Source organism: Phasianus colchicus, chromosome 26 (genome assembly GCF_987193195.1).
Source record: "Phasianus colchicus chromosome 26, bPhaCol1.hap1.1, whole genome shotgun sequence".
Taxonomy (NCBI): Eukaryota; Metazoa; Chordata; class Aves; order Galliformes; family Phasianidae; genus Phasianus; species Phasianus colchicus.
The window spans coordinates 774895-914568 of NC_143461.1; the positions used below are offsets into that span (position 1 = coordinate 774895).

A 139674-nucleotide genomic window follows, 5' to 3' on the forward strand; every position below is an offset into this window, starting at 1 on the left:
GAAGAGGTTTTTTGTTACAGATCTGCAGGATTTCCTGTTGCTGTGCGAACAGCACAGAAGTAGTGCGCTGAGTCGTGTGGGCGCAGGGCACGGAGAGACAGATAGGACACAGATCGGGAATTGTCTCGAGAAACTGAGGATCGACCCTGCACATCAGAGTTGAATCTAGTATACGAGCTGGTGCTGATGTAGGACAGCCACTTGAGAGAGCCACCAGGTCCCTGACAGTACCACCGAACACTGTAACTTCCGAAATTGAAGCCGGATCCCTGGCAAGACAGATGCACAGACTCCCCAGGTGCTCGCACACCTCCGCCAGACACTTCCAGTCTCCACTGTGCACACACTCCTGTAGAAGAACAGCATCAGGAACCAGGCATTGCACATCCATGGAAGGAGGACGTTCCCCAGACATTCTAACAGCCGTAGACCATAAACTCCGAGCTGTGAACCTCCTCTCCCCTGCCACAGCCACAGCCCCAGCCCCAGGCCAGGGGCACTGCCCCAGCCGCCCTCCTGCTCGGGGCTCATCAGCCAGGGCCGCTCCCGCAGCATCCGCGTCCCCACACAGCCTCCCTCTGCCACGCACCACAGCCGCTCCCCGGCACCGAAGGCGAGCTGCAGGCCTCAGCGCGCCCGCGGGGCAGCAGCAGGAGCCGCGCCCAGCCCCGGCCTCGCCGCCCTCCGTGCCCGCCTCTCACCTGCCGGCCCCAAGGCCAAGGCCAGCAGCCACGGCCCCAGCCCGGCCGCCATCGCGCCCCGCCGCGCCGCCGCCGTCTGCCCGGCAGGCGGACGGCAGCAGAGCGGGGCCGCGCTCGGGCCGCCCCTCGGCGGGCCCAGGCGGGGCAGCGCCCACCGCTCCTCGCCTCTCCTCTCCTCTCCTCCCCGCCCGGCCCGGCCCCGTGCCACCGCGGCCCCTTCGGCGGAGGACGGGGCGGGGCGCGGGGCAGCGCGGGGGGCAGAGGCGGAGCGCGGCGCCCCGGCACTCGGAGGCTCCGGGCCCTGGGCTCATCCCCGCGCAGCCCTCCGTGCACGACGGGCCCGGGCCGAGGCCGGACACAGCACGCCTGCCCCACGCAGGGCTCTCCCTCTGACTTTTTTTTTTTTATTTCCCCACTGACAAGATTGTCATGTTCTATTCAGATTCACATCCAATTAATAATCCTGCTTCAAAATATCAGCTGTTATTACTTACATTTCTTTACATTCTTTTTTTTTTTTTTCTCTGATGGTATTCTTTACATTATCTGGCTCCTACCTGTAACATAATGTTTCCCAGCCTGTATTACTTCATTTCGAAATGAAACTTTTTTTGGTTGCTTTTTTCCCTGTAGGCTGGTAACTCCCACCACTGTTGCGAAGTCTGCTGATGCCACAACAGTAGCAGTTGCTATGATTCTTCTGGATTTCCTTATTTCATTACTATCTCCTCAGTTTTTCCATATCCCTCACCTTTCTTCTCCGCCCTCACAACATTGCACTTCTGTCTTTCTTCTGCATTCTCTGCTTCCTCTCTATTCCTTTCTTTGCTTCCCTCAGCCTGTGTCTTTCCTTTTTTTCCCTTTTTCTTTTCTCCTCCCCCCCATTGTAAAGTGGCTCAGTTCTCTTTGTTCTGCCAGGCACCACTCCTGCCTACAAAGGACACTGTCTGTAGATTTTATTTTTGACCCTAATTCCTCCAACCAGTCCCAACTGATTAAAGATTTCCTTGCCCATTGGTAAATATAAAAACCATTTGTATCAATCAAACGTTCTATTCCAGTTTCGCCTGCAGCCTTGCCCCGGAGGCTTCCAGCGCTAAAGCTGGGATGTCGGATTTCCTAGATCTCCACAGAGGAGGGCATTCTCACTTCCAATGCATCCCACCTCAACCCTCCTCCCCTGCAATTAGCACATGCAGCTCCACACCTGCGGTCTCCAGCCCAGCTTGCTCTGAGCATTCCTTTTGCAAGCCACAGGTTGGGGAAGCGCAGGGCAGATTTCGTGCTGGTGGTGACCAGCATCTTAGATCCCTTCCAGGGTGGCAGCCAGCCCCGCATTCTCTTTTTCGCCGTTTTTCCTCTCTATGGTCCTTGCTAGCATCACATCTCACGTAAATTATTTGCTGTTCCCGTTTACAAAACAACGTTAATTACAAGATGCTAGTATAATTGATTCATTTGCTGAGCATTTTCCTGAAATTCCAACTTCTGTAATTTCCACCACTGATTATGGTATATTTATCCCAAAGTTGTCTGGTTTACGTTTCCTCCAGCGGGTCTCCCAGTACTGCTCCAATAAGACAGTATACATCCCTGGGGACTTTTTTTTCCTTCTCTAATTCCACAGTTCCGCTCCTCATCTTGCCACCTGTCACACAGTATTCAGAATGTGCACTTAAAATATTATGCATGGTTTCTTACAACAACAAACCATGACCAAGTCTGCAATCACCAAGACATCACAAACTGCACCAATTATAATTCCCTATACCATTACATCACTGATTACAGTACTTTATCAACACCTTTTTGCTGGTTGTGCTTCCTGCCCAGCCAATTATTTCTTTCCAGTGTGACACATTCCATAGGTGTCTTCTTTAGGATTTCTTTGGAGTTACTTGCTCCCCTTTTGGAAAACTGTGCCTCCTCAAATTGGTAGGTAATGGAGTCACCATCTCCCTCAAGCCGTGGTTGTACATCAAATTCCTTCAGGGAGAGCCATAACCAACATCCCCTAGCAAGATGGGAGCTTCATTTGTTATTGTTTTTCTGCTGATTTCAGGCTTCCACTGGTAATTTTAATCCATTCTAGTTCTCCAACTCACCATTCCTCCTTAACTCTTTTGTCTTAATTTTTTTTTCAATTACAACAACAAACTATAACAAAGTTCACAGCAACCAAGGTGCCATAAACAACATCAATTGCACTTCCACATACCATCAATTACACTTCCATGAACCATCAGTTACACTTGCATAAACTTCCACATACTATCAATTATACTTAATATCCACACACCATCAGTTTGCCCCACTCCCTCCAACACCACAAGTCAAACAATACATAAACACCTAGCACTTATTCTTACAATTAAGACACTCCATTACAAGAACTGTCCAGTTTTATGCTCCTGGTTTCTTTAGGCAGTAAACAGAACACATTATCAAAGCCAATTTTCAGTGCCTTAGTTTCAAAACCTATACATACCCAGTAGGGCACGAACCTGCAATCAGGTATTTCCCAAATGTATACCTGGGTGCTCATGGCCCAAGAGACGCCAACCCTGCGATCCCCAGTGACTTATAGGTGGCTTCCCCAACCCAGCAGGACACCCACCTGCAATTGAGTATTCCCAAACCAGGCCTGCCCTGCAATCTCGGCTGACTTATAGATAGCCTCCTCAATGGACCTTTCCCCAAAACTGACAAGTAAAGAATGCCTTTTATTTAATTTATTTATTTATTTATTTATTTATTTTTATTTCACATGTCCTTTGTCTGTTCCACAGTGATCCAGCTGAGGTGAGGATTCCCTCCGGGGGTGCCCAGGGAGTCCTGTTCTCAACAGGTCCCGCAACGGAACAGAGATTGTCCCATCTGGGTTGCCACCTGAATAGAAAAAATCCATACTTAACAGGAAAGTATTGTTACCATGAAGTCAAGTATTCTTTATTAGCAGCACCAGAAGCACTGGGGATATTTCCACCATAAGCACTTCAAAGATTACGTGATTCAGAGTCCATTGTATTTCCACAGATAGTACATATTCATCAATTACACGCGAGACAATTAACATATTCACACCTATCTCAGGGAGTGATTTTTGAGGTTTCCAGTCTTCTATTCCATGGTCTCTTCTACCGTCTAGAGTCCTTTTGGCACCGTGACACCCCAACCGACAGCCTTGTCTTTCATCCAGTGGTCTTCCTTCCTTGTCCTCCACATGAACTTTATTCAGAGATATATGCACAGTAGGAGAAAGCCTATTATGCTCACTCAGCACTCAGCCATGAGCTCTGGACATCTGCTTGACCCTGGATAGAAATAAGCTTGGCAACCTGACTTTTAATGATATACACTGGGTTGTTAGAAGATAAGGAGGATAGAGAAGAGAATCGTGACATCTGCCTGCTGCATTTCAACCTAATCCCAGAGTGAGACAATTCAGCCTCGTGTGGAGGCCCTGGCTTTCATCATTATGTTTCTTTTGCTGAGGGTCTCTCTTCAAAACAGTACAGACATACAACATGCTTTCTCGTATGTAATGCTACATCCATAACTATTAGCTACACCAAAAGCTATTACAGTTTTGCTAGTGAGAACTGATCACCTAATAAAACAATTCAACAACAGTATTTCTAAAGATACACTACAAAAATATATGGCATATCTACTTTTTCAAATCGGCCATTTCTAAAAACACATTACAAAATAGATTGTGGCCTACTACTTCAAATCAGGGCCACTCGAAACAAGGGTGTGGATTTTGATATTTCCATGTGGAACAAACTGCACCCCCTTGACATTCATTGATTCTTGCTGAACCAGAAACAGAAGGCCAAACAACAGATGCAGTGGATATTGCGTTTCAGCATTGGCAACAGGGGCTCAAATGATATGCCATGTTCTCAATAGCAATGCACAGCTGTCACACACAAAATGAAATGTGTCTGGATCGGAGCATCTGCTCAAATCAGTGGATTATGACCAGGGAGCTGCATAGAGAAATGAATGTTGGCTTCTGTGCATTGAAAAGAATGGTGTCAACAGTGCAATATAGCAAACTTTGCACAGGCTGGGTCCCATGAACATTCACACAGGAACAGAAAGAACACTGTATGCCAATTAGCAAGAAACAATTGAACCCATATGAGGCTCCAGGTGTCAGTTTCCTGGATCTCATCATTACCAATGATGAGGTGTGGAGTCAAGACTACGAGCCAGAGTCAAAAGAGCCAGAGTCCATGGAGTGGCAACATGAGAATTCCCTATGAAAGAAAAAGTTCTAGATACAGACCTCAGTGGGCATACTGATGTGCACTGTGTTTTGGGATAGGAAAGGAAGGGGTGATCCTTCTGGATTTGCTAGGACCTGGACAATGCATCAACTCCTACCACTCAGTCTCAGTACTGACAATGTACTACTGACAAAGGCTTGAATTTCCAGAATCAGGTCAGAGAAGAAGACTATCTTTCTCTTTCAACACCGTAATGTCAGGTTCCATACCAATTGGAAGACTGTGGTGGACAGAGCTTATTTTGACTTTACAGTCCTGACACACACAACAGATCGTCCCGATTTGGCACCTTCATTTTTTCCATCTGTTCAGACTGGTGAAAGATGGACTGTGTGGGCAACATTTCCTGGTCAACTGTGCCATCATAGCAGCTGTGAAACAGTGCGCTGCTTCCACTGGTGCAGGTATTTACAAGCATGAAGTGAAGGCTCCTGTAAATTGCTTTTGAATTGCTCCTGTGAATTGCTATTGAAAAATAGCGTTTGGGAGCTGAGAATCTGCTCTATCAATTAGTGTTATTGTGCTCTTTCTATTTCTTGTAGCTTCCATGGAAACAAAGACAAGGCACTGCAATCAGAGCAACCCATCACATTGCAGGGCTTCTGTTTGCCCTGCTCACTGCATCTCTACAGACCTAATTCTTAGGATTTCATCACTCCAAAATGCACCTGAAACTACATCAGAGCTATTCATCTCCTGCTTTGCTCACACTCATGGAAAGGGCCCATGGCTGCTGCTGGAAGCAAGCAGTGCTGTTGCTAGAAGTGCCCAAATGCTTTTGAGCACCCAAGAGAAAAAGGGAAGCACGAGCCAATCCAGACATGCTGCAGGCAGAAAGGGGGCAGAGTGGCCAAGCTGATTTGGTGACCAGAAATACGCCAAACATAATCTTCAGGTTGCAACACTGCTTTTGTGACTCAGGAGAATGAAAGGAGTGTTAAGAAGTGAAAGAAGGTTTTGCTGAATGCACAGGACCATCTGTAATGTGCAGCGGTGACTTCTCACTGTCCAGGAAACAGCCAGAGCCACTGAAGTGTCTGCCAGCCCTGTAGCTCCTGCAGACTTGACAGTGTTCAATAAGGGGTATTTTTGTTAAAGCTCAGGAGGATTTCCTGTTTCTGTGTGAATGGCACAAAAGTAGCGGGCTGAGTCGTGGGGGTGCAGGGCACATAAAGACAGAGATGCCACAGTGTGGTCATTGTCTCGAGAGGCTGTGGCTCGATGCTCCATCTCAGGGCTGTAGGAAGTGTAAGAGGAGAAGCTGCTAGAGTAAGACAGCCAATCGAGATGGCCACTGCATGCCTGACGGTACCAATAAACATGGTAACTTTTGAAGTTGGAGCCAAATCCCTGGCAGGAGAGGGGCACAGACTCTCCAGGTTCTCGTAGACCACCTCCAGCTTCCACAATCCTGGGCTGCGCGCACACCCCTGCACAACGAAAGCGCCATGAGCTGCAGTAGAATGGAGCTAATGGAGGGAAGAAGTTTCCCAACCACCCTAAATGCCCCCAGCCTGGAACAGACAGAGAATCATAGAATGCCTTGGGTTGGAAGGGACCTCCAGGGTCATCAAGTTCCAACCTCTCTGCTACAGGCAGGGCTGCCAGCCACTAGATCAAGTACTAGATCAGCTCACCCAGGGCCCCATCCAACCTGGCCTTAAACACCTCCAGCGATGGGGCATTCGCAATGTCTCTGGGCAGCCTGTTCCAGCACCTCACCACACTCTCAGTAAAGAACTTCCCCCTGACATCTAACTCTACATCTCCCATCCTTTTGTTTAAAAACATCCCCCCTTGCCCTATCACTATCTACCCATGTAAAAAGTTGATTTCCCTCACGTTTATTAACTCCCCTGAAATACTGGAAGGCTGCAATGAGGTCTCCCCACAGTCTTCTCACTTTTCCAGGCTGAGTGAGATGAGTTCCTTCAGTCTGTTTTCATAGCACAGTCCCTCCTGCCCTTGGATCACCTTTCTTGCGCGTCTCAGCCCCCTCCAAAACCTCCACAATCTTCCTGTGTTGGAGGCTCCAGGCTGGGACACAGTACTCCAGATGGAGACTCAGGAGGGCAGAACAGATGGGCACAATCATCTACCTTGCCCTGATGGCCACCCCTCTTCTGATGGAACTCAGGATACCATCAGCCTTCCAGGCTGCGAGTGTGCACAGCTGGCTCATATTCAGTTTTTCATCAACAAGAACCTCTAAGTCATTCCCAGCAGGGCTACTCTCAAGTTCTCCCAGCTTGTATACATATTTGGGTTTGGCTTGACCCAAGCGGAAAACCACACACTTTGCTATGTTGAATCTCATTAGGTTCTCAACGCCAGAATTTCCAGTTGATCAAATACCCTGCAGATGGCATCAGGTGTAGGGATGTGAGGTTCAGGGGTGGGAGAATCCTGGCTGCCAGTGAAGACTGAGGCAAAGAACTCATTGAGTGCCTCAGCCTTCCCTATATATGTTCTAGCCTGTTCTCCACTCTCATTTAGCAGGGGAGGTACAATCTCTTAGGCCTGACTCTTCTGACCTAGGCACCAGTACAATCCCTTCTTACAGTATTTAGAATTAATTCCAGCTTCAGTTCCATATGTGCCTTTGCTTTCCCAATCCCGTCTCGAGTTGCAGATGGTTTTGCTACTGCCAAATTGCAGCAGCAGTGCAGCTCTCACGCTCCTACTCAGGGCTGTCAGGGCCACTCCCACAGTATCTGTCTCCTTTTGTGACTCAGGAGAATGAAAGGAGTGATGAAGTGAAAGGAGACCTTGCAGAAACAACAGGGTCACCTGCGACATCACCTCACTGTTCAGGAGCAGCCCAGAGCCGCTCCAGCTCCTGCCAGCACTGTGGTTCTGCAACCATGACCGTGTCCAGGAAAGGGATTTTTGTTAGAGCTCTGCAGGATTTCCTGCTCTCGTGTCTACCGCACAGAAGTAACGTGCTGAGTCGTGTGGGCGCAGGGCACGGAGAGACAAATAGGACACAGATCTGGAATTGTCTCGAGAGACTGATGATCGACCCTCCAACTCTGGGCTGGATAGAACATCTGAGCCTGTGCTGATGAAGGACAGCCACTTGAGATGATCACTGAGTGCCTGACGGTACCACTGTACAGCATAACTTCCAAAGCTGAAGCCGGATCCCTGGCAGGAGAGCTGCACGGCCTCCCCAGGTGCTCGCACACCTCCACCAGATTCCTTCAGTCTCCACTGTGCACACACTCCTGCAGAAGGACAGCATCAGGAACCAGGCATTGCACATCCACGGAAAGAGGACGTTCCCCAGACATTCTAACAGCCGTAGACCATAAACTCCGAGCTGTGAACCTCCTCTCCCCTGCCACAGCCACAGCCCCAGCCCCAGGCCAGGGGCACTGCCCCAGCCGCCCTCCTGCTCGGGGCTCATCAGCCAGGGCCGCTCCCGCAGCATCCGCGTCCCCACACAGCCTCCCTCTGCCACGCACCACAGCCGCTCCCCGGCACCGAAGGCGAGCTGCAGGCCTCAGCGCGCCCGCGGGGCAGCAGCAGGAGCCGCGCCCAGCCCCGGCCTCGCCGCCCTCCGTGCCCGCCTCTCACCTGCCGGCCCCAAGGCCAAGGCCAGCAGCCACGGCCCCAGCCCGGCCGCCATCGCGCCCCGCCGCGCCGCCGCCGTCTGCCCGGCAGGCGGACGGCAGCAGAGCGGGGCCGCGCTCGGGCCGCCCCTCGGCGGGCCCTGGCGGGGCAGCGCCCACCGCTCCTCGCCTCTCCTCTCCTCTCCTCCCCGCCCGGCCCGGCCCCGTGCCACCGCGGCCCCTTCGGCGGAGGACGGGGCGGGCGCGGGGCGGGGCGCGGGGCAGCGCGGGGGGCAGAGGCGGAGCGCGGCGCCCCGGCACTCGGAGGCTCCGGGCCCTGGGCTCATCCCCGCGCAGCCCTCCGTGCGCGACGGGCCCGGGCCGAGGCCGGACACAGCACGCCTGCCCCACGCACGGCTCTCGGCACGCAGCCTCTGCTTGCACGTGCTTCCCTGAGCCCCGCACCGACATCCCTCCGTGGTCTCCCTCCCCTCCCCTGACACAGCACCACGAGGCACCATGCAAAAACCCTCTCGAAATCTTTTGCCCCAGGCTCGTTCATTCTGCTATACATAGACCTGCTGTGCTGATCCTCACTGCACAGCTCTCCTCTTTCACATCCCTCCTACACTAGTTGTCTCCAGCTAGGCTGCTGGATTGACCCTGAGAGACCTCACCTGGCTTGGTTGTACCATCTCAACCCCTCCTCTCCTCACTTGACTTCAGTCACATCCCTGTCCTTCTCAGACTTGTTTGGGCACCACGACTGGGATACATGCATCTGACCTTGCTTGTTCCTCATCAAAACACTTGATGTGACTTGGAATTGTAGAGGACTCTTTGATATCCTCCCAAGGCTTCAGCTGAGAGTCATCATTGTCTGAGGTCCCATTGTGAGATGAGACTGTTTAGTTCCAACCTTTAACACAGGCCAGACCAGATTGCAAATACCATCTAATGAGGGAAAGCTAACTGTAATTCTGTTCCCAAAGAAGGAACAGTGTTTCTGGGATGTGCAGATCAGGAAAATCCAGGTTGATTTTTGGCGTGACTGAGATGTGAATTTGAAATGGAAGTGTTCGGTTCAAGACAGATAAGCATCCAGACAGGTCTTGGATACCTGCAGAGGATACTCTCTAGCTTCTCTGGGCAACCTTTTCCAGTGCTTTGTCATCCTCACCATAAAGAAGCTTTTCTGCATATTTGTGTGAATATCCTATGTTCCATTTGTTGGCCACTGCTCCATGTCCTGTCACTACACCCTCATCAAAAGAGTCTGGCCTCATTCAGTTGCCTCCCGTACTTCTGATGTTGAAAAACACTGATCAGATCACCTACAAGTCTTCTCTTCTCCAGGGTGAACTAACCCACGCCTCTCAGCCTTTCCTCATATGGCAGGTGCTCCAGGCTCTTCAGCATCTCCGTCGCCCCCTGCTGGACTCCTTCTAGGGGATCCCTGACTTTTTTTAACAGGGAAGCCCCAGTTATGCTGCAGGCTTGAGGCAGAGTGGTTGGAAAAATGTGTGGGAGAAGCAGACATAGGGGTGTTGGTTGACACTCGGCTGGACACGAGCCAGCAGTGTGCCCAGGTGTCCAAGAAGGCCGATGGATGGCATCCTGGCTTGTAGCAAAAATAGTGTTGCCAGCAGGAGTAGGGAAGTGATCATCCCCCTGTACTCTACTCTGGTGAGACCGTGACTTGAGTGCTGTGTTCAGTTTGGGCCTCTCAATACAAGTAAGACATTGAGGACCCGAAGCGTATGCAGAGAATGGCAATGAAGCTTGTGAGGGGTCTGGAGCACAAGCCTTATTAGGAGTTGCTGAGGGAACTGTGATTGTTTAGTCGGGAGAAGAGGAAGGTCAGTGGAAACATTACAGCTCTCTAGAACAACCTGAAGGGAGGCTGTGGCGAGGTGGAGTTTGGCCTCTACTCCAGCATAACTGGAGACTGGACTAGAGGGAATGGCTAAAGTTGCACCAGAGGGGCTTCAGGTTGGATATTAGGAAACATTTCTTCTCCCAAAGAGCGATCAGGCACTGGAACTGGCTCCCCTTGGAGGTGGCTGAGTCATCGTCCATGGAGGTGTTCAAAGAACATTTAGATGTAGTACTAAGGGACAAGATACAGTGGGGAATATTGGTGGTAGGTGGACAGTTGGACTGGATGATCTTGGAAGTCTTTTCCAAACTTGGTGATTCTACGATTCTACCTGGACACAGTATATGAGATGTTGCTTCACCTGGGTAGAGGAGAGGGGGAGGATCACCTCCATTGACCTGCAGGTCACACTCTTCTGAATGCATCCCAGGATACAAATGGCCTCCTTGGGCACAAGGTCACACTGCTGGCTCATGGCCAATCTGTTCTCCATCAGGACACCCAAGGGCACTGCAATTCCTTAGCGGCAGTTTTAGTGGGAAATGCTGAACCAACAAATGCATTCAGTATCACCACTTTCTCACCATACTCTGTTACCAGGGCACTCACCTCTTTCAGTAGTGGACCAACATATTCCCTAGTCTTTTATACTGACAAAACTCATAAACTGTTCGTGTTATTCTTGTCCTCCTTTGCAAGATTTAAATACTGGTGGCCCTTGTTCTACTCCTGCAGAAACTGACAGCACTCCCATATTCCTCCCATGTGGACAGGCCCCTTTCCCACATTTCTTAGACTTTCTTCTTGCCTTTCAGTTCATCCATGAGCTCCCTTCTCCAGGCAGGCCTCCTGCCAATTTTTCCAATTTCTTACTCATAGGCACACATTGATATTGAGCTTGGCATATGTAGTGTTTAACTGCCAACCAATTCCCTTGGGAACCCTTGCCTTCCAACTCTCCAGCCCATTGGAATCATCTAAGTAAGTCCTTGAGGAGGACTCAGAAATGCACCTGAAACCACATCAGACACATTCATTTACCCATGGCTTTCCTGACTGATACATGGAAAGAACGGCTCACAGCTGTTGCTGGAAGCAGGCAAGGCTGTTGCTAGAACACAACTGTTTTTGAATACCCAAGCAAAGAAGAAAGCCAAGAACCAATCAATCCAGACGGGCTGAGGGCAGGAAGGTAGAGTGGTCAATGTTTTGCTAACCAGAAATATGCTGCACATAATCCCCACGTTACAACATTGCTTTTGGGACTCCAGAGGAGGGAAGCAGTGGTGATGGAAAAGGAGCTCCTGCAGAAAGGACAGGGCCATCTGTGGTGTGCTGTGCTGTGCTGTGCTGTGACATCCCATCACTCCCCAGGAGCAGAGCAGAGCCTCACCAGCAGTTTCCAGGCCTGTGACTCCTGCAGCCTTGGCTATGTCAGGAAGGAGTTTTTGTCTGAGATCTGAAGGATTTCCTGTTCCCGTGTGAACAGCACAGAAGTAGTGGGCTGTGTCTTCAGGGCGCAGGTTATATAAGGACAGAGAGATTATAGCTCGGGAATCATCTCGGGAGCCTTTCACTCGACCGTCCACCTCAGGGCTCGATCTAACATATGAGCTGGTGCTGATGTCAGACAGCCACTTGAGAGAGCCACCAGGTCCCTGACAGTACCACCAAACGCCTCCGAATTTGAAGCCATATCCACGACAGGAGAGCTGCACGGACTCCCCAGGTGCTCGCACACCTCCGCCAGATGCTTCCAGTCTCCACTGTGCACACACTCCTGCAGAAGGACAGCAACAGGAACCAGGCATTGCACATCCACGGAAAGAGGACGTTCCCCAGACATTCTAACAGCCGTAGACCATAAACTCCGAGCTGTGAACCTCCTCTCCCCTGCCACAGCCACAGCCCCAGCCCCAGGCCAGGGGCACTGCCCCAGCCGCCCTCCTGCTCGGGGCTCATCAGCCAGGGCCGCTCCCGCAGCATCCGCGTCCCCACACAGCCTCCCTCTGCCACGCACCACAGCCGCTCCCCGGCACCGAAGGCGAGCTGCAGGCCTCAGCGCGCCCGCGGGGCAGCAGCAGGAGCCGCGCCCAGCCCCGGCCTCGCCGCCCTCCGTGCCCGCCTCTCACCTGCCGGCCCCAAGGCCAAGGCCAGCAGCCACGGCCCCAGCCCGGCCGCCATCGCGCCCCGCCGCGCCGCCGCCGTCTGCCCGGCAGGCGGACGGCAGCAGAGCGGGGCCGCGCTCGGGCCGCCCCTCGGCGGGCCCAGGCGGGGCAGCGCCCACCGCTCCTCGCCTCTCCTCTCCTCTCCTCCCCGCCCGGCCCGGCCCCGTGCCACCGCGGCCCCTTCGGCGGAGGACGGGGCGGGCGCGGGGCGGGGCGCGGGGCAGCGCGGGGGGCAGAGGCGGAGCGCGGCGCCCCGGCACTCGGAGGCTCCGGGCCCTGGGCTCATCCCCGCGCAGCCCTCCGTGCACGACGGGCCCGGGCCGAGGCCGGACACAGCACGCCTGCCCCACGCACGGCTCTCGGTCCGCAGTCTCTCCTTCTGCTTGCCTCCCGAGCCCCGCCCTGACATCCCTACTTGGCCTCCCTCTCATTCCATGACATGGCAACGTGCAGAATTCACCCTATAAGCCTTTTATCCTATTCTCCTCGTTACAGCTGAATTTAGATCCCCTGTGCTCTCCCTGAAATTCTCCAGGTTCCCCTGTCTTGTCCCCATTAAGGCTACCTTACATAGTGCTAGTGACTCTGCTGCTTTGCCCATGGCTGCACCCTGGCGGAAGGCTATTGCTAGGATAAATGTGGTGGCTGAGTCTGAGGTCCCATCCACACAAAAATGGAGGGCTTCTGCCAAGAAAAAAAAAAAGTGCAAATTCTGACAGAGACCCCACTACAACATGCTAGTGCACAGGTCTGTGGCTGCAGGGAGTGCCAAGGCCTGGCCTTTGCAATGCAAGGTGATGGAGACAGAACTTGTGAGATGCAACATGCTAAATAATATACTCAGCCCTGTAGTTGACCTGAAGGAGGAAGTGGAGAGGCTGAGCAGCATTACAGAGCATGAGAGAGAGACTGATTGGTGGTGCCAATCCCTATCAGCCCTGAGATTTAGGCAGCCAGCTGAGGCTCCACATGAAGCACATCTGCCCCTACTGCGTGGCAAACAGTTAATAGAGAGGAACAGGCAGGCAGACAGTGTTCCTGCTATCCTCATCTCCTGTCCTGTTTACTCGGTAACAATGGTGAGGAACTGGGGGGTTGTGGGCAATGGCAAAAGGCCCCTGCTAGGAGATGGTGAAACAAAATGGCAAAAGTCTCTGCTTGGTGAAACAAAAGACCTCTTCCAGAACGGGCTATCAGTGGTAAGCACTGACGTCCCCTCCAGGTCCAGGAGCAGCTCAGAGTTGCTCCAGCTCCTGCCAGACCTGCAGCTCCTGCAGCCGTGCCTTAGCCCAAGAAGAGGTTTTTTGTTACAGCTCTGCAGGATTTCCTGTTCCCGTGTGAACAGCACAGAAGTAGTGCGCTGAGTCATGTGGGTGCAGGGCACGGAGAGACAGATAGGACACAGAGCGGGAATTGTCTCGAGAAACTGAGGCTCGACCCTCTAATTCAGGGCTGGATCTTATAATATATGAGGTGGCATCGATAAACGACAGCCACTCAAGATGGCCAGCAAGTGTCTGACGGTACCACCGAACAGTAAAACTTCTGAAGCTGAAGCCGGATCCCTGGCAGGAGAGCTGCATGGACTCCCCAGGTGCTCGCACACCTCCGCCAGATGCTTCCAGTCTGAACTGTGCACACACTCCTGCAAAAGGACAGCAACAGGAACCAGGCATTGCACATCCATGGAAGGAGGACGTTCCCTAGCCACCCTGACAACAACTGCCATAAACTCCGAGCTGTGAACCTCCTCTCCCCTGCCACAGCCACAGCCCCAGCCCCAGGCCAGGGGCACTGCCCCAGCCGCCCTCCTGCTCGGGGCTCATCAGCCAGGGCCGCTCCCGCAGCATCCGCGTCCCCACACAGCCTCCCTCTGCCACGCACCACAGCCGCTCCCCGGCACCGAAGGCGAGCTGCAGGCCTCAGCGCGCCCGCGGGGCAGCAGCAGGAGCCGCGCCCAGCCCCGGCCTCGCCGCCCTCCGTGCCCGCCTCTCACCTGCCGGCCCCAAGGCCAAGGCCAGCAGCCACGGCCCCAGCCCGGCCGCCATCGCGCCCCGCCGCGCCGCCGCCGTCTGCCCGGCAGGCGGACGGCAGCAGAGCGGGGCCGCGCTCGGGCCGCCCCTCGGCGGGCCCAGGCGGGGCAGCGCCCACCGCTCCTCGCCTCTCCTTTTGCATCAAAATTTTCTCAGCCCTTGAGCTACGCTTTCTTCCACTGCATATTATTACATACTTGGGAAAGGCCTGTTTTCTGCACCTGCTGTTGCACGACACCATCTGATTCAAGGCTGCCAGAAAGAAACATCAAGAATACTGGATTGCATATCAGTCACTTTTTGGCCAACAGCTGCAGAGCTGTTCCAGTGAGCTTGGGAGCCGATACTGCAGGGGCCTACTAGGATACTGCTGGTACCGGGCCTCGTAAGTACAGGAAGCATTGTAGTTATAAGTACAAGGGCTGCTCCACAAGCAATGCCACCTATTTCACTATGCAGGCACATGCAGACAGAGGTGGATGTTGGCATTATGGCAGTGCACGTTGAATTCCCATCAGTATTCCATTACATTTTGTTGCCATGAAACATATGGTAACAGAATGGCAGTCTGACAGAATGGAGTCTGACATGGAAGTGCGTATGAAGCAAAGGTGTGAAGATGAATAGCTCCACGTGGAAAGAATTGCACCCTTGACATTCACTGACACCTGCTGAACATTTATTGAGACCAAAAGGTGAATGTGAGCACTGTCAGGCAGTGGGTTCTGTGTTTCAGCAGTGGGTTTTGTGTTTCCGCAGTGAGAACACTGACAGGAAAGACAAGCCACCTTCCAGAAGACCATGTGCACATCTGTGCACATCTGTCACACATGAAATGAAAACTGTCTGGATCAGCTTAACCGTATGAATCAGCGGATTATGAACAGGAACCTGACTGCAGAGCTGACTACTGGATTTCATGCACTCTAAATGATGATGTTAACATTGGAATATATCAAACTTTGCACCAGGAAGAATCTACTAAGACTCACACAGGAACAGAAAGAACAGTGTACGCCTGTCAGGAGCAACTGAACCCACACAAGGCTCAAGATGACAGTTTCCTGCAGCACATCATTACCAATGATGAGATGTGGTGACACCACTGCAAGACAGAGTCAAAAGAGCTAGAGTGCATGGAGTGGCAACATGAGAATTTCCTTCAGAAGAAAAAATTCAAGACACAGCTCTCAGCAGTTAAAGTGATGTGCACTGTCTTTCGGGATAGGAAAGGGGAGATCCTTCAGCATTTAATAGAACCTAGACAATCCGTCAGCTCATTCTCCACACTGACAACACAGGAGGCTCAAACCTGCACAGTCAGGCCAGAGAAGAAGGCATGCGACATGATAACATCACACACCACACCAATTAGAAAAACACGGTGCACACTGCCAATTTTGGCTGAACAGTCCTTCCACAACCACGATACAGTCTGTGTATCGCACCTTCACACTCCCATCTATTTGGGTTGATGAGAGATTTACTCCGTGCGCTACATTTTCTGGGAACAATGCCAGTATAACAGCTGTGAAACTGTGGTTCACCTGCACTGGTGCAGGTATTTATGAGCATGAAATTGAGCATCTTCTTCATCACTGGTAAAAATGCATAGCTAACAGTGTTGACTTTGTTGAAAGATAATGTCCTGCAGCTGTGACTCTGCTTTATCAAATTATGTTATTGTGCACATTGAAACTGTTGTAGCTTCTTTGGAATCAAATAGGAGACATCGTTTTCAGAATAACTTATGCAATTTGCAGGATCTCAGATTGCCCTGCTTGCTGCAATGCTACAGACTGTGTTCCTTGGATTCCATCACCTTGAAATGTCTCTGAAACTACATCAGATCTATTCACCCACAGCTTTGCTCACAGAGACATGTGGAAAGAGCCCATGGTGGCTGATGGAAGCAGGTAATGCTGTAGCTAGAATTGCCCAAGTGATTATCAGTATCTAAGGAAAGAAGGAATGCAAGAATGGGTGCAGACAAGCTGCAGGTACGAAGGTGGGCAAAGTGGCCAAGCTGATTTTGTGAACAGAAAAATAAATATAATCCTCATGTTGCAACACCACTTTCGTGACTCAGGAGAATGAAGAGCGTGACAAAGTGAGAGGAAATCTTGCAGAAAAGACAGGGTCATCTATGCTGATGTTCCCTCACGCTCCAGGAGCAGTCAAGAGCTGCCAGACCTGCAGCTCCTGCAGCTGTGGCTGTGCTCAGGAAAGGGATTTTTGTTACAGCTCTGCAGGATTTCCTGTTCCCATGTGAAGAGCACAGAAGTAGTGCACTGAGTCGTGTGGGCGCAGGGCACGGAGAGACAGATAGGACACAGAGCGGGAATTGTCTTCCCACGGAAGCAGGTGATGCTGTTGCTAGAACTGCCCAAATGATTTTCAGGAGCCAAGGAAAGTAGGAATGCAAGAATGGGTGCAGACATGCTGCAGGTACGAAGGTGGGAAAAGTGGCCAAGCTGATTTGGTGACCAGAAATTTAAATACAATCCTCACATCACAACACCACTTTTGTGAATCAGGAGAATGAAAAAAGTGATGAAGTGATAGGAGACTTTGCAGAAAAGACAGGATAATCTATGGTGATGTTCCCTCACTGTCCAGGAACAGTCAAGAGCTGCTCCAGCTCCTGCCAGCACTATGGCTCCTGCAGCTGTGGCTGTGCTCAGGAAGAAGATTTTTGTTATAGCTCTGCAGGATTTCCTGTTCCCGTGTGAACAGCACAGAAGTAGTGCGCTGAGTCGTGTGGGCGCAGGGCACGGAGAGACAGATAGGACACAGAGCGGGAATTGTCTCGAGAGACTGAGGATCGACCCTGCACATCAGAGTTGAATCTAGTATACGAGCTGGTGCTGATTAACGACAGCCATTCAAAATGGCCACCAAGTGCCTGACGGTACCACAGTACATGATAACTTCCAAAGCTGAAGCCGGAGCCCCGGCAGGACAGATGCACGGACTCCCCAGGTGCTCGCACACCTCCGCCAGATGCTTCCAGTCTCCACTGTGCACACACTCCTGCAGAAGGACAGCAACAGGAACCAAGCATTGCACATCCACGGAAAGAGGACGTTCCCCAGACATTCTAACAGCCGTAGACCATAAACTCCGAGCTGTGAACCTCCTCTCCCCTGCCACAGCCACAGCCCCAGCCCCAGGCCAGGGGCACTGCCCCAGCCGCCCTCCTGCTCGGGGCTCATCAGCCAGGGCCGCTCCCGCAGCATCCGCGTCCCCACACAGCCTCCCTCTGCCACGCACCACAGCCGCTCCCCGGCACCGAAGGCGAGCTGCAGGCCTCAGCGCGCCCGCGGGGCAGCAGCAGGAGCCGCGCCCAGCCCCGGCCTCGCCGCCCTCCGTGCCCGCCTCTCACCTGCCGGCCCCAAGGCCAAGGCCAGCAGCCACGGCCCCAGCCCGGCCGCCATCGCGCCCCGCCGCGCCGCCGCCGTCTGCCCGGCAGGCGGACGGCAGCAGAGCGGGGCCGCGCTCGGGCCGCCCCTCGGCGGGCCCAGGCGGGGCAGCGCCCACCGCTCCTCGCCTCTCCTCTCCTCTCCTCCCCGCCCGGCCCGGCCCCGTGCCACCGCGGCCCCTTCGGCGGAGGACGGGGCGGGCGCGGGGCGGGGCGCGGGGCAGCGCGGGGGGCAGAGGCGGAGCGCGGCGCCCCGGCACTCGGAGGCTCCGGGCCCTGGGCTCATCCCCGCGCAGCCCTCCGTGCGCGACGGGCCCGGGCCGAGGCCGGACACAGCACGCCTGCCCCACGCACGGCTCTCGGTCCGCAGCCTCTGCTTGCACGTGCTTCCCTGAGCCCCGCACCGACATCCCTCCGTGGTCTCCCTCCCCTCCCCTGACACAGCACCACGAGGCACCATGCAAAAACCCTCTCGAAATCTTTTGCCCCAGGCTCGTTCATTCTGCTATACATAGACTTGCTGTGCTGATCATCACTGCACAGCTTTCTTCTTTCATATCCCTCCTACACTAGTTGTCTCCAGCTAGGCTGCTGGATTGACCCTGAGAGACCTCACCTGGCTTGGTTGTACCATCTCAACCCCTCCTCTCCTCACTTGACTTCAGTCACATCCCTGTCTTTTCTTAGACATGGTTGGGCACCACAACTGGGTTACATGCATCTGGCCTTGCTTGTTCCTCATCAAAACAGAATCACAGAATCACAGAATGGCCAGCGTTTGAAGGGACTTCAAGGATCATGAATCTCCAACCCCCATGCCACATGCAGGGCCACCAACCTCCACATTAAATACTAGACCACGTTGCCCAGGGCCCATCCAACCTGGCCTTGAACACCTCCTGGGACAGGGCATCCACAACCTCTCTGTGCAGCTGTTCCAGCACCTCAGCACTCTCATAGTAAAGAACTTCCCCCTGACATCCAATCTAAATCTTCCCTCCCTCAACTTAAAACGTTTCCCCTTGTCCTGCAGTTATCAACCCTTTCAAAGAGTTGATTCCCCTCCTGTTTGTAGGCTCTCTAAAGTTCCAATCTTTAATGCAGGCCAGTCCAGATTGCAAGTACCATCTAACGAGGGGAAGTTAACTGTAATTCTGTTCCAGTAGAAGGAATGGTGTTTCTGGGACGTGGAGGTCAGGAAAGTCCAAGTTGATTTCTGGTGTGACTGTGTTGTGAAAGTAGAATGAAAGCACCTGGATCAGGACAGATAAGCACAGCTGCCCCCACACATGGGCTCTTGGCCTGCAGCCTCTCCTTGCACGGAAGGAGAAGTTACTCTGCTGCTCGCTGCCTGCGGTGCCAAGAGGAGAACGGCTTCCTCCCGATCTCTGGTATTCTGCAGCTGCAAACGCTGTCAGAAGCTCTTCCTTTTGTCACAGTCCCTGATGATCATGAGGGGTAGGGCTGTGAAGGAGTACGCACCCTGTCTGTGGAACTGCTGTTGGCAGGAAATGATGAGGAGAATGTGGAGCTATGTTTCCTCATTAGTCATCTTTGTAAAGAGGATACTTATCTCACACAGTGGGGCAAATATATTTTTGCCTACAGGGGAGGAGGAGAGCATCTGGGAGCCGAGTAAGGGAGTAACAGATAGGGTTGGTGAGGAAAAATTGTGGGGTGATGTGACAGAGAGGAATCACAAAATCCAGGGAACGAGGCTTGAATCAGTGTCTCCTTCAGCACCTACATGAACTGTTGAAGTATGGGTTGGATAGGCAGACAGTGAAGTGGATTAGAAAATATATGAATTGATAGGCTCAGGTGGTAGTCATCAGTGGCAAAGAAATGTAGTTAGAAGGCAGTAGCTGGTGGTGTACCCACCAGTCGATACTCAGTCCAGTTTTGTTTGACAATGATGATCTGGATTCCAGGGCAGAAGCTGCCCTCAGTGAGTTTGCAGAAGACACAAAACTGTGAGGAGTGGCAGATACAACAGAGAGTTCTTCTACTGTCCAGAGGGACTTGCACAGGCTGGAGAAATGGGCTCATTGGAAGGCAGTGAATAATAGAATGCCCTGAGTTGGAAGGAACTCGAAAGGATCATCAAATACAATGCCCGGCTCCATGTAGAGCTACTCAAAACCATACTACAAACTGTACAGGTGAAGGCAAAGCCCAAGTGCTTCTTGGTGCTGTGACTGCTTCCCTGCGTAGTCTGTTCCAGTGCCCATTCCCCCTCTTGGAGAGCAAGGTGTCCCTAATATCCAATTTGAGCCTCCACTGGGTCTTATTACTGTCACCAAAGAGATCAGCACCTGTCCCTCCACTCTCCCTCATGAGAGAGCTGTAGACTGCATTGAGATTCCCCCCAGGTCTCTTCTCTGGGTTGAAAAAAACGTGACTTCAGCTTATCTTCATCCCCCTTTCCCTCTAGACCCTTTATCATATTTTGCCCTCCTTTGGATGCTCTTTAATAGTTTGATGTTCTTCTTATAGTGTGACATGCAAAACTGCACACAGTACTTGAGGTGAGGCCACACAGCACAGAGCAGAGTGGAACAATCACTTTCTCTTGACCAGTTAGCAATGCGGTGCCTGATGCGCTGCAGGATACAGTGCATCCTGCTATGGTGCACTGTTGACTCAGATTCAATTTCCATCAACCAGAGCTCCCAGAATCTTTTCTGAGGAGCTGCTTACCAGCCTCTCATCCCTCATTCTGTATGTATATCCAAGGTTGCTCTGTCCCAGATGCAGAATCCTGCACTTGCTTCTGTTAAACTTCATGCAGCTGGTAATCTAATTTGCCAAGATCTCTCTGCAATGCCTCTGTACCTTCAAGAGAGTCAACAGCTTCTCTCATTTTAGTATTATCTACAAACTTAGCATGCAGTCAAGTCCTGCATCCAGATCTCTTATAATAGCATTAAAGAGAGCTGGTTCTAAAATGGCACCCTGGAGAACCCCACTGGTTACTGGTCACCAGCCTGATGTAAATCTATTAATTATAACACTTTGTGCCAGCAAGTCAATCAGACAGTTATTCACCCATTACATTATGTTTTTCACCTAGTTTTATGCTGGACATTTTGTCCAGAAGGATAATGTTAGAAACAACATTGAAAGCTTTGCTGAAGTCCAAAAATAGTGCATCAGCTGGCTGTCTCAGTAGCTATGCTTGTTCCCGTGGCTGTAGATATCACAAGGGATGTAAAGGAAGGAGTTTTCTGCTGGGTGGATATTGTGAAAGGAGCTCCTTGTGAGCAAATGTCCTGGTTTCACTTAGCATAGAGTTAACTTTCATCCTACTGGTTGACATAGTGCTGTGTTTTGGATTTAAGATGAGAATCATGTTGATGACACAGGTGTTTTAGATGACACACAGGTGTTTTAGATGTTTCTGAGCAGTGCTCACATTAAGGCAAGGACTTTTTGGCTTCTCAGACTGTTCTGCCAGAAAAAAAGGCTGAGGGTGCACAGGAAGCTGGGAGGGGACAGAATTGGGACGGTTGACCTGAACCAGTTAAAGTGATATTCCCTACCATATTATGTCATGTTGAACTGAGAGGAGTTGCCCAGAGCTGCTGCTTGGGCACTGTCAGCAGGCAGTAAGCATTTGCTTTGTGCATCACTTCTTGATCCAGACTTGTTTAACATCTTCATCAGTGACCTAGAAGAAGGGATAGAGTCCATCCTCAGCAAGTTTTCTGATGATACAATGCTGAGAGGTATGGCTGACACACCAGAATATTGTGCTTCCATCCAGCGAGACTTGGAGATGCTGGAGAGTTGTGTGGAGAGGAATGTTCAACAAGGGCAAGTGTAGAGTCCTACACCTGGGGATGAGTGTCCCTCGCATCTGAAACTATGATTCTATGGCATTGTTTGTGAACTCACAGATTGCATTGCTTATTGGCTCAGTTTTGGTCACCAGCAGGTTCCTTTCTCAGCTGACTGGAACTGGCTCTTCCCTAACAGGGGACAACTTCTGGACTCTCCTCATAGGGGCCCTCTCTACAGTTACACTCTTTACTAAAACCTTGCCACATAAGCCCAACACATGGACATCCCTTAAGCAGAAATCCTGTGCACCCCTTTCTGCTGCACTCAGGCTGACCTTGCCATTCTTCTGATACTGCTGTTGTCTACGAAGCCTTCACTCTTTGTGCCCCTGCCTCCTGTACAGGTTATGGCTGGGATACAGTTAATTTTTTTCAGAGTATCTTGCATGTTGCTATCTTTTGGATTAGTAACAAAAAGACTTGATAACACTCTGATGCTTTGTTGTTGCTGAGCAGCACTAACACAGGGTCAAGGCCTTCTGTTTCTTGCACTGCTCTGCCAGTGAGTAGATTTGTGGCCCACGGGAAGTTCTTTGGGGCACAGACAGGACAGGTAACTCCAAATGACCAAAGGAACATTCCACAGCATATAATGCCATGTTCAATAATAAAATCTGGGGGGGGGGAGGGAAGATGGAAGAAGGGGAACATTCAGAGCTATGGCATTTGTATAGCATAACGAAGCCTTGCTTTCCTAGAAATGGTGGAATATCTACCTGTTGATGACTAGTCAATTATTTTAGTTTATTTTGCTTTGACAGCATCCACTCTTTTTATTTCAACCCAAGAATTCTATTCCTTTTGATTTTTTTTTATTGTGTTCCCCATCCATTTTAGGAGGAGTGAGCAAGGAACTCCATAGTGATAGCTGCCTGTCACGGTTAAACCACGACGACTCCTAGAGGCATTGTAGGGTAAGACTGAGAACTGCTACTTCCGGTGGCACATTTACAAAAGGCATGGAATCAGATTTTTGTTGAAATCCAGTTGGATTTCCCATGGTGGTGCGAACGAGGCAAAAATAGCAAGCTGAGTCCTCAGGGTGCAGGGCACACAAAAGCAGAGATGCCACGGACAGAGAATTGTCCTTGGAAGCCATGGCTCTGTCTTTTACTTCCAGCAAGTATTGAATGGTTGAAGAATCATAGCTGATATAAGAGATGCTCTCAAGACTGCCACTGAGTGCCTGGTGGTACTACCAAAAGTGATGATTTATCAAGGTGAAGCTATATCTCTGACAGGAAAGGAGCATAGAGTACCCCAGGTGCTCGCTGGCCGCCACCAGCCTCAACAACTCAGTTGTGTTCACACCCTTGCAGACAGAGAACTCGAGGAGCTATGAGGAGCTGAGCACACAGAGGGGAAGGGGTAACATTTCCCAACCACTCCAACACCCCTGGTCCAGGACAGACATAGACACCAATGTCCTCCCTCCTTCCAAAGTGCCTGGCCAAGGGCACTGCCCCAGCTTGAAGTGGGACATGGGGGAAGATATGAGTGTTGTTGGCTTATCTGCAAGCAGTAGTCCATAGTCTGAACTACAGAAATGCAGAGAAGTGTTGGGGTGGGAGAAGATGTTGGAACTGTTCTTATGTCAAGAAGAGAATTATTTCAGGGATGAAAGCACTGCCAATGTAGACTTTGCAGAGTTTGTTCTCTGGTGCTGTTTATGGTGATGCAGATTTTGCAGTTAAAATCCATCCAGGCAGTGAATATCCTGTGGACAAAGCAGCTCTCTGCAGATCTGATAGTACCCTACCAGAAGAAAAAGGGATTTTGTTTCAAGGATTTTGTGACAGGCTGCCTGACTGATGTGGAAACCTGGAGAGTGGTGATGGGAAGGAGTTGTTTTGGTGCAGCACCTGTAAAAGGCTGACAAGGATCCCACAACTGCCCATATCAACATGATTGTCCACCATCCTCTGCTCACTGTTCTCCCTGATTTCTGCATTTTCCCCCACCCTGTTGCCCATACTACAAAGTGACGAGGCTGACTAGGGGCTGCAGTGTAAAGGAAAGATGACACAGTAACGAGTGTTTGATGCTGGTGCACAGCAATGTGCAGAGAGGCATGCCCTAGTGCTGGGAACCAGGGCTTCTGCAAAGCAGATGGGACAAGCAGTGCCTGGGTCAGAATGTTCTTCTGGCCTGAAAGGAGTCTGGCCTTGTCCTTTGGACTCCCAGGATGTAGTGGTACTCCACCACATCCCTGTGCCAGACCCAGATGAACCAGAGGGCACTGGAACACTGTTTGCCACCAACAGCTGCCCTGACAGGTCCAGTGCATCTTGGGACTCTCAAAAATTGCTCACAGTGAATACGGACCCTTGGCCCAGGAGTAGATGGTAGCAGTAGATGTACTTGTTTGACTATATGTTGGGGTGTAACCCAATGTAGTTGATGAGTAAGGTAATGTGTTCATGCTGGTCCTTGCCCAGAATGACAAGGTCATAGAGGTCTTTGATTATTCGCAAGTAACTGCAAATTCTCACTAATAAAGTATATACTTATGATTACTTAATAACATGCAAGGCTATAATATATACTTTGGAGTATCATCAATACAATACTCACCAAACGAGACCCAGGAGTAGGACTAATTTAAGACCAAGTCTTTCTCTTCATGGATAATCCATGGCATGGAGGCTGTCAGGCATTTCCAGACAGAAAATAGGAGTCCTCAGATTTGGGACAACTATCAGTTTTCTGTTGGGCAGAGAAACCAGTACAGATTCAGGGACACAGGAACACCTCCCCAGCCATGCACTGGTGATTCTCCAGAGCAGAGTGCAAGTATAAACACATCCCTGCAGCAAACAGAAAGTCTTTCTCAGTCTCAGGACAATGGAGCTTTCTCACATCCTGAGGGCTTAGCTGAAAGCTGTTGGGCAGAAATGAAAGTTTTCCTCCTCATGGTGTTTTGCCTTGCAGTTAAAGCCACAAGAGTAAAGGTTTTTCATCATAGCCCCAAGCTTTGGACAATTTGGACAATACTCTCAGATATATGGTTTGAATTATGGGAGGTCGTCTGTGCAGCCAAGGGTTGGACTTGATAATCCTAATGGTTTCCTTCCAACTCAGGATGTTCTGTGATTCTGAGAAGAGTAGGCATGTCTCCCAGAAAAAGCTCCCTTCCCTGACAGGAATAGTTAGTGGAGACAGTGCAAAGCACAACAGAAGGACAAGCAGGTCGATATGACTTGTTAATACTCACTCCCATGCCCCAAGTAGCTTCACCTCACGTAGCAACCCTAAATAGCATTTCTGATGCTTAGTCTCTCTCCTTAAACCCAGGAGAGCTTTGCTGGACTTCTTTACTCATTTCCCATGAACTTGGACACATCTGTAAAAAACAAAACAGTATGTTCTTAGTGACACTTGTCCCTGTTGCACAGGTTGGGTAGGCAGAGTCAGCCTCACCATAAGCCCCATGTATCCTTGCTGGGCATGCTGGGCTCAGAGCTACATGTGAATGGTGGTGAGAGGCAACTGCTTTTCAGAGCACCCACACCTTCCTGTACACAGCTGCATGCTGCAGGCACCAGTGTGTGCTCAGTGCACAGAAGTAGACAGCTCTGTGCTGAAACTTGACATCCCGCACATGGAGAAGCACATGGGAGTTTTCCATAGAAAGCACAGAGGAGAACCTCCCAGAACTCATACGAGGCCTGAATGCATTCACCCACAGCAGTAGCTGAGGGGCCTGGGTCAGATGCTGCTGGTACCAGTTGATGTAGAAAACTGAGCTGCTGGTGGAAAAATTGCAGTGCAGACTTGTCTCGTGCCCTGTCTGAACAGCTATTTTTTGTGGATACTGCAGCACAAAGTCCTTCTGTGCACGACCTGTAAAGCCAGAAAGACATTTCAGCACAGCTTGACTATATATCCATTCTCTCTCTCATGTATCTATCATTGTACCAACCTGCTCACTGTCCCACTCTACATTTCACTTTTCACAGGCTGTAAAATCCTGAGCTAAGTACGCATGCACTTTTCTTTCGCTACTCATACCCAAGGCTGTCAGCTTACCTGTCTTATCACTCTAGGCTCTGAATCCATCTATTCTGTCAATTTCTGAGCTGTATTAACCCTTTATTTCTTTTGGCAGAAGAGGTGAGCTATGTCCTCCTCACTTTGTGATTTCTTACTGTGAAATTTACTCCATACTTCATCCTACGTATTCTGTCTGTGCTTTGTCCTTGAGCCTCATCTAAGTTCTTGCATGGACTCAGCCTTATTTTCTGCTCTATCAAGGATTATACCTATCTCCACACAGACTAATAGCATTTTCTCCAGTACATCAGGAGGACACAAGCTTCTATCTACTGTTCTGGCCTGTTCCCTAGCAGCAATCCTTCTTTCACCATACATACCTATGAACAGTGCATGTAATATGCTAGGTAACTGCAAAAGAAAAGGCCAGAGACCTATTCATCTCCATACTGTCGTTGCTCCTGACATCTGCCAGATTATTTGCTGTACCCATCTGCAGGCCCTGCTATACCTACAGAAAATATTTCCAATTCTACCAGGAAGATAGCATTTGTATTTCCCCCCTCTCCAGAAATGACAGGGTGCTATCTTACCCCAGTCTTCCCCCTCAGAATATCACATCTCACCAAAGTCTGTCAGTCCCATCAAGGCTGTCAGAAAAAGCAGGACCATGTCACACTCTTGCCTTCACTGGGTACCATGCAGTGCTTGGAATACGAGAGCTGAAGCTGGCAGCTTCTCTCTCTGCCAGCTATAAGCAGCCTTTAGACTTCAACAGTGGGGGTGGAGCAAAGCCCTCTGCTGCTGCTCCTAAGGGCCACACCTCTCCCACAGTAAGGATCTCAAGAATGAAGAGGAACTGGTGGTTAAACCTCTCAAGAGAAAAATCAATCTGTCCTGTGGTGAGGGTTACCTATGGTCAGGCACAGACTTTTCAGCACTGGGAGCTTCTTACATGGAATGGAAAGATTGCAAGGGACCTACGGAGATCTTCAAGTACAACTGCCTTGTGTGGTCAGGCCACAGCTGAATTTGCTGGTTGTGAAGGTCACTTAGTCAGTGATAAGGTAAAAAGTCCCAAAAGTTACCACTATGTACTTCCCCCACTTTGCCCTTCCTGATGCTCACAGCCAGTCCCAGCAAAGAGTAAGTGTCCTCAGTGAGCTACCCCTGCCATCCAAAACTCAGCAAGACTCAGATACCTGCACCTACCTGTGCTGCCAACGGAGAAGGGATTGCTTCTACTGCCCTTCTCCTCTGTTTCCCTGGAGACTGTCTGGGTGGAGGTAAGACCAGTCACACACAAAGGAACCTACAACCAGGTGCCAACTTTCTCTCCAACTTTCCCCATTTCCGGGGCATGGACCAAGTTCTAGAAGGGAAACATCTCCATGCACAGCTCCTACTGTAGAAAGCACCTCAAAGGGACAGAGAGACACGTTCCAGCTCAGGCAGAAAGGACTTCTAACCACAACCTTCTGCTCAGCTGTCAAGTATATGCGCACATAGCCTTCTGATTCAACATGGGCTGCAGAAACCCCCTGGCTTAGCTAACCACAAGCTAAATATCTTTAATGCCTTCTCAAAGGCAGTGAGAACAGGCGGCCACCAGCTCTTCTCTTTAAGGATCCTGTGCGGATAAATTAGCACTGTGGCAAGAAATGAGTTATCAAAAGGGGTCACTAGAATGAGCATCAAGTGCGGATACTTGCTGTATTGTCAGGATATCATCTCTGTACCAAAGGTGCTGTGTTTAGGGCAAGACGAAACACTGTTAAAATAACTCATGCTCTTGGAAAGCAACCGCGAGCATATCATTGAACTCTGGGCTGGGTCCTCCAGCAACGGCAGCGCCCCCTGCGGGCCGAACTGTGCCGCCCGCCGCGGTTCGTGCCCGGCCGCAGCCCCGGCTTCGCTTCCTGTGGGTCTACAGAACAGTAATACACCGCCGCGTCCCTGAGCTGGGGCCGGGCGAGCCGCAGGGCACTGGAGCGGCGGTCTGCCGACACCAAGAGCTGCCCCGCCGGGTCCGGCACCTCCTTGGAGCCTTCGTGAATGAACCCGATGAACGCGGGTCCTCGGCCCGGGAGCTGGCGGTACCAGTGTATCTCAGCGTAAGACTGAATGTTAGGGTGTGAGCAGGTGATGCTGATTGCGGTGCCCTCGCTGGTCACTGCCGACGGCTCTTGCTGCACCTGGGCTCTGCTCACAGCCACTACGGAGAGGAAAACAAGAAAAAGTCAGAAAATCCCCTTACTCCAATAGAAAGGAGAAAGGTCAGAAAGAAGCCGTACGGACAGAGATGAGCGCGGTCCAGGCCCCCGCTGCCCCCGCAGTCCGGCCCCGCCGGCGGCAGCCCCGCGCACCCAGGAACACCGCGGCCAGCCCCGCCAGCCCCGCGGCCCGGCACTGCCGCATCCCGCCGCTCCGCCGCCCGGGCCGCGCCGCGCCGCGCTGCCCCCGCCAGCCCCGGCTCTGCTCCGCCCGGGGCGCCTCCTCCCCGCCGCCGCCGCCAGCTCCGCCCCGGGGCTGCGCCCTGCGCCGGCGTCAGTCGGGCTTGCTCCAGGTGCGAGTGCTTCCCATCTGGAAGAGGATGCTGACCTGCAGATCTCTGTGCGCACAGGGGAAGCAGCGCTGCCGGGGGAGAGCTGAGGGCCCCTTCCCCAGAGCTCCGCCTCCAACAGACACAGCCCCTCCCTCACTGGGGCTGTTGCACGGCCGAGGAAGCTCCCTGCACCAGGGTGTCCTGCACAGCACAGAGGTACAAGGCGCTGTCAGACAGCTGGACTTCTGCCAGCTGCGGGAGGCTGTTTTTCCCAGTGGTGTTCAGCCCCGTGGTGAAACGGCCGTTGTGCTTGGAGCCTGCTGCTGTGTGATATGTGACCAGCTGGGGGGCTTGGCCTTTCTTCTGCTGGTACCAAAACAAGCCATAAAAGCTGGAGGCCTGGTAAGTGCAGGTGGTCTGGAAGGTGTTTCTCTCCTCCACTGTGACCTGTCCTTCTTGCTGGCTGACAATGGTCTGCCCCACGGCATCTGGAAGAAGAAAGCAAAGGTGAGCAGCTCAGCAGGGAAGGTTCCAGGCTGCCAACATGGAGTGGATACAAAACAGCGGGAGAGGACTCCCCGTCCTTTGTCCAGCAGAAAGGTGTTGCAGCCTGTGCATAGGAAGGTGGTTTTGGAAGAGCTCTGTGCTTGTGGGCCAGAGCAGACGTATTGCTGTGCTCCTGCTGAGAGGAACAGGGAACAGCCTGTCATGGCTGTGGAGGGCGAGGGACCCATGGAGCTATTGGGAAAAGATGCATTGCGTTTCTCCAGCCCTGTCAACTTGGAGGTCTCCTAACTCCCTCAGTATAAACAAAGCTGAGCTGAAGGGTGACAATTATGATCTCTGGCTGTGATGACTACCAGGAGAACACCAGAGGCTATCGTAAGAATGCACCAGGCAGCAGTCAGACTGGGACATCCCCTTAATGCTGATAGGATGAGTTGTTTAATGTCACTGCTGTGACTTTGACTGCTTCTTTCTGTTGGAAAGGCTGAAATGTGGGACTGCAGGAATGGCTGCCATCTCTGGGGGTGGCAGCAGATGGGAAAGGCAGTGACAGAGAGAGAAGGGAAGAGAAGAGAAAAGGAGGAAAGGTCCTGAGGTCTCTCTTCTCCATCTTCCCAACAGCAGCAGTATCTTGAGAGGACTGGTGCAAAGCCACAACAGTCAGTCAGTATTTATACTCTTTTTTGTGCTCTTTATAACTCCTCCCCCTCACCCTCTCCCCCCCTTTTTTTTGTAATTCCCTTTAAGTTACCAAAGGACTTGATTTACAGCCTTCATGAGCCTGTAGCCCTCACAGCCAACACACTTTACAGTGGCCTCTGCTGAACCCGCTCTTGTTTGCAGGTTCCTTGAGGTGCTGAAGGGTGTCTGTCCTCAGAGAAAACTGAGTGCCTTGAGTCAAAGCTTTGGGGAGAAATCCCATCCTGAGTTCCGGCTTTGAAGTGCCTCTCAGCAGCACCATCAGAAAGTCATGGCATTGAGTTTTCAGCACGGCTGGGATGTTAAATGAAGGAAGAGGGAAAGTGATCAAATGAACAATCAGTTTCAAATGGAACATGTGTGCAAATATATATTCAGGCCCGTAGAAACTCCTTCCTGAATGAGTCCATTTCTGCCCTGTCTTTTTCAAAGTGTTTACTATTATTTGCTGTCTCAAATATCTGTGTTCCCTGCAGGACCCCGAGTCCTCCCTCATGGATCTTAGGGTCCATCCCAGCATGAGGACAGACCTGAATTCCACCTCCAGGTGGGATCCAGACCATGGCTTTCTTGTTCCACCCAGGCAGGAATGGTTCATCTCATCCACCTTCCAGTACCTCTTGGAGGTGCTTTTCTCTATGTGCCTCCGTCTCTTTCCCTTCTTCCATTTCTCTCTGTCCCATCTCTCTTTCTGACACATGCCCTGTCCTTACCTCAACCCTGAGGTGGAGTACAACTCTCACACTTCAGATTCTGTATGGGATGCTGTAGAAATGTATTTGGGAATTGCACTGGACATGGGATGTTTAGGGGAAGGAAAACGTTTAGGATTTGATCCTTTGCTCTGTGCTTCTGAAGCCTTTGAACATGGGCTTAAACAGCTGGGTCAGCTGGTGGAGCTAGACAGATTTTCCCTGTGACCATCTGGATCTCAGAGCCTCTTTCCAGAGGCATCGTTCCACCTCTCGCTAACCTCAGACATTCAACTGCTTAGAATAATGTTGCACAACTCTCTGAGTCGATCCATCCTGCAGTATGAACCTGGCATCTCTTGGGGTTGCAGTGCACCTACTCCAAGTTCTTATCTGATCACCTCATCCGGATTGTAGTCATTGCAGTGTTTATACAGAATAAAGGATTTTCCTCTCTCTGATGCCGCTCTGACAGTGAGGATTCATGGAGTGCACAAGAAGCTTGGAGGAGACACTGTCAGAACAGCTGACCAAACCAACCAAAGACTTTCCATGCCATCTGAGGTTATGCTCAGCAACAAAAGCTGAAGAAGAAAGACAGTGGGGATGTTTGGAGAGATGGTGATCGTCTTCCCAAGAAACTGTTCTGCGTGATGAGCCCTGCTTTCCTGGAAGTGGCTGAACATGTGCCTGCATACATGCCTACTGATTAGACGTAGTGAATGAATTCATTGTTTTGGTTTACTTGCCTGCTTGTCATTGAGCTTGCCTTATATACTGTCTCAGCCCATGAGTTCTTGGTCTTGCATTCACCTTTCCTTATTCTCTCCTCCATCCCACCCAGCGACCCTGAGGCTGTGTGGAGCTGAGTTGTCCATGGGGGTTTAATTAAAAAGTGGTCCTGGACCTCACCTCCAAAGACCCCGAATCCTGTCACACAAGCATGGTCTTAAAACAGAGCCACAGTGGGGACCACTCGAAGGTGTCTGTGATCTCGACATGCCGTGCTCATGAAGGTGCGCAGCTGGAATCCCTTACTCTGGGGGATGCCGAGCAGTGCGAGGGACACGTTCCATGTCAGCAATGGCAGCTCGGGCGGGGCCGGGAGGGGAGAGGCGGCCCCGGTGGAAGGAGTGGCAGCGCTCCCTGCGGGCCTGGACGGCACTGTGCCCCCGCCCGCCCTGCCCCGCCCGAAGCGGTTCTTGCTATGCCGCAGACCCGACTCCACTCCCCGTGGGTTCAGGGCGCAGTAATACACCGCCGCGTCCCCGTATCGGGGCCGGGCGAGCCACAGGGTGCTGGAGCGGCGGTCTGCCGATACCCACAGCCGCCCAGCCAAGTCATGCAGCTCCTTGGAGCCTTCGTGAATGAACGCGATGAATGCGGGGCCCCGACCCGGGAACTGGCGGTACCAGTAAATGAAATCGGTGCGCTGTATATGGGGAAGTGAGCAAGTGATGTTGATGCCGGTGTCCTCGCTGGTCACTGCCGACGGCTGTACCTGGGCTCTGCTCACAGCCACTGCCGAGAAGAAAACAAGAAAAAGTCAGAAAATCCCTTTACTCCAATAGAAAGGAGAAAGGTCAGAAAGAAGCCGTACGGACAGAGATGAGCGCGGTCCAGGCCCCCGCTGCCCCCGCAGTCCGGCCCCGCCGGCGGCAGCCCCGCGCACCCAGGAGCACCGCGGCCAGCCCCGCCAGCCCCGCGGCCCGGCACTGCCGCATCCCGCCGCTCCGCCGCCCGGGCCGCGCCGCGCCGCGCTGCCCCCGCCAGCCCCGGCTCTGCTCCGCCCGCGGCGCCTCCTCCCCGCCGCCGCCGCCAGCTCCGCCCCGGGGCTGCGCCCTGCGCCGGCGTCAGTCGGGCTTGCTCCGGGCTGCGAGCGCTGGGCGCCTGTGGGCGGGTAGCGGGACTCTGGCTGCTGCGAGCTGGGCTGTGCGCGTGCTTCTGCGGTGCCCACGGCACGGCCGTGTGCGAGGAGATCTGGGGAAAGCTCTTCAGGCAAGAAGAAAGCAGCAGCTCTCCTGCAGCGTCCCCAGCGAGAGTGGCCGGCGGGAGGGCATCGTGTCGAAGTGTTGAGCACGGCATCGGCTGAGCCCCTCGTCCCCCGACTGTGGAGTGTGGAGCTGTCCTGCGCTGCCGCAGCTCTGGAAACCCTGCAGCGGGAACGGGTCGTGTGAATTTTTCAGAGAGCAGTGTCACCCAGAGACATCCAGGAGCAGGTACACCTTTTGCTAGAAGGGCCCTTATGAACCCCTAAGTAGTGACCCAGGCTGACATTCAGTTGTCAATGAGTCCCTGTCCCTTCTCTGCACAGTATTTACGAAAAATTAAACCTTATGTCTGAGAGAATTGTCCAAACACTTCTTAAACTCCAGCAGGCTTGGTGCCGTGACTACTTCATAGGGAATCCTCATCCAGTGCCTAAACAATGCTAGTCTCAACTGCAGAATACTTTTTGGTAAACACTGCAAGAAAGCTCCTCAGGGAATGATGGTGACACATGAAGCAGAAGTGGAGAATGGGTTCAGGTGAGTGAGAGAGGGAACAGGGAGAACTATAAAGATATTGCAGATGTTTGGAAACAGCCATGGAAAACATCACATTGTATGATGAAGATAGGAACCATAAAGTCAAGGGTGTAAGTCAACGTTGTACTCTGCAAGCCAACTTCAGAAGAGGCCCATCATCACAGTAGAAATGGACAATGATATTAATGGTACCCACTCCATAGCCAGACAACAAGGAAAATGTTGAGATCCGTAGGTGCTAATCACTCCCCACTGTGTCACAGGTGAGGATATTCCTTCCAAGATTAGGAGAGACACAGAGCAGATAGTGACAAATAGGGCTGTGTGACACCTGGGATGATAGAATCACAGAATCCTTAGAGTTCAAAGGGACCTCTGAGGGCCAACTCCCTGAAATGAACAGGGACACCAAGGTTAGATCAGGTTACCCAAGGCCTTATCCAGTCTTGCCTTGAAAGTCTCCAGGGATGGGGCATCAACCACATCACTAGTGCCTCACCATCCTCACTGTAAAATATTTTTTCCTTACATCTAACCTAAATCTACCCTCCCTGATCCTGAAGCAATTTCCTCTTGTTCTATCAACACAGACTCTGCTAGAGTCTGTTCCCTTCTTTCCCATAGCTCCCCTTCAGATACTGAAAGGCTGCTCTCAGGTCACTTTGCAGCCTTCTCTTCTCCAGGCTGCACAGTCCCAGCTCTCTCAGCCTGTCCTCATAGGAGGGGAGTTCCATTCATTTTTGTGGCTCTTCCCTGGACACTCTCCAACAGGTCCATGTCACTCCTGTACGGAGAACTTCACGTCTGGACACAGTATTCCAAATGAAGTCTCACCAGTGCAGAACAAAGGGTAAGGATCACCTCCCTCAACCTGCTGGCCATGCATCTGCTGATGCAGGGCAGGATATGGCTGTCTTTCTAAGCTGCATTGTTGGCTCATGCTGGCTCATGTTGGCACATTGTTGGCTCATGTCCAGCTTGCCATCCACCAGTACCCTCAGGTCTTTTTTGGCAGGGTTGTGCTCAATCCTTTAATCTCCCAGTTTGTACTGGCAGTGGGGTTCCCTTAACCCAGGTGGAAGACCTTGCACTTGGATTTCTTGAACCTCATGACGTTCATCTGGGCCCACTGTTTAAACCTGTCTAGCTCCCTCTGAATGGCATCCTGTCCATTTGGTGTGTCAAACTTGCTGATGACGCAGTCGATCCCACTGTCGATGTCACTGATGAAGATATTAAAGAGTATTGGCCCCAGCACCAACTCCTGAGGGATACCACTCATCACTGCTCTTCATCCAGACATTGCGCCATTGACCACCGCTCTCTGGACTTGATCCTGCAGCCAGTTCTTCATCCATCGAACAGCCCACCCATCAAATTCATATCTTTCCATTTTGGAGAGAAGGATGATGTGTTGTACCGTGTCAAAGGCCTTACAGAAGTTGAGATAGATGACATCAGTGGCTCTTCCCTTGTCCATCGATGCAGTGACACCATCATAGAAGGCCATCAAGTAGGTCAAATATAATTTGACCTTGGTGCAGCCATGCTGGTTCTCCCCTATCAGCTCCCTGCCTTACCATGCAGGTAAGCAGGTCAGCTCCGTGCCTTAGCATAGCTTCCAGGAGGATCTGTTCCATGACCTTCCCTCAGTCTGAAGAGAGGTACAGCCTAATTTCCCTGTCTTCTGTTCTCTCTTCTCTCTTTCCTGTCTTCTGTCCTTGCAGGCCTTTAGATCCCAAAAGCCTTCCTGGGGATCATCTGGCTGCTCTCCCTCTGTGGGACAGCCAGATAGGTCTTCAGTGGGATGTCTGAAATAGATGATGGGCACAAGATTCTGTCAGCTCCTGGTACTCCCTTCACTGACAGGGTTCTCTGACAGGGAGATCATTTCTCTTTTTGGAGTCATTACAGTTTTCTGCATCCCAACTTCTGCCTCCACATGATCCTTTTTACAGTAGCCTCCAGTTGCCAAGGAAGAAAGGCAATGTTTGTTGACAGCGGATAAGGTGAGGACATGAGGGGGAGACCTTCATTCTCTGAAAAGGATTCTCCACTGTCACATGTGACATTCTTGTCTTTAAGTTGGAGAGATAGATTTGAAAGATGGTCCACCCAGTGGATAAGCAGTAGGTTGAATGGTTCCACTTACGAGTTGCAGTCAATGGCTTGATGACCAGTTGGAGAAAAAAGAAGTTTTATTTGCAGGGGTCAGAAAGAGTTTTGTGCACAGCCCAGGAGGTACACATTTTTGCAGGGTTGAGAGGATTCTCAAGATGATATTGAAGTCAGCCTGACAAGGACATACTCAAGAGACTTTACAGCCCTTTCAAATTACCTGCTTCCTTTAGACCACCCATGGAAAATGTCTAGACCGCCCACAGATGTTACTTGGTGCCTGGTCTCACATACATGGTCCTGATACTGCTAGGCTAAGAACGCCAGTGTCTTACAAGCTTTTTCCTTTTTCAGATTTGTGAAGATAATTAAGAAGGATGACAGAAACTGTAAGCCCTATTGTCCAGCTGAAGCCTACGTCATTCAGCACTGCCAGATTTGTACTCTAGTGCCCACTCAGGAAAAAACCTACACCGCCTGCTGCATTTTCATGTGAATGCCCTCCTGAAGTGTCACAGTTCAGCCCGATCTGGCCTATACCCATGACAGGGGACTGCACCGTGGTCCAGTACAGTCCATATCAACGCATGGCAAATAGTTGGGCTGTCCTCCCCATCCTGGGGCAAATGGTTCCAGGTATAATGAACCCCCTCCACATGAATGGATACATTCTGTGGCCAAAGGAATGGAGAAGAATGCATTGGCATTGTCAGTGGCAGCATACCACTTGACTGCTTTTTATTCCAATTTGTACTGGAGTTCTAACGTGTCCAGTACAGCAGCACTCAGTGGGGGTGTGACTTCATTCAGGTCACAGTAATGTACCACCAGCCTCCATTTTCCACTGGCTGTATGGGACTATTAAAAGGTGAGTGAGTTTTGCTGATCACTCCTGACTTTCTAGTTGACGAATCAGTTTATGAATGAGGAGCAAGGAATCCCTGTTGGTGCGGTACTGCCGTCTGTGCAGTCAGTACCTGTTGCTTCCCCCACAGCAGACAAATATTCTGGTAGGCCAGGCAAAACTGCTTAATATCTTCTGTGTCTACAGCACTATTAGAAAGGCCCATCAATACCCCTTTGGATCCTTAAAATTCCCTCATCTTAGGATATCCATATCAAATACAGATGGAGCCCCTGGCCCAGTCACAATAGAATGCTTTTGCCAGCCTTTATCAGTGAGGCTTATTTTGGGCTCCAACACAGTCAATTCTTGAGAACCCCCAATAACTCCAGAAATGTAAATTGGTTCTGTCCCTTCATGACTCGAGGGCATTAGACTGCACTGTGAACAAGTGTCTACCAGTGCTCTATATTCCTGTGGGTCTGATGTGCCAGGTCATAAAAACCAAACAGTCCAATAAACTCTATTATCCCTTTCCTCCCAATCCTGGCTGAGGGCATAGCCCCACTGCTTGTTACCTGCACTGTTCTTTTGTGAGTCACGGTCAGGACCTGCAGTAACTTGAGCAATCACCTTGGTGGTTGATCCGTTTTGTAATTCTCTCACCTGTGTTCTTAGTGCAGTGTTCTTAACCTATAGAGACAGTTCCTCCAGTACACCATCCTGCTTCTTCTCCGTTTTATTTGGTCTTTCTGTTACTTCTGAGGTGGCTGAAATATAAGCGTGTAGTGGAGGTAACTGTTCAAAGTTTTGAAGTGTGACAATCAGTTCAGACACTAGGGGTCTTCTCTGTTGTTCCTCATATCTTTCAAACATTGCTTCTCGTGTGCCAGTGTACTTTCCTGGTAATGTTCTTGTGAGTTTCCACCATATACTCGACATACTCCTAACTCTCTCAGGATCATGCTCTTCATGAGGACCATTAGGAGCAAACATAGGGTCATACAACATTTCCACCATGGTTATTTCCCCCTAATACTGGATACCTTTTCCCATAGTGGTCCATTTCTTCATCTCAGGCTTCAGGTCGTCTTTGAGGGGGTGTTTTTCCTTTATGGCTAATAGCACTCATTCCCAGAGAGTGACTGCTCCATCCAGATGTCTACTAATTCCTCTGCCAATAGCTGAGTCTTTAGCAATGCTTCCCAGTTGGTAAGCTTTGTTACCACCATGCAATATGCAATTGGCCTCAGTGTCCCAACACTGATGCTACCAGGTGACAATAAGCCCATGTGGATGCTGTGCAAACTCTTTTCTTGAACCTTGGATTTCAGTCATTTTCAGAGGTTGATGAGTAGTGGTAACGGTGGCCTCCTCCTCCTTGCTCTCCTCTTCTTGTCTTTTAGTTTTAGCTGTTGCCTTTCTCAGTGACTGTGGTTTTGTAGAAGGCCCCTCGTCTGGGTCTTCCTCTGCTTCCTCTGCATCTTCTTTCCATTCTTGATGCAATCACACCCATTTCCATTTCTGTCCACCCACAGGGGCAATTGATACTGACATTGATGCTGGTGCCTTCTCTAATTGATTAGGCTGCGCAGTTTTAATGCTCTTTATTTCTCATTCAACTCAGAGACTTCCCCTTTCAGCTTGGATCTCAGCTTGGAAACTCTCTCTCTCTCCAAAGTAGTATTGTATAGGACTTGGTAAACACAAGCCATGTCCCAAATAATTTATGCCTCCTCAGATCTACCTATGCCATAACATCGCTGACTTAAATATTTTCTTAGGTTCTTGGGGTTCCGCAGGTGTTCAAGAGTGAAATTTAATGACACTGCAAGTCCCCATCTCTGTCAGATTTTTCCTAAACCTCTCCACACTTCCTGCCACTCAGTATTCTCTGGGTTTGGGGAAGGCTTCCTGCAGATAATGTAAATGGGAAGGAATACATTCAGGGAGATTGATAACATGATCAACATAAGTGTTATAGATAGAGCATTTAAAAAACATATGGGAAACCAAGAGGAGAATCTAAAAGCCTGTTTAAACACCGTGTGGTCTACAAAATTATCTACTCCTTCTGGGATGCAACTTTCAGTACTCAAACCATATCACATTGCATACAGGTATCAGATAGGCGTCTCCACCAGTGCTTCTCATTTGTTTTATGTATGTATGTATATATATATATATATATATATATATATATATATATATATATATAGCTGCAAAACAGAAAATTGGAGACTTCATAAGAAACCAGTACATTCTATGAATTATAATTCTGATCATAATGGCATTTAATCCCTTATACAAGCCTTCTAAAATAAAGAACAGTTTCACAGTTGGCATGGTGCCAATAATAATAATGATAATAATGATAAAATTTGGTGCAGTGCTCAAACTTGGCATAACACTCTGCTCTGTCTAGTCTTTCTGTGAAGGTCAGAGCATCAGAGCTCTCTAATGAAGAGCTATGGCTCTCCATATGGCATTCTAATAAATCTCTCTTTTGTGTGTGGTTGGTTAAAAAGTTTGGTTTGATTTCCTGGCCAACGCACCCAAAAAATGTCGTAGCTTGGCCTGGTCTGTCCTAGTCCAGTGACTGGGGGACAAAGTGAGCCACAGTCCAATGCCCTGGAAAACGGGGAAGGGGGGTAGGGGAGTGGTAGGGAGATGGGCCTAGATAAGAGAAAGCAGTGGTCACAACCTAAGGAAAAAACTAATTTACTAAAAATGATAGTGAATTGTGAAATAATACAATATAATACAGCGTAATTTGAATTGAAGCTAATAAATCAAATAAATGAAAGAGGATGTCCAAAAGTGAGGGCCTTACTCTAATGCTGTAGATGAGACAGCCAGCGAGCACACAGAGCCAAGGTGGGCAAAAGCAGAACAATCTCATGACTCCCAATCAGTTTTATCTTTCCCTCTGAATAGAAAACAGAAAAAGAATAATAAAGTCTTCTGGGAGCTGCAGTTTGCTCTTCTTTTCTGAGAACAGAACAGCAGCATTAAATCTTTAACTCCCAGCACGCTACATGATGCTGTGATGTGGAATATTGATAACAAACCACAAAACCATGACATGAGGCCAACCTGAATGGAGCAAAGTGGGGGGACATTTCCACGGGGGTTTGTCAAATGCACACGAAAACCTGCACCATCTCCTCTCAACTTGGGGATTTCCCCAGGTGGAGCCTGGGGAATCAAATTCTTGCTGAAGTCATGTACCAGCACCATTATGTTCTCTAGAAATGCCCTCCCAGGCAAGGTCCAGCCTGCTGGGAGTTGGGAAAAAGTCAGAGGACAGGAATGAATTTTGCATGGTTCTGCCAGGCTGAAGCAAGTCTCTGACTGATTTCTTCCAGCCCCTGCTGGGCAGAATAGCATACAACTCAGAATGGACCACATGCCCTCTTCACAGTTCATGGTAAAAATGGTCGTCTCCAGGGAGGAGAGCTCCAGGGTGTTATCTTTTTTATCACCTTGTCTTTCCTCTCAAGCCACTGAATTCAGCCCCTTCTGTAAGAGGATTCTCTGCAGATCTCTGAGTGCTCAGGGGAAGCAGCACTGCCAAGGGAGAGCTGGGTACCCCTTCCATTTCCCCTCAGATGGACCTAGGGAAGGGAGGGAAAAGAAAGCTATGCTAGCTCTGGCATGCAGAAGGAAATGAGTATTCAGTGCATGCTCTATTACATGTGCCAGACAAAACAGAGGCTGGCAGAACACCAAAGTGGGATGAGAAGCTTCTGCGTTCCTGCATCCAATTTGAGCTGTCTTCTATGAGTATCTTGCCAAGCCAAAAAATTATATTTAAAGAATAGAAAAAATCTTCTGCAATAATACATATGTGAAACATTGGGCCCAGACAGATCAGCAGGGACAGGCAAAGGGATGAGAATGGTTGGTAAAAGGGAAGGACTGGAAGGAGGTCCGAGATGATTGAGATGGTCTTCTCTACTTCATCTTTTCTTTTCTAGTGTTAACAGCATCATGAGAAAACGGGTGGAGAAAGCAAGACATGATCTAATGCTTCCCAGCATTTTTTCCAATAATTCAAGAGCAGTTCTTGGAGGAGAGAATTTGATAGGGGGAAGAGTCTCCGGGAGAGAAGAAACATGTCATCAGCTAAAGTCACTGATTGCTTCAGGCAGTGAGGATGAGATACCTGAGGTGCATGCTGAGACTGATCCTTCTGCATGTGTCCATATACCACCTCTCCCTTTTCCTTCCTCCATCACCTGGCAACAATATATTTTCCCCAAGTCCCCAGAAAGAGGCAAGGAACCCTGCAGTAAAGCAGCCCCAGGTGTCTCTCTGTGTTTGGATGGAGTGGGCCAATGTGCAACTGAAGTGAGGAACTAGGCTCCAACAAAGGCTGTCTCAAAAGGACTTCATCAAACCACTATAATAGAATAATAATGCTAAAAAGAAGAATAAAAATATATTCTGAACTATATGTTAAAAAAAAAAAATACTGCAAGCTATCTCATCCCATCTCAAAGTTTGCTTTCTTAAAAGATCACTGGGAAGAAATTATAAAAAAAAAAAAATCCCTTCCACGTGTAAACCTGTTGTAATCTCTGTTTGTCCACTTCTTCCTTCCTTTAACAAACATAGAAAATGCAACTATTCTTACTCTTCTTACGTCCCACTGAATCTTAGAATAATTTAGGTTGAACAGGACTAGTAGACTTTGTTTATTCAGATTCTTAACCAAACAATTCTATGATTCTATGATTCCCATTGTTTATGGCCTCCAAAGCTGCTCAGGGAGAATGTCTTTCTTCTTTGTGGCTGTAAGATGAGTGTTTAAGAAAACCAGTCTCAGTTCCCAGAAGAGTGGTATGTTGTGACACATTGAAGAGCTCCTCTCTTGGGCGCTAGATGTGGCCACTGGCCTTTGCCTTACCGTGTTTCTTCCAACAGTGACCCTCACACATCCAGCAAAGAGAGAACAAAGACATTGCTATGCTCACAGGAAAAACTAGGAGTGTGTGGGAGGCGATGGAGGCAAACCACCCTGCAGGCTCCCAGGAACAGAGCTCCACCTGCTCTCATCAGTGTGACAGTGGGGAAGAATGTGAAGATAGAAGGTGGAATAAAACTATGTGGATAATTTCCATCCACCTTCTCTGCTGTCAAACACAGCTCGTGCTGTCAATTGTGCTGTCCTACTCACTTCGGACATAACTGTCTGACTCAAACTGGCCTCAGTCAGTGGCTGGTATGAGTGCCGGGCTCATTTTTCTCGAGAACTCATGGAGGTGCATCCTGGTCAGGATGGAGTTTGGCGGCCATGCAGGCAGCGCCCCCTGCGGGCCCGGACGGCACTGTGCCCCCGCCCCGCCCCAAGCGGTTCGTGCCCGGCCGCAGCCCCGGCTTCGCTTCCCGTGTGCCCACGGCGCAGTAATACACGGCCGCGTCGCCGAGCCGGGGCCGGGCGAGCCACAGGGCGCTGGAGCGGCGGTCTGCCGACACAAACACCTGCCCCTCCGGGTCCGGCACCTGCTTGGAGCCTCTAACGGCGCTGACGAGGAATGCGGGTCCTCGGCCCGGGAGCTGGCGGTACCAGTAGATGTAATCATAAGACTGGATGTTGGGGTGTGAGCAAGTGATGTTGATGCCGATGCCCTCGCTGGTCTCTGCCGACGGCTCCTGCTGCACCTGAGCTCTGCTCACAGCCACTGCCGAGAAGAAAACAAGAAGAAAAATTAGAAAATTGTTTTGTTCCCACAGAAATTTCATACAGGAGGAGAGAGGGGCAAGGAGTTGGAAACAGGCCGAAGGGTCAGAGGCGAGTCCGGACGCAGCTCCCCTCAGCCCCCGCAGTCCATCCCCGCCGGCGGCAGCCCCGCGCACCCAGGAGCACCGCGGCCAGCCCCGCCAGCCCCGCGGCCCGGCACTGCCGCATCCCGCCGCTCCGCCGCCCGGGCCGCGCCGCGCCGCGCTGCCCCCGCCAGCCCCGGCTCTGCTCCGCCCGCGGCGCCTCCTCCCCGCCGCCGCCGCCAGCTCCGCCCCGGAGAGGCTGCGCCCTGCGCCGGCGTCACTCGGGCTTGCTCCGGGCTGCGAGTGCTGGGCGCCCGTGTGCGGGTAGCGGGGTTTGGGCTCTGCGTGACCTGTAATTTAGCCCGGATGCGAACGCGTAAGCGGTGAACGGACTGCTGCGAAATCTCCTTTGGCACAGAAGATAACCGTTGTTTGCCTGCAGTGTCTCTGGCGACACGGGCAGACGAGAGCACAGACAGACGGGACGAGACGGACAGGGGAGAGCGACGCGGACAATTTCTGGTCCCCCGGCTGTGCACGGAGCTGCCACATCTCCGAAAACCCGGCAGCGGGAACGGGTCGTGTGCTGCTGCCCGGGAACGCGGCACCCCGAGAGCTCCCCGAGCCCCGGGTCCCGCAGGCTGCTGCTGCCCATGGTGCTGATGTCGCCGCTCGACGAGCCCGAGAAAGGCCGGCAGCGGCGCCGGGTTGGGTGACTGGGTTTAGTGGGCACGAGTGTTTGAATTCACGGGAGAAACGAACAGGGAGCCTGGAGGCACGGTTATAGAGACCCACTAGTCTCAAACGGAACCAAATGTGTGCCCGGATGTCAGAGACAAAGATTCAGACAATCACCCGCATCCTCATCTTACTACTCGCAGCCTCTGACCAACGATTCCACTCCATTTCAACAGGTGAAAGCTCACATCTCTCAGCCTTGGCTGTATGCCTGAATGGTAATGGGGATAAAACCCTCCCGGGCCACACTTTTTTAGGTGCCAAGACCTGCCCCTGTTCCATTAGTGACACAGGAATCTCCCCTTGTTACAGCAGATGAATCCCATTAAGCAGAGATTCTGGGGAAATGTCAATGGACCATAATATCCTAAGTGTGTTCCTGATGTTGTAAGGTACCCAGAGAGACTGTGAAGAGAGAGGAATTGTAGTGGGAGCCTTGCCAAAGACTTTGAAGGTATTGACCTTGGCTAGACAAATGTGCTCTGTGGGGCCTTGTGTATCAGGCTTGAGAAACCCTTCCTTCATCCCTGAAAAAATACAGTGATGGAATCAGCCAGAGTGCCCCATGCCCAGATGTGCTTTCTGTGCTGGAGGGTATAATGTTCCATCACATAGGGAGAATATAGATCTCTCTATGGGAAGGGTGTGCACAGTGTGACTCAGATAAATTCCACTGGTTCTGTCTGATGCTGAGGAAATTTGGGGTTTCCAGTGTCAGAAGGGAGTTGGGATGTCTTTAGAGCTGTCTCTAGAGCTCATCTCATTGTGTCTTAATAAATCCAACACTTTCACAATTTTCTGCTGTGCCTTTCTTTGGGGATCTGGAAAAGATCCTGCACAACTTCTACCTCCATACTCTCATCTCTGGAGCAGAACAGGAGGAAGCAAATGAGTCCAGCAGAATTTTCCAGAGAGCAGTGTGAGGTGCGATAAGGTCACACCCAGGAGCTGGGCCACTTCTTGCCGGAATGGCCCCAAGGAGCCCCTAAGGAGTGACTCAGTGTGCCATCGTTTGCCTTTGCTGGACTCTTCCAGTGCAGGAGCTGAATCTATTGCCCAAATGGATTAGCATTGCCCAGAAATACTTGAGTCTCTCTTCTAGTAATTCATAGGGTGCTTCAGCAAGAAATGAACAGAGCATAAGGCCAGAAATGAAATTGAACAACACAGGAAAACAACGTGCTGTCTATATCTGCAATGTTTTGCATTCAAGAGGAGTTTCTTAGAAAATATCAGAGTTGTCTTTTCCCCTCAGAGATCTCTGTTAGTAACCCCTCAACATCAGTCTCAAGTGACCAACTTTTATCTCTACAATTCTTGGCCTTGAAATGAGGGCCTTGTGGCAATGCTGCCATAGGAATGATTCTTGTCTGTTCCTGCTGTTCCCCACACTCATCCACTCTTGGAGTGATTTTATTTCCTTGTTCCAACTCATTTAACATTTGTTGCATCCTTTAATGTGCCCTTCCCTGCTTCTGTGAAAGAAGGGTGGCTTCTACTAAATCCAAAAACAGCAGCAAAGGCTAACTGGACATAGTAGTGGATCTCTCTGGATAATAAAATCAAGAACATATAATGAATCCAAAAGAGCAGTGAAACCTGGTAACTACCAAACCATTTTTTCTAGGCATGTTCTTAATGGGAAAGATTTTCAAAGCATACCAAGTTTGTGTTTCTCCCTGTGAGGTGATGTAAATGTATATCGGAATTCCCCTGCATTCCGCAGGCAATTTGCACCTGCAATCAGATCTCCTACACTTCAGACAAGCCTCAACAGTGCAGAAGGATTGCTGCTGGAGGTCTCTGGTGAGGTTGCATTTGGGGGATGATGGCAGCACTGAATTTGTATGCAAGTAGGAGTGTTCCAGCCATAACACTCTTCAGCACAGTGTCTTGCTTGGCCCAGGTGTTCCCAAGATGAGAGAATCCATAGGTTCCCTGTGCTTTGCCTTTCCTGATGTTTTCCACCCAGAAACATGCAGTCACACCTACAGCCTGGCCACTTCTGTGTCCTCTTTTTGTTAAAATAACCACAGTGTCCACAGATGATCTTGTCATCTGTGAAATGCAGGGAATCATGGAATCATAGCAAATCCTGAGGTAGAACAGACAAACAGACAGAAGTCAGTGACTCCATCACTGTTCTCCACACAGAATCAATTAAAAACTAAACCACATCCCACTTGAGTCCCGCCTCAATTCCAACACATTATTTTGTATCTATTGCAAGAAGTCTCCTAAAAAAAATGGGAACCATGGTGTGATGGAAGCAAAAGTGGAAAATGCCTTCTGGTGAGTGAAAGGACTGGGAGAACAGAGAACTATGAAGACGTACATGTCAGAAAATACTATGAAAAAAAGAGCATTTTGGAAAATAAGGATCAGAACCATCTGGTTCCTGTCCCAGAGCCCAGGCTCCGAACAGTCCCAGTACCACAGGACAATGATATTCCTGCTGTATTGTAATGTGTCAATTATGTATGTCAATCAAAGGGCAACAGTGAAAAAACTAGATGTTCAGTGATACTCAGATGACTGCCTTTTACCTGGGAGCACTAATGTTCCTCCTGATGACACAGAAATTCTCCAGTTTTGGGAACAATGGTATACCAGATCTCAAGAAGATGAACTTGCTAAGGAAGATAGAGACTGGGATCCTCCCACTTCCCACAGTGACAAAGGTGCAGCCATTCCTATTGTGATTAGGAGAGAGATGGAAAAGATAATGACAAACAGGACCATGTGTCAACTGGTGTGGTCTATTTTAGCCCAGAAGAATCAATTTGGTCACCGATGTCCCGCTTTCCTTTGCCATGGCTCCAGGATTTTCCAGTGTCACTGCTGTTTTGTTGAAGCCATTATCCCCAGACACAGCGTCATCATATCCATCCTACTGCCCTCTCTAGAGTAATGCTTCCCAGTTGCTGCATCCTCTGACAAACAGCACTCTGAAAATGAGAGTTACTTCATCCCAAAGGAGCCAGCAGTTTCCCACAGAAAATTCTTTCCACCTGAGCCAGGAGATGGGATGGCATTATGGAAGTAGAGAGGTGCTGGGAGATGCTAGGGGGCACCAGGCAAAGACTAGATCTAGGCTGCAGGTACTAATCAGTTAAAGATAAACACTCCAGCTTCCCTGCACCCTTTTCAGACTTTGAGGTACCCAGGTTGCACCAGTACTGGACACCAATACACACAGGGTACTGGGCCTTGGGAGCTGCTGGACCTATGCACATGGTCAGTCTAATTCTGTGCACATGTGCAGAAGCACGTACCATGTGTGCATACACAAACACACCTGTGTCTGTGCACAGGTACTGTTACATCAGTGCACTCACAGAAGCACAAGCAAACAATGCACGCACAGAAACAGAAGCTCAGAAACTTCAGGAACATATGTACACTCATTACCCGTGCTCATGCACACACAGCTGGAGAGGCAGGGGCTGAGGCCATGTGGAAATGACTTAGTCATTTAGATGCTTGTTGCATCTGGCCAGGCTTTTCACATCATTCCTGGATAAAGTCAAGACAATTTTTTTTACCTCTTTCTTCATTTTTATAGGTTCATAAGCATCTTTCTTCGGATGAATTTCTGAGAGTCCAGGGATTGTTTAGCATGGTGGAGTCGAAGAGGGGATCAGATCAATGCTTATAAATATCGAAAGGGAAGATGTCAAGAGGATGGGACCAAGATCTTTTCAGTAGTGCCCAGTGTGGCAAAAGGCACCAACTTGTACAAAGGAATCTCCATCTGAACATGGGAAAGAACTTCTTTACTTTGAGTGTAAAAGAGCAGAGCACTGGAACCAGCTGACCAGCTGACCAGAGAGATTTTGGAATCTCCTTCTCAGCAGATACTGAAAACCCACCTGGATACTTTCCTGTTCTGCCTGACCTAGGGAATGTGCTTTAGCATGGCAGTTGGACTAGATGATGTCCAGGTGTCCATTCCAACCCTTACAATTCAGTGATTCTGTGACTCTACCAGCCAACTAAAATGGCTCATTGGTGTGCTCCTTGGAGTTTCATGGACTACTCCTCTTATGTCCCTGTGCTCTGCTTTCTCTTCAGCATCTCTCCCAGGTACAACTTCAGCACTGACCCACGCCCTGCTATAACCACTGCCTGCCATGCCCAGTACCATCCATTCCTGCCTTCTGGACTGACCCTACTGGTCAAAAGATGCAATGACACAGCGCTAGAACTCCACTGTCATATCTGTACCCCCACCTGTGATAGTGGTCCTCTCTGCTCCCATCCACAGCTCCTTTCTGCAGAACACTGCTGTGAGATCTTCCACCTATGCTGCTGTTGGCAGCATCCTCAGCAGTGATGGAGTAATGATCAGTTCTGGGTATGGTGAACTCTTCTGCATTGCCAGATGCTACTGCAGCAGATTGTTTCCCATGGATGGCTGTGCTAAAGCCAATGACGAGGGACCAGGCCACATCCCCTCTGAACCCGGAAGGTGTGCTTAAGTGAAGACTGAGGTCCTGGCCATGGATGTTAGAAATTCTGAGTGTCTAGTGCTCTCTTCTAAAAACAGGACAGCTAGGGCTCACTACAAACATGACTTTTCTCTGTCTTCTAAACTTGCTACTTTCTACCCTTTCTTCTCTGCTTGTAGACCTAAGACCACAAAGGCCTTCCTGGGGTTCTGCTGGCTGCTCTCCCTGTGTGGATCAGGCAGATAGGTTTTTGATATGATTTCTGCAAAAGATTTTGGGCAAAAACTTCTGTCATCTGCTGGTACTGCCTGTACTGACAGGATTCTCTCAAAGTGAGATCATTTCCATCTTCAGAGTCCTTCAGTTTCTGCACCCCAACCTTCACCTCCACATGGCCATTTTTGTGGTAGTCTCAGGTAGCCAAAGAAGAAAGGGCAATCTTTGTTGTCAGGAGATGAGGACATGAAAGGGGAATTTCATCCTCTGGAGAGATGGAGAGATGTGGATTTCATAGATGGTGCACTGAGTGGAGAAGCAAAGGGTTGGATGGTTGCAGACGAGAGGAAGTGTCTACCCTGGCTTCTCTGACAACATGTCCAGTGTCTACCATTACTCTCTTCCACTTACTTTTACCTCGATTCTGTTAACAATCTCTTTTCCTCAAAGATCTCTTGTAGTTACACCTACCAAGAGTCTGGACTGATCTACTTTGGATTTTTGCACCCCTCTTTGATGAAGAAAAAAAGAAATAGACCAGTGACTCCCAGGCAGTTTTATCTGCTGACCAGAAAAATGGAAATGGAACAGTGAAGTCTTCTGGGAGCTGTAGTTTATTCTTCTCTTCTGAGACAGGTAATGGAACTATCAACAATCCATAGAACTACACAATTAACTCTCTAACTCTCAGTGCACTGCATGAGTTTATGATGTGAAATGCTGATAACAGAAATCATAAAACTACAACATCCCCACTGTGCTGAACCAGGCTGACTTCACTTACTTCCTCCAGACTGATCACCACTTGAGCTGAGGCATCGGCCTCACCAATGCAGTTCTGCACTATGAATCTTTGAGCCTTTAATCACAGTACTTCAAAGAATTCTTCATTAGAGAATGGGCATTTGGCATTTTCATAAATCTGGAAATGAAAAGGTAGCACTGCAGGAAATAATAAACCAGCCCACATAATGAGAAGGGGTAGCCTGCATTGAAGATTAGCTAGTCAGAGAATTATGGTCTGTATCAACTGTGCCTGTGGACCTGCAGCAATGAAGACCACTATAAAAGGCAGCCCAGTTCCCATCTCTGCCATCCACTTTTCCTGCCTTCTTCTCGTTGGAAACAAGGTAAGTGTGAAGCCCTCTCTTCTCCTCTAGCCTCAATAGAAATGTTATCAGATAATGGAGCTCAGTGCAATGGGGAACCACGGTGGGGATAATGTCTGCTCAGAGACACTGCTTAAATGGCTGTAGATTTGTGCACTCAAAGAGAGTCTCTCTGGGTCAGACACGTAATTGTAGGGTCCTGGCATTATGAAAGGATCTGACTTCGTTTCTCAGCATTTACCTTCATCCTTAGTTGTTGCCTTGTCTCCTTTGTGAGAGGCTATCCACGCTGCCCCTCACATATCCTTGTTCTCTTCTTCATTCTATCCGTCTTTCCCAGGTGTACCTTCATTCCTGAGACATGTCCTGCTACTCCCAGTGTGTGCCATGCCGGCCCTGCGGCCCGACCCCTCTGGCCAGCAGCTGCAATGAGCCCTGTGTCAGGCAGTGCCAGAACTCCAACGTTGTCATCGAGCCCTCTCCCGTGGTGGTGACCCTGCCCGGACCCATCCTCAGCTCCTTCCCGCAGAACACCGTCGTGGGCTCCTCCACCTCCGCTGCTGTTGGCAGCATCCTCAGCTCTGAGGGCGTGCCCATCACGTCGGGGGGCTTGGACTTGTCCAGCTTGGGCAGCCGCTACTGTGGCAGAAGGTGCCCGCCCTGCTAAAGCCGCTGGCCGTGGTCCTGCAGAAATTCTTTCGTAAGCCACGATCATGATGCAGGATCAAGAAGGAATTTTCAAGCCCCTGCTTTCAGAATACGTGACAAGCCTCAGCTACTCTAGGAAATACTGACAGGAAGAGGCAATCCCGGGCTTTCTGACAACCCGGCTCGTGTCTCAGCTTCCATTCCTTAAGCCACCTACCTATCTCTGTCTCCACTTTTTGTATTATATTTTTTTCCTATGATCCTCTGATATGCGAGGTTCCCCAGAACTAGTCCATACCCTGCTATAATGTAAGGCACATTTTCTGCATGAAATCAAACGTGGGATCATGTAAAACTTGTACTGTGGAGCCTCTGCTCGAAGTAATCCCATTTTCCTATGTAAACATTCATTAAATATTTCTGCATTTTACTTTATGTCTTTCATATTCTCTTCCACCGTGTGTGGCCTTCAGAGCTGCCCACATAGAATGGCTTTGCTCCTGACAGGTATAGGATGAATGTTGATGGAGATCCTTCTCCTTTCTCGGTAAAATGAGAGGTTGACACATACTGTAAAACCTCCTCTCTTCAAGTTTGCCCCTGCAGCTGAAGAAGACATTCCTGGAAATGGTAGAGAAAGCAGTTATTGGGCTTTGACTGTAGCGTTCATGCCTACAACTGCCCCCACTGGTGCTGTAATGAAAGAACACAGCCTCTGCAGCACTCACAGGAAAAGCTCTGACTGTGTGGGAGGCCACGGGCAGAAGCAACCCTGCAGGCTCTAAGGAACAGGACTCCTACTGCTCTCATATGTACTCCACTGGGGAATCACAATAGAGTAGGAGATGGAATAGAACTGTGGGGATGTCTTTCTGTAGTCCAACAAAGGTTGTTTTAACAGTTTTACCAGCCTGGCTACCTGCAACACAGCTGTGTCTGATTGACATTGGCCTCAAAGAGTGTCTGCTATGGGTGCCATGCTCATTTTTCTCGAGAACTCAGGGAGATGCACCCTGGTCAGGATGGAGTTTGGCGGCCATGCAGGCAGCGCCCCCTGCGGGCCCGGACGGCACTGTGCCCCCGCCCCGCCCCAAGCGGTTCGTGCCCGGCCGCAGCCCCGGCTTCGCTTCCCGTGTGCCCACGGCGCAGTAATACACGGCCGCGTCGCCGAGCCGGGGCCGGGCGAGCCACAGGGCGCTGGAGCGGCGGTCTGCCGACACAAACACCTGCCCCTCCGGGTCCGGCACCTGCTTGGAGCCTCTAACGGCGCTGACGAGGAATGCGGGTCCTCGGCCCGGGAGCTGTCGGTACCAGTAGATGTAATCATAAGACTGGATGTTGGGGTGTGAGCAAGTGATGTTGATGCCGATGCCCTCGCTGGTCTCTGCCGACGGCTCCTGCTGCACCTGGGCTCTGCTCACAGCCACTGCCGAGAAGAAAAGAAGCAGCAAACTCACAAAATCCATTTGCCTCAGCAGAAATTTCAGGCCAGAAGAGAAAGAGGCAGAATGTTAGAAAGAGGCAGGACAGACAGAAGCGAGAGCGGCCCCGGTCACCCTCAGACCCCCTCAGCCCCGCAGTCCATCCCCGCCGGCGGCAGCCCCGCGCACCCAGGAGCACCGCGGCCAGCCCCGCCAGCCCCGCGGCCCGGCACTGCCGCATCCCGCCGCCCGCGCCACGCTGCCCCCGCCAGCCCCGGCTCTGCTCCGCCCGCGGCGCCTCCTCCCCGTTGACACCGCCAGCTCCGCCCCGGGGCTGCTCCAAACCACCTCGCTGTCGTTAGGATGTCACGTCTTGGCATCTAAATACATCTGCTTCAAAACACATCGTTGAGGAAGGAGTGATTGGAGTACAGTTGGTCGGTAGTTCCCTGAGTTCCCTTTCTCAGTCCTTCTAAATGTTTCTGATTTATGTTGTTTTTTCCTAGGTACGACCACCATCCCTCAACTGTCATGATCCTTGAAAGATGGCAGAGAGATGTATCAAAACGACATCACCCTATCAATCACCGTTGGATGCAACCCAGATCATTTCAAAGGCACAAGTATGTCCAACTGGATTAAGTTCTCCATTAGATTTTCTTACTTTATAGGGACTGCTTCTTCACTCCCATGAATTCTGTGAATGAAGCTCAGGGGCCTCGTTGGTCTGTCTGAAAGAATTATCTTGGAAATGGATGAGAAAGAAGCATTCATTATATTATTCATTCACTTCTCACTACTTCTGGCATCTCATGGTCCAATGGAATTATAATCTTCTTTGCTTCCTTTTTGCTGCTACAATAGAGTTAGGGAGAGTTTTCCCTCTGTTCTTTGCAGCAAGTTTTCATCTCAGGCTGACTTGTGGTGTTTTTGACTGCCTCCCTGCATGGGCAGCAATGTCTCAGGGTTGCTCACACTTAGTCTGCCCCATACCAAATTTAGAACTCTCCAGAATTCCTGATTTCCATCCATACTGCCCATCCAGCATTTGTTGGGATGGTCTGGAAGGCACATCCTGTGAGGAGAGCCTAAGGACATGTGGCTTGTCCAGTTTGGAGAACACAAAGCTTAGAGGCAGCCTCATTGCTCTCTACAACTTCATGAAGAGGGAAAACAGAGTGGAGGTGCCCATCTTTTCTCACTGGTTACTGGACATGTGGGGGTAATGGCACAAAACTGCACTAGGAGATGTTCAGGCCAGATAGTAGTGATACTCGAAATCAGTTGATCATGAAACACTCTAAGATTCAAACTGGAGTATTAGAAAGCAGGCATTCTTTATTTTCAGTGCCGGATGAATGGGGGATATGCTCCACCTATGATGCACATGTTGCACAAAAGATCCTCAGCTTATATGCATTATTTATATTACACATGCAAATGTTTTCCTGTACAGAACAGAGATATTCCACACTTTCTCATAAAGTCATTAACATAGGGTTCTGCCTCCTTGTACACATTCTCCACAGCATTTTTGTGGTGGTGGTCCCACAACCCTCTGGGTGATGTCAGTACTCTTCCTCACTGTGTTCACTACATGAACCCCACATTCAACAATGGTCAATTAGCTACTTGCCTTCATCACACAATAATTGCATTCAGAATATTAGTTGAATCGAAGTAGAGCTTCCCATATCTACTCCATTCAAGATGTTAGGTATATCACTGTTATCTAGTTGGTACAGGGGCACAGATTAGGACTGTTTTCTAAACAAACTCCAGGGTATCCATCAAGAAGCATTAGAAAGTGGAACAATATTGCCACAACTGGCATCACTAGGAAAAAATAGTTTAACATGAAGTTGGTCAGACATTGGATCAGGCTTCCTTGAGATGCCTGATGCCATGATGCCCCATGCTTCTCAGGGTTGACAGACATTTTGATAATGCTTTCATTAATATGCTTTTCCTTGTGGTTAGCACTAATGACGTTAGACTGTTGAATCTCATGATATGTGACGATGCCTTTCAGTTCCTCTCCTCTCTATTAGCTCTGTTAGCAGGAAGACAGAGATTAACAGAATCTATTGGAATCTTGAAGTGCGCCTGATGTGACCAGGACAGGTATTGCTCCGTGGAACACACAAGTCACGCAAACACTCACCTCCTCATGCACACACATGTGGAATCATGCAAACCTCTATACCCACAGGCAACTGCATAAATCCAGCACGCAGGCTCTAGTTATTTCATTGTAATGGCTTACTAAGCATGCTGATATCCGTTGCCTTTGCTGGATTCTTCCAGCACGTGAACTGAGTGTTCTGCCCACACTGATGTGTGCTGCCTCTAAACACTTGGGCCTTTCTTCCGGTCACACTAAAGATGCCTTCCATGAGCAATGGGAGTGACATAAATCAGGATGCAAAAAGTAGCAGCACAGGAAACCAGCACACAGTCTATGCCAATAGCTGGGATGTTTTGCATTCAAGAGGTTCTTGTCATAAAATAATCACTGCTGCAAGAGATGCCTCTGGAAATGGGTCAGCTTGGGTCCATTATAAAAGCCAGCCCAGCTCCTTGCTCTCTCAGCCACTTCTCTCACCTCCTTCTGGGGAACCAGGTGAGTGTGAAGCCCCTTCTTCTTCTCTTCATTCTCCAAACAGAGTTCTGAGCTCAGTGGAACTCTCAGCTGCTATTAGCTCTATTCCGTGCCTGACTCTGCTTAACATGAGATAGGGAAGTGGGGAGAATGCTTGTATCCCCATGTATCCCCATGTCCTGCTTCCTTCCTGCTCTCCCCAAACAGGTGCACCTCCATTCCTGAGACATGTCCTGCTGTGACCAGTGCGTGCCATGCCGGCCCTGCGGCCCGACCCCTCTGGCCAGCAGCTGCAATGAGCCCTGTGTCAGGCAGTGCCAGAACTCCAACGTTGTCATCGAGCCCTCTCCCGTGGTGGTGACCCTGCCCGGACCCATCCTCAGCTCCTTCCCGCAGAACACCGTCGTGGGCTCCTCCACCTCCGCTGCTGTTGGCAGCATCCTCAGAGGTGAGGGCGTGCCCATCACGTCAGGGGGCTTGGACCTCTCCTGCATTTCCAACCGCTACTGTGGCAGAAGGTTCCTCATCTTCTACTCTTTCCTCTCTTGCCCTTGTATTCCCTTCTTTTGAATTTATAATTCCCATAGCCACCCTTGGTGATATGGGACTGACAGATGGATGTATTTTGGAATCTTCACCATGGAGGATTTTTGGCAGCTCTGGTGCTGCCTGCAAAACAGGTCCTTGTGGAAGAAAACTCATTTCCCTCTTCAGAGTCATTAATGTTACCTGCATCTCAGCCTCAGCCTCCATGTGATCCTTTTCATGGTGGCCTCAAGTTGCTAGGAATGAAGGGCAGCTCTGGTCTGCAGATAGGAGCCTTTCATCATGTGGAAAGTATTCATGTGGAAGAATTACTACAAGAAAACCATGCATCATCTCCTGTGCTCCTTCTAAATCTGAGATTTCCACAAATCTGAGCTTAGGGAAGGAAGTTCTTACTGAAGCAGTGCAACACTTCATTCTCCAGAAAAGGCCACATCTGGCAAGGTTCACCCTGTAGGGAATTTGGGCAAAAGACACATAGAATCATAGAATCACAAAGTTGGAAAGGACCTACAAGATCATCTAGTCCAACCATCCTCCCATTACCATTGCTACCACAAGCCACTAAAACATATCTTCTAACTCCTCATCGAGACGCCTCTTGAACACTGACAAGGACAGTGAGTCCACCACCTTTTTGGGCAGGCCACTCAAGTGCCTGACCACTTTTGGGAGAAAAAGTTTTTCCTTATGTCTAATCTAAACCTCCTCTGGTACAACTTCCATTTCTTCAGGTCCTGTTTGTTTCCTGGCAGAAAAGGCCAAACCCCCTCCTCATTACAACCTCCCTTCAGGAAGTTGCAGAGTGCAATGAGATCTCCCCTGAGTCTCCTCATCTCCAGACTAAACAATCCCAGCTCCCTCAGTAGCTCCTCATAAGACCTGTGCTCCAGACCCCTCACCAGTTTTGTTGCCCTTCCCTGGGCCCCAGAACTGAACACAATACTCAAGATGCAGCCTCACTAATGCTAAGTACAGGGGGAGAAACAGAACAGTGAAGCTATCCGGACATGCATGCAATCAGGTGAGTTTCAGACCACCTGCTTAAAGCCCTCAGTGCACAGCAGAGCACACAAATCACAGTGCAGCATGTGTTCTCTGCACAGCCCATGCAAAAACTGGGTTGTCCAGGAGTGCACATGGAGAGGAGTTCCCGGTCAGGGTCCCTTTCATCACTTTTCATTCCTCCCAAGCCACAGACATCGGTCTCTTCTGGAAGAGGATGCTGACCTGCAGATCTCTGTGCGCACAGGGGAAGCAGCGCTGCCAGGGGAGAGCTGAGGGCCCCTTCCCCAGAGCTCCGCCTCCAACAGACACAGCCCCTCCCTCACTGGGGCTGTTGCACGGCCAAGGAAGCTCCCTGCACCAGGGTGTCCTGCACAGCACAGAGGTACAAGGCGCTGTCAGACAGCTGGACTTCTGCCAGCTGCAGGAGGCTGTTTTTCCCGGTGGTGTTCAGCCCCGTGGTGAAACGGCCGTTGTGCTTGGAGCCTGCTGCTGCCTGGTATGTGACCAGCTGGGGGACTTGGCCTTTCTTCTGCTGGTACCAAAACAAGCCATTCAAGTAAGATGTCTGGTAAGTGCAGGTGGTCTGGAAGGTGTTTTTCTCCTCCACTGTGACCTGTCCTTCTTGCTGGCTGACAATGGTCTGCCCCATGGCATCTGGAAGAAGAAAGCAAAGGTGAGCAGCTCTGCAGGGAAGGTTCCAGCTGCCAACACGTAATGGATACAAAACAGTGGGAGAGAAGGCTCCCTGTCCTTTGTCCAGCAGAAAGGTGTTGATTCTAGGGCATAAGAAGGTGGTTTCGGAAGAGCTCTGAGCTTGTGGGCCAGAGCAGATCTTGTGCTTTGCCCCTGCTGAGAGGAACAGGGAACAGCCTGTCGTGGCTGTGGAGGGTGAGGGACCCATGGAGGTATTGGGAAAAGATGCATTGTGTTTCTCCAGCCCTGTCAACGTAAAGGGTTCCTAAGTTCCTCACTGTACACAAAGCTGAACTGAAGGGTGGCAAGTGTGATCTGTGGCTGTGCTGACAACCAGGAGAACACAGAAGACCACAGCCCAGATGCATCAGTCAGTATCCCCTTAATACTGATGGTATGAGATGTTTAATGTCCGTGTTGTGACTTTGACAAGATCTCCTTCTTTCTACTGGTAAGGCTGAAATGTGGGACTGCAGGGATGGCTGCCATCTCTAGAGGTGGCAGCAGATGGGCCTGAAGAGAAAGGCAGAGAGAGAGAGAGAAGGGAAAAGAAAAGCAGGAGAGGATTCTGAGTTCTCTCTTCTCCATTTTCCCAACAGCAGCAGTATCTTGAGAGAACTGGTGCAACATCACAACAGTCAGTCAGAAATTGCCCAAGGTTTACTTTTACTCCGGAGCTGTTTGCCACAAATCCCTGGTGAGGCTGGTGAGCACTTTGTGGAGAGAAGATGGATGCCTTGATTATAAGCCAGCACTTACCCAGCAGTTGTCCCAGGAAGGCAGTGAGGACGAGAGAGCTGCGGTGCATGCTGAGACCCAGCCTCCTGTTTGCTGAGTGAGAAAGAGGCAGAAAACCACCTCCCAGCCCCAAGATGACAGAGCTGCAGGAAATGACTCTGCTGGCTCCACAGGCAGGGCACTCACTGCCATAGCAACACCCACAGGTAACAACACCATTTCTCTTATAAGCCCTAAGCTCAGAGCCAAGCCCTGTTCCTCCTCTCTGCCTAATCAGGACTGCAGTTCCCCAGTGGAAGCACACACCTTCACCCATTAGATTCGCATGCACTTCCACATTCATGCACCCCATTAATGTTAGCATGGGCCCTCAGCACAGCTAATAGCTTTGTGTGGAGCCTGGCTTCTCTGGAGCAGAGTGATCATCCCGGCAGGGGTACTGACTTGAACTTTTTGTCCGTCCTCCCCCCTTGCTTCTCCCCGTTCCCTCATTTCCCACACCTTTGAGCCTTCCCCCTTCCTAAGCCTTCCTTAAAAGTTTTGCACACTCCCACTGGACCCTCTCAGACATTCCTTATCTTCATTTTCATCTTTTCACTTGTCACTCACAAAGCTCAGGCTCACCCACTTCAAAGCTACACCTGTAGTTCCCTTGTTGGCCCATCAGTTAGGGGCTGAAGAGTTCTGCTCCCTCTCCTTGGCTCCCTTTTTGCTTAAATATTTGTGCCGTTGCACTCTTTATAACTCCTCCCCCTCACCCTCTCCCCCCCTTTTTTTTGTAATTCCCTTTAAGTTACCAAAGGACTTGATTTACAGCCTTCATGAGCCTGTAGCCCTCACAGCCAACACACTTTACAGTGGCCTCTGCTGAACCCGCTCTTGTTTGCAGGTTCCTTGAGGTGCTGAAGGGTGTCTGTCCTCAGAGAAAACTGAGTGCCTTGAGTCAAAGCTTTGGGGAGAAATCCCATCCTGAGTTCCGGCTTTGAAGTGCCTCTCAGCAGCACCATCAGAAAGTCATGGCATTGAGTTTTCAGCACGGCTGGGATGTTAAATGAAGGAAGAGGGAAAGTGATCAAATGAACAATCAGTTTCAAATGGAACATGTATGCAAATATATATTCAGGCCCGTAGAAACTCCTTCCTGAATGAGTCCATTTCTGCCCTGTCTTTTTCAAAGTGTTTACTATTATTTGCTGTCTCAAATATCTGTGTTCCCTGCAGGACCCCGAGTCCTCCCTCATGGATCTTAGGGTCCATCCCAGCATGAGGACAGACCTGAATTCCACCTCCAGGTGGGATCCAGACCATGGCTTTCTTGTTCCACCCAGGCAGGAATGGTTCATCTCATCCACCTTCCAGTACCTCTTGGAGGTGCTTTTCTCTATGTGCCTCCGTCTCTTTCCCTTCTTCCATTTCTCTCTGTCCCATCTCTCTTTCTGACACATGCCCTGTCCTTACCTCAACCCTGAGGTGGAGTACAACTCTCACACTTCAGATTCTGTATGGGATGCTGTAGAAATGTATTTGGGAATTGCACTGGACATGGGATGTTTAGGGGAAGGAAAACGTTTAGGATTTGATCCTTTGCTCTGTGCTTCTGAAGCCTTTGAACATGGGCTTAAACAGCTGGGTCAGCTGGTGGAGCTAGACAGATTTTCCCTGTGACCATCTGGATCTCAGAGCCTCTTTCCAGAGGCATCGTTCCACCTCTCGCTAACCTCAGACATTCAACTGCTTAGAATAATGTTGCACAACTCTCTGAGTCGATCCATCCTGCAGTATGAACCTGGCATCTCTTGGGGTTGCAGTGCACCTACTCCAAGTTCTTATCTGATCACCTCATCCGGATTGTAGTCATTGCAGTGTTTATACAGAATAAAGGATTTTCCTCTCTCTGATGCCGCTCTGACAGTGAGGATTCATGGAGTGCACAAGAAGCTTGGAGGAGACACTGTCAGAACAGCTGACCAAACCAACCAAAGACTTTCCATGCCATCTGAGGTTATGCTCAGCAACAAAAGCTGAAGAAGAAAGACAGTGGGGATGTTTGGAGAGATGGTGATCGTCTTCCCAAGAAACTGTTCTGCGTGATGAGCCCTGCTTTCCTGGAAGTGGCTGAACATGTGCCTGCATACATGCCTACTGATTAGACGTAGTGAATGAATTCATTGTTTTGGTTTACTTGCCTGCTTGTCATTGAGCTTGCCTTATATACTGTCTCAGCCCATGAGTTCTTGGTCTTGCATTCACCTTTCCTTATTCTCTCCTCCATCCCACCCAGCGACCCTGAGGCTGTGTGGAGCTGAGTTGTCCATGGGGGTTTAATTAAAAAGTGGTCCTGGACCTCACCTCCAAAGACCCCGAATCCTGTCACACAAGCATGGTCTTAAAACAGAGCCACAGTGGGGACCACTCGAAGGTGTCTGTGATCTCGACATGCCGTGCTCATGAAGGTGCGCAGCTGGAATCCCTTACTCTGGGGGATGCCGAGCAGTGCGAGGGACACGTTCCATGTCAGCAATGGCAGCTCGGGCGGGGCCGGGAGGGAGGAGCGGCAGCGCCCCCTGCGGGCCCGGACGGCACTGTGCCCCCGCCCCGCCCAAAGCGGTTCGTGCCCGGCCGCAGCCCCGGTTTCGCTCCCCGTGCTACCAACGCGCAGTAATACACCGCCGCGTCCCCGTATCGGGGCCGGGCGAGCCACAGGGCGCTGGAGCGGCGGTCTGCCGATACCCACAGACGCCCCTCCGGGTCCGGCACCTCTTTGTAGCCTTTAAAAGCGTTCACGAGGAATGTGGGTCCTCGGCCCGGAAGCTGACGGTACAAGTAGATAACCTCGTTGGACTGTACGTTGGGGTGTGAGCAGGTGATGTTGATGCCGATGCCCTCGCTGGTCTCTGCCGCCGGCTCCTGCTGCACCTGAGCTCTGCTCACAGCCACTGACGAGTAGATGAGAACAAGCACACTCAGAAAATCCATTTTCTCCAACAGAAATTTCATGCAGGAGGAGAGAGAGGTGCACGAGTTCGAAAAGAAGCCAATGGTCCAGAGGCGAGCGCGGCCCCGGCCCCCCGCAGCCCCCGCAGTCCGGCCCTGCCGGCGGCAGCCCCGCGCACCCAGGAGCACCGCGGCCAGCCCCGCCAGCCCCGCGGCCCGGCACTGCCGCATCCCGCCGCTCCGCCGCCCGGGCCGCGCCGCGCCGCGCTGCCCCCGCCAGCCCCGGCTCTGCTCCGCCCGCGGCGCCTCCTCCCCGCCGCCGCCGCCAGCTCCGCCCCGGGGCTGCGCCCTGCGCCGGCGTCACTCGGGCTTGCTCCGGGCTGCGAGTGCTGGGCGCCCGTGTGCGGGTAGCGGGGTTTGGGCTCTGTGCGTCCTGCAGCGTAGCCCGGGCACTGCGGCGTAGGCGGGCAACTGAGGAACGGCTGCGGAAGATCCTTTGGCTTTCGCAGCCATTCCTCAGATGACAGGGGAAACCAGTCGCCCGCCTCCAGCGTCCCCAGCGAGCCAAGAGCACAGAGAGACGGGACGAGACGGTTCGTGGAGCGCAACGCTTCTGAACCCTGTTCGCCCGGCTGTGCCCGGAGCTGCCACTGTTCCGTAAACCCGTCAGCGGGAACGGGTCGTGTGCTGCTGCCCGGGAACGCGGCGCCCCGAGAGCTCCCCGAGCCCCGCGTCCCGCAGGCTGCTGCTGCCCATGGTGCTGATGTCGCCGCTCGAGGAGCTGAAGAAAGGCCGGCAGCGGTGCTGGGATGTGTGACTGGGTTTAGTGGGCACGAGTGTTTGAATTCACGGGAGAAACAAACAGGGAGCCTATAGGCATGGTTATAGAGACCCAATAGTCTCAAACGGAACCAGATATGTGCGCGGATCTCAGAGACTTTCTGACCCTTTAATGAAGATTCAGACAATCCACCCCCACCCTCATCTATCTGCACACAGCCTCTTACCAACGATTCCACTCCATTTCAACAGGCTCAAGCTCACATCTCTCACTCTTGGCTGTATGCCAGATTGGTCATAGGGATAAAACCCTCCCTAGTCACACTTTTTTTGGGTGCCAAGACCTGCCCCTATTCCACTGGAGGCACAGTGACCCCCCTTGTTACAGCAGATGAATGTCATTCAGCAGAGATTCTGGCGAAATGTCATTGCACGACACTGTCCTAAGTGCGTTCCTGATGTTGTATGGTACCCGGTCAGACTGTGATTAAAAGGGAATTGTAGTGGGAGCCCTACTGCAGTCTTAGAAGCAATTGACATTTGCTAGACAAGTCTGCTCTGTTTGTTGAGCCTTGCATTTAGGAACATAGAAGCCCTTCCCTTATTCCAGTCAAAATGCAATTCTTGTAGACCTGAAGATCCCAAAAGCTGGCCTGGGATTGTGCTGGCTGCTCCCCCTCTGTGGGGCAAGCAGATAGGTTTTCGGTAGAATCTCTTCAGTAAATGATGGGCACAAATTTCTGTCAGCTCCTGGTTACTGCCTGCACTGACAGGGTTCTCTCAAAGTGAGATCATTTCTCTCTTCAGACTCCTTACAGTTGTTTGCATCCCAACATTTGCCTCCACATAATCCAATTTTGTGGTAGTCTCGGGTAGCCAAGGAAGAAAGGGCAATCTTTGTTGTGAGGGGATAAGGTGAGGACATGAAGGGGAACTTTCATCCTCTGGAGAGATGGAAAGATGTGGATTTCATAGATGGTGCACTGAGTGGAGAAGCAAAGGGTTGGATGGTTGCAGACGAGAGGAAGTGTCTACCCTGGCTTCTCTGACAACATGTCCAGTGTCTACCATTACTGTTTTCACTTACTTTTAACTCGATTCTGTTAACAACCCCTTTTCCTCAAAGATCTCTTGTAGTTACACCTACCAAGAGTCTGGACTGATCTACTTTGGATTTTTTGTACCCCTCTTTGATGAAGAAAAAAAGAAATAGACCAGTGACTCCCAGGCAGTTTTATCTGCTGACCAGAAAAATGGAAATGGAACAGTGAAGTCTTCTGGGAGCTGTAGTTTATTCTTCTCTTCTGAGACAGGTAATGGAACTATCAACAATCCATAGAACTACACAATTAACTCTCTAACTCTCAGTGCACTGCATGAGTTTATGATGTGAAATGCTGATAACAGAAATCATAAAACTACAACATCCCCACTGTGCTGAACCAGGCTGACTTCACTTACTTCCTCCAGACTGATCACCACTTGAGCTGAGGCATCGGCCTCACCAATGCAGTTCTGCACTATGAATCTTTGAGCCTTTAATCACAGCACTTCAAAGAATTCTTCATTAGAGAATGGGCATTTTCATAAATCTGGAAATGAAAAGGTAGCACTGCAGGAAACAATAAACCAGCCCACATAATGAGAAGGGGTAGCCTGCATTGAAGATTAGCTAGTCAGAAAATTAGTGCCTGTGTCAACTGTGCCTGTGGACCTGCAGCAGTGAAGGACCACTATAAAAGGCAGCCCAGTTCCCATCTCTGCCATCCACTTTTCCTGCCTTCTCCTCGTTGGAAACCAGGTAAGTGCCTCTTGCCTCAATAGAAATGTTATCAGATAGTGGATCTCCATGCTATGGGAGACCATAGAGGGGATAATGTCTGCTCAGGGGGTGCTTGAGACACTACTTATATGGCTGTAGATTTGTGCACTCAAAGAGAGTCTCTCTGGGTCAGACACGTAATTGTAGGGTCCTGGCATACTGAAGGGATGTGACCTCCTTTCTCAGCATTTACCTTCATCCTTAGTTGTTGTCTTGTCTCCTTTGTGAGAGCCTACCCTGGCTGTCCCTCACATATCCTCGTGCTCTAATTCCTTCTATCCATCTCTCTTAGGTTTACCTCCAGTCCCAAGACATGTCCTGCTACACCCAGTGTGTGCCATGCCGGCCCTGCGGCCCGACCCCTCTGGCCAGCAGCTGCAATGAGCCCTGTGTCAGGCAGTGCCAGAACTCCAACGTTGTCATCGAGCCCTCTCCCGTGGTGGTGACCCTGCCCGGACCCATCCTCAGCTCCTTCCCGCAGAACACCGTCGTGGGCTCCTCCACCTCCGCTGCTGTTGGCAGCATCCTCAGCTCTGAGGGCGTGCCCATCAGCTCGGGGGGCTTGGACTTGTCCGGCTTGGGCAGCCGCTACTGCGGCAGAAGGTACCCGCCCTGCTAAAGCCGCTGGCCGTGGTCCTGCAGAAATTCTTCCATAAGCCACGAACGTGATGCTGGATTAAGAAGGAATCTTCAAGCCCCTGCTTGACTCTATTCGGATATTCTAGGAAATGCTGAGAGCAAGAGGCAATCCCATGCTTTCTCAAAACATGGCTCATGTCTCTTTGTGTTGTCCTCTACTGAACCCTTTATTTCCATTTTCTATTTTTTTCCCTCTCTTCATCTCCTATGGGCTACGAGGCTCCTCAGAACCATTCTGCTCCCTTCCAAAAAGGCAGGCACAAGCCTTGCCTGAGCTCAGACTTGGTTCTGTGTGAATCCTGCACTGTGGAGCCTCTGCTCAGTGTGACTTCATTTTCCTCTGTAAACATTCATTAAAGATTTCTGCATCTCATTTGAGCTTTTGATTTTCCTTTCCACCTTGTATGGCCTTGAGGACTGCCCAGGGAGAATGGCTTTCCTCTTGGTGCTTATAATATGAGTGCATATGGAGACCCTTCTCCATTCCCAGAAGAATGGGAGGCTGTGAAGCAATTCAGCGGGTCTTCTCTTGGGCACTGTTCTTTTCAGCTGTAGGAGAGAAATCCCTGTCTAAGACCGAACAAGTGGTTATAGGTCTTTGACTTGCAGTGTCTCTGCACACAACTGCCCTCTCAGGTAGAGGGCAGAGAGAGAACACAGCCTCTGCAGTGCTCACAGGAAAAGCTGTGACTGTGTGGAAGGCCACGGGAACAAGCAACCCTACAGGTTCTTGTGAACAGTGCTCGGACCGCTCTCATATATGCTGCACTGGGGAAGGACAAGAGAGTAGGAGATGGAATAGAACTGCGGGGATGTCACTCTGATGTCAAACACAGTTTTGCTGTCCTGACCACCTCAAACGCAACTCTGTCTACCCAAAATTGGCTTCAGAGGCTGCTATGGGTGCGGTGTTCATTTCTCTCGAGAACTCAGCGAGGTGCACCCAGGTCAGGATGGAGTTTGGCGGCCATGCAGGCAGCGCCCCCTGCGGGCCCGGACGGCACTGTGCCCCCGCCCCGCCCAAAGCGGTTCGTGCCCGGCCGCAGCCCCGGCTTCGCTTCCCGTGTGCCCACGGCGCAGTAATACACGGCCGCGTCGCCGAGCCGGGGCCGGGCGAGCCACAGGGCGCTGGAACGGCGGTCTGCCGACACCCACAGCCGCCCCTCCGGCTCTGGCACCTCCGTGGATCCTTTAAAAGCGTTCACGACGAATGCGGGTCCTCGGCTTGGGAGCTGACGGTACCAGTGGATGTAGTCGTTGGACAGTATACTGGGGTGTGAGCAGGTGATGTTGATGCCGATGCCTTCTCTGGTCTCTGACGCCGGCTCCTGCTGCACCTGCGCCCTGCTCACAGCCACTGCCGAGAAGAAAAGAAGCAGCAAACTCAAAAAATCCATTTTCTCCCACTGAATTTTCATGTAGGAGCAGAGAGAGGTGCAAGTTGTCGGAGAGAAGCCAGACGGACAGATGAGAGAGCGTCCCCGGCCACCCCCGGCTCCCCTCAGCCCCCGCAGTCCGTCCCCGCCGGCGGCAGCCCCGCGCACCCAGGAGCACCGCGGCCAGCCCCGCCAGCCCCGCGGCCCGGCACTGCCGCATCCCGCCGCTCTGCCGCCAGCTGCCCCCTTCAGAGCCGGCTCTGCTCTGCTCTGCTCGCGGCGCCTCCACCCCGTCGCCGACAGCTCCGCCCCGGGGCCTGTCGGAATCACTTTACTGTCTTTCATATGTCTCATAATGGCATGTAAAGTCATATGCTCCAAAATTCATAGTTGAGGTAATATCGGATGCTGTCTATTTCACCTTCACTTCCCCTTTATTAGTCCTCTTGTTTCTCACTCCTTCCTACCTGCAAAGGCCATCCTTCAGATGTCATGGAATGACATCTGAGAGATGACATAGAGAAGCATCTCCATGACATCACTGAGTCGAAGCCCTTGGATGCATCCAAACCCTTCTCAAGGACACACATGTTCAACTGGATTGAGTGCTCCGTAATGTTTGCTTCCTTTATAGAGAGTAATACATAATTTCCATGGATTCTATGAAAGAATCTTGGGGACCTTGTTGTTCTGACGAATGTCTTCTCATGAAAACAGAGGAAAAAGAAGGGTAAATTATGTTAGACATTTACTTGTAATTGTTTCCCTTTTCTCATGGTCCAATGGATATACACTCTCCTTAGCTTTCTTTTTGCTGCCACAATGGACTTAAGGACACTTTTTTCATTGTTGTTCCCTGGCACGCTGTTCACTAGGCTGAGCTGTGGTGTTTCTGACTGCCTCCCTGCATGGGCAGCAGTGTCTCAGGGTTACTCATGGTTAGTCTGCTAACATTTTGTATTTTTTCTTTTTCAGCTTTTTTTTTTTTTTTCCTTTTCTTCAGCTCAGAGAGGAGCTCTGTGTGACTGCATGCTGGTGTCTCATAATTACGCGTGGATATGAAATGAGCTTGTCTTGTGCTTTGAGGAGTCTGGGTTCAAAGATTAGCCAGCTCTCCAGCAGTTTCCCTTCCAGGGCAGTTTCCATCTTCTGCCACATGGCTTCCTAAGGAGTCCATGATACGCTCTTTGGAAATCCATGATTGCAATTCTGCTTTTGGTCAGTCCTCTCTTAAGATGCACAGACTCATGGTCACTGCAGTGAAGGCTGTCCTTTCTCCATACCATATTCAAGAGTTTCTCCTTGTTTGTGAGGAGGACTTCCAATAGACAGTTTCTTTCAATCACTTCATCAGCTGTCTGGATTATAAATGGTGTCTCCCTTTGATTTCTGAAATCTCCGGAATTCCTGATGTCCAGCCATTCTGCCCTTCCAACACTTACTGGGGTGGTTAAAGTCACTGCTTTCTGGAAGGAGACTCACGTGGAAGAGCTGTGTGGTGTAACACACTGATATGCATATGAGCCTTGGGAGCCCCTCTGCAGCACTAGAGTTGCCATTCCTTTCCAAGGAAATCAAACAGCCAACACTTCAGCAAACTGGAGAATCCTCCATCAAAAGGAGGTGTCTCCTTTAAGTCTCACATAGCTTTTCCTCTTCCTACAATCAAAAGTTTTGACTTCAGCCACTTCTGATGGATCTTATTTGTTCTTCCCAATACTCAGGGGATTATTCCTCTTCTGAAGCAGCATGTCTGTGACTAAAGAAAGAGCATTTTCCTTGTTCCAGGATATCACCATCTTCGAGCCTTAACCATTCTGACTGCTTCTTTCTATAGCCTTGGACTCCACCTGCTGTGCCTTCCTTGTTTTGTGTTGTTCAGGCTCTAATCTTAGACTGGGGATACACTTGTTGTGCACCTGAGCACCTGAGAAGTACAGACATCCTGAAGGGATTTGGGTGTGCATCAGGCTCAACAAGAGCTGACATCGTCCCCTGGCAGCAAAGATGTCCAACTGAATTTTAGAATGCATTTCACACTCCATAGGCTACTGGTCAAAAAAGGTCATTTGGTCACCACAGGTAGCCTTCATGTGTCCCCACCTAGAATATGTTCTGCAGTTCTGGGGTCCAAAACAAAAAAAGTTTGTTAAGGTGTTTAAAGGGTCCAGAAGAGGAAGGCAGCAGAGCCAATAGTGGGGCTGGAAGGCATATCCTGTGAGGAGAGCCTGAGGACATGTGGGTTGTCCAGTTTGGAGAACACAAAGCTTACAGGCGGCCTCATTGCTCTCTACAACTTCCCAAAGATGGAAAGCAGCAAGGGAGGTGCCGGTCTCCCTAATATCTGATGACAGGACATCTGAGGGAATGGGACAAAACTGCTCCAGGAGATTTTCAGGCCAGATTGTAGTGATACTGTATGTTGTTCAATCATGAAGCACCTTAAGATTCAAATTGGAGTGTTAGAAAGCAGAAATTCTTTATTTTTGGTGCTGGATGCATGGTGGATTAACTCCACCTATCATGCATATGTTGAACAAAATATCCTCAGTTTATATTAATTACTTATGTTACATATGCAAATGTTCTCCCATACAGTATAGAGACATTCCATACTTCCCCATAAAATCATTAACATATGATACTTCCTCCTTCCAAAAGTTCAGTTTTTCTGTGGTGGTGGTCCACAATCCTCTGGGTGAAGTCAGTACTCTTTCTGCCTGTGTTCGCTGTTTGAACCCCATATTTATCAATGCTCAGATAGCTCTTGGCCTTTCTTACACAATACTTGCTTACAAAAAATGAGCTGATTCAAAGCAGAACTTCCCTTGTCTACTCAACACAAGCAGTTCAGTATATCATCATTATCTGGTTGGTACAGAGGCACAGATTAGGACTGTTATCTAAACAAACTCCAGGGTATCCATTAAGGAGCATTAGCAGGCTGAACAATATTGCCACAACTGGTATCACTAGGAAAAAAATAGTTTAACATGAGGGTGGTCAAACACTGGATCAAGCTTCCCAGAGATGTGAATGATGCCACATGCCCATCAGCGTTGAGAAACATTTTGATAATGCTTTCATTAATATGCTTTTCCTTGTGGTTAGCACTAATGATGTTAGACTGTTGAATCTCATGATATGTGACGATGCCTTTCAGTTCCTCTCCTCTCTATTAGCTCTGTTAGCAGGAAGACAGAGATTAACAGAATCTATTGGAATTCTGAAGTGCGCCTGATGTGACCAGAACAGGTATTGCTCCGTGGAACACACAAGTCACGCAAACACTCACCTCCTCATGCACACACATATGGAATCATGCAAACCTCTATACCCACAGGCAACTGCATAAATCCAGCACACATGCTCTAGTTATTCATAATGATGGCCTACTAAGCATGCTGATATCCGTTGCCTTTGCTGGATTCTTCCAGCTCGTGAACTGAGTGTTCTGCCCACACTGATGTGTGCTGCCTCTAAACACTTGGGTTTTTCTTCCTGCCACTCAACAGATGCCTTCCAGGAGTAATGGAAGTGACATAAATCAGGATGTGACAAGTAGCAGCACAGGAAACCAACACACCATACCAATAGCCCATACCAATGGGATGTTTTGCATGCAAGAGGTTCTTGTCATAAAATAACCACTGCTGCAAGGGATGACTGTGGAAATGGAGCAGCTTGAGTCCACTATAAAAGACAGCCCATCTCCTTACTCTCTCATCCACTTCTCTTGCCTCCTTCATCTGGGGAATCAGGTGAGTGTGAAGCTCCTTCTTGTTCTCTTCATTCTCCAAACAGAGTTCTGAGCTCAGTGGAACTCTCAGCTGCTATTAGCTCTATTCCGTGCCTGACTCTGCTTATCATGAGAGAGGGAAGTGGGGAGAATGTTTGTCACGGGAGGAGGGTAGGCCTGTAAGGAGATGGCATGTAGGCTAATGTCAAGGCAGTAGCTGCATAGGTCTCAGTGTCTTTCACTGGGCTCTGTCAGGACGAGACCAAGAATCCCTTGGACATCCCTGAACTGTTTTCAACTGCCAGCACTGCATGTACATGGATTCCCTAGTAGTGTGATGTTTGGCTGCTCCTCATGCATCCCCATGTCCTGCTTCCTTCCTGCTCTCCCCAAACAGGTGCACCTCCATTCCTGAGACATGTCCTGCTGTGACCAGTGCCAGCCATGCTGGCCCTGCGGCCCGACCCCTCTGGCCAGCAGCTGCAATGAGCCCTGTGTCAGGCAGTGCCAGAACTCCACCATTGTCATCCAGCCCTCTCCCGTGGTGGTGACCCTGCCCGGACCCATCCTCAGCTCCTTCCCGCAGAACACCGTCGTGGGCTCCTCCACCTCCGCTGCTGTTGGCAGCATCCTCAGAGGTGAGGGCGTGCCCATCACGTCGGGGGGCTTGGACCTCTCCTGCATTTCCAACCGCTACTGTGGCAGAAGGTGCCCCCCCTGCTAAAGGTGCTGGACGGGGCCCCAGACAAGGGCCCCCGGGAATGCTGAACATGGCATTGGTCAGAAAAAGGAATGTGTTGCTGTTTTTGCCATGCAAGGCAAACACGTAGTGGACAGTTTGACATCTCTGTTACCATGGAGAGAGTCCACTGACATTCTTTGTTGGTCACTCTTTCTATCTAATATAATTTTCATGTTTTCCCTGTAGAGATCTCAGTTAGTACCCTCCAAAATGAGCCCTGAGTGATCTATTCACCTCCCTAAAATTCTGGGCTGGGAGTCAGGGTTCTGTGGAAATGCTGCAATAGGAAAGCAGAACAGATTCTTGTCTGTTTCTGCTGCTCACCGCACACAGCGCTCTGATTTGGGCGACATCATTTCTCTCCTCAGACTCATTAAACACTGCTGCATCCCTTAGTGTTTCCTTCTGTTTTGGTGTATTTTTTCCCCACAAATGTAGAGATTGCCAAAGGAGATGGGGATGTCTTTGGTGAGAACGAAAGCTAGGGAGACTCCATCACTCAGGTTATTGGAGGTCAATGCATAATGCTGACATTCATTTCTCAAGCACACTCTCTTGAAGGAGAGGAAGACATTCCTAGCTCTTCAGCTACCACCAATGACCATCCATCCCAGCCTTGATGTGTTTCTCCTCAGTCTTTGAGCATGTCATGTGAATGGAAATCAGGATACATTAAATCTTCAGGAGAGGTTCTCTGTGCACCGGGAAGGCCCACAGAAGACACAAGTCCCACAAAGCCTGGGGAAATCTTTTCCTCTGGCTTTGGGATGAGCAGTGCTGGGGAAGGAGACTCAGAGAAAGGTGTTCTCAAAGGCCTTCAAGAGCTGGGAAGGCATAGTTTCCTTGGGGTTGGCCTTCTGTCTCTATTCTACTTTCCCATCCCTTCCACTCGCCCATCACTGAGGGTACAGGTTCTCTGAGTGGTTCTAGCAGCCTTTCTGCAGAGTTCCTGGCCCTGCCATAATTTTGCTAAGTTGCCTATGGTTGAGTACTTTCACAGGGCATTATTACTACCAGCTACAGAAGGCCATATATTGGAGCCCCCAGTCCCTCTGAACTCAACACTCCCATGGGTGCAGGAAAGCCCAGGATGCCCAAACACTCGTGGCTTCTCGGTGGTGTCATGTCTTCCCCAAGCATAGAACAGTTCTACTCAGGCTCAGGAACTGAAAGGCCTTCATAGTGCCTCAATCCTATGCTTCTCCACTGAAGACTCCGTGCGAGAGCAGGTATCTCCTACTCAACTGGGACATGGCATTGAGAGTGTGACATGTTTCTGCACTCAGCAGGATCACTATACTTCCAATAGTCACGCAGGGCATGCACAGCCCAAACACTGGACTCACACTGGGGTGTCTTCCCCAAGGCACCAAGATCCCTTCATATTCCCTGTGCACCATGGATGAAATAGCCCCTGTTCTCCATGCAGTCTCACTGCTCCCCAAACACACACCTGTCTCTTCATGCATCAGCACACCCTGAGGATCTTTTTTTCTGGGGGCTTTTCTTTCATGCAGATTCTGTGTAATGCCAGCAGCACAGCAATGCAAGGAGAATAACTTCTACATGTTATCAGGATGGCAGCACCTGTTCTCAGGCCAGTGTTTTTGCCAGGCTGTGTTGGCTCAGGTGGGATCACAAGACAAAGCATCAGAACTGAGCCCAACAAAGCCCACTGTAGCCATAAACAATAGCTCTGACCTGGTCCCTGGCCAGGGTTCTCTACACTATAGCACTGTCCTCTCCTCGCTGTATAGCAAGTGATATGTCCCTATGGCCCAACCTACTGCTCTCCTCCTGCCCTGCCAGGCTCCTTGAAGGTCCAGTGCATTCAAGGGATGGAGCTTCCTGGTAGGCTGTGTTTGGATCTGGCCTTGACTTCTGATGAAAGGAATCCATGCTGAGATGGGAGGGACAGGCGAAGAATGCCCTCTGGTGAGTGAAATTAGAGGGAATAGAGAGAACTCTGGAGGTGATGCAGATGTAGGAAACTATCATGAAAAGCACAGCATGAGGATGATGATGACAATAGGAACCATAATCCCTGACGGGATCCCCACAGGCCAGCCCCAGAAGAGGTCCATCATCCCAGTAGAAACTGACAGTGATATTCCTGGTACCCAGCCTGTAGCCAGGCAACAAGGACCATGTTGAGATCCACAGGTACTGATCACTCTCTGCTGTGACAAAGGTGAGGCCAGGGGTAGGAGAGGCATGGACTACAAATAACAGGAGCATGTGACACCTGGGATGGTCTGTTTAGCCCAGGAGAATGCATTCAATCAGAAAAGTCCTGTTCTCCTTTGCCATGGCCCTGCATGGCCATGCATTCAGAAGGAGATGATGCCAGAGTGAGGTCTTAATGCTCAATAAGAGCAGCAGCAGACTTCAAACAGGATGTCTTTTCCTGGCTTACATGGTGTTCTCATGGCCTGTGCTGATCACTGCTGGTATCAATCTCTCTCCATCTCCTCTCTCTTGCACTTGTTCCACAGACACAGGTATAGAAAGATTTTTCCATCCTCCTCCAGGCATTCATTCTGCCATTCTTCATGACCCTTCCTGGAAGTGAGCTACAAATTACAGTCTCTGAAGTACAGATTTTTTCTTGTTCCTGACTTTTTCTCTCTGTCTCATACCTGGCCTAGAAATCCTGGGGCCTCTCAATCCTAACACTCGGAAGAAGCTTCTGTGAGGGAATGGGTGTAACAGAGTCCAGAAAATGAAAAGGCAGCATAAGTGGAAACAGCCACACAGCCCGTATCATTAGCTGGGATGCTTTCCATTCATTGCATGAGCTACAGAGAATGGTGAGTCCTGTGAATGCCCTCTCCAGGCCAAGGGCAGTGCAGAGCCAACATCTTAATAAAAGAAGCATACTCTCTGGATGAAGCCAAGAAACCCTCTTACCCTTCTGAGACATGCCCTGCTATGACCAGGGTCTGCCATACCCATCCTATGGTATGACCTCACCAGCCAACAGCTGCAAGTAACCCTGTGTAAGGCATGGTAAATACCATACCATCATCATTAAAACCCTTGCCATGATTGCAGCCCTGCTTAGCCTCATGCACAGCGCATACCTACAGAACACCTCTGTGAGATCCTCCATCTCTGCAGCAACTGACAGCATTCTCAGCTGTGACGGAGTCTCCATCATGTATGGCTGTTTTGATGTCTCCTGCATTTCCAAACACTACTATGGTAGAAAGTGCCCCCCCATTCTCAATGCTAAGTTCCCCATTTACTACGCTTTTCTCTCTTTCCTTGTATTCCCTTCTTCTGGGTGTATAACTTCCCCATAGCCAACCTGAGTGATACAGGTCTGACAAATGGATGTATTTTAGAATCTTCACCAGCGCGGATGTGCACAGAATATTGGCAGCTCTGGGGCTGCCCACACAATAGCTCCCTGTGGAAGAAAACTCATTCCCATCTTCAGAGCCACTGTTACCTGCATCCCAGCCTCAGCCTCCACAAGACCTTTTTCATGGTGGTCTCAAATTGCTAGGAATGAAGGGCAGCCCTGGACTGTACACGATAATGTGAGGACTCATGGCAGTCTTTCATCTTATGGAAAGCATTCATGTGGAAGAATAGCTACAAGAAAACCATGCATCATCTCCTGTGCTCCTTCTAAAACTGAGATTTCCACACAGAGCTTAGGGAAGGAAGTAATTACTGAAGCAGTGTAACAGCATCATTGGGATCTCCAGAAAGGATGCTTTGGGAAGGTCCACCCTGCAAGGACTTTGGACAAACGTCAGAGAACAAAGAAGCAATCTGGATTCGACTGCAAAGCTCAGGTGGGTTTCAGACCACCTGCTTAAAGCCCTCAGGGCACAGCAGAGCACACAAATCACAGTGCAGCACGTGTCCTCTGCACAGAACGTGCAAAAACTGGGTTGTCCAGGAGTGCACATGGAGAGGAGTTCCAGGTCAGGCTCTCCTTCATCACTTTTCATTCCTCTCAAGCCACAGACATCGGTCTCTTCTGGAAGAGGATGCTGACCTGCAGATCTCTGTGCGCACAGGGGAAGCAGCGCTGCCAGGGGAGAGCTGAGGGCCCCTTCCCCAGAGCTCCGCCTCCAACAGACACAGCCCCTCCCTCACTGGGGCTGTTGCACGGCCAAGGAAGCTCCCTGCACCAGGGTGTCCTGCACAGCACAGAGGTACAAGGCGCTGTCAGACAGCTGGACTTCTGCCAGCTGCAGGAGGCTGTTTTTCCCGGTGGTGTTCAGCCCCGTGGTGAAACGGCCGTTGTGCTTGGAGCCTGCTGCTGCCTGGTATGTGACCAGCTGGGGGGCTTGGCCTTTCTTCTGCTGGTACCAAAACAAGCCATTCAAGTAAGATGTCTGGTAAGTGCAGGTGGTCTGGAAGGTGTTTTTCTCCTCCACTGTGACCTGTCCTTCTTGCTGGCTGACAATGGTCTGCCCCACGGCATCTGGAAGAAGAAAGCAAAGGTGAGCAGCTCTGCAGGGAAGGTTCCAGCTGCCAACATGGAGTGGATACAAAACAGCTGGAGAGAAGGCTCCCTGTCCTTTGTCCAACAGAAAGGTGTTGATTCTAGGGCATAAGAAGGTGGCTTTGAAAGGCGCTCTGAGCTTGTGGGCCAGAGCAGATCTTGTGCTTTGCCCCTGCTGAGAGGAACAGGGAACAGCCTGTCATGGCTGTGGAGGGTGAGGGACCCATGGAGGTATTGGGAAAAGATGCATTGTGTTTCTCCAGCCTTGTCAACATAAAGGGTTCCTAAGTTCCTCACTGTACACAAAGCTGAACTGAAGGGTGACAAGTGTGATCTCTGGCTGTGCTGACAACCAGGAGAACACAGAAGACCGCAGCCCAGATGCATCAGTCAGTATCCCCTTAATGCTGATGGTATGAGATGTTTAATGTCCGTGTTGTGACTTTGACAAGATCTCCTTCTTTCTACTGGTAAGGCTGAAATGTGGGACTGCAGGGATGGCTGCCATCTCTAGAGGTGGCAGCAGATGGGCCTGAAGAGAAAGGCAGAGAGAGAGAGAGAAGGGAAAAGAAAAGCAGGAGAGGATTCTGAGTTCTCTCTTCTTCATTTTCCCTTGTCATTTATAACAGCAGCAGTATCTTGAGAGATCTGGTGCAAAGCTAAAACAGTCAGTCAGTATTTGCCCAAGGTTTATTGTTACTCAGGAGCTTTTTGCCACAAAGCCCCGGTGAGGCTGGTGAGCGCTTCGTGGGGAGAAGATGGAAGCCTTGATTAAAAGCCAGCACTTACCCAGCAGTTGTCCCAGGAAGGCAGTGAAGACGAGAGCTGCGGTGCATGCTGAGACCCAGCCTCCTGTTTGCTGAGTGAGAAAGAGGCAGAAAACCACCTCCCAGCCCCAAGATGACAGAGCTGCAGGAAATGACTCTGCTGGCTCCACAGGCAGGGCACTCACTGCCATAGCAACACCCACAGGTAACAACACCATTTCTCTTATAAGCCCTAAGCTCAGAGCCAAGCCCTGTTCCTCCTTTCTGCCTAATCAGGACTGCCGTTCCCCAGTGGAAGCACACACCTTCACCCACTAACTTCACAAGCACTCCCACAGTCACACAGCCCATCGGTGTGAGCAGGGGTCCTCAGCACATCCAATATCCCTGCCTGGAGCCTGGCTTCTCTTTCCCAGCATGTGGGTCTCCTCCTTTGCTTGCGATAGGCCAGCCTGCTGTTTGCTGGCCAACAGATGTGTGCAGTCACCCACTCCTCTCACACATATCCCCACACTCTTCCTGATCCCTCAGATATTACTGTAGGAATCAAATTTGTTTCTGCATTAGAATTGGATAATATTTTTTTTATTTCATTATCTCCACTGTCCTAGTTGTTTCTGGGAGTCTTTCTACTTAACTTGGGAAAGATCTCGGATAGTTTACATCACTTATCTTCTAGACGAACCTTCCCAGGAATGCACGGTCTGTATATAGGTGTATATATGTATATTTGGTCACACGCATTGCAAGAAGATCCTGCACGAGATTGATCAAACCAGAGAACAAGTCATGGCATGCCCATGGAAGCACCTGAAGAGACATCAGGAGGCCTGGCATCAACTCCCCTCCGCCCCCCCCCCCCGAACTAAGACATATAAACTGTGATGAGATCATGAACCTGAAGAACCCAGCCAATGGGGAAACAGAGCAGGGGGGTGGGTAAAGGGGGAAACAAGGTACAAAAAGCTATCACTGTGTCCTTAGGGGTGCCTTAAGGGCCTTTAGGGGATGCCTGAAACTGCAATTGCGAATAAAATCTGCTTTTATCAGAGATACCATCCTGACAACAATTATTTGGATATTTCCAACATTACCATGGGATCTCAGCATACCGAATCTCCACTCCCAGGCTTTGTGTTTCCTTACCCACCTCTCTCCCAGACCTGAATACTCTTTCCTCCCAGTCACTGGTTTAATCCTGATGTGCTGTGCATGCTGTTTCGGTTGCTGGCTCACAGATCTCTCCTGCACACCAGTCTCTGCATCTACTGGCCTACACCTTGGGGTGCTCCCACAGGAGAAAGGGAACACAGTTTAAGTGCTGCACAGACAAGTCAGCTTATTAAAGAGACAGGTTGGGCAGTGATGCTCAGGCATAGGGCTCATCCCAGTAGGTGTACTGACTTGAAATTTGTGTCCTCTCTGCTCTGCACTGCATCCCCTTGTTCCTTCCTACAATCCTTTCTGTCACACCTTTGACCTTTCCCTAAACATTCATTAAAACATCTGCATTTTATGTCATATATGTATATGTCCATCAGTTAGGAGCTGAAGAGTTCTGGACCTCCTTCCTGTCTCCCTTTTTGATTACTGATTGTGGTCATTCTGTGCTTTGTTTATCGGTTTCCTCCTAAATAGCCCTTCTCTTTAAGCTGAATAGTGATTTGATCCACAGATGAGGCAGTAGCCCTCACAGGAAACACAGCTTACAGTGGCCTTTGCTGAAACTGCACCTCACTGCCAGAGGCCCTGAATCCCCTCACACAGTCTCGTCACAGAATCTCGTAGTCTGAGAATAGAACTACTGTGGGGATCGCTTGAAAGTGTCTGTGACCTCGACATGCCGTGCTCGTGAAGGTGTGCAGCTGGAACGTCTCACTGCGAAGGATGCCGAGCAGTGCGAGGGACACGTTCCATGTCAGCAATGGCAGCTCGGACGGGGCCGGGAGGGAGGAGCGGCAGCGCCCCCTGCGGGCCCGGACGGCACTGTGCCCCCGCCCCGCCCAAAGCGGTTTGTGCCCGGCCGCAGCCCCGGCTTCGCTCCCCGTGGGTTCACGGCGCAGTAATACACGGCCGCGTCGCCGAGCCGGGGCCGGGCGAGCCACAGGGCGCTGGAGCGGCGGTCTGCCGACATAAACACCTGCCCCTCCGGGTCCCGCACGTTCTTCGACTCCTTCAAGGCACTCGCGATGAATGCGGGTCCTCGGCCAGGGAGCTGACGGTACCAGTGGATGTAGTCGTTGGACTGTATGCTGGGGTGTGAGCAGGTGATGTTGATGCCGGTGCCCTCGCTGGTCTCTACGGACGGCTCCTGCTGCACCTGAGCTCTGCTCACAGTCGCTGCGGGGAAGAAAAGAAGATCCAACTCAGAAAATTCAATTGCTCCAACAGAAAATGTCAGATCAGATCCAAAGCAGGTGGAAAAGCGACTGAGAGGAAAAGGCTGTGCAGGATGCAGCAGTGTAGGAAGGGGATTCGCAGTGAACGCAGCAGTTCAGAAAGAAAGGGAAGAGGGGTGGAAAAGGTGGACAGAGATCTCTGGAGACAGCCGGAATGAATGCAGCTGAGAGGGGTTGGGGCACGAGATTGGAAAGAACTCGGACGGCCAGAGGCGTGCGCGGCTCCGGCCCCCGCTGCCCCCTCCCTCAGTCCATCCCCGCCGGCGGCAGCCCCGCGCACCCAGGAGCACCGCGGCCAGCCCCGCCAGCCCCGCGGCCCGGCACTGCCGCATCCCGCCGCTCCGCCGCCCGCATGCCGACGCGCTTCCCCTTCCAGCCCCGGTTCTGTTCCGCCCGCGGCGCCTCCTCCCCGCCGCCGCCAGCTCCGCCCGAAGGGGCTGCGCCCTGCGCCGGCGTCACTCGGGCTTGCTCCGGGATGCGGGTGCTGGGCGCCTGTGTGCGGGTAGCGGGGTTTGGGCTCTGCGTGTCCTGCAGCGTAGGCGGAGAGCTGAGGAACTGCTGCGAAAACCCCTTCAGTACAGGAGAAAGCAGCTGCTCGCCTTCGGTGTCCCCAGCGAGTGGGGCAAGCGGTATCACAGACGGGACTGGAATGGTCGGTGAGTGTAACGCGGCCGAGACCTGTTCCCCCCGCTGTGCCTGGTGATGCCGCAGATCCGAAGCCCGGCAGCGGGAACGGGTCGTGTGCTGCTGCCCGGGAACGCGGCACTCCTAGAGCTCCCCGAGCCCCGGGTCCCGCAGGCTGCTGCTGCCCATGGTGCTGATGTCGCCGCTCGAGAAGCCGAAGAAAGGCCGGCAGCGGGGCCGAGAAGGGCGGCTGGGAAATTGGACCATCAGGCTTTGAATGTGTGGGAGAACCTGAGAGGGAGCATGGAAGCACGGTTACAGTGTCCCAGACAGTGTTCAACCGGATCGAAAGCTGAGCCCGTATCTCAGAGACATCCTCACCATAAAATCTCGTTTTTGGAGGATTCAAACCGAATCCAGCTGCACATGCTAAACCCCATATCTCTTTCACCCTTGGCAGTACATCCGGGTGGTTATGGGGATAGAAACTGCCCCTGCCACATTTGGTTGTGGCTCAAAAACCACCCCTGTTCCATTAGAGAATCATGGGCCCCTCTTCTTGTAGCAGCACACAGGACATGTCAGGGACATCTTCAGCCCCAGTATGACTCCTCGATTTGGCACCAAAACCACTCATGCCACTCTCCCCAGTTAAGTGCTAATTTATCCATCCGGTGTGCACAGGACAGAGTGAGGTGCTGCAGAGTTAAGAAAAGATTCATTAAGAGGACAGGACAGACTGCGATGATGAGTCACGTGGCTCAAACAGGTATTGAGAGGTCCCTTGCTTTACACCACTCTGACACTCCTTATATGTTCATCTCTTTCTCTGAATGTTCCAACTAGCAATTCTGTAGGTCTGTCTCACACCAATACCCATCCATGTCCTGATTCACATCTGCATCTCCTGCAAAGGCCAGGCTTGTCTTCCTGGAAGTGGCCCGGTGGTTTCTCAATACCTCATCAACTGGTGTGAATGGTGAGATTTATTTCTTCCCATCATTTCCAAGTATTCCTTTGATGTCTGTCCCTGTATGCTTCTTGTCTGGCTCTCCTTTTCTCTCATCTTATTTTACGAGGTCCTGACAGCTCTTCTCAGTCAGGGATCCTCCACAAACATGCTTATAGTGCACCTTGTCCAGTCATGGAGAGCATTAATGGAAAGCTGAAGACTACAGGTGCAGCACTGATCCCTGAGAGACTCCTTAATAGATTCTTGTCCCCAGCTGCACTCTGAACAGTAGTCATAGCAGTTTGAGCCCAGCATATCATCTGGATTTCTACTTACATAATTATGCATTAACCCACGCCATAACTCACCCTTTTGGTTGCGAGGGGGCTATGCAGCAGGCAGAAATCTAATCACATAGCAATCACTGCCCTCAATTTTTTCACTTCTATGTAATCTTGTACAGGATGCAGTGAGGTTGCTCAGGCATGATTTACCCTCTGTACAACCACACTGGCTGTTGCTTAATTCTGTGCTGTGTTTTGTGCTCTTAGCAATAGCATCTGAAGACATTTCCTCTGTAGGAAAGGAGTGAAGGGCATACAGTTTCTTCCACTTTATGAAGATGGCTGTGATCCCTGTATTAAATTGCTTTCTTCTTTCATTTTCCTAGCTAGGGCAGCCATCCTTCAACTGCTGTGACCCTTGGCAGATGACTGAGAGCAGCCTCACAGTGGCATCACTCAAACAAATGCCTTTGGATACATCTTCAACTTATGGACACATGTTTGTTCAACTGGAACAAGATTTCCATAAGGATTGCTCCCTTATAGGGAATAATGTTCCACTCTCCAAAACTCTGAGAAGAGATTCAGGGAACTGGGAGGCCTGAGGACAAGCCTTACTCATGGGAACTGAGGAAAAGGAAGCACTCAGTATTTCAGTGCTTTCCATTTTGCTTCTCACCATTTCCACTGTCTCATGGACCAATGAGTATACATTCTCCTCAACCAGAGGAGATTGCGTCCCTGTCAGACCAATAGAGGCAAGTGCTCACAAGAGGAACAATGTTCAGATACATAGGAAAAGATGCACTCAACTAAGAACCCCATTCAGGAGAAATTTCAGAGAACTTTCAGTTTAAGACAGTGGCCTAACAGCGTTCCTAGTGATGTGTGGTATGCAGAGATGTGGGGAAGTCTGGACTCTCAGGATGCGCTAGAGACATAACAGCACACCAGTGTGGTTAAAGGCTATTAGTCTGCTTTATTGTTAAGCACTACTCTATTTATACATGTTAACAGAGCATTCTGCAAAACACTCCTTAACCGTTCACACAGGTGCTTAGCCAATCAGAGCCGTGAGATGTTCGTTCTTCTTCTGAAGGTGTCCTTGGTTCTCATGCCGCTTATCTTGCTCCGCAGCTGCTGCTCTGTGCAGTTTTTTCTTACGTTCCCACATTTCCCCCTTTTTTGTTTATTAGCAAATTTCTACCATACTATAAAATAATAACACTAATAATATTAATAATACAATCATTATAACTCAATCAAGGCCTCGATTGACAATACTATAAGTGTGAGAAATGAAACAAGGCAAACATAACATCATGACAAGAAATACTGTTAACCTACTAAAAAGAACAAACACGTGTTTGGTCTGCAGCCCAACTTTCTGCAACCTGGAAATAAATCCCCAAGGGCCCCATTCTGTGCTAATCTCTAACTGCTTTGAAAGAAGTCTTCAACTTTTATGTATTCTGATATATTGATTTTGAAAAATCACTAAGATTTGTACAACAGATGCTTTTAGAGTGCTCATTATTGTGCCTTTGGGATAATAGAAAATTAATAGTTGAGGAACTTTACATGCCAGATAGAACTAGGGGCATTATTACTTACTGACCCTCGAGAAACAACAACCTGCAGAAAAAGGGTGGTGAATGCGATAGGCAGTGCCAGCAGGGCGTCCCCTGCTTCAAGGCGCACTTTTCCTCTCTCACCCACCACAGATTCTCTCTTTTATTCTTCTCAGGGTCCGAAGGGTATTTTCCATTTGTACACTGCATCCACATGGCCAGTGCGTGGTACAGAGGCCAAATGGAACATCTGCTTGCAGAATGAACTATCAAGGTTAACTCTCTTAGCGTGTGCCTTTGTCTCAGGTGCTGCATGATCATATTTTAAATTCCCGAATAGTGGGATGAAAGAGAGTTAATCATTCTATAATATAAGGTCATCCCTTTGCTTGGGATTCCTTTCCAGGTTTTGCCTTAGCGCTACTAATACATTAAAATAGCTATCTCCATAGATTTCAGCATTAGTAACATTAAATCCTGTTAATTCACATTCAATCTATTACTAAAAAAATAAAAAAAAATAAAAACCACACAACAACGGTTACTACTCTGCTATTTGCAATACAACAAGTTACAAAGCAAAACCAAATAATAAGAAGCGCACAATCCCAATCACTATGAGTTCATGGTCATTTCAAGCCTGGTTTCAGTCTTTCTCATCGTTTCACATCCTGACACCGTTCTTTTTGTGGGTTCCGTGAGCTGCAATGGCAGTACGCACAACCATTCCCCCTTTTTCCTTTTGCGCAAGCAAGACAGTAGTGGACAGTTTGTTAAGTAAGCATTTCACAATACGGATAACTATACTAATGGTTATAATGCCTATTCCTAGCAACAGCTCCTGGTATAAGGACAGCTAATGCTACCCGTGCGCTATGTTTAGAGTGGATATCACGCATGTCCTGGAAAGTGAGAGAAAATATAGTGAATTTACCAATGTAACATGGACCCCCAACAACATTTCCTGGTATTTCCAAACATAAAACATGTTTTCTTCCATCCCTTAGATGTGTTACCGATCTTTTGAGTTCCAAGAAGATTTAACTCCTGTGAGTCCCAGGGTATTGTGGTATTGAGACTCCTAAGAATCTTAAAAGAACAATCACCTGGAGTATCCAATACATTGCAACTACCTGTGGAGTAAGCAGAAAAGTCAGAATCACTGAGAAACAACAACCCTATAAAACAAGTTTGGAAGGGATCAGTGGCAGAAGCAAGTACTAAGCAGAAGTTGGTCCAGCCTGTTGATTTAGTACGGGTGACCCACATATTTTGCCACGAGTTGATTTGGTGCGGTTCAGGTAGTGCTTCTGCACCAAGGGCAAACACTGTGAGCAGGAATCCAAATAGGGCCATCATCTGTGAAAAGGCAAAAATAACCTCTTTCTACAAGTATGGTAGTACTTGGGCCCTTCCAATCTCCAGTCAATGGATCTTTGTAAGATACTTTTGCAGACTCAGATAGCACTCTCATACTAGTGCCTGAATGATGCAAGGCTATAGAATGTATGAGCTATATGAGCCTCCTCGTACAAAAGGGAAGTTAAGGGAGAGAAGAATGCTCATGAGGTGATCTGGCACATCACGTGTATCGCTCATTCGGTTTAGTTGTGTTTTTAGTGTAGCATGTGTGCGCTCTATAATAGCCTGACCTGGAGGAGCATGTGGAATCCCAAACTTATGTTGAACTCCCCACTTTTGCAAAAAGGACTGTACTGACTGCAACTTATAGGTTGGCCCATTATCCATTTTAATTTGTTTTGGAACTCCCAAGATAGCAAGACATGCAATCCAATGTTTAATGACGTATTTAGCAGATTCACCCGCTAAAGGAGAAATATAAACCCAGAATAGGTGTTGATAGTGACATGTACATATCACGGTCAGCCAAACTCTGCAATATGGGTGACATTCACTTGCCACACTTTCAATGCTTGCAAACCTCAGGGATTAGTCCCCAGTCCAAAGCCACCGTTATGGTAACTGCACTGTGGACATGTTTGAACTATCAACCTTGCATCATTCACATCAATATTAAACTGTGTGTGTAAACCATGGGCATTTTGATGAAACATCTCATGAAAGCTACGAGCAGCATCAAACAGATTAACGGGAATTACAACAACCAATTTATCAGCAAACAGCATTACCCTCCCCTAAACCAACAGTGACTGTGAATGTGGATGACACAATATGGTTCCTTTCTTCGCCGTAATGTGTGTTTAAGACGTAAAAACAGAGAGATAAGGCACACATTCTTGTTGTCTCTAATGTGGGCATCCTCAATTCTTTGACATATGCCAGCCGCGTAGAGGGAATCAGTTACAACATTTAGAGGTTCATTTCGCCACGCAGAAAAGGCCCATAAAATTGCTTTTAGTTCCATAGTTTGTAAACTGTCTTGCAGCTCCATTGGCACAAACTGATGCTTCCAGCTATTGTCCCACCACACACAGACAGCTTTGTGGCTCCAGCATCCAGTGTCAGTATATACTGTGCGACCATCCACCGATCATTTTGAATACCGAGGTATTCCAATCCAGTCAGTTTTTTTTTCAGAAACTACGCTACTCGCTGATCAGGGCGTTCTAAATGAAAATGACCAGGGTACCCTTCTAAAGCGAATTTTAAGGAGCGAGAGTGACAGTACACCCACTCTGCCCACAGCAAGGTAAAAGGTAAACTAATATCGTCAGGTTCTTGCCCCGCTATGCAGAGAACTCTCTCTCTGCCCACATGAATCAGTTCAGCTACTATAATGATACAAGTCATCAAGGACGACCGAGGCTGAGCAGGGGGAAACAGCCATTTCAGCAAACAAACAAACAAACAAACAAACAAACAAACAAACAAAACACAGAAGGAGAAGTAGAGGATTGTTTAGTAGGCCTGTTTTGAGGAGAAGTGTGGTTTTTTGTTTGTTTGTTTGTTTGTTTTTGTTTTCATTGACAAATGACTGCGACAGCATGCTTCTCCTGGACATACAAGACAAGGGAGATATTGTGATGTAAGGACTGACAATAGCTAGCTGCTGATTGAATCTGGGCGGTAATCTGAATTAGAGCCTGCTTAGCCTCAGGCGTCAATACGATCACATCATTAGCACATCTCCCTCTTAACAACAACAGTTCTAATTGAACATTGGAAATGCTTGGAAATGCCAACTGTTGGCCATAGCCATTGTAAGCGACCTAAAAGAGTTTGTAAGTCAGTGAGTGTGGAAATGTCAATTTTCAATTCTACAGTCTGAGGGCATATCATAGCATCTGATAATTTCCAACCCAAATTTAACATAGGAAAGGTGCGTTTCACTTTCTCCGGTGCCACTGTAAGGCCAAATTGAGAGAGATGGGAGATTAATTGCATTTCCCAGCTATTATCAAAAGGCTGTTCCTGAACAGCACAGTATGCCATCCATGTAATAATAAATGATCATATGAGGGTTTTGAGACAGTAAAGTGGGAAAGATGAAAGGGGGGTCTGTAACATCGCTTGGCTTTACTAACTCAAAGAAATTAGCATCACGTAATTTAACCCTTCTTGCTAACTCAGGAGGAATTTATTGCTCAGCTTAGGGAATTCATTTCTTAGTTTAACCTCTTGTTATCTCAAGGGGAACTTATCGCTTAACCTTTGCTAGCCCAAAATACGCTCCCAACAGACAGCCGTCTCTAGTCAGCAGAAAAGGCCCCTGAGAACGTGAGGGGGAGGCAAGGATAGGCAGAATTAGAGATTGCTGAGGTATGCAGGACAGGAGAAGAGCCCAAAAATGGGACAAAGGTCGAAAGGACATGGTGAGGAAGACGTCTGACTTCATCCCGGAACGACCACCAGAGGGGCAGGAAGACGTCGGGCCTTCATCCAATGGATGCTGCTGTGCATGCACTGGGGAGGGGGACAGTATGTAAATGAACTCCCGGAAAGGTGATGAATATGTTAGTGAGTCTTGGGTAACACTCCTGAATATGTATGGATTGACTTATAAATGTAATGGGATCTCACTTTCCGGTGTGCAAGCTAGGAGGAGCGATCCCCCTTGCACCCGGCGTGTGGCGCAGCGCTGAAATAAAGACGTACCTGCTCTTATAACCTTACATGGGTTAGAGAGTTTGATTCCGCAAATCAGTTTGCTTTACAAATAGGTTGCAAGGTGTGGCTACGAACATCTGACACATAATTGGAGAATTCTTCATGCCTTGAGGCAGTACAACCCATTGATACCGAGAGGCTGGCTCCACTTTATTGACAGATGGCACAGAGAAAGCAAAACACAGTCTTTCTTGTGGTATGTCTCCCATATTCCCCCTTTTTTGTTTATTAAGAATGGATTTCAATGTTAGATGAGTATGATCAATGATAGCTTGTGCAGTGGGAGAATGAGGAATGCCTGTAATGTAACTAACACCCTATTCTTGGAGGAAAGTTCGAATGCCTTTAGAAATATAAGCAGGTCCGTTATTGGCTCTAAGTTACACGCAGGCTGCAGAGACGCAGCGTGAGGGGATGTAGGCGGGGTAGAGGAAAGCAGCGTCACCCCGAGCAACGGGGGTGGGGCGGAGGGTGGGAGCAGGATGAGCGCCAGGGACGGAGCCGAGGGCAGCAGCGATGGGGGGTGGAGGGGGGAAGGAAGGGAGGGAGTCGCGATTTCTCTTCCCCGCGGTCAGGGGTGGGGTCGGAGCTGCGGACCGAATGCGGAAGGCGGACCAGGGCTGCTTTCTGCACCGAGGGGTAGCGACGGGGGTGGGAGGGAGGGCGATGGGGAATAATCGGAAGAAATTCTTCCTTGTCGAATTTGTTTAAGCCCTTCCATTATTTGGTTCCAAACAGATAAAAGTTTAGCAGCCGTGCTGTCATAGTAATAAAAACCTCCTGGAGTTTTGCGCCAGTTTGGCCCCAAAACTCTCCATAGAAAGAGAATCCAGTTTTCGGAAATTCAGGAACATTTTTGCTTTACCATTTGAGAAAAGTAACTAATGCTAAGGTAACTACAGGCTGATTCTGAAATGTTAACTAACTGTAACGCTGCAAGATTTACCGGCTGCTCCCTCGCCAGTGATGAACTCCGCACAGATCCCGACCGCTCAGCCCCTGTCCCGCAGAACGGTGCGGGCGCGCGAGAAACGAGCTCTCCGTAGTTCTGTCGGGCGACGCTGTGGGATGAGTCGGTGGAGCAAAAGGCACTGTCGGTAGGTCAGGACCCGTAGAAGGCACTACTTGAGAGCCTCGCTCAGGCCCCGTATCTTTTTTTTTGCCACACACAGATTTCCAGATTACATAATCGCTCTGTTAATATTTTAACCTTGCAATCCAGTTTTTCTAATCCCTCACCCCCATCGCCGCTCTCTGATTCTGCAGGAGGCTGCTCCTGGCAGTGTCCATCAGGGGTGATGTCAGATATAGCCCCTTTTTCCTGCTGCAATACTGCAGATGACTCAGTAGCAGTGTCATTCAGGAGCTGCTGCCTCTACCGATGCTTTTACTCGACCCGCCAAGAAACACACAGGCTGTGTGATACCCTGAATAGGCACGTCAAACTCTGAAGCCAAATTAGTTGTTGTACCGGCCAGTGCCTGCATAGCTGCAGCGGCTGCCTGTCGCTCGGCTTGCATAGCTTTCAAAGAGTTAATAACAGACCTCCACAAGGGGTCAAGGGGCCGCAATAGTTTTTCTTCCTTTCCACCATTAATGACTGATTCCCACATGCAGTCCCCAATATCACACCATTTGTCGACGCTGAATATCAGCGCCACTTCTGACAAATGTCCCTTCTTCCGAGCCCTATGCACCAGGGTCTCGGCCATGCCTTTAGGAGATGACTGCTCCCCTCTCTTAGAGAGAATATTTAACGGCAGTTTCTCCGCAGCTTCCCACTCCATTGTGGATACAGAGGGCGGGTCGCGACCCCGCTTCCAGCTAACCGCAGCACTTACGTCGGCGCCTAACCCAGCTACCGCAACACGGTGCCAACCTCTGTCGCAACCGTCCTGCCGTTGTCCACTTCCCCGAATCGTCCCACGAAGTGTCCCTGTTTGGGCGCCAAATGTGGGGAAGTCTCTGGACTCTCAGGACGCGCTAGAGACATAACAGCACACCAGTGTGGTTAAAGGCTATTAGTCTGCTTTATTGTTAAGCACTACTCTATTTATACATGTTAACAGAGCATTCTGCAAAACACTCCTCAACCGTTCACACAGACGCTTAGCCAATCAGAGCCGTGAGATGTTCTTTCTTCTTCCGAAGGTGTCCTTGGTTCTCATGCCGCTTATCTTGCTCCGCAGCTGCTGCTCCGTGCAGTTTTTTCTTACGTTCCCACACAGAGAGACTGTGAAGAGAGGGAAATGTAGTGGAAGTCTAGCTGAAAACGCTGAAGCCGTTGACCTTGACTAGACAAGTCTGCTCTGTTGGGCCTTGCATTTAGGAATTGAGAAGCCCTTCCCTTATCCCTGAGGAACTGCAGTAATGGAATCAGCTGGAATGCACCACGCACAGCTGTGCTCTGTGTGCTGGAGGGTATACTGTCAGAAACAGATTTCCATCATATGAGGAGAGGATAGAGCTGGCTATGGAAAGGGTCTGCACAGTGTGACTTGGGCAAAACCACTGGTTCTGTCTGATGGAGAACAAAGATGGGGTTCCCAGCACCAGAAGGGAGTTGGGATGTATTTGTTGTTTCTAGAACTCTTCCCATCGTGTCTTAATAAATCCAACGCTTTATTTCACACTTTATTGATGTGCGTTTCCTTGGGGATCTAGGAAGGATCCTGCACTACTTCTGCTCCCATATTCTCATCCCTGTGGGAAAGCAGGAGGAGGCAAAAGATTCCAGCAGAATTTTCCTGAGAGCAGTGTGAGGTGGGATAAAGTCACACCCAAGAGCTGGACCACTTCTTGCCAGAATGGCTGCAAGGAGCCCCTAAGGAGTGACTCAGCATGACATCAGTTGCCTTTGCTGGACTCTACCAGTGCAGGAGCTGAATCTTTAGTCCAAATGGATTTGTATTGACCTGAAATGCTTGAGTCCTTCTGCATCTCGTAGGATGTCTTCAGCAAGGACTGAACATAGCAGAAAGCTGGAAATGAAAGTGAATAACACAGGAAAACAACGTGCTATCTATATCTGGAATGCTTTGCATTAAAGTGAGTTTCTCAGAAAATACTGCTATTTTTTCTCCTCAGAAATGTCTGTTAGTACCCTCAAAACTACCCTGAAGTGACCTGCTTGCCTCTCTACAATTCTTAGCCAGGAAATGAGGGCTGAGTGGCAATGCTACCATAGGAATTATTCTTGTCTGTTCCTATTGCTCCCCACTCTCGGTCTCCACTGTTGGAGTGATTTTATTTCCTTCTTTAGACTCATTACATATTTGCTGCATCCTATAATGTGTCCTTCCCTGCTTCTGTGGAAGGAGGGTGGCTTCTACTAAAGCCAATAGCAGTGTCAGAAGCTAACTGGACATAGCAGTGATTGTCTCGGAGTAAGAGAAACAAGGAGATGTAATGTATCCAAAGGAAAGGTTAAATCTGGCAACTGCTGAATCATTTTGTCTAGGCATGTTTTTGAGGGAAAGATTTTCAAAGCACAGCAGTGTGTGTCTCTCCCTGCGGGGAGATGTAAACTGATACTGAAATTCCCCTGCATTCCCCAGGCTATGTGCACCTGCAATCAGATCTCCTTCAGATCTCTTTAGCTAAGCCCCAACAGTGTGGAAGGGCTGCTGCTGGGAGGTGTCTGGTGAGGTTGTATTTGGGGAATGATGGCAGGGCTGGAGTTGGACAGTGTTACATGTGAGGGTGCCCCAGTCACAGAACTCTTCAGCACAGTGTCTTGCTTGGTCCAGTTCCCAAGAGGAGAGCATGCACAGTTCCACCGTGCCTTGCCTTTTCTGCTGTTTTCCACCTAGAAACTTTCAGTCGCACCTTCAGCCCGGCCACTCCTGGTCCTTTATTTATTTTTTTTTTAAAGATCACATTGCCCACAGATCATCTCATCATCTGTGAAATGCAGAGAATCAGGGAATCATAGCATATGCTGAGGTAGAACAGACAAACAGACAGAAGTCAGTGACTCCATTATCCTTATCCTTTATGAAGAAAAGCTAAACCACAGTGCTCTTGTGTCCTGTCTCAGTTCCAACACATTGTGTTGTATTTATTTCAAGAAATCTCCTAATAAATGGGAACCATGGTGAGATGGAAGCACAAGTGCAGAATGCCTATTGGTGAAAGGAGAGGGGGCAGGGAGAACTGTGAAGATGATGCTGATGTCAGAAACAGCCATGAAAGCAGAGCACTTTGGACAGTAAGGACAGGAACCATGAAATTCCTCTCCCAGAGGCCAGGATAAGAACAGTCTCAGCACCACAGGAGAAGTGCACAATGATATTACTGTTGTAATTCAATATATTGTGTATGACAATCAAAGGGCAACACAGAAAACTAGACATTCCGTGAGATCAGATGACTGCCTTTCACTTGCAAATACAAGTGTTTTTCCTGATGACACAGAAATTCTCCAGTTCTGGGAACAATGCTTTATCAGATCTCAAGAGGATGAACTTGCTAAGGAAGGTATACACTGGAATCCTCAGGTGCCTTTTTCTTCCCACAGTGACAAAGGTGAGGCCATTCCCATCAAGGTTAGGAGACACGTGGAAAAGGTAATGAAAACAGGATCACGTGTCAACTGATGTGGTCTGTTTAAGCCCACAAGATTCAATTTGGTCACCAATGTCCTGTTCTCCTATGGCTCTAAGATTTCCAGTGTCACTGCTGTTTTTTTGAAGCCATTGGCCTCATATGCAGTGTCACTACGTCCCTCCTACTGGTCTCTCTATGTATTCCCTTCTCTCCCAGTTGCTGCATCTTCTGACAGTCAGCACTCAGAAAACAAAAGCTACTTCACCATAAAGGAGTCAGCAGATTCCCATAGGAAATTCTTTCCACCTGGGTCAGGAGATCAAATGGCCTCATGGAAGCAGATGGGTGTTGGGAGATGCTAGGCGGCACAAGGGAAAGACTAGATCTAGGCTGCAGATCTAATCAGTTAAACACAAACACTCCAGCCTTCCCTCCACCTTTTTAGACTTTGAGGGACCCAGGCTGCACCAGCACCTGACACCAGTACACAGAAGGAACACCGTGGGCCTTGGGACCTGCTGGACCTGTGCACAGGGTCAGGCTAATTCTGTGCACATGTGCAGAAGCACATATCGTGTGTGCATACATATAAACACACTTGTGCCTGCACAAAGGTATTGTTACATCAATGCACTCACAAAAGAATATTCAAGCAATGCAGGCACAGAAACAGAAGCTCACAAACACTTCAGGTACATGTGCACTCATCACCCACGCTCATGCACACACATGGCTGGAGAGGCAGGGACTGAGGGCATGGGATCTGACTAAGGAAACACTGAGGGACTTTTCTGGCAGAGCGAGGTTGCAGTGCTCGAGCTGGACAAGGCTGCAGATGAGCTGAGAGCACCATTTGCAGATGTGCATGTACGGCTCAGTGAGATCATGCAATTTCACCATAAGGCAGTGGGATGAGAAAGAGAAATGAAACCCATCAGTCCAGCCCACCTGCCTTGGAATATAAACACATGAGACCACTGGAGTGAATTGGGATGGAGGGAAAGAAGAAGACATGGCAGATCTGCATGCAGGGAAGCCCCAGGCCAGCATCACTTGCCTGAGATGGATCCCTCTCAGCACTTGAGCTGAGTCCTCTGCCATCACTGACTCATTCCTGGCCCAGAAAAGCTATGGCCTCTCAGTTCCAGCACTCAGAGGAAGCCTGCATGAGGGAATGGTTGTAGCATAAGCCAGGAAACAAGCAGCATGAAGGGAAGCAGCCACACAGCTCATGCCATTGGCTGTTTTCCATTCATCACAAGCACCACAGAAAATTGTCACTTCCATGGAGGCTATGCCTGGGCCTGGGGCAGTGCAGGGTCTCCATTAAAGGCAGCCCAATTCCTTCACCCTCTAATCAACAACTGTCACCTATTACTTCTTGGTAACCAACACAAGTCTGAAGCCCTTCTCCCACATCCTTTTCTGATCATGGCTGTGTTGGGCGTGTCTGAGATGGATTTCCACTGAGAGAGATGGATTTTCCACTTGTTGCATCTGGCCAGGCTTCTGACATCACACCTGGATAAAGTGAAGACAACATTTTGACCTTTCATGCGGTTTTATAGAGCCATGAATTTTTTCCTTAGGTTGAAAGGCCAGGTCTTGGGACTGTTCATCCTGGAGAAGACTAAGAGGAGATCTTAGCAGAGCTTGTAAATATCTAAAGGGCAGATACAAAGAGAATGGGGCTAGGCTCTTTTTAGTGTTTCCCACTGACAAAACAGGTGGGAACAGGAAGCTCCATCTGAATGTGTGTGTGAAAGCAGAGCACTGGAACAGGCTGCCAGAGAGGTTTTGGAATCTCCTTCTCTGGAGATATTCAAAACCCACCTGGACATTTTCCAGTTTGAGCTCATCTGGGGGAAACTACTTTAGCATGGCAGTTGGACTAGATGATATCCAGACGTCCCTTCCAACCCTTACAGTTCTGTGAATCTGTGATTCTTCCAGCCAACCAAGTTCATTGGTGTGCTTATGGGAGGGGGATGAACTGCTCCTTACATGTCCCTGTGCTCTGGTCACAGAGCTTTCTCCCTGCAGTCTCTCCCAGGTACAACGTCAGCCCTGATCCATGTCCTCCTGTGACCAGTGCCTGCCATGCCCAATACCTGTCACTGGCCTTGTGCCCTGACCCTGCTGGACACTCTGACCCCTCCTGTGATAGTGGTCCGATCTGACACTATTGACAGCTCCTTCCAGCAGAGCAGTGGTCTGTGAGATCCTCCACCTCTGCTGCTGTTGGCAGATCTTCAACTGTGATGGATTTCCCGTCAGCTGTGAGTTCTGTGAGTCCCGTCAGCTATGGGTGCTGTGAGTTCTCTTGCATTTCCAGATGCTGCTGCAGCAGATAGTTCCCTGCTGTGCTGAAGTGACTTACAAGAGCCCAAGCCAGGTCCCCTGGGAACCCAGAAGATGATGCTGGACTGGGGGCTGAGATCCTGGCCATTGATGTCACTGAGTGCCCAGAGCCATCTTCTAAAGGAGGGCAAGCCAAGGCTCTCTGAAAACATGATCAAAGCCTAATTTCCCTGTCTTTGACACTCTTTCCCCTCTTCCCTATCTTCTGCCCTTGTAGGCCTTAAGATTCTAAAAGCTATTATGGGGGGTGTTGTCTGCTCCCCATCTGTGGGACAGCCAGATAGGTCCTCAGTGGGATGTCTGCAATAGACGATAGACACAAGTTTCTGTCAGCTCCTGGGACTGCCTGAACTGACAGGGTTCTCTCAAAAGAAGGTAATTTCTCTCTTCAAAGTCCTCACATTTTTCTGCATCCCTACTTCTGCCTTCACATGATGCTTTTGATGAGAGTCTCATTTTGCCTAGAACAAAAGGCAATCTCTGTTGGCAGGGGATAAGGTGAGGACATGAGGGGGAATTTTCATCCTCTGGAGAGGTGGTGGAGAGTGGCTTCTCTGGCATCTCTGACAACATGGCCAATGTCAACTATTAACCTCTTCCACTCAGTCTTATACTCACTACTCTTTCCAGTCTTTTTTCCTCAGAGATCTCTTTTAGATACACCTACAGTCTGAACTGAAGTAGTTGCCTTTCCAGTTTTGTGCCTGGTAGATGGATGCACTGTAGAAACTCTGATATTAATAGGCTATGAGTTTCTTTTCTCCAGCTACTTCCCACACTGGAGGCTTCCGCTTTGCTGCAGCCTTGAGTTTATCCCCATGTGGACTATAAACCTGCATAGAGATGGCCTTGGAGAACAACTTTGCACTCCATCAGCCCCCTGGGCACTGGAAGGTGGATCTCTTAAAGCTGAGGAATAAATCCTTAGTTATAGAATCATAGAATCATAGAATCACGAAGGTTGGGAAAGACCTCTGAGGTTATCCATCCCAGGCACTTCCATACAATGGAAAGAATCCCTGTTGGTAGATGTCTTTGGAACTAGATTATCTTTCACGACTCTTCCTACACAAATTATTCAGTGATTTTGTGACATTTCTTGTGAACTGGCAGATTGCACAGAGAATGCACAAATTGAAAGAGTTAAAAACAGTTTTCTGGAGGACAATGTTACATGGCATAGGGTTAAATCCCAGCAGAAAAATCACACACAGTGGAAAGCCAAATCAAGTGGCCATCAGAGTGAGCTGAGAAGGCAGAGGAAGAGAAGGATGAGGCACATCCTCATGTACAGGAAGCCTTGGGTATCCAGCTGGTGCTTTTGGGAGCTTATCCTGAGAATGACACTTCAAAGAGCTCCACTGCAGTGAACCAGGCTGATGTCACTTGTGTGCTCTGGACCCATCCAGCACTAAAGCTGAGTCATCTGCCTCTCCAATGCAATTCTGCTCTTTAAATCTTCGGGCCTTTAATCACAGCACTTCAAAGAATCCTTCATTAGAGAATGGGCATAGGAAAAATCTAAACATGAAAAAGCAGCACTGCAGGAAACCAAAACTCAGCAAGGATGGCTTGCATTCACAGTGTGCTTGTCATAAAATTATTGCCTGTATCAATTATGCCTCTTGGCTTGCAGCAATGAAAGACCAGTATAAAGGGCAGCCCAGATTCCAGCTCTGCCATCCACTTCTCTTGTCTCCTTCTCGCTGGGAACCAGGTAAGTGTGAAGTCCTCTCTTCTCCTCTTGCAAAGTCAGACGGTGCCTCGACAGTCATTCAATCAGATAGTGGAGGTGCTTGCTATGGGAGACTGTGGAGGGGATTAGGTGTGCATAGAGAATGCTTGGAACAGCTCACATGGCTTTAGATTTACCCAGTCTGTGAGAGTCTCCCTGGGTCACCCTGCTCTTTGTAGAGCCCTGGCTTAATGAAGGGCTCTGACCTGCTGTCCCAAGCTGCTGCTGTTCTCCATCCTTAGTAGTTCCCTTGGCTCCTTTGCGAGAGGCAATCCAGGCTGCCCGTCACATATTCTCGTTTCCTTCTACATTCTATCCCTCTCTCCTAGGTGTACCTCCAGTCCCAAGACATGTCCTGCTACTCCCAGTGTGTGCCATGCCGGCCCTGCGGCCCGACCCCTCTGGCCAGCAGCTGCAATGAGCCCTGTGTCAGGCAGTGCCAGAACTCCACCATCGTCATCGAGCCCTCTCCCGTGGTGGTGACCCTGCCCGGACCCATCCTCAGCTCCTTCCCGCAGAACACCGTCGTGGGCTCCTCCACCTCCGCTGCTGTTGGCAGCATCCTCAGCTCTGAGGGCGTGCCCATCACGTCGGGGGGCTTGGACTTGTCCGGCTTGGGCAGCCGCTACTGCGGCAGAAGGTGCCCGCCCTGCTAAAGCCGCTGGCCGTGGTCCTGCAGAAATTCTTTCGTAAGCCACGAACATGATGCTGGATCAAGAAGGAATTTTCAAGCCCCTGCTTTCAGAATACCTGACAAGCCTCAGCTACTCTAGGAAGTACCGTCAGGAAGAGGAATGCCTGGGTTTTCAGTAAAGCTCGCTGATTCCTCTGCTTCCGTTCCTCTACCCACCTATCTCATCTACCTCCTCCTCCAGTTTATCTTTTTCTTTCTCTTTTTTTTTTTTTTTTTTTCGCTGTGCTCCTCTGATATGTGAGGTTCCTCAGAACGATCTCATCCAGTGCTGGAAAATAAGGTACATGCCTTGCATGAACTCACTGTTTGAACTTAAACATGGGATCAGGCAAATCCTGCACTGTGAAGCCTCTTCTGAGGGTGACCTCGTTTCCCTCTGTAAACATTCATTAAAGATTTCTGCATCTCATTTGAGCATTTGATGTTTATTTCCACTGTCTGTGGCCTCCAGAACTGCCGATAGAGAATGGCTCTGCTCCTGGCAGGTATAAGTTGAGTGGTTAACGAGATCCTTCTCCATTCCCAGAAGAATGGGATGATGTGATTCACCGCAGAGGCTGAGTTCTTGCACACTGTCCCCTGCCGCTGAAGAAGATACCCCTGTCTACGGCAGAACAAGTGGCTATCAGCCTTTGCCTTGTGGTGTTTCTGCCCACAGCTACCTCTAAGTTCCTGAAAAAAGAGAACACAACCTGTGTTTTGCCCAGACGAAAAGCTATGACTGTGTGGGATGTCGTGGCAGCAAGACATCCTGCTGGCTCTTAGGAACAGGTCTTCTCCTACTCTTATCCATGTGGCATTATGAAAGCAGGAGAGGCTAGGAGATGAAGCGGAACTGTATGGAGGCCTCTGGGGCGTCCAATACAGCTCATGCGGTCAGTTGTGCCGTCCTGCCAACCTCAAACATAGGTGTGTCTGACTCACACTGGCTTCAGTCAACAGCTGCTGTGGGTGCCGTGCTCATTTTTCTCGAGAACTCAGGGAGGTGCACCCTGGTCCGGATGAAGTTTGGCGGCCATGCAGGCAGCGCCCCCTGCGGGCCCGGACGGCACTGTGCCCCCGCCCCGCCCAAAGCGGTTCGTGCCCGGCCGCAGCCCCGGCTTCGCTCCCCGTGGGTCCACGGCGCAGTAATACACGGCCGCGTCGCCGAGCCGGGGCCGGGCGAGCCACAGGGCGCTGAAGCGGCGGTCTGCCGACATAAACACCTGCCCCTCCGGGTCCGGCACCTCCTTGGAGCCTCTAACGGCGCTGACGAGGAATGCGGGTCCTTGGCCCGGGAGCTGGCGGTACCAATAGATGTTGTTGGCCAGTGTACTGGTGTGTGAGCAGGTGATGTTGATGCCGGTGCCCTCGGTGGTCTCTGCCGCCGGCTCCTGCTGCACCTGAGCTCTGCTCACAGCCACTGCCGAGAAGAAAAGAAGCAGCACACTCAGAAAATCCATTTTCTCGCACAGCAATTTCATGAAGGAGCAGAGAGGTGCAGGAGGTCGGAAAGAAGACGAAATGTCCAGAAGCCCCGGCCGCCCCTGCCCCCGCAGTCCGGCCCCGCCGGCGGCAGCCCCGCGCACCCAGGAGCACCGCGGCCAGCCCCGCCAGCCCCGCGGCCCGGCTCTGCCGCATCCCGCCGCTCCGCCGCCCGCACTCCGCCGCGCTGCCCCCGCCCGCGGCGCCTCCTCCCCGCCGCCGCCGCCAGCTCCGCCCCGGGGCTGCTCCAAACCACCTCGCTGTCTTTCGGATGTCCCGTATTAGCATCTAAATACATCTGCTCCAAAATACATCGCTATGGAAGGTGTCAGTGGAGTGCCGTTGGTCAATAATTTCCTGAGTTCCCTTTCTCAGTCCTGCTAAATGTTTTTGATGCATGTTGTTTTTTCATAGCTACGACCACCATCCCTCAACTGTCATGTCTCCTGAGCAATGACAGACAGCTGTATCACAACGATGTCACCCGGTCAATCACCTATGGGTGCATCCCAGACCATTTCAAGAGCACGAGTATGTCCAACTGGATTAAGTTCTCTGCTAGGTTTTCTTCCTTTACAGGGAATGCTACTTAACTCCCATGAATTCTGTGAATGAAGCTCAGGGGTCTTGTAGGTCTGTCTAAAAGAATTATCATGAAAATTGACCAAAAAGAAGCATTCAGTATATTACACATTTACTTCTCACTATTTCTGGCATCTCATGATCCAGTGGAAATATTATCTCCTTAGCTTCCTTTTTTGCTGCCACAGTAGAGCTTATGACACTTTTCTCACAGTTCTTCCCAGCAAGTTTTCATCTCAGGCTGACTTGTGGTGTTCCTGACTGCATCCCTGCATGGACAGCCATGTCTCAGGGTTGCTCACAGTTTGCCCGCCTCTTTTTGAATTCTGAAATCTCTGGAATTCCTGATGTCCAGCCATACTGCTCATCCAGCATTTACTGGGGTGGCTAAAGTCACTGCTGCCTGGAAGCAGAACTATGTGGAAGAATTGTAAGGGATTGTACACGGATATGCAGACAAACTTTTGGAGTCCTTCTGTAGCATTAGAGTTGACATTCCTTTCCAAGGAAATTAGCAGCCAAGACTTCAGCAAACTGAAGTATCCGCTTTCAAAGGGATGTGTGTCCTTTAAGTCTCACACCTTTTCTCCTTCCTCCAGTCATAAGGCTTGAGTTCAGCCACTTCTGATGAGCCCCTTCAGTGGATCTTGTTTGTCTGCCCCAGTGTCCAGAGGGCCGTGCCTCTTCTGGACATGCATGTCTGTGACTAAAGCAAGAGTTTTTTTCTTGCTCCAGGATATCACTATCTTCCAGTCTCTACCATCCTGACTGCCTTAATCTATGGCCTGTTTGCCATGGCCATCACATACCATTCCTTCCCTGCTTTGAAATGTTCAGGCTCTAGTCTTAGACTGGAGTCACCCTTGAAGTGCAGCTGAGCACCTGAGAAACACAGACATCCTGAAGGGATCTGGGTGTGCTGGCCGACATCAGGCTCAACAAGAGCCAACGTTGTGCCCTGGAAGCCAAGAGCTCCATCTGAATTTTAGAATGCATTACACACTCGATTGGCTACTGGTCAAAAAAGGATTAATTTCCCAGTACAGTAAGCTATGGTGTGTCTTTACCCAGAATATAGTTGGCTGTTCTGGGCTCCACAAAGTATGAAGGATGTTCAAGGTGCTTTAAAGCGTCCAGAGGAGGGCAGCAGAGCTGATAGTGGGCATGGAAGGCATATCCTGTGAGGAGAGCCAGAGAACACGTGGGTTGTCCATTTTGGAGAATACAAATGTTAGGGACGACCTCATTGCTCTCTACAGCTTCCCGAGGAGGGAAAGCAGAGAGGGAGGTGCCGGTCTCCTCTCCCTGTTATCTGATGACAGGACATGTGGGGGAATGGCACAAAACAGCAGATGTTCAAGCCAAATACTAGTGATACTGTATATCAGTCAATCGCAAAACACCCTAAGACTCAAATTGGAGTGTTAGAAAGTAGCACACTGATGGCCTACGAAGCATGCTGATATCTTTTGCATATGATGGATTCTTCCAACACGTGAACTGAGGGTTCTGCCCACACTGATATCTGCTGCCTGGAAACACTTGGGTTTTTCTTCCTGCCACTCAACAGATGGTTTCCACGAGCAATGGGAGTGACATAAATCAGGATATGAAAGTAGCAGCACTGGAAACCAGCACACAGTCTATGCCAATAGCTGGGATGTTTTGCATTCAAGAGGTTCAGGTCATAAAATAATCAGTGCAGCAAGGGATGCCTGCGGACATGGGGCAGTTTGGGTCCATTATAAAAGCCAGCTCAGCTCCTTGCCACCTCATCCACTTCTTGTCTCCTTCGTCTGGGGAACCAGGTGAGTGTGAAGCCCCTTCTTCTTCTCTTCATTCTCCAAACAGAGTTCTGAGCTCAGTGGAACTCTCAGCTGCAATTACCTCTTTTCCATATCTGGCTCTGCTTATCATGAGAGAGGGAAGTGGGGAGAAAGTTTGCCATGGCAGGAGGGTGGGCCTGTAAGGAGGTAACTTTTGAACAAGCGTCTAGGCAGTACTTAGATAAGCCCCAGTGGCTTTCATTGGGCTCTGTCAGGATGAGACCAAGAATCCCTTGGAATTCCCTGAACTGTTTTCAGTTCCCAGCACTGCATGTGCATTGATTCCCTCATAGCGTGATGCCCTGCAAGACAGACATGTAATGGACATCTCTGTTAACATGGAGAATATATATTGATAATCTCTTTCACTCACTCTTCCTATCAGATATCATTACTGTCTTTTCCCTTTAGACATCATTGTCGGTATCCCCAAAAATACTCCCTGAGTGACCTGCTCGTCTCCCTAAAACTCTGGGCTGGGAGACAGGGTTCTGTGGCAATGCTGCAATAGGAAAGCAGAACAGATTCTTGTCTGTTTCTGCTGCTCACCGCACACAGCGCTCTGATTTGGGTGACATCATTTCTCTCCTCAGACTCATTAAACACTTCTGCATCCCTTAGTGTTTCCTTCTGCGTTGGTGTATTTTTTTCCCATAAATGTAGAGATTGCCAAAGGAGAAGGGGGTGTCTTTCGTGTGAACAAGCTAGGGAGACTGCATCACTCCTCAGATCACTGGAGGTTCGTGCACAGTGCAGACCATCATTTTTTCAAGCACACTCTCTTGAAGGAGGGGAAGACATTCCTAGGTATTCCTCCACCACCAGTGACCATCAGTCCCTGCCTTGCACTGTTTCTTCTTAGACAGGTCACCTCAACCCGCGAGCATGTAATGTGAATGGAAATCAGGATACATTAAATCTTCAGGAGAGGGTGAAATGGAGAGGCCCAGAGAAGACACAAATCCCACAGAGTCTGGGGAAATCTATTTCTCTGGCTTTGGGATGAGCAGTATTGGGGAAGGAGACCCAGAGAAAGGTGTTCTCAAAGGCCATCAGGAACTGGGAAGGTGTAGTTTTCTTGGGTATGGCCCTCTGTCTCTATTCCACTTTCCCATCCCTTCCACTCACCCGTCACTGCGGGTACATCTTCCCTGTGTGATCCTAGCAGCTGTCACAGAGCTCTGAGCCTTGCCATTAATTTGCCAAGTTGCCTGTTTCCACAGGGCATTATTGCTACCAGCTATAGAAGGCCACAGGTTGGAGCCCCCAGTCCCTCTGAACTCAGCACTCCCATGGGTGCAGCAAGGCCCAGGATTGTGGCTCATGCCCAGACACTCATGGCTTCTTGTGGTGTCAGGTCTTCCCCAAGCATGGAACTGTTCTCCTCAGGCTCAGGAAATAGAAGACATTCAAAGTGCCCCAACCCTTCAACCCTTCTCCACTGAAGACTCCGTGTGAGAGCAGATATCCCCATCTCCACTGGGACAGGGCAGTGAGAGTGTGACATGTTTCTGCACTCTATTGGACTTCTGTACTTCCCATAGTCACACACAGCATGCACAGCCCAAACACTGGACTCACACTGGGGTGTCTTTCCCCAGACACCGAGATACTTTCATATTCCCTGTGCACCAGGGATGAAATAGCCCTTGTGCTCCACGCAGTATCACTGCTCCCCCCACACACACCTGCAACTTCACACATCATCACAGCCTGGGGATCTGTTTTGTGAGAGCTTTGCTTCCACACACATTCTGTGCGATGCCAGCAGCACAGCACTGGCATTGAAAATCATTTCTACGTGATATCAGGATGGCAGCAGCTCTGCCCAGGACATCTGTTGTGTCATTCAGTGCTGGCTCATATGGGACCACAAGACAAAGAGCATCAGAACTAGGCTGACCAGTGTAACCAGTGTAACCATAAAGAGTAGCTCTGACCTGGTCCCTGGCCAGGGGTCTCTATGCAATAGCACAGCCCTCCCCTTGCTCTGCAGGTGTACGCCTCTATGGCCCAACCTACAGCTCTCCTCCTGCCCTGTCAGTCTTCTTGAAGGTCCAAGGCATTCAAGGGATGGAGCTTCCCCGTAGGCTTTGGTCGGATCTGACCTTGGTCTCTGGTAGAAAGGGAACCATGCTGAGATGGGGGGGACAGGCAAAGAATGCCTTCTGGTGAGTGAATTTAGAGGGAATAGAGAGAACTGTGGAGGTGATGCAGATGTATGAAACAACTATGAAAAGCACGGTGTGAGGATGATGATGATGACAGGAACCATAATGCCCCGGATAAAGCCAGATGGTGGCCCCACTTGCCCTCATCCTCAGCTCTTATGTGGTGGATATTATCCTCAGCTGTGATGGAGTCTCCATCACTTCTGAATGCTTTCATCTCTACTGAATTTCTAGACACTAGTATGGCAGAAAGTGCCCCCCGTGCTCAATGCTATGTTCCTCATCATCTACTCTTTCCTCTCTTTCCCTTGTATTCCCTTCTTTGAGTCTATATTTCCCCACAGGCACCCTGGATGATACGGGATTGACAGATGGATGTCCTTTGGGATCTTCAGCATGGGGAATAGGCACAGAATATTGGCAGCTCTGGTGGAAGCTCTCTGTGGAAGAAAACTCATTTCCCTCTTCAGAGTCACTGATGTTACCTGCATCCCAGCCTCCAAGCAATCTGTTTCATAGCGGTCTCAAGTTACTAGTCTTTCCAAGCGTCAGAGAACAAAGCAATCTGCATGGGACTGCAGAGCTCAGGTGAGATTCAGACCACCTGCTTAAAGCCCTCAGAGCACAGCAGAGCACACAGTGCAGCATGTGTTCTCAGCACAGACCATGCAAAAACTGGGTTGTCCAGAAGTGCACATGGAGAGGAATTCCCAGTCAGGCTCTCCTTCATCACTTTTCATTCCTCCCAAGCCACAGACATCGGTCTCTTCTGGAAGAGGATGCTGACCTGCAGATCTCTGTGCACACAGGGGAAGCAGCGCTGCCAGGGGAGAGCTGAGGGCTCCTTCCCCAGAGCTCCGCCTCCAACAGACACAGCCCCTCCCTCACTGGGGCTGTTGCACGGCCGAGGAAGCTCCCTGCACCAGGGTGTCCTGCACAGCACAGAGGTACAAGGCGCTGTCAGACAGCTGGACTTCTGCCAGCCGCAGGAGGCTGTTTTTCCCGGTGGTGTTCAGCCCCGTGGTGAAACGGCCGTTGTGCTTGGAGCCTGCTGCTGCCTGGTATGTGACCAGCTGGGGGGCTTGGCCTTTCTTCTGCTGGTACCAAAGAAAAGCATCAAAGGTGGAGGTGTGGTATGTGCAGGTGGTCTGGAAGGTGTTTCTCTCCTCCACTGTGACCTGTCCTTCTTGCTGGCTGACAATGGTCTGCCCCACGGCATCTGGAAGAAGAAAGCAGAGGTGAGCAGCTCTGCAGGGAAGGTTCCAGCTGCCAACATGGAATGGACACAAAGCAGTGGGAGAGAAGGTTCCCTGTCCTTTGTCCAGCAGAAAGGTGCTGCAGCTTGTGCATAGGAAGGTGGTTTTGGAAGAGGTCTGTGCTTGTGGGCCAGAGCAGATCCTGTGCTGTGCGCCTGCTGAATGGGACAGGGAGCAGCCTGTCATGGCTGAGCAGGTTGAGGGACCCATGGAGGCATTGGGAAGTCCTGCCAACATGGAGGTCTCCAAAGTCCTTCAGTATACACAAAGCTGAGCTGAATGGTGATCAAGCGTAATCTCTGGCTGTGCTGGCAACCACCAGAACACTAGCGGCCACAATCATTATGCATCAGTCAGCATATAGTTAATGCTGTTTCTATGAGATATTTAATGTCACTGCTGTGACTTTGACCAGATCTGCTTGAATCTGTTGGAAAGGCTGAAATGTGAGACTGCAGGGATGGCAGCAGGTGGGTTAGAAGACAAAAGCAGAGAGAGAGAGAAAGAAGGGCAGAACGTTTATTGTTACTCAAGAACTGTTTGCCAGAAAGACCTGATAAGTCTGGTGAGCACTTCCTGGAGAGAAGATGGATGCCTTGATTAAAAGCCAGCACTTACCCAGCAGTTGTCCCAGGAAGGCAGTGAGGACGAGAGAGCTGCGGTGCATGCTGAGACCCAGCCTCCTGTTTGCTGAGTGAGAAAGAGGCAGAAAACCACCTCCCAGCCCCAAGATGACAGAGCTGCAGGAAATGACTCTGCTGGCTCCACAGGCAGGGCACTCACTGCCATAGCAACACCCACAGGTAACAACACCATTTCTCTTATAAGCCCTAAGCTCAGAGCCAAGCCCTGTTCCTCCTCTCTGCCTAATCAGGACTGCCGTTCCCCAGTGGAAGCACACACCTTCACCCATTAGATTCGCATGCATTCCCACAGTCACACAGCCCATCGGTGTGAGCAGGGGTCCTCAGCACATCCAATACCCCTGCCTGGAGCCTGGCTTCTCTTACCCTGCATGTGGGTCTCCTCCTTTGCTTGGGATAGGCCAGCCTGCTGTTTGCTGGCCAACAGATGTGTGCAGCCACCCACTCGTCTCACACACATCCCCACAGTCGTGCTGATTCCTCAGACATTACCATGGGATCTCAGCATGCCGAGTCTCCACTCCCAGGCTTTGTGTTTCCTTACCCACCACTCTCCCAGACCTGAATACTCTTTCCTCCCAGTCACTGGTTTAATCCTGATGTGCTGTGCATGTTGTTTTGGTTGCTGGCTCCCAGATCTCTCCTGCACACCAGTCTCTGCATGTACTGACAGAGACTTTGGGGTGCTCCCACATGAGAAATGGAACACAGTTTCAGTGCTGCACAGACAAGTCAGTGCTTATTAAAGAGACAGGTTGGGCAGTGATGCTCAGGCATAGGACTCATCCCAGTAGGTGTACTGACTGGAAATTTGTGTCCTCCCTGCTCTGCTCTGCATCCCCTTGTTCCTTCCTACAACCTCTTTGTGACACCATTGATCTTTCCAAAAACATTATTTAAAATGTGCGCATATCCGTGAGTCCCTCAAGAGCATTCTTCAACTTTCATATCATCTTTTTACTTTTCGACTCACAAAGCTTGAGCTCAATCACTTGAACTTCAACAGCCATATTTCCAGATATGTCCATCAGGCAGCGCTTATTAAGGAGACAGGTTGGGCAGTGATGCTCAGGCATAGGGCTCATCCCAGTAGGTGTACTGACTGGAAATTTGTGTCCTCCCTGCTCTGCTCTGCATCCCCTTGTTCCTTCCTACAATCCTTTTTGTCACACCTTGGACCTTTCCCTAAACATTCATTAAAATTCGTGCATTTTATGTCATACATGTATATGTCCATCAGTTAGGAGCTGAAGAGTTCTGGACCTCCTTCTTGTCTCCCTTTTTGATTACTGATTGTGGTCATTCTGTGCTTTGTTTATCAGTTTCCTCCTAAATAGCCCTTCTCTTTAAGCTGAATAGTGACTTGATCCACAGATGAGGCAGTAGCCCTCACAGGAAACACAGCTTACAGTGGCCTTTGCTGAAATTGCACCTCACTGCCAGAGGCCCTGAATCCCCTCACACAATCTCGTAGTCTGAGAACAGAGCTACTGTGGGGATCGCTTGAAAGTGTCTGTGACCTCGACATGTCGTGCTCGTGAAGGTGTGCAGCTGGAACGCCTCACTACGAAGGATGCCGAGATACAATTGTGTGGAATGGCGTGGGTATAAGCCACACTGCTGTCTCATAGAAACAGATCACCTCCTGTTCTCATCAGTGTGGTATCGGGGAAGCAATCAAGGATAGCAGACATCGTAGAATTATGTGGAGGTCTCCGTGGCGAACAACAGAGCTTGTATCGTCATTTATGCCATTTTTATCACCTCGGATATAGGTGTGTCTGATTGACATTGGCCTCATGCATCAGTGCTGCGTGTGCCGTGCTCGTTTCTGTCGAGAACTCAGCGAGGTGCACCCAGGTCAGGATGGAGTTTGGCGGCCATGCAGGCAGCGCCCCCTGCGGGCCCGGACGGCACTGTGCCCCCGCCCCGCCCAAAGCGGTTCGTGCCCGGCCGCAGCCCCGGCTCGTCTCCCCGTGCGCCAGCGGCGCAGTAATACACGGCCGCGTCGCCAAGCCGGGGCCGGGCGAGCCACAGGGAGCTGGAGCGGCGGTCTGCCGACACAAACACCTGCCCCTCCGGGTCCGGCACCTCCTTGGAACCTCTAACGGCGCTGACGAGGAATGCGGGTCCTCGGCCCGGGAGCTGGCGGTACCAGTGGATGTTATCGGCCTGTATGCTGGGGTGTGAGCAGGTGATGTTGATGCCGGTGCCCTCGCTGGTCTCTGCCGACGGCTCCTGCTGCACCTGAGCCCTGCTCACAGCCACTGCCGAGAAGAAAAGAAGCAGCACACTCAGACAATCCATTTTCTCACACAGCAATTTTATGAAGGATAAGAGAGGTGCAGGATGTCGGAAAGAAGCCGAATGTCCAGAGGCGAGCGCGGCCCCAGGTCCCCGCTGCCCCCGCGGTTCGTCCCCGCCGGCGGCAGCTCCGCGCACCCAGGAGCACCGCGGCCAGCCCCGCCAGCCCCGCGGCCCGGCACTGCCGCATCCCGCCGCTCCGCCCGAGGCGTCTCCTCCCCGCCGTCGGCGCGAGCTCCGCCCCGGAGAGGCTGCTCCGGGCTGCGAGTGCTGGGCGCTTGTGCGAGGTTAGCAGGGTTTGGGCTCTGCGTGTCCTGCAGCGTAGGCGGAGAGCTGAGGAACTGCTGCGAAAACCCCTTCAGTACAGGAGAAAGCAGCTGCTCGCCTTCAGTGTCCCCAGCGAGTGGGGCAAGCGGTATCACAGACGGGACTGGAATGGTCGGGGAGTGCAACGCGGCCGAGACCTGTTCCCCCCGCTGTGCCTGGTGATGCCGCAGATCCGAAACCCGGCAGCGGGAACGGGTCGTGTGCTGCTGCCCGGGAACGCGGCACCCCGAGAGCTCCCCGAGCTCCGGGTCCCGCAGGCTGCTGCCGCCCATGGTGCTGATGTCGCCCTCGAGGAGCCCGAGAAAGGATGGCAGCAGAGCTGGGTCAGGCGGCTGGGAATGTGCACCATCAGGCTTTGAGTGTGTGGCAGAAGCCTGAGAGGGAGCCTGGAGCCACGGTTGCAGATTCCCTGACAGTGTTCAACCGGATCCAAAGCGATGCCCGTATCTCAGACACATCCACCCGATAAAATCTCTTTTAGGGAGGATTCAGCCAATCCATCCCCACCCCCATCAGCCCACACACGGCCTGTGAGCAGTGACTCCAGCTGCATGTACTAAATGCCACATTTCTCTAGCTCTTGGCAGTACACCCGGGTGCTTATGGAAATAAAACCTGCCCCTGCCACATTTGGTTGGGATTCAAGATCTGCACCTGTTCCATTAGACAATCATGGACCCCTCTTCTTGTAGTAGCACACAGCACATGGCGGGGACATCTTCAGCCCTAGTCTGACTCCAGCAGCTGGCACCAAAATCAGTCCTGCCATTCCCCCCAGTAACTGGTAATTTGTCCATCCAGTGTGTAGAGTTAAGAAAAGATTCATTAAGGAGACATGAGAGTCTGTGATGATCAATCACAAGGCTCAACCAGGTCTGTGGAGCCCCTGCTGCACACCACTCTGTCACTCCTCATATGTTCACCTCTTTCTCTGCATATCACAACATCAGATAGTATAGGTCTGTCTCACACCAACCCCCATCCATGCACAGCTGCATCTCCTGCAAAGGCCAGGCTTGTCTTCCTGGAAGTGGCCCAGAGGTTTCTTGATTCCTCATCAGCTGGTGTGAATGTGAGATTTATTTCTTCCCATCATTTCCATGTACTCCTTTGATGTCTGTCTCTGTATGCTTCTTGATTGGCTCCCTTGTCTCTCATCCTGTTTCATGAGGTCCTGACCTCTCTTCCCAATCAACGATCCTCCACACACATGCTTATAGTGCCACTTAAGGTTACACCCAGGAGCTAGGCCACTTCTTGCCAGAATGACCCCAAGGGGCCCCTCAGGTGTGACTCAGCGTGCCGTCGTTTGCCTTTTCAGGACTCTTCCAGTGCAGGAGCTGAACATTTTGCCCAAATGGATATGTATTGCCTGGAAATGCTTCAGTCTCCTTTCCTGCCACTGAAAGGATGCCTTCATTGAGGAACAAAGGTAGCATAATATCAGGACTCAAACTGAAGGGAACAGGAAGCCAACGTACATTCTATATCATTATCTGGAATGTTTTGCATTCAAGAGGAGCTTGTCAGAAAATAATCCCTGCTAGAAGTGATGCCTCTGGACACAGGTCAGCATGAGTCCATTATAAAAGGCAGTGCAGCTCCTTGCCCTGGTGCACGTCATGTTAATGGGAATGTTGACAAATGACAGAACACGTTTCTGTTCCTCTGCTTACCTCCTGTCTTGGCAAGGGTCCCTAGACCAACTTGGTCCACTGTGCTCCCTGGGTGGTGTCTTCAGCCAGACCTCTCTTGGATCTGACCTTGGCCTGGGTCCTTGCTCTCCCTGTCAGTGACATCTTCTACATCACACACGTTGCCTACCTGAGAGTAATAATCAGCAGGTGCGAGAATTATCTGCCATCTAGAAGTGAGGTCTGAGATGGATCAACAGATTCATTACTCTAAAGACATTCACTCTTCCCTTGATAATGACAAAAACCTTCTCAAATGTCTCACCTGACCATTCAAGCACTGCTTTCAATGGTCTCAAGCCCGTTATGGTTATATACTTTTCTTGAATTTCCCCGCTTTAAGGTTCTTCCCCCTTGCCCGTATAAAAGGTTGGTCTCACTCCTGTTTATAAGCTCTCTTCAATTACTGGAAGGTACCCATGAGGTGTCCCCAGAGTGTCTCATCTTCGGGAATCTCAAGATGTTCATATGGGCTCATCCTTCAAGCTTCTGCAGGTCCCTTTGGATGGCATCCATTCTTTCATGTTGTGTCAACTACACTAGTGAGCTTAGTGTCATCTGCAAACTTTCTGAGGATGCACTCGATCTCACTATTTATGTTATTATTAAACAGCTTCTCTGAGACGTGGGCTCTGGGACTGTATGCACCCACAGTAACTATGAGAGAATATCTGAACATGTGCAACCAGGAGATCAAGGGATGTGAATTTCTCGCTCTGCTTTTGTGAGACCCCACAGGGAGTACAGCATTCAGCTGTGCATCCCCCAGCATACGAAAGACACTGACCTGTTGGAGTGACTCCAGAGAAGGGCCATGAAGGTGGTCAGACAGCTGGAGAACTTCTGCTATGAGAGATTTGTTGTTGTTTATCCTGAAGAGGAGAAGGCTCTGGGTGCCTTTAGAGCAGCATTCCATTATGTAAAGAGTGCTCACAAGAGAGATGGGGAGGGATACTTAATCAGTGATAGTAATGATAGGACGAGGTGCAATGGCTTTCAAGTAAAAAAAGAACAGAATTATTAGGAAGAAATTTTCTTCTAAGAGAATGGTGAGGAACTGGAATCGGCTGTCCAGGGATGCTGTGGATGTCCAGTCCTGGGAAGTGTTCAGGGCCAGGCTGGATGGGACTCCAAGACATCAGATTTAGTGGAAAGTATCCCTGTTTGTGGAGAAAGTGGAACTAGATGATCTTTCAAGTCCCTTTCAACACAAAACATTCTACAAGTCTGTGACAATTTTTTTTTATTTTTTATTTTTTTATTTTTTTTTGTAAACTGACCGATTGCAGAGAGAGGAAACAAGCCAAAACAATCATGAACTCTTTTCTGAGGGCACTGTTACTTGGGATAGGACTATATCCCAGCAGAAAACATACACATGGAAAAGACAAGCGGTCATCAGAGTGAGTGAGCTGAGAAGGCAGGGAAAGAGAATCACAAGTCATATCCTCATGTACAGCAAACTTGGGTAACCAGATAATGCTTGCTGGAGCTTCTCCCTGAGGATGGTACATCCAACAGCCCCACTGCAGTGAACCAGGCTAAAGTCACTTGCCTGCTCTGGACCCATCCAGCACTTGAGCTGAGTCGTCTGCCTCACCAGTGCAATCCTGCCCTACAAATCGTTGGGCCTCTCATTGCAGCACTTCAAAGAATCCTTCATTAGAGAACAGGCATGGCAAATAATCTGGAAATGAAAAGGTAGCACTGCAGGAAATCAAAACACAGCCCATATGATGCGAAGGGATGGCATGTATTCCAGGTTAGCTTGTCAGAAAATTACTGCCTGTATCAAGGGTGTCTCTGGGCCTGCAGCAATAAGGGACCAGTATAAAAGGCAACCCAGATCCCAGCTCTTCCATCCTCTTCTCTTGTCTCCTTCTCGTTGGGAACCAGGTAAGTGTGAAGCCCTTTGTCTAATTCTTGCAAAATGAGATTGTGCCTCAATAGAAATGTTCTTGGATAGTGGAGCTCCATGCTATGGGAGACCATAGAGGGGATAATGTCGGTGCAGAAAGAGCTTGGGACACAGCTTACATGGCTCTAGATTTATATAGTCTGTGAGAGAATCCCTGGCCCACACTGGTCTTTGCACAATGAAAGGTTGTGACCTCCAGTCACAGCCTAGCACAATGAAAGGGTGTGACCTCCAGTCACAGCCTCCTCCAACATCCTTCGTAGTTGCCTTGGATCCTTTGTGAGAGGCTACCCAGGCTGTCCCTCATATATCCTTATTCTCTTCATTCTATCTGTTTTTGGCAGTCCCAAGACATGTCCTGCTACTCCCAGTGTGTGCCATGCCGGCCCTGCGGCCCGACCCCTCTGGCCAGCAGCTGCAATGAGCCCTGTGTCAGGCAGTGCCAGAACTCCAACGTTGTCATCGAGCCCTCTCCCGTGGTGGTGACCCTGCCCGGACCCATCCTCAGCTCCTTCCCGCAGAACACCGTCGTGGGCTCCTCCACCTCCGCTGCTGTTGGCAGCATCCTCAGCTCTGAGGGCGTGCCCATCACGTCGGGGGGCTTGGACTTGTCCGGCTTGGGCAGCCGCTACTGTGGCAGAAGGTGCCCGCCCTGCTAAAGCCGCTGGCCGTGGTCCTGCAGAAATTCTTCCATAAGCCACGAACATGATGCTGGATCACCTAACCACGCTTAGCTACCCTAGGAAATGCTGAGAGCAGGAGGCAATCCCGTGCCTTCTGAAAACATAGCTCGCCTCTCTCTTTCTTTTCCTCTACCACCATTTCCTTCCCACTCTACCCCCTCTCAGTCCCCCTTTTTTTTTCCTTCTCCTCCTATGGGCAATGAAGCTCCTCAGAACCAGTGTGTTCCCTGCTACAAGGAAGACATTCGCCCTGTATAAGCTCAAACAAGGGACCGGATGAATGTACTGTGGAGCCTCTTCTCAGTGTGACCTCATTTTCCTCTGTCAACATTCATTAAAGATTTCAGCATCATATTGGAGTTTTGATTTTTCTTTCTATCGTGTACAGTCTCCAGAGCAACCACGGGAGAATGGTTCTGCTCTTCGTTGGTATTAGATGGGTGTTTAAGGAGACCCTTCTCCATTCCCAGATGAATGGGAGGCTGTGACACACACTGCAGAGGGTGCTCTCTTGGACGCTGTCCCTTGCAGCCGAAGATGATATCCCTGGCTATGGCAGGCCTGTGCCTGAACACAGTTGTATTTACATTATCACACTCACAAAGGCACGTGCAAACAATGCATGCACAGATATAAAAGCTCGTGCACACTTCAGGAACATGTGAGCACCCACCATCCACGCTCATGCACAGACACAGCTGAAGAGGCAGAGGCTGAGGTCATGGGGAGCTGACTCAGGAGACACTGGGGACCTTTGTGGTAGGCAAGGCTGCAGTGCTCTGAACAGATAAAGTCTCCTGATGAGCTGCCAGCACAGTTTGCAGATGTGCAGGGACAGCCCAGTGAGAGGAGTCCAAGGAAATCAACAATTTCTCCACAGGGTAATAGGATTAGGAAGAGAAATGAAACCCAGCAGTGTAGCCCAACTCACTGGCGTCATGGTTTTATGATTTTTGTTCTTGGCATTCCTCATCGTAACTTCATGCAGTGCACTGGGACTTAAAGAGTTCATGCTGCAGTCCTGTGGATTGCTGGTAGTACCTCAGTACCTGAGTACCTGAGATGAGAAGAACTACAGCTCCCAGAAGACTTCACCACTGCGTTTCAGTTATCCATTCAGAGGGAAAAATAAAACTGCTTGGGACTCATGGAATGTTGTCTTTCTGGTCACCTCTGTGGTGTGTGCACCCTAGCCATCTCCCCTTCAGCATTAGAGAAAGGCCTTTGGTTTTGGGGCACTCTCTTTCTTTCATTTATTTGACTTATTCACTTCCATTCCAATGATAATGAATTGTGTTACCTTGCATTCCACTAGGTTATTTCCTCAATTAGTTTTCTCACTTAGCACATTGCTGATGTTCTGGGTTTTAGGCCCCTCTCCTTCCAGGTTCTCATAGGTGCTGCACTGGGGAAGGAGGAGAGGATAGAAGATGGAATAGAATTGTGAGAATGTCCCTCAGGTGTCAAACACAGCCCATGCAGTCAGTCCTGCTGTTCCGCACACTCACATGGTGTGCAGTCCTGCCGAAGACTCAGATGCGCCTGACCCACTTACTTCAGTCAGTGGCTGCTGTGTGTGCCGTGCTCATTTCTCTCGAGAACTCATGGAGGTGCACCCTGGTCAGGATGGAGTTTGGCGGCCATGCAGGCAGCGCCCCCTGCGAGCCCGGACGGCACTGTGCCCCCGCCCCGCCCAAAGCGGTTCGTGCCCGGCCGCAGCCACGGCATCGCTTCCCGTGCGCCCACGGCGCAGTAATACACGGCCGCGTCGCCGAGCCGGGGCCGGGCGAGCCACAGGGCGCTGGAGCGGCGGTCTGCCGACACCCACAGCCGCCCCTCCGGTTCCAACATCTCATTGGAACCTTTAACGGCGCTGACGAGAAATGTGGGTCCTTGGCCCGGGAGCTGGCGGTACCAGTAGATGAACTCGTTGGAGCGTATATTGGGGTGTGAGCAGGTGATATTGATGCCGGTGCCCTCGCTGGTCTCTGCCGACGGATCTTGCTGCACCTGAGCTCTGCTCACAGCCAGCACCGAGAAGAAAAGAAGCAGCAAACTCAAAAATTCCATTTTCTCTCACAGAAATTTCGTGAAAGTTTCACGAGGACGGAATGAAGTCGGACCGAGGCGAGCCCGTCCCCAGTTTCCCGCTGCCCCCACAGTTTGTCCCCGCGGGCGGCAGCCCTGCGCACCCAGGAGCCCCGCGGCCCGGCACTGCCGCATCCCGCCGCTCCGCCGCCCGCGCCGCGCCGCGTTGCCCCCGCCAGCCCCGGCTCTGCTCCGCCCGCGGCGCCTCCTCTCCGCCGCCGCCGACAGCTCCGCCCGGAGGGCCTGCTGCATGTCTCGTAACAGCATCTAAAGACATTTGCTCCAAAATATATCGTTGTGGAAGTTGTCAGTGGAGTACAGTTGGTCAGTAGTTCCCTAAGTTCCCTTTCTCAGTCCTGCTAAGTGTTTTTGATGCCTGTTGTTCTTTCCTAGCTATGACCAACATTCCTCAACTGTCATGACTCCTGAGGGATTACAGACTGACATCACAACGATGTCACCTGATCAAACACCCTTGGATGCATCTCAAGGGCACAAGTATGTCCAGCTGGATTAAGTTCTCCATTAGGTTTTCTGCTTTTATACAGACTGATTCTTCACTCCCATGAATTCCGTGAATGAAGCTCAGGGGCCATGTAGGTCTGTCTAAAAGAATGTCATGGAAATGGATGAAAAAGAAGCATTCATTATATTACACATTTACATCTCACTTTTTCTGGCATCTCATGGTCCAGTGGACATACAATTTCCTTAGCTTCCTTTTTGCTGCCACAGGAGAGTTAAGGATGTTTTTCTCACAGTTCTTCCCAGCAAGTTTTCATCCCAGGCTGACCTGTGGTTCCTGACTATATCCCTGCATGGGCAGCAGTGTCTCAGGGTTGCTCACACTTAGACTGCCCCATTTCAAATTCTGAAATCTCCAGAATTCTTGCTGTCCAGCCATACTGCTCATCCAGCATTTATTGGGATGGCTAAAGTCACCGCTGTCGGGAAGCAGAATTGTGTGGAAGAGTTGTAAGGGATTGGACTTGCTATTCCTTTCCAAGGAAATCAAACAGCCAAGACATCAGCAAATTGGAGAATTCACTGTCAAAGGGATGTGTGTCCTTTAAGTCTCAAACTACTTTTCTCCTTCCTCCAGTCATAAAGCTTGAGTTCAGTCACTTCTGATGACCTCTCGTAATGGACCTAGTACCTTCTCCCCAGTGTCCAGAGGGCTGTGTCTCTTCTGGACGTGCATGTCTGTGACTAAAGCAAGAGTGTTTCTCTTGTTCTGGATATCACCATCTTCCAGCCTCAACCATCCTGACTGCCTCTCTCAATGGCCTGTTTGCCATGGACTCCACCATCTATCATGTCTTTCTTGCTTTGTAGTGTTGAGGCTCTAGCCTTAGACTGGGGTCACCCTTGAAGTGCGTCTGAGCACCTGAGAAGCTCAGACATCCTGAAGGGATCTGGGTGTGCTGGCTGACATCAGGCTCAAAGAGAGCCAACACTGTGCCCTGGCAGCAAAGAAGTCCAACTGAATTTTAGAATGCACTTCACACTCCATAGGCTGCTGGTCAAAAAATATCATTCGCTCACCGTAGTTAGCCGTGGTGTGTCCTCAAACAGAATATCTATCACAGTTCTGGGCTCCAAAAGATAAGAAGTTTTTTAATGTTTTCAAAGCAGCCAGAGGAAGGCAGCAGTGCTGATAGTGGGGGTGAAGTGCTTATCCTCCAAGGAGAGCCAGAGGACACGTGGGTTGTCCAGTTTGGAGAACACAAAGCTTTGAGATGACCTCATTGCTCTCTACAGCTTCCTAGGAAGGAAAGCAGAGAGGGAGGTGCCGATCTGTTCTCCCTGTTATCTGGTGACAGGACCTGTGGAGGAATGGGACAAAACTGCACCAGGAGATGTTTAGGCCAGATAGTAATGATACTGTAAGTTGTTCAATCATGAAACACCCTAAGACTCAAATTGGAGTGTTAGAAAGCAGAAATTCTTTATTTTTGGTGCCAGATGCATGGGGGATGAGTTCCACCTGTCATGCAGTTGTTGCACAAAAGATGCTCAGCTTATATTCATTACTTATGTTACATATGCAAAAGTTTTCCCATACAGTACAGAGTTATTCCATACTTCCCCATAAAATCAATTCCATATGGTTTCTCCTCATCACACATGTTCAGACTTTTTGTGGTGGTGGTCCCACAGCCCTCTGCATTCACCATATTTGCTGAACTGAAGTAGAACTTCCCTTCTCTACTTTATTCAAGGAGTTAGGTATATCATTCTAATCTACTTGGTACAAGGGCAAGATTCTTCCTGTTCTTTAAACGAACTCCAGGGTATCCATCAGGGAGCATTACCATGGTTAACAATATTGCTACATCTTGTATCACTAGGAAAAATTAGTTTACCATGAAGGTTGTCAAACACTGGAGTAATCTTCCTAGAGATATGGGCGATGCCCCATGCCAATCAGTGCTGAGAGACGCTTGGACAATGCTTTCATTAATATGCTTTTCCTTGTGGTTAGAGCTAATAATGTCAGAAAATTGAACTTGATATTAGAAGGTGCCTTCCAGTTCCTCTACTGTCCTCTCCACTAGCTTTATTAGCAGCAAGATACAGATTAACAGAATCTATTGGTTACCTGAAGTGGTAATGATGTCCTCTGCCCATATATGCATCAGTGATAGCAAAAGCACTCGAACTTTGCACAAATGGAGACCCTCTCTCTTAGAAACTTCCAACACTGAGCATGCTCCTACCTCTATTGTTTGCTTCTTTCTTCCCCCTCTCCCCCCTTTTTTTTTTTCCTTAAAGGGGATGAAGATTCAATCAAACATTGAGTTAACTCTGCAGTGCTATGATATTGACTCCTGAACCCCGTGATAATTCACAGCCCATAACAGAGATCAGCTTTGTAAAGAGACTCTGTCCGTTACTGTAATTTCCTTCTTATCCCATTCCTGGGGGTTGTTGATCTCTTCTGTGATCAGTTTATAGGTACTTTTGAGGTTAGTCTCTCTGAGGTCAGCTTCTTAACATGACCGCATTGATGATGGTCTGACCTAGACTGCCCTTCTGGGATCCCTTTGAATCTCCAGTGATATTTTGAATACATATTGATATACGTATTGTTATTGATAAGTTTTATAAACATATCACTATCAGTCTAAATTTGTTGTTAGGCTACCTCAAAATGCCTTTATACTACTTCTACATGCTGCTACGATTACTTCCTGAATGAATATGGCCTCTATGCTTGAGTCTATTATGGAAGGTTAGATGTGGACTGCTATGACTTCTACTTACCCATAGGCTGGGAACCCGCTGATTAGCATGGTGCCATGAGGCACCTCCAAACAGCTGTCTGGGAACAACCTCTCCACAGTCATACAACAGAAGGGGGCGGTTCTTCTCTGTGCTATCTGTAACCTGGACCTGAGCCCAACGAGACAAAAGTGTGGATGATCGAACGCAATTTGGAACTTTATGAACTTCCCTGTATCCATCTCGGAAAGACAGCCTCCTCCTGACACTGTTGGGGGATCACAGCAGTCTTTGGGGAGTGTGCTATGAATTGGGTGTCCCTTCCAATCCAGGAGGGATTGGACGCCCAGCGACTTCCTGGGCACTGAGACTCAAATTCCAGTGAGGGACATGAAGGTGCTGGTGGCTGATGACCAAAGGATGCTTCACCAGATTGACACAAAATCAGTCCTTCCTCCCATGGCCCTGCAACCCCAGGACTCGTGCTCTTCTGGCTTGATGCTGCAACTGCCCAAGTGTTCAGCCCTGGCATGAGTCCACACCAGGACTATGAGCTGCAGAAGTATACTTGTCATTGGTTTCAGTATGGGGGACGTGTCCTGCCCTATACAGCACTGAGAATGCAATGGAAGCATGCCTACTCATCAGTGGTTTCACACGAGCTGGGCAGGATTTCTCAGCCTTTCTCCCCGTACATTAAGCTAACCCCAGCCTTTCAACCTTCTTAGTCTTGGAGAGAGCTGTTCTGTCCTGGCCTGGAGAGGTGGCAGGGGGAGTGGGGGGAAGGATGAATGTCACTGCACTCATAGATTCCCAATACTAGGATGAGGAATTAAGCTCAGGATACAAATTGGTGTGAGGTAGTCCTTGTTGAAGCCTGAGTTTTGCAGTATTAGAGGGTGAACATTGTAGGCTTTGAGAAAGAGGACTGAAGGTAAAAAAGTTTGCATTTCTATGCCTGGTTGGGAAACACCTCTGCCATGTTTGCTCTGAGGTTGTTCAGTCATGCTCAGGCCCCTTCTGGTCAATGCTTCTCTCTGGAGCTCATGCAAAAGCAGTGGAGATTGTGCCTCTGATGTGACCAGAACACATGTTGTTATGTGGGACACACAAGTCACACAAACACTCACCTGCTCATGCTTATGCATACATGCGTGGAATCCTGCAAACCTCTATACCCACAGGCACTTGCATAAACCCAGCACACAAGCTCTAGTTATTTCACACTGATGGCCTACTAAGCATGCTGATATCATTTGCCTTTGCTGGATTCTTCCAGCATGTGAACTGAGTGTTCTGTCCACACTGATGTGTGCTGCCTCTAAACACTTGGGCCTTTCTTCCTGCCACTCAACAGATGCCATTAGTGAGCAATGTGAGGGACATAAATCAGGATGTGAAAAACAGCAGTACAGGAAACCAACACATAGCCCGTACCATTAGCTGGAATATTTTGCATTCAAGAGGAGCTTGTCACAAAATAATCACTGCTTCTAGGGATGCCTCTGGGAATGGGGCAGTTTGAGTTCATTATAAAAGCCAGCCCAGCTCCTTACTGTCTCATCCACTTTTCTTGTCTCCTACTTCTGGGGAACCAGGTGAGTGTGAAGCCCTTTCTTGTTCTCTTCCTTCTCCAAACAGAGCTCTGAGCTCAGTGGAACTCTCAGCTGCTATTAGCTATGTTTCATGCCTGGCTCTGCTTATCATGAGAGAGGGAAATGGGGAGAATGTTTGTCATGGGAGGAGGGTAGGCCTGTAAGAAGGTAACTTTCGAGGTAGGATCTAGGCAGTAGCTGCATAGGTCTCAGGGACCTTCATTGGGCTCTGTCAGGATGAGACCAAGAATCCCTTGGACATCCCTGAACTGTTTTCAACTGCCAGCACTGCATGTACATGGATTTCCTAGTAGTGTGATGCTAGGCTGCTCCTCATGCATCCCCATGTCCTGCTTCCTGCCTGCTCTCCCCGTACAGGTGCACCTCCATTCCCGAGACATGTCCTGCTGTGACCAGTGCCAGCCATGCCAGCCCTGCGGCCCGACTCCTCTGGCCAGCAGCTGCAATGAGCCCTGTGTCAGGCAGTGCCAGAACTCCACCATTGTCATCCAGCCCTCTCCCGTGGTGGTGACCCTGCCCGGACCCATCCTCAGCTCCTTCCCGCAGAACACCGCCGTTGGATCCTCCACCTCTGCTGCTGTTGGCAGCATCCTCAGCTCTGAGGGCGTGCCCATCACCTCGGGGGGCTTGGACCTCTCCTGCATTTCCAACCGCTACTGTGGCAGAAGGTGCCCCCCCTGCTAAATGTGCTGCATGCTGACCCAGGCAAGGACCCCCAGGAATGCTGAACGTGGCATTGGACAGAAGAGCAAATGTTGTGGTGCTGGTTTTGCCCTGCAAAATGGATGGGTACAGCAAGCCTGGAGTCTCTGACAACATGGAGAAAGTCTACCGATACTCTCTTTCACTCACTCTTTCTATCTAGTATCATTATTGTCCTTTCCCTCTTGACGTGTTTGTTATTAGCCCCCCAAAATGAGCTCTGCATGAAACGCTCATCTCTCTAAAACTCTGTGCTGAGATGTAGTGCTCTGGGCCATGCTGCAATAGGAAAGGGGAACAGATTCTTGTCTGATTCTGGTGCTCTGCTTGCAATGACATGATTTCTCTCCTCATACTCATTAAACACTTTCTGCATCCCTTAGTGTTTTTTTCTGTACTTGTGTTCTTTTTTCCATCACTGTAGAGTTGGCCAAGGGAGAAAGGGATTTCTTTGGTGACAACAAGCTGGGGAGATTCCCCTACTCCTCTGATCATTGTAGGTCATTGTACAGTGCTGGCATTCAGCTTCCAAACACATTCTCTTGAAGGAGACGAAGACAATGATAAATGTTCCTCCACCACCAATGACAATCAGTCCCTGCCTTGCTCTGTTTTTCTTACACAGGTCTCTGACCTTGATCATGTCAAGTGAATGGAGATCTCCACAAATGACATCCTCAAGAGAGGATCTCTGTGCATTAGGGAGTCCCAGTGAAGACAGAAGTCCCACACACTCTGGGGAAATCTATTCCACTGGTTTTGGGAGGAGCAGTACTGGGGAAGGAGAAGAACTGGTAAGGCATAGCTTTCTTGAGGATGGCCATCTGTCTCTATTCCACTTTCCCATCCCTTCCACTCGCCCTTCACTGAGGGTACAGCTTCCTTGTGTGGTCCTAGCAGCCATTATAGAGCTCCTGTGCTGACATAAATTTGCCTGAAGGGTTTCCTCAGGGCATTATTATACCTGCTACAGAAGGCCACACATTGGAGCCCCCAGTCCCTCTCAGCCCAACACTCCCATGGGTGCAGCAAGGACCAGGATACTCACAGCTTCTTGGTCGTGCCATGTCTTCCCCAAGCATGGAACTGTTCTCCTCAGGCTCAGGAAATAGAAAGCATTCAAAGTGCCCCAACCCTTCAACCCTTCTCCACTGAAGACTCCGTGTGAGAGCAGATATCCCCATTTCCATTGGAACATGACAGTGAGATTGTGACATGTTTCTGTGCTCAGTGGGATCTTCGAACTCCCCCCAGTCATGCAGGACAATCACCAGCCCAAACACAGGACTCAAACTGGAATATCTTTTCCAGGCATCAAGATCCTTTCATATTCCCTGAGCCCTGGGGCTCAAATAGCCCTTGTGCTGCATGCAGTATCTCTTCACCCTGCAGACTCATGCAGAATCACAGAATCACAGAATTGCCAGGGTTGGAAGGGACCTCAAGGATCATGAATCTCCAACCCCCCTGCCACATGCAGAGCCACCAACCATTCCACCTAATGCTAGACCAGACTGCCCAGGGCCCCATCCAATCTGGTTTTGAACACCTCCAGGGACGGGGCATCCACAACCTCCCTGAGAAGAAGGTCAAGCTGTAGAAATGTACACCTGCAGCAGAGATTCATGATCCTTGAGGTCCCTTCCAACCCTGGCAATTCTGTGATTCTGTGATCATCTCCTGCCATACCAGGATCCTTGAAGGTCCAGTGCAGTCAAGGGATGGAACTTTCAGGTAGGCTTTGATTGGATCCAGCCTTGGCTTCTGACAGAGGGAAAAAAGTTGATATGGGAGGGACAGGCAAAGAAGGCCTTCTGGTGAGTGACATTAGAGGGAACAGGGAGAACAGTGGAGGTGATGCACGAGAAGGAAACTATCATGAAAAGCAGAGCACTGTGCAGGATGAGGATTGGATCTGCTATCAGTCACTTCTTCCACAGACACCGGTTTAGACAGATTTGTCCATCCTTCTCCAGGCATTCATTCAGCCATTCCTTACCTCATGAGTCCTCCTGGAAGGGAGCTACAAATTACAGTCTCTGAAGTATAGAATTTTTCTTGTTCCTGACTTTTTCTCTTCTGTCTCATACCTGGCCTAGAAATCCTGGGGCTTCCCAGTCCTCATAAGAAGAGTCCCTGGGGGAAGGGCTGCAACAAAATCCAGAGCATGAAAAGGCAGTGTAAGTGGAAACAGCCACACAGCCACCATATCATTAGCTGGGATGTTTTCCATTCATTACATGTGCTACAAAGAATGGTCTCTTCTGTGTCTGCCACCCCTGAGCCTAGAGCAGTGCAGGGCCAATATATTAAAAAAAAAAAAAGTCCTGTCTGGATGAAGCCAAGAAACCTTCTTACCTCTCTGTGACATGCCCTGCTATGAACAATGATGGCCATGCCCATCCTATGGTGCAAGCTCACCAGACAACAGCTGCAAGTAACCTTGCAAGCGTCAGGCATGGTAAAAACCATACTGGCATCATTCAAATCTTTCCCAAGATTGCCCTGCTTGGTCAAATCCTCAGCTCTTAGCTGCGGAACACTACGGTGGGATCCTCCACCTCCACAGCAATTGACAGCATCCTCAGCTGTGATGGCGTCTCCATCACCTCTGGGTGTTTTGATCTCTCCTGCATTTCCAGACAGTACGATGGCAGAAAGTGCCCACCACGCTCAATGCTAAGTCCCCATTTTCTATGCGTTCCTCTCTTTCCCTTGTATTCCCTTCTTCTGGGTGTAGAATTTCCCCATAGCCAACCTGAGTGATATGGGACCAACAGATGGATGTCCTTCTGAGTCTTCACCAGGGGTGATGTGCACAGATTTTTGGCAGCTCTGGTGCTGCCCACACAGCAGCTCCCTGTGGAAGAAAACTCATTTCCCTCTTCAGAGTCACTAATGTTACTCGCATCCCAGTCTCCACACGATCCTTTTCATGGTGGTCTCAAGTTGCTAGGAATGAAGGGCAGCCCTGGACTGCACATGATAATGTGAGGACTCATGGCAGTCTTTCATCATATGGAAAGCATTCATGTGGAAGAATTACTACTAGAAAACCATGCATCATCTCCATTGCTCCTCCCAACTCAGAGATTTCCACATGGAGCTTAGGGAAGGAAGTGCTTACTGAAGCAGTGTTACAGCAAGATCGCATTCTCTGGAAAGAGCCACTCTGGGAAGGCCCACACAGCAGGGACTTTGGGCAAGTGTCAGAGAACAAAGAAGCAATCTGCATGGGACTGCAAAGCTCAGGGGAGTTTCAGACCACCTGCTTAAAGCCCTCAGGGCACAGCAGAGCACACAAATCACAGTGCAGCATGAGTTCTCTGCACAGACCATGCAAAAACTGGGTTGTCCAGAAGTGCACATGGAGAGGAGTTCCAGGTCAGGGTCCCTTTCATCACTTTTCATTCCTCCCAAGCCACAGACATCGGTCTCTTCTGGAAGAGGATGCTGACCTGCAGATCTCTGTGCGCACAGGGGAAGCAGCACTGCCAGGGGAGAGCTGAGGGCCCCTTCCCCAGAGCTCCGCCTCCAACAGACACAGCCCCTCCCTCACTGGGGCTGTTGCACGGCCGAGGAAGCTCCCTGCACCAGGGTGTCCTGCACAGCACAGAGGTACAAGGCGCTGTCAGACAGCTGGACTTCTGCCAGCCGCAGGAGGCTGTTTTTCCCGGTGGTGTTCAGCCCCGTGGTGAAACGGCCGTTGTGCTTGGAGCCTGCTGCTGCCTGATTTGTGACCAGCTGGGGGGCTTGGCCTTTCTTCTGCTGGTACCAAAACAAGCCATTCAAGTAAGATGTCTGGTATGTGCAGGTGGTCTGGAAGATGTTTATCTCCTCCACTGTGACCTGTCCTTGCTGGCTGACAATGGTCTGCCCCACGGCATCTGGAAGAAGAAAGCAAAGGTGAGCAGCTCTGCAGGGAAGGTTCCAGGATGCCAACAAGGAGTGGACACAAAACAGCGGGAGAGAAGTTTCCCTGTCCTTTGTCCAGCAGAAAGGTGTTGCAGCCTGTGCATAGGAAGGTGGTTTTGGAAGAGGTCTGTGCTTGTAGGCCAGAGCAAATCCTGTTCTGTGCCCCTGCTGAGAGGAACAGGGAGCAGCCTGTCATGGCTGAGCAGGGACCCATGGAGCTATTGGAATAAGACGCATCCTGCTTCTCCATCCCTGTCAACTTGGAGGTCTCCAAAGTCCCTCACTGTACACAAAGCTGAGCTGGATGGTGACAAGTGTGTTCTCTGGCTGTGCTGATAACCAGCAGAACACTAAATACCCTGTGTGCGAATCAGTCAGTATCCCCTTAATGCTGATGGGATGAGATGTTTAATGTCCGTGTTGTGACTTTGACAGGATCTGCTTCTATCTGTTGGAAGGGCTGAAACGTGGGACTGCAGGGAAGGCTACGATCTGTGGGGGTGGGCCAGAAAAGAAAGACAGAGAGAGAGAGAGAGAAGGGAAAAGAAAAGCAGGAGAGGATTCTGAGTTCACACTTCTCCATCTTTCCTCATCATTTCCAACAGCAGCAGTATCTTGAGAGAACTGGTGCAAAAGCACAACAGTCAGTCAGTATTTGCCCAAGGTTTATTGTTACTCAGGAGCTTTTTGCCACAAAGCCCCGGTGAGGCTGGTGAGCGCTTCATGGGGAGAAGATTGATGCCTTGATTAAAAGCCAGCACTTACCCAGCAGTTGTCCCAGGAAGGCAGTGAGGACGAGAGAGCTGTGGTGCATGCTGAGACCCAGCCTCCTGTTTGCTGAGTGAGAAAGAGGCAGAAAACCACCTCCCAGCCCCAAAATGACAGAGCTGCAGGAAATGACTCTGCTGGCTCCACAGGCAGGGCACTCACTGCCATAGCAACACCCACAGGTAACAACACCATTTCTCTTATAAGCCCTAAGCTCAGAGCCAAGCCCTGTTCCTCCTCTCTGCCTAATCAGGACTGCCGTTCCCCAGTGGAAGCACACACCTTCACCCACCAGCTTCACAAGCACTCCCACAGTCACACAGCCCATCGGTGTGAGCAGGGGTCCTCAGCACATCCAATACCCCTGCCTGGAGCCTGGCTTTTCTTACCCTGCATGTGGGTCTCCTCCTTTGCTTGGGATAGGCCAGCCTGCTGTTTGCTGGCCAACAGATGTGTGCAGCCACCCACTCCTCTCGCACACATCCCCACACTCGTGCTGTTTCCTCAGACATTACCATGGGATCTCAGCTCGCCAAATCTCCACTCCCAGGCTTTGTATTTCCTTACCCACCTTTCTCCCAGACTTGAATACTCTTTCCTCCCAGTCACTGGTTTAATCCTGATGTGCTGTGGATATTTTCCTGCTCACTGGCACCCAGAACCCTCCTGCACAGCAGTCTCTGCATCTACTGGCCTAGACCTTGGGGTGCTGAGTTTTAATGCTGCACAGACAAGTCAAGACTTAATAGGGAGACAGGGTGGGCTGTGTTGATCAGGTGCTGGACTCATCCCAGCAGGTGTACTTAATGGAAGTTTTGTCCTTTTTCTCTGCAGTGCATCCCCTTGTTTCTTCCCACCCCCTTTTAACCTTCTCTAAATATCCTTTAAAATGTTTGCATTGCCCCATAAGTCCCTCTAGAGCAGTCCTAATCTTCATTTTCATCTTGTCTCTTCTCACTCGCAAAGCTCAAGTTCATCTACTTCAGATCTAACACCTGGAGTACCCCACTGATGGTGGCACATCAGTGAAGGGCTGAAGAGGTATGGTTTCACTCTCTGTCTTCCAATTTGGTTAGAGATAAAGGTCATCCTGTGCTTTGTTTGTTAGTTCCATGTTTACTTCTAATTCCCTTTGAACTGAGAAGGGACTTTACCCATAGCCTTCACGAACCAGTAGTCCTCACAGCCAACTCACCTTACAGTGGCCTCAGCTGAATCCACACCTCACTGCCTGAGGCCCTGAATCCGCTCACACAGTCTCACAATCTCAACAAGAGCCACTGAGGAGATCACATGAAAGTGTCTGTGACACCAGCACACAAACTCAACACAGCTGGAACGCCTTTCTCCAGAAGATGTCGAGCAGTGTAAGGGACACACGTTTCCATGTCTCCATCTGGACTGTCACAAGTCCATGGCAGTGTTCAAGAGGTGCTTGGATGAGGAGCTACGAGATATGGTTTAGTAGATTGTGGTACTAATAGGAATGGGAAGGCGGTTGGACTCGATGATCTTGCAGGTCGTTTCCAACCCTGTGATTCTATGATTCTATGATTCTGTGATTCTATGATTCTGTCAGCAATGTCAGCTCGGGCGGGGCCGGGAGGGAGGAGCGGCAGCGCCCCCTGCGGGCCCGGACGGCACTGTGCCCCCGTCCCGCCCAAAGCGGTTCGTGCCCGGCCGCAGCCCCGGCTCGAATCCCCGTGCTACCAACGCGCAGTAATACACGGCCGCGTCGCCGAGCCGGGGCCGGGCGAGCCACAGGGCGCTGGAGCGGCGGTCTGTCGACACCCACAGCTGCCCCTCCGGGTCCGGCACCTCCTTGGAGCCTTTGAAGGTGCTGACGAGGAATGCGGGTCCTCGGCTCGGGAGCTGACGGTACCAGTGGATGTAATCTCCGGACTGTATGCTGGGGTGTGAGCAGGTGATGTTGATGCCGGTGCCCTCGCTGGTCTCTGCCGACGGCTCCTGCTGCACCTGAGCTCTGCTCACAGCCACTACCGAGAAGAAAAGAAGCAGCACACTCAGAAAATCCATTTTCTCCCACAGAAATTTCATGCAGCGGAGAAATGTGCACGAACTGGGAAAGAAACCGAAGGAACAGAGGCGTTCGCGGTCCTGGCACCGCCGGCGGCAGCCCCGCGCACCCAGGAGCACCGCTGCCGCCCCCGCAACCCCGCAGCCAGGCACTGCCGCATCCCGCCGCGCCGCGTTGCCCCCGCAAGCCCGGCTCTGCTCCGCCCGCGGCGCCTCCTCCCCGCCGCCGCCGCCAGCTCCGCCCGGAGAGGCTGCGTCCTGCGCCGGCGTCACTCGGGCTTGCTCCGGGCTGCGAGTGCTGGGCGCCTGAGCGCGGGTAGCGGGGTTTGGGCTCTGCGTATCCGCAGCGCAGCCCAGGCTCTGCGGTGTAGCTGTAGAGGTGAGGAACGGTTGCGAAGGTTCCTTCGGTACAAGAGAAAGCAGCTGCCCACCTACAGAGGCCCCAGCGAGAAGGGCAGGTGAGAGCAAAAAGAGATGGGACGAGACGGTTCGAGAAGAGCGACGCTTCTGAGGCCTGGTAGCCCGGCTGTGCCCGGCGCTGCCACAGCTTCCGAAACCCGGCAGCGGGAACGGGTCGTGTGCTGCTGCCCGGGAACGCGGCACCCCGAGAGCTCCCCGAGCCCCGGGTCCCGCAGGCTGCTGCTGCCCATGGTGCTGATGTCGCCCTCGAGGAGCCCGAGAAAGGATGGCAGCAGAGCTGGGTCAGGCGGCTGGGAACGTGCAGCATCAGGCTTTGAGTGTGTGGCAGAAGCCCAGAGGAAACCTGGAGCCACGGTTGCAGATTTCCTGACAACCGTATCCAAAGCGATGCCCGTATTTCAGACACATCCGCCCGATAAAATCTCTTTTAGGGAGGATTCAGCCAATCCATCCCCACCCCCATCAGCCCACACACGGCCTGTGAGCAGTGACTCCAGCTGCATGTACTAAATGCCACATTTCTCTAGCTCTTGGCAGTACACCCGGGTGCTTATGGAAATAAAACCTGCCCCTGCCACATTTGGTTGGGATTCAAGATCTGCACCTGTTCCATTAGACAATCATGGACCCCTCTTCTTGTAGTAGCACACAGCACATGGCGGGGACATCTTCAGCCCTAGTCTGACTCCAGCAGCTGGCACCAAAATCAGTCCTGCCATTCCCCCCAGTAACTGGTAATTTGTCCATCCAGTGTGTAGAGTTAAGAAAAGATTCATTAAGGAGACATGAGAGTCTGTGATGATCAATCACAAGGCTCAACCAGGTCTGTGGAGCCCCTGCTGCACACCACTCTGTCACTCCTCATATGTTCACCTCTTTCTCTGCATATCACAACATCAGATAGTATAGGTCTGTCTCACACCAACCCCCCATCCATGTCCGGATGCACAGCTGCATCTCCTGCAAAGGCCAGGCTTGTCTTCCTGGAAGTGGCCCAGAGGTTTCTTGATTCCTCATCAGCTGGTGTGAATGTGAGATTTATTTCTTCCCATCATTTCCATGTACTCCTTTGATGTCTGTCTCTGTATGCTTCTTGATTGGCTCCCTTTTCTCTCATCCTGTTTCATGAGGTCCTGACCTCTCTTCCCAATCAATGATCCTCCACACACATGCTTATAGTGCCACTTAAGGTTACACCCAGGAGCTAGGCCACTTCTTGCCAGAATGACCCCAAGGGGCCCCTCAGGTGTGACTCAGCGTGCCGTCGTTTGCCTTTTCAGGACTCTTGCAGTCCAGGAGCTGAACATTTTGCCCAAATGGATATGTATTGCCTGGAAATGCTTCAGTCTCCTTTCCTGCCACTGAAAGGATGCCTTCATTGCGGAACAAAGGTAGCATAATATCAGGACTCAAACTGAAGGGAACAGGAAGCCAACGTACATTCTATATCATTATCTGGAATGTTTTGCATTCAAGAGGAGCTTGTCAGAAAATAATCCCTGCTAGAAGTGATGCCTCTGGACACAGGTCAGCATGAGTCCATTATAAAAGGCAGTGCAGCTCCTTGCCCTGGTGCATGTCATGTCAATGGGAATGTTGACAAATGACAGAACATGTTTCTGTTCCTCTGCTTACCTCCTGTCTTGGCAAGGGTCCCTAGACCAACTTGGTCCACTGTGCTCCCTGGGTGGTGTCTTCAGCCAGACCTCTCTTGGATCTGACCTTGGCCTGGGTCCTTGCTCCCCCTGTCAGTGACATCTTCTACATCACACACGTTGCCTACCTGAGATTAATGATCAGCAGGTGCGAGAATTATCTGCCATCTAAAAGTGAGGTTTGAGAAGGATCAACAGATTCATTACTCTAAAGGCATTCACTCTTCCCTTGATAATGACAAAAACCTTCTCAAATGTCTCACCTGGCCATGCAAGCAGTGCTTTCAATGGTCTCAAGCCCATTATGGTTTATACTTTTCTTGAATTTCCCCGCTTTAAAGTTCTTCCCCCTTGCCCGTATAAAAGGTTGGTCTCACTCTGTCTACAACCTCTCTTCAAGTATTGGAAGGTACCCATGAGGTGTCCCCAGAGTGTCTCTTCTTCGGGAATCTCATGATGTTCATATGGGCTCATCCTTCAAGCTTCTGCAGGTCCCTTTGGATGGCATCCGTTCTTTCTTGTCGTGTCAACTACACTACTGAGCTTAGTGTCATCTGCAAACTTTCTGAGGATGCACTCGATCTCAGTATTTATGTTATTGTTAAACAGCTTCTCTGAGACGTGGGCTCTGGGACTGTATGCACCCACAGTAACTATGAGAGAATATCTGAACATGCGCAACCAGGAGATCAAGGGATGTGAATTTCTCGCTCTGCTTTTGTGAGACCCCACAGGAAGTACAGCATTCAGCTGTGCATCCCCCAGCATACGAAAGACACTGACCTGATGGAGTGACTCCAGGGAAGGGCCATGAAGGTGGTCAGACAGCTGGAGAACTTCTGCTATGAGAGATTTGTTGCTGTTTATCCTGAAGAGGAGAAGGCTCTGGGTGCCTTTAGAGCAGCATTCCATTATGTAAAGAGTGCTCACAAGAGAGATGGGGAGGGATACTTAATCAGTGATAGTAATGATAGGACGAGGTGCAATGGCTTTCAAGTAAAAAAAGAACAGAATTATTAGGAAGAAATTTTCTTCTAAGAGAATGGTGAGGAACTGGAATCGGCTGTCCAGGGATGCTGTGGATGTCCAGTCCTGGGAAGTGTTCAGGGCCAGGCTGGATGGGACTCCAAGACATCAGATTTAGTGGAAAGTATCCCTGTTTGTGGAGAAAGCGGAACTAGATGATCTTTCAAGTCCCTTTCAACACAAAACATTCTACAAGTCTGTGACAATTTTTTTTATTTTTTATTTTTTTTATTTTTTTTTTGTAAACTGACCGATTGCACAGAGAGGAAACAAGCCAAAACAACAAGAGAATCACAAGTCATACCCTCATGTACAGCAAACTTGGGTAACCAGATGATGCATGCTGGAGCTTCTCCCTGAGGATGGTACATCCAACAGCCCCACTGCAGTGAACCAGGCTAAAATCACTTGCCTGCTCTGGACCCATCAGCACTTGAGCTGAGTCGTCTGCCTCACCAGTGCAATCCTGCCCTACAAATCGTTGGGCCTCTCATTGCAGCACTTCAAAGAATCCTTCATTAGAGAACAGGCATGGCAAATAATCTGGAAATGAAAAGGTAGCACTGCAGGAAATCAAAACACAGCCCATATGATGCGAAGGGATGGCATGTATTCCAGGTTAGCTTGTCAGAAAATTACTGCCTGTATCAAGGGTGTCTCTGGGCCTGCAGCAATAAGGGACCAGTATAAAAGGCAACCCAGATCCCAGCTCTTCCATCCTCTTCTCTTGTCTCCTTCTCGTTGGGAACCAGGTAAGTGTGAAGCCCTTTGTCTAATTCTTGCAAAATGAGATTGTGCCTCAATAGAAATGTTCTTGGATAGTGGAGCTCCATGCTATGGGAGACCAGAGAGGGGATAATGTCAGTGCAGAAAGAGTTTGGGACACAGCTTACATGGCTCTAGATTTATATAGTCTGTGAGAGAATCCCTGGTCCACACTGCTCTTTGTAGGGCCCTAGCACAATGAAAGGGTATGACCTCCAGTCAGAGCCTCCTGCTCCATCCTTCATAGTTCCCTTGGATCCTTTGCGAGAGGCTACCCAGGCTGTCCCTCGTATATCCTTATTCTCTTCATTCTATCTGTTTTTGGCAGTCCCAAGACATGTCCTGCTACACCCAGTGTGTGCCATGCCGGCCCTGCGGCCCGACCCCTCTGGCCAGCAGCTGCAATGAGCCCTGTGTCAGGCAGTGCCAGAACTCCAACGTCGTCATCGAGCCCTCTCCCGTGGTGGTGACCCTGCCCGGACCCATCCTCAGCTCCTTCCCGCAGAACACCGTCGTGGGCTCCTCCACCTCCGCTGCTGTTGGCAGCATCCTCAGCTCTGAGGGCGTGCCCATCACGTCGGGGGGCTTGGACTTGTCCGGCTTGGGCAGCCGCTACTGTGGCAGAAGGTACCCGCCCTGCTAAAGCCGCTGGCCGTGGTCCTGCAGAAATTCTTCCATAAGCCACGAACATGATGCTGGATCACCTAACCACGCTTAGCTACCCTAGGAAATGCTGAGAGCAGGAGGCAATCCCGTGCTTTCTGAAAACATAGCTCGCCTCTCTCTTTCTTTTCCTCTACCACCATTTCCTTCCCACTCTACCCCCTCTCAGTCCCCCCCCTTTTTTTTCCTTCTCCTCCTAGGAGCAATGAAGCTCCTCAGAACCAGTGTGTTCCCTGCTACAAGGAAGACATTCGCCCTGTATAAGCTCAAACAAGGGACCAGATGAATGTACTTTGGAGCCTCTTCTCAGTGTGACCTCATTTTCCTCTGTCAACATTCATTAAAGATTTCTGCATCATATTGAAGTTTTGATTTTTCTTTCTATTGTGTATAGTCTCCAGAGCAACCACGGGAGAATGGTTCTGCTCTTCGTTGGTATTAGATGGGTGTTTAAGGAGACCATTCTCCATTCCCAGAAGAATGGGAGGCTGTGACACACACTGCAGAGGCTGCTCTCTTGGACGCTGTCCCTTGCAGCCGAAGATGATATCCCTGGCTATGGCAGGCCTGTGCCTGAACGCAGTTGTATTTACATTATCACACTCACAAAGGCACGTGCAAACAATGCATGCAAAGAAATAACAGCTCGTGCACACTTCAGGAACATGTGAGCACCCGCCATCCACGCTCATGCACAGACACAGCTGAAAAGGCAGGGGCTGAGGTCATGGGAAGCTGACTCAGGAGACACTGGGGACCTTTCCGGCAGGGCAAGGCTGCAGTGCCCTAAACAGATAAAGTCTCCTGATGAGCTGCCAGCACAGTTTGCAGATGTGCAGGGACAGCCCAGTGAGAGGAGTCCAAGGAAATCAACAATTTCTCCACAGGGTAATAGGATGAGGAAGAGAAATGAAACCCAGCAGTGTAGTCCACCTCACTGGCGTCATGGTTTTATGATTTTTGTTCTTGGCATTCCTCATTGTAACTTCATGCAGTGCACTGGGACTTAAAGAGTTCATGCTGCAGTCCTGTGGATTGCTGGTAGTACCTCAATACCTGAGTACCTGAGATGAGAAGAACTACAGCTCCCAGAAGACTTCACCACTGTGTTTCAGTTATCCATTCAGAGGGAAAGATAAAACTGCTTGGGACTCATGGAATGTTGTCTTTCTGGTCATCTCTGTGGTGTGTGCACCCTAGCCATCTCCCCTTCAGCATTAGAGAAAGGCCTTTGGTTTTGGGGCACTCTCTTTCTTTCATTTATTTGACTTATTCACTTCCACTCCAATGATAATGTATTGTGTTACCTTGCATTCCACTAGGTTATTTCCTCAATTAGTTTTCTCACATAGCACATTGCTGATGTTCTGGTTTAGGCCCCTCTCCTTCCAGGTTCTTATATGTGCTGCACTGGGGAAGGAGGAGAGGATAGAAGATGGAATAGAATTGTGAGAATGTCCCTCAGGTGTCAAACACAGCCCTTGCAGTCAGTCCTGCTGTTCCCCACACTCACATGGTGTGCAGTCCTGACACAGACCCAGCTGCGCCTGACTCACATTGGCTTCAGTCAATGGCTGCTGTGTGTGCCGTGCTCATTTTTCTCGAGAACTCAGGGAGGTGCGCCCTGGTCAGGATGGAGTTTGGCGGCCATGCAGGCAGCGCCCCCTGCGGGCCCGGACGGCACTGTGCCCCCGCCCCGCCCAAAGCGGTTCGTGCCCGGCCGCAGCCCCGGCTCGAATCCCCGTGCTACCAACGCGCAGTAATACACGGCCGCGTCGCCGAGCCGGGGCCGGGCGAGCCACAGGGCGCTGGAGCGGCGATCTGCTGACACCGACAGCTGCCCCTCCGGGTCCGGCACTTCCTTGGAGCCTTTAACGGCGCTGACGAGGAATGCGGGTCCTCGGCTCGGGAGCTGACGGTACCAGTGGATGTAATCTCCGGGCTGTATGCTGGGGTGTGAGCAGGTGATGTTGATGCCGGTGTCCTCAGTGGTCTCTGCCGACGGCTCCTGCTGCACCTGAGCTCTGCTCACAGCCACTGCTGAGAAGAAAAGAAGCAGCAAACTCAGAAAATTCCTTTGCTGCACCAGAAATGTAATGCAGATGAGAAAAACAGCCACCAAAACTGTTCACAGAGGAGACGAACACTTTCTGAGAAGACATAAAGTCTCACTAACCAGTTGTCTGGGGTCAAAAAAAAAAAAAAAACAACAACAAAAAAACAAAAAAAAAACCAAATCTGTACTGGGATATTTGGAAGCACAGCCCAAAACAGAAGGAGATAGGAGTGAGAGCAAAAGCTGTGCGGCATGCAGCAGTGAGGAGAGAGATTTTTAAAGGAGAGCAGAGAGAACGTCCAGATAGCAGGGAAGAGTGAACTGAGCTCTCTAAAGGCAGCCGGGCTGATCGCAGCCGGGACTAAAGAGAGGCGAATCTTGTCGGAAAGAAGCTCCTGCAGTCCAGCCCCGCGCACCCAGGAGCACCGCGGCCAGCCCCGCGGCCCGGCACTGCCGCATCTCGCCGCTCCGCCGCTCCCCCACCGCGCCGCGCCGCGCTGCCCCCGCCACCCTCGGCTCTGCTCCGCCCGTGGCACCTCCTCCCCGCCGCCGCCGCCGCCAGCTCCTCCCCGGAGGGGCTGCGCCCTGCGCCGGCGTCACTCGGGCTTACTCTGGGCTGCGAGTGCCGGGCGCATATGCGCGGGTAGCGTGTCCTGCGGGGTAGCCCGGGTACTTCGGTGTAGGCGGAGAGCTGAGGAACGGCTGGGGAAGCTCCATCGGCAGCGGGGAAACCACCTGCCCTCTTGCAGCGTCCCCAGCGACAGGGACAGGCGAGAGCCCAGACGGGACGAAATGGTCGGGGAGCGCAACGCGGCTGAGCCTTGTCACCCCCGCTGTGCCCGGATCACAGAATAACAGAATAACAGAATCATAGACTCACAGAATCACAGAATCACAGAATCATAGAATCATAGAATCATAGAATCATAGAATCATAGAATGGCTCGGGTTGAAAATGACCACAATGATCATCGAGTTTCAACCCCCTTCCTACGTGCAGGCTCGCCAACCAGCAGACCAGGCTGCCCAGAGCCACATCCAGCCTGGCCTTGAATGCCTCCAGGCGTGGGGCATCCACAACCTCCTTGGGCAACCTGTTCCAGTGCGTCACCAATCTCTGTGTGAAAAACTTCCTCCTTATATCTAACCTAAAACTCCCCTGTCTCGCTTTAAAACCATTCCTCCTTGTCCTATCACTATTCACGCTCCTAAACAGCCGTTCCCCCTACACTTTGTATGCTCCTTTCAAGTACCGGGTCGTGTGCTGCTGCCCGGGAACGCGGCACCCCGAGAGCTCCCCGAGCCCCGGGTCCCGCAGGCTGCTGCTGCCCATGGTGCTGATGTCGCCCTCGAGGAGCCCGAGAAAGGCCGGCAGCGGGGCCGAGAAGGGCGGCTGGGAAATTTGAGCATCAGCTTTGAATGTGTGGGAGAAGAAAAGAGGGAGCTTGGAGGCACGGTTACAGAGTCCCTGACCAGTGTTCAACCGGATTCAAAGCTGATCCTGCTTCGGGAGAATTCAGAATGTCCAACTGACTGCGGTGCCTGACTCCAGCTGCACGTGCTAAACCCCACATCTCTCACCGTTGGCTGTACACCCGGGTGGTTATGGGGATAAAACCTGCCCCTGCCACATTTGGTTGGGATTCAAACTCTGCACCTGTTCCAGTAGAGAATCACGGGCTCCTCTTCTTGTAGTAGTACACAGCTCATGGCAGGGACATCTTCAGCCCCAGTCTGACTCCAGCAGCTGGCACCAAAACCACTCATGCTGTTCCCCCCAGTAACTGGTAATTTGTCCATTCAGGGTGCACAGGACAAAGTGAGATGGTGCAGAGTTAAGAAAAGATTCAGTAAGAGGACATGAGAGTCTGTAATGATCAATCACATGGCTCAGCCAGATCTGAGGAGCCCCTGCTGCACACCACTCTGTCACTCCTCATATATTCACCCCTTTCCCTGTATATCCTAATGTGACATAGTACAGGTCTGTCTCACACCAATTCCCATCCATGTCCTGATTCACAGCTGCATCTCCTGCAAAGGCCCGACCTGTCCTCCTGGAAGTGGTCCGGTGCTTTCTTCATTCCTGATCAGCTGGTGTGAATGTGAGATGTATTTCTTCCCATCATTTCCAGGTCGGTCTGTGTATGCTTCTTGATTGGCTCCCCTTTTCTTTCATCCTGTTTCATGAGATCCTGACGGCTCTTCCCAATCAGGGGTCCTCCACACACATGCTTATAGTGCATCTTGTCCAGTCATGGAGAGCATCAACAGGAAGTTATAAACTCCTGGGTCTCTCCCTGGGAGAACCCTTAACAAATTCCTGTTCCCAGCTGTACTCTGAATAGCAGCCACAACAGTTAGAGTCCAGCAGATCATCTAGTTTTCCACCTACATCACTGTACACTTACCCTTGCCATAACTCACCCATTTGGTTGTGAAGGGACGACAGCAACAGGCAGGCAAAGAGTCCCACCAAAATCTAAGCACATAACATGCTCTGTCCTCAGTTTTTCAGTCTTATGCAGGATGCAGTGAGGTTGCTCAGGCATGATTTGCCCTGTGTATAAGCAGGCTGGCTGTTGCTAATCACTGCGTTGTCCTTAGTAGGTTTAACAGTGGCATCTGAAAATATATCCTCTGAAACATGGTAGGAAGGAGCAAAGGAAATACTGTTGACATGTTGTTCCCTGGATCCTCGTTCTTCTGCCTTCTGAAGATGGCTGTGATTGCTGTGAATGGCATACAGCTGATGTGTTGCTCCCTGCATCCTTGGCTAGACAAACCTTCTCTGTTGGGCCTTGCATTTAGGAAATGAGAAGACCTTCCCTTATCCCCGTGGAACTGCAGTAATGGAATCAGCTGGAATGCACCATGCCCAGCTGTGCTCCGTGTGCTGGAAGGTATAATCTCAGAAACGGAATTTAGAGCTGCCTATGGAATGGTTCTGCACAGTAACCAGTGGCTTGCGTAAAATCCCCTGATTCTGTCTGATACTGAAGAAAGATGGGGTTCCCAGAACCAGAAGGGAGGTGGGATGTATTTGTTGTCTCTAGAACTCTTCCCACTGTCTTAATAAATCCAACACTTAATTTCACACTTTATCGACGTGCCTTTCTTTGGGGATCTGGAAAGGATCATGAACTACTTCTGCTCCCATACTCTCATCCCTGGGGCAAAACAGGGGAAATCAAAAGAGGCCAGCAGAATTTTCCAGAGAGCAGCGTGAGGTGGGATAAGGTCACACCCAGGAGCTGGGCCACTCCTTGCCAGAATGGCTGCAAGGAGCCCTTAAGGAGTGACTCAGCATGATGTCATTTGCCTTTGTGGGACTCTCCCAGCGCAAGAGCAGATGTGTATTGCCTGTAAATGCTCGAGTCTCTCAGTCACACAGAGTGCCTTCAGCAAAGACTGAACATAGCTTAAAGCTGGAAATGAACAGCATGGAAAAACAACATGCTGTCTGTATCTGCAATGTTTCGCATTCAAGTGGAGTTTCTCAGAAGCTATTATTGTTGTCTTTTCCCCTCAGAGATCTCTGTTTGTACCCCTCAAAACCAGCCTCAAGTGACCTGCTTGCCTCTCTACCATTCTTAGCCTCAAAATGAGAGCCCTGTGGCATCGCTGCTGTAGGAATGATTCTTGTCTGCTCCTGCTGCTCCCCACCCTCGGTGTTCACTCTTGGCATGATTTTATCTCCGTCTTCAGACACATTAAACATGTGTTGCATCCTTTACTGTATCCTTCCCTGCTTCTGTGGAAGAAGGGTGGCTTCTACTAAATCCATCAGCAGTGGCAAAAATGTAACTGGACGTAGCAGTGATTGTCTCAGGATAAGAGAAACGAGTACATCTAATGTATCCAAAGGAAAGGTTAAATCTGGCAACTGCCAAACCATTTTGTCCAGGCATGTTTTTTGAGGAAAAGATTTTCAAGTGTGTATTTCTCCCTGTGGGGAGATGTAAATTGATACTGGAATTCCCCTGCATTCCTCAGACTATGTGCACCTGCAATCAGAGCTCCTGCATTTCAGCCAAGCCTCAACAGTGCGGAAAGGCTGCTGCTGGGAGGTGAGGTTGCATTTGGGGGACAATGGCAGGGATGGATTTGGACAGTGTTGCAGGTAGGGATGTCCCAGCTATAGCACTCTTCAGCAGTGTTTACAGATGTGCAGGGATGGCCCAGTGAGAGAAGCCCCAGGTGGTTACGCAAATTATCCAGAGGGGAACTTGATGAGGAAGAGATTAGAAACCCAGCAGTCCAGCCCACCTGCCTTGGCATCCAAACACTTGAGATCACTGGAGTGAATTGGGATGGTGGGAAAGAGGAAGACATGTCCAATGTGCATGCAGGGTAGCCCCAGGCCAGCATCACTTGCCTGAGCTGAATCCATCTCAGCACTTGGGCTGAGTCCTCTGCCATCACTGACTCATTCCTGGCCCAGATGTACTGGGGCCTCTCAATTCCAGCACTCAGAAGGAGCCTCTATGAGGGAATGGGTGTGGCATAAGCCAGGAAATGAACAAACAGCATGAAGGGAAGCAGCCACACAGCTCATGTCATTGGCTGTTTTCCATTCATCACAAGCACCACAGAAAACTGTCACTTCCATGAGGCTATGCCTGGGCCCGGGGCAGTGCAGGGTCTCCATTAAAGGCAGCTCGATTCATTCACCCTCTGCTCAGCATTTCTCACCTAATTCTTCCTGGAAACTATGTATGTCTGAAATCCTTCTCCCACATCCTTTTCTGATCTTGCCTGTGTTGGGCTTGGCTGAGATGGATTTTCCATGAGAAAGAGACAGCAGCCTTGTTTCATCTGGCCAGCCTTTTCACATCACACCTGCATAAAATGAAGACAGTCTTTTACCCCTTTCTTCATTTCTATACAGCCATAAGCATCTTCCTTTGGATGAATTTCTGAGACTGCAGCAATTGTTTAGTGTGGAGAAGTCTAAGAGGGGATCATATCAGTGCTTATTAATATTGAAAGGGCAGGTGTCACGAGCATTGCCCAGGATCTTTTCAGTAGTGCCCAGTGTGGGAACAGGCACCAACTTGTACACAGGAATATCCATCTGAACACAGGAAAGAATTTATTCACTTGGAGTGTGAAAGAGCAGAGCACTGGAATTAGCTGCCCAAAGAGATTTTGGAGTCTCCTTCTCGGCAGATACTGAAACCCACCTGGATGCCTTCTGGTTTGACCTCATCTAGGGAATGTGCTTTAGCATGGCAGTTGGACTGGATGATGTCCAGATGTCCCTTCCAATTGCTACAGTTAAGTGATCCTGTGATTCTACCAGCCACCCAAAATGGCTCATTGGAGTGCTCCTGGGAGTTTCATGGACTCCTCATATGTCCCTGTGCTCTGCTCACTGTCTCTGCCTCCACCTGATCCTTTCTGTGTTAGTCTCATGTTGCCAAGGAAGAAAGGCAATCTTTGTTGGCAGAGGATAATGTGAGGACATGAAGGGGCACTTTCATCCTCTGGAGAGATGGAGAAATTTGGATTTGGTAGATGGTGCACTCAGTGAAGAAGCAATGGTTTGGATGGTTGCAGTTGAGAGGAAGTGTTTCTCTCTTGCATCGCGTCCTGTGTCTAGCATTACTCTCTTCCACTTACTTTTAACATCAATTCTGTTTACAATCCCCTTTCCTCAAAGATTTCTTTTATTTAGACCTAAGAAGAGTCTGGACTGACTGACTTTGGACTTTTTGCACTCCTCTCTGATGCATCAAAAAAGAAACAGTCCTGTAACACCGAGGCAGTTTTATCTTCTCACCAGAAAAACGAAATGGAACAGTCATGTCCTCTGGGAACTGTAGTTCATTCTTCTCTTCTGAGACAGGTAACAGAACTATCAACAATCCATGGAATTCAAGGATTAACTCTTTAACTCCCAGTGCACTACTGGATTTTATGATGTGGAGTACCGATTACAAAAATCATGAAACCATGACAGCCCCACTGCACTGAACCAGGCTGACTTCTCTTGCCTCCTCCAGACCTGATCACTACTTGAGCTGGGGCATCGGCCTCACCAGTGCAGTTCTGCCCTATGAACCTGTGAGCATTTAATCACAGCACTTCAAAGAATCCTTCATTAGAGAATGGGCACATCATAAGTCTGGAAACGCAAAGGTGGCACTGGGGGAAACCAAAAACCAGCCCATCTAATGAGAAGGGATAGCTTGCAATCAAGGGTAGCTAGTCAGAAAATTATGGCCCTCTCTCCTCCTCATGCCTCAATAGAATTGTTATCAGATAGTGGATCTCCATGCTATGGGAGACCATGGATGAGATAAGGTCTGCTCAGAGAGTGCTTGTGACACTGCTTACATGGCTTTACATTTGTGCATTCAAAGAGGTTCTCTCTGTTTCAGACAACTCACAGTAGGGTCCTGGCATTATGAAAGGATCTGACCTCCTCTCTCAGCCTTTTCCTCCATCCTGAGTAGTTGCCGTGTCTCCTTTGTTAGAGGCTATCCAGGCTGTCCCTCAAGTACCCTTGTTCTCTTCGTCATTCTATCCGTCTTTCCCAGGTGTACCTCCAGTCCCAAGACATGTCCTGCTACTCCCAGTGTGTGCCATGCCAGCCCTGCGGCCCGACCCCTCTGGCCAGCAGCTGCAACGAGCCCTGTGTCAGGCAGTGCCAGAACTCCAACGTTGTCATCCAGCCCTCTCCCGTGGTGGTGACCCTGCCCGGACCCATCCTCAGCTCCTTCCCGCAGAACACCGTCGTGGGTTCCTCCACCTCCGCTGCTGTTGGCAGCATCCTCAGCTCTGAGGGCGTGCCCATCACGTCGGGTCCAGCTTCGGTAGCCACTACTGTGGCTGAAGGTGCCTGCCATGCTAAAACTCCTGGCCATGGTCCTGGATAAATTCGTCCATGAACCACGAACATGGTGCTGGATCAGGAAGACATCTTTAAGCCACTGCTTTCAGAATTCCTGACCCTACTTGGATACTCCAGGAAATGCTGAAAGCAAGTGGCAATCCTGAACTTTCTGAAAACATGGCTCAAGTCTCTTCTTGTTTCCTCTGCCTAACCTGTGGAGACGCTTCTCCATTGCAGACGAATGGGAGGTTGTGACTCACAGCAGAGGCTGCTCTCTTGGGCACTGTCCGTTGCAGCAGAAGGTCTCTGCTATGGCAGAACAGGGGACAATCAGCCTTTGCCGTGCAATGATTCCGCCCACAGTAAAAACCAGTGGTAATGTAAAGGGAGAACACCACCACTGCTCATCTTATAGAAAAAGATACAATTGTGTGGAATGGCGTGGGTATAAGCCACACTGCTGTCTCGTAGAACAGGTCACCTCCTGTTCTCATCAGTGTGGCATCGGGGAAGCAATCAAGGATAGCAGACATCGTAGAATTATGTGGAGGTCTCCGTGGCGAACAACAGAGCTAGTATCGTCATTTATGCCATTTTTATCACCTCGGATACAGGTTTGTCTGATTGACATTGGCCTCATGCATCAGTGCTGCGTGTGCCGTGCTCGTTTCTGTCGAGAACTCAGGGAAGTGCACCCTGGTCAGGATGGAGTTTGGTGGCCATGCAGGCAGCGCCCCCTGCGGGCCCGGACGGCACTGTGCCCCCGCCCCGCCCAAAGCGGTTCGTGCCCGGCCGCAGCCCCGGCTTCGCTCCCCGTGCGCCACGGCGCAGTAATACACGGCCGCGTCGCCGAGCCGGGGCCGGGCAAGCCACAGGGCGCTGGAGCGGCGGTCTGCCGACATAAACACCTGCCCCTCCGGATCTGGCACCTCCTTGGAACCTCTAACGGCGCTGACGAGGAATGCGGGTCCTCGGCCCGGGAGCTGGCGGTACCAGTGGATGTACTCGTCGGACTGTATGCTGGTGTGTGAGCAGGTGATGTTGATGCCGGTGCCCTCGCTGGTCTCTACGGACGGCTCCTGCTGCACCTGAGCTCTGCTCACAGTCGCTGCGGGGAAGAAAAGAAGATCCAACTCAGAAAATTCAATTGCTCCAACAGGAAATGTCAGATCAGATCCAAAGCAGGTTTAAAAGCGACTGAGAGGAAAAGGCTGTGCAGGATGCAGCAGTGTGGGACGGGGATTCGCAATGAACGCAGCAGTTCAGAAAGAAAGGGAAGACGGGTGGATAAGGTGGACAGAGATCTCTGGAGACAGCCGGAATGAATGCAGCTGAGAGGGGGTGGGGCACGAGATTGGAAAAAACTCGGAAGGCCAGAGGCGTGCGCGGCTCCGGCCCCCGCTGCCCCCTCCCTCAGTTCGGCCCCGCCGGCGGCAGCCCCGCGCACCCAGGAGCACCGCGGCCAGCCCCGCCAGCCCCGCGGCCCGGCACTGCCGCATCCCGCCGCTCCGCCGCCCGCGCCGCGCCGCGCGGCGCCGCGCTGCCCCCGCCAGCCCCGGCTCTGCTCCGCCCGCGGCGCCTCCTCCCCCCCCCGCCGCCGCCAGCTCCGCCCGAAGGGGCTGCGCCCTGCGCCGGCGTCACTCGGGCTTGCTCCGGGCTGCGAGTGCCGGGCGCCTGTGGGCGGGTAGCGGGGTTTGGGCTCTGCGTGTCCTGCAGTGTAGGCGGAGAGCTGAGGAACTGCTGCGAAAGCCCCTTCAGTACAGGAGAAAGTAGCTGCTCGCCTTCAGTGTCCCCAGCGAGTGGGGCAAGCGGTATCACAGACGGGACTGGAATGGTCGGTGAGTGCAACGCGGCCGAGACCTGTTCCTTCCGCTGTGCCTGGTGATGCCGCAGATCCGAAACCCGGCAGCGGGAACGGGTCGTGTGCTGCTGCCCGGGAACGCGGCACCCCGAGAGCTCCCCGAGCTCCGGGTTCCGCAGGCTGCTGCTGCTGCCCATGGCGCTGATGTCGCCCCCGAGGAGCCCGAGAAAGGCCGAGAAGGGAGGCTGGGAACGTGCAGCATCAGGCTTTGAATGTGTGGGAGAACCTGAGAGGGAGCATGGAAGCACGGTTACAGAGTCCCAGACAGTGTTCAACCAGATCGAAAGCTGAGCCCGTATCTCAGAGACATCCACACCATAAAATCTTACATAATTATGCATTAACCCACGCCATAACTCACCCTTTTGGTTGTGAGGGGGCTATGCAGCAGGCAGTTGAAATGATCATGCTGAAATCTAACCACATAGCAATCACTTCCCTCAATTCACTCTCTATGTAATCTTGTACAGGATGCAGTGAGGTTGCTCAGGCATGATTTACCCTCTGTACAACCACATTGGCTGTTGCTTAATTCTGTGCTGTGTTTTGTGCTCTTAGCAATAGCATCTGAAGACATTTCCTCTGTAGGAAAGGAGTGAAGGGCATACAGTTTCTTCCACTTTATGAAGATGGCTGTGATCCCTGTATTAAATTGCTTTCTTCTTTCATTTTCCTAGCTAGGACATCCATCCTTCAACTGCTGTGACCCTTGACCTGACTGAGAGCAGCCTCACAGTGGCATCACTCAAACAAATGCCTTTGGATACATCTTCAACTTATGGACACATGTTTGTTCAACTGGAACAAGATTTCCATAAGGATTTCTCCCTTGTAGGGAATAATGTTCCACTCTCCAATACTCTGAGAAGAGATTCAGGGAACTGGGAGGCCTGAGGACAAGCCTTACTCATGGGAACTGAGGAAAAGGAAGCACTCAGTATTTCAGTGCTTTCCATTTTGCTTCTCACCATTTCCACTGTCTCACGGACCAATGAGTATACATTCTCCTCAACCAGAGGAGATTGCGTCCCTGTCAGACCAATAGAGGCAAGTGCTCACAAGAGGAACAATGTTCAGATACATAGGAAAAGATGCACTCAACTGAGAACCCCATTCAGGAGAAATTTCAGAGAACTTTCAGTTTAAGACAGGGGCCTAACAGCATTCCTAGTGATGTGTGGTATGCAGAGATGTGGGGAAGTCTGGACTCTCAGGACGCGCTAGAGACATAACAGCACACCATTGTGGTTAAAGGCTATTAGTCTGCTTTATTGTTAAGCACTACTCTATTTATACATGTTAACAGAGCATTCTGCAAAACACTCCTTAACCATTCACACAGGTGCTTAGCCAATCAGAGCCGTGAGATGTTCGTTCTTCTTCTGAAGGTGTCCTTGGTTCTCATGCCGCTTATCTTGCTCCGCAGCTGCTGCTCCGTGCAGTTTTTTCTTACGTTCCCACATTTCCCCCTTTTTTGTTTATTAGCAAATTTCTACCATACTATAAAATAATAACACTAATAATATTAATAATACAATCATTATAACTCAATCAAGGCCTCGATTGACAATACTATAAGTGTGAGAAAGGAAACAAGGCAAACATAACATCATGACAAGAAATACTGTTAACCTACTAAAAAGAACAAACACGTGTTTGGTCTGCAGCCCAACTTTCTGCAACCTGGAAATAAATCCCCAAGGGCCCCATTCTGTGCTAATCTCTAACTGCTTTGAAAGAAGTCTTCAACTTTTATGTATTCTGATATATTGATTTTGAAAAATCACTAAGATTTGTACAACAGATGCTTTTAGAGTGCTCATTATTGTGCCTTTGGGATAATAGAAAATTAATAGTTGAGGAACTTTACATGCCAGATAGAACTAGGGGCATTATTACTTACTGACCCTCGAGAAACAACAACCTGCAGAAAAAGGGTGGTGAATGCGATAGGCAGTGCCAGCAGGGCGTCCCCTGCTTCAAGGCGCACTTTTCCTCTCTCACCCACCACAGATTCTCTCTTTTATTCTTCTCAGGGTCCGAAGGGTATTTTCCATTTGTACACTGCATCCACATGGCCAGTGCGTGGTACAGAGGCCAAATGGAACATCTGCTTGCAGAATGAACTATCAAGGTTAACTCTCTTAGCGTGTGCCTTTGTCTCAGGTGCTGCATGATCATATTTTAAATTCCCGAATAGTGGGATGAAAGAGAGTTAATCATTCTATAATATAAGGTCATCCCTTTGCTTGGGATTCCTTTCCAGGTTTTGCCTTAGCGCTACTAATACATTAAAATAGCTATCTCCATAGATTTCAGCATTAGTAACATTAAATCCTGTTAATTCACATTCAATCTATTACTAAAAAAATAAAAAAAAATAAAAACCACACAACAACGGTTACTACTCTGCTATTTGCAATACAACAAGTTACAAAGCAAAACCAAATAATAAGAAGCGCACAATCCCAATCACTATGAGTTCATGGTCATTTCAAGCCTGGTTTCAGTCTTTCTCATCGTTTCACATCCTGACACCGTTCTTTTTGTGGGTTCCGTGAGCTGCAATGGCAGTACGCACAACCATTCCCCCTTTTTCCTTTTGCGCAAGCAAGACAGTAGTGGACAGTTTGTTAAGTAAGCATTTCACAATACGGATAACTATACTAATGGTTATAATGCCTATTCCTAGCAACAGCTCCTGGTATAAGGACAGCTAATGCTACCCGTGCGCTATGTTTAGAGTGGATATCACGCATGTCCTGGAAAGTGAGAGAAAATATAGTGAATTTACCAATGTAACATGGACCCCCAACAACATTTCCTGGTATTTCCAAACATAAAACATGTTTTCTTCCATCCCTTAGATGTGTTACCGATCTTTT

At 50.2% G+C, this 139674-nt stretch overlaps 5 protein-coding genes, 13 pseudogenes and 6 gene segments (V, D, J or C); 7 read left to right on the forward strand and 17 right to left on the reverse strand.

Moving 5' to 3' along the window:
• Positions 1-3596: 3596 nt before the first annotated feature.
• LOC116238944 (uncharacterized) lies at positions 3597-6449 on the reverse strand (annotated as a pseudogene).
• A 21-nt stretch (positions 6450-6470) lies between these two features.
• Positions 6471-12750, reverse strand: LOC116238938 (uncharacterized). Its single transcript, XM_090125258.1, has 3 exons — positions 12565-12750; positions 11826-12212; positions 6471-8226 (listed from the first exon to the last, which is right to left on the reverse strand). Exons 1-3 carry the CDS (start codon positions 12614-12616, stop codon positions 7892-7894), a joined length of 774 nt encoding a protein of 257 aa, XP_089981384.1. The 5' UTR covers positions 12617-12750; the 3' UTR covers positions 6471-7891.
• Positions 12751-14251: 1501 nt separating this feature from the next.
• Positions 14252-18172, reverse strand: LOC149914857 (Ig heavy chain V region 914-like). The segment is given in 2 exon segments: positions 14252-17666; positions 18019-18172. Coding segments are annotated over 2 exon segments (387 nt in total).
• A 7508-nt stretch (positions 18173-25680) lies between these two features.
• Positions 25681-28329, reverse strand: LOC116238935 (T cell receptor alpha variable 4-like). The segment is given in 2 exon segments: positions 25681-28104; positions 28256-28329. Coding segments are annotated over 2 exon segments (453 nt in total).
• A 592-nt stretch (positions 28330-28921) lies between these two features.
• Positions 28922-32056, reverse strand: LOC116238951 (uncharacterized). The gene is made up of 2 exons (XM_090125260.1): positions 32005-32056; positions 28922-31853 (listed from the first exon to the last, which is right to left on the reverse strand). Exons 1-2 carry the CDS (start codon positions 32054-32056, stop codon positions 31282-31284), a joined length of 624 nt encoding a protein of 207 aa, XP_089981386.1. The 3' UTR covers positions 28922-31281.
• An 8319-nt stretch (positions 32057-40375) lies between these two features.
• Positions 40376-41736, reverse strand: LOC116238943 (T cell receptor alpha variable 4-like). The segment is given in 2 exon segments: positions 40376-41509; positions 41685-41736. Coding segments are annotated over 2 exon segments (480 nt in total).
• A 6712-nt stretch (positions 41737-48448) lies between these two features.
• On the forward strand, positions 48449-48772 carry LOC116241844 (feather keratin Cos1-1/Cos1-3/Cos2-1 pseudogene; annotated as a pseudogene).
• A 979-nt stretch (positions 48773-49751) lies between these two features.
• Positions 49752-50430, reverse strand: LOC149914858 (T cell receptor alpha variable 4 pseudogene; annotated as a pseudogene). The gene is made up of 2 exons (XR_016459949.1): positions 50364-50430; positions 49752-50179 (listed from the first exon to the last, which is right to left on the reverse strand). The product of XR_016459949.1 is annotated as a T cell receptor alpha variable 4 pseudogene (transcript).
• Positions 50431-54649: 4219 nt separating this feature from the next.
• Positions 54650-55831, reverse strand: LOC116238940 (T cell receptor alpha variable 1-2 pseudogene; annotated as a pseudogene).
• Positions 55832-56914: 1083 nt separating this feature from the next.
• On the reverse strand, positions 56915-58845 carry LOC149914859 (T cell receptor alpha variable 26-2-like; annotated as a pseudogene).
• Positions 58846-60770: 1925 nt separating this feature from the next.
• On the forward strand, positions 60771-62169 carry LOC116238942 (feather keratin Cos1-1/Cos1-3/Cos2-1-like; annotated as a pseudogene). The gene is made up of 2 exons (XR_016459955.1): positions 60771-61276; positions 61590-62169. The product of XR_016459955.1 is annotated as a feather keratin Cos1-1/Cos1-3/Cos2-1-like (transcript).
• Positions 62170-62865: 696 nt separating this feature from the next.
• LOC116238933 (T cell receptor alpha variable 4-like) lies at positions 62866-63586 on the reverse strand. The segment is given in 2 exon segments: positions 62866-63293; positions 63481-63586. Coding segments are annotated over 2 exon segments (480 nt in total).
• Positions 63587-66925: 3339 nt separating this feature from the next.
• On the forward strand, positions 66926-67775 carry LOC149914860 (feather keratin Cos1-1/Cos1-3/Cos2-1 pseudogene; annotated as a pseudogene).
• A 2845-nt stretch (positions 67776-70620) lies between these two features.
• LOC149914861 (T cell receptor alpha variable 1-2-like) lies at positions 70621-73582 on the reverse strand. The segment is given in 2 exon segments: positions 70621-72237; positions 73048-73582. Coding segments are annotated over 2 exon segments (531 nt in total).
• Positions 73583-73620: 38 nt separating this feature from the next.
• LOC116238926 (immunoglobulin lambda variable 3-21-like) lies at positions 73621-75770 on the reverse strand (annotated as a pseudogene). The gene is made up of 2 exons (XR_016460049.1): positions 75705-75770; positions 73621-75365 (listed from the first exon to the last, which is right to left on the reverse strand). The product of XR_016460049.1 is annotated as an immunoglobulin lambda variable 3-21-like (transcript).
• A 15625-nt stretch (positions 75771-91395) lies between these two features.
• On the forward strand, positions 91396-92927 carry LOC149914862 (feather keratin Cos1-1/Cos1-3/Cos2-1 pseudogene; annotated as a pseudogene).
• A 9140-nt stretch (positions 92928-102067) lies between these two features.
• LOC116241488 (T cell receptor alpha variable 4 pseudogene) lies at positions 102068-102719 on the reverse strand (annotated as a pseudogene).
• A 3654-nt stretch (positions 102720-106373) lies between these two features.
• Positions 106374-107127, forward strand: LOC116241633 (feather keratin Cos1-1/Cos1-3/Cos2-1-like). Its single transcript, XM_090125041.1, has 2 exons — positions 106374-106446; positions 106820-107127. The coding sequence occupies exon 2, from the start codon at positions 106822-106824 to the stop codon at positions 107125-107127; it is 306 nt and encodes a 101-aa protein (XP_089981167.1). The 5' UTR covers positions 106374-106446; positions 106820-106821.
• Positions 107128-108753: 1626 nt separating this feature from the next.
• On the reverse strand, positions 108754-109516 carry LOC149914863 (uncharacterized; annotated as a pseudogene).
• A 4019-nt stretch (positions 109517-113535) lies between these two features.
• On the forward strand, positions 113536-114764 carry LOC116240974 (feather keratin Cos1-1/Cos1-3/Cos2-1-like). Its single transcript, XM_090125062.1, has 2 exons — positions 113536-114062; positions 114438-114764. The coding sequence occupies exons 1-2, from the start codon at positions 113964-113966 to the stop codon at positions 114762-114764; spliced, it is 426 nt and encodes a 141-aa protein (XP_089981188.1). The 5' UTR covers positions 113536-113963.
• A 5917-nt stretch (positions 114765-120681) lies between these two features.
• LOC149914864 (T cell receptor alpha variable 4 pseudogene) lies at positions 120682-121678 on the reverse strand (annotated as a pseudogene).
• Positions 121679-125218: 3540 nt separating this feature from the next.
• Positions 125219-126011, forward strand: LOC149914865 (feather keratin Cos1-1/Cos1-3/Cos2-1-like). 2 transcript variants are annotated; one of them, XM_090125013.1, is made up of 2 exons: positions 125219-125373; positions 125697-126011. In XM_090125013.1, exon 2 carries the CDS (start codon positions 125706-125708, stop codon positions 126009-126011), a length of 306 nt encoding a protein of 101 aa, XP_089981139.1. In that variant the 5' UTR covers positions 125219-125373; positions 125697-125705. The 2 variants fall into 2 exon arrangements, with proteins under 2 accessions (XP_089981139.1, XP_089981140.1); XM_090125014.1 differs by having other exon boundaries at positions 125283-125355; positions 125704-126011.
• A 1629-nt stretch (positions 126012-127640) lies between these two features.
• LOC116237706 (T cell receptor alpha variable 26-2-like) lies at positions 127641-128586 on the reverse strand. The segment is given in 2 exon segments: positions 127641-128071; positions 128504-128586. Coding segments are annotated over 2 exon segments (474 nt in total).
• Positions 128587-135527: 6941 nt separating this feature from the next.
• On the reverse strand, positions 135528-136435 carry LOC116226915 (T cell receptor alpha variable 4 pseudogene; annotated as a pseudogene).
• Positions 136436-139674: the final 3239 nt, after the last annotated feature.

What these genes read in the sequence shown, in the direction of transcription:
- LOC116238938 (XM_090125258.1), bottom strand. Translation starts at nt 12,616, where the DNA reads ATGGCGGCCGGGCTGGGGCCGTGGCTGCTGGCCTTGGCCTTGGGGCCG. An exon ending in CTTGGCCTTGGGGCCGGCAG is followed by an intron (nt 12,213 to 12,564) that starts GTGAGAGGCGGG and finishes GTCCTTCTGCAG; the next exon opens with GAGTGTGTGCACAGTGGAGA. An exon ending in CACAGGCCTGGAAACTGCTG is followed by an intron (nt 8,227 to 11,825) that starts GTGAGGCTCTGC and finishes GTCCTTCTGCAG; the next exon opens with GAGTGTGTGCACAGTGGAGA.
- LOC116238951 (XM_090125260.1), bottom strand. Translation starts at nt 32,056, where the DNA reads ATGCGGCAGTGCCGGGCCGCGGGGCTGGCGGGGCTGGCCGCGGTGCTC. An exon ending in GCTGGCCGCGGTGCTCCTGG is followed by an intron (nt 31,854 to 32,004) that starts GTGCGCGGGGCT and finishes TCTTCTCGGCAG; the next exon opens with TGGCTGTGAGCAGAGCCCAG.
- LOC116241633 (XM_090125041.1), top strand. Translation starts at nt 106,822, where the DNA reads ATGTCCTGCTACTCCCAGTGTGTGCCATGCCGGCCCTGCGGCCCGACC.
- LOC116240974 (XM_090125062.1), top strand. Translation starts at nt 113,964, where the DNA reads ATGCCTCTGGGAATGGGGCAGTTTGAGTTCATTATAAAAGCCAGCCCA. An exon ending in TCCTACTTCTGGGGAACCAG is followed by an intron (nt 114,063 to 114,437) that starts GTGAGTGTGAAG and finishes CTCCCCGTACAG; the next exon opens with GTGCACCTCCATTCCCGAGA.
- LOC149914865 (XM_090125013.1), top strand. Translation starts at nt 125,706, where the DNA reads ATGTCCTGCTACACCCAGTGTGTGCCATGCCGGCCCTGCGGCCCGACC.